Raw genomic sequence first — 129,937 nt, 5'->3', positions numbered from 1 at the left:
TTTGGTGTCTTATTTCCTGTAAGCTTCATTAAATAAGGCAATTAAGTATATTGGTCATTTAACGCATTTCACGCGCGCGCACGTGCATGCATGTGCAGGTTGACCATGTCATTCCGTCTATACTATAAATGCATCTTTATATTCTCAGTATCAAAACATTTCATCAAAAAATATATAAGTTCCGGCTATATCAAGTATATTGGTCATCTTAGCATTGCGCGCACGCGCACCTGTATGCATGTTCATAATGTCCATGCCATTTTGTCTACACTTATAATATGTCTGTTTATTCTTAGTATCAAAGCTTTTCATCAAAAAATATAAAAGTTACGGCTATATTAAGTATATTGGTCATTAAACACATTGCACGCGCGCGCATGTGCATGCATGTGCATGATGGCCACATCATCCTGTCTACACTTTTAATATATCTGTATATTCTTAATATCAAAGCTTTTCATCAAAAAATATAAAAAGTACGGCTATATTAAGTAAATTGGTCATTTAACACATTGCACGCGCGCGCACGTGCATGCATGTGCATGATGATCATGTCGTCTTGTCTACACTTTAAATACATATAAATATTTTGAGTATCAAAGCATTTCATCAAAAAATTTCAAAGTTACGACAATATCAAGTAAATTGGTCATTTTACGCTTTGCGCGTGCGCGCACGTGCATGCATGTGCATGTTGACCATGTCATCTTGTTCATACTTTTAATATATCCTTATATTCTGAGTATCAAAGCATTTTATCAAAAAATATAAAAGTTACAGCTATATCAAGTATATTGGTCATTTTACGCATTGCACGCGCACGCACGTGCATGCGCGTGCGCGCAAAATGACCTTCGTTCCGCAAATCTACATAACATGCCTAGTAACCCTTAAAAGGTTTCACCTCAATCGGATGTGTAGTTTCGGAGATCACTCACGGACAAAAAAGTACCCAGGAAGAAAAATAATAATAACTAGACTCTTGTTGCCATGGCAACAAAAAAGTCTTCCGTTCTTCTAAATCTGTAAGAATTTGATTTTTCCTGTGTAAAAAAAATACATATCATATTTACTGTGAAAGAAAAAAATAACTGGAAAAAAGTCCTTTCAGTACTTAAGATACTTTGATTTTCATTATCAATCTTGTATAATACATTTGGCACCTATAAGAGATATACGTATATCATTAGCAATTTAAAAAAAAAATTGTTTGCAATCATTTCTAAGACAAACAAACAGACGAACGAACACCGTACTATCATGTATGTTTTGGCATAATTGTGTATGGTGTTATAAAAAAATATAATGAATTAAGTTAGTATCACATTAAACGTAAAGTCACTGAGTTTTGTAAAGTTATAATATCAAGATTTGACAGCATACCTATAAGACAGATTATTCAATTACAGTAATTCTTCAGCAATCGATTAATTGATTATACGTATGTTGTTTAACGTCCCTCTCCAGAATTTTTCACTCGCATGGAGACGACACCACTCTCCGGTGGAGACTGCAAATTTTTGTCCTATACTTTGGCACTTATCGCAATTGAGCAGAGGGGAATCTTTTTTATGCCAGCACCTTCTGCGACAAGGGACCTCGATTTATACGATCTCATCCAAAGGACCGGTCTCCACGTTCCACAATCGAAGTTCATAATACCGAGATATTTTATTTTTTATTTTATTCTATTTTTTCACAAGTTTGTTGCATCAGATTTACTTAAAGATCATACTTCAAGATCATTTCAAACTCAGGCTACTTAATTGCAGTGCATACAGCGTCAAGTGATTTTGATTGACAGGTCAACACAGGTGCACTTCGTGTGATACTTTTTAAGCTGAAAAATATACAGGATGTGACCATGACTGACTATGAAATCAGAAAACATTTAATAAAGAATGGGTGTGACCGATATAGAACTAATTTTTGGTCTATGTAAATGGATAGGAGGATCGGGATTAAGAGGGAATCTCTCTCTCTCCTCTCTCTCTCTCTCTCAGACGTAAATTGAACATTTCATAATGACAAATCTACCATTATAGAATATGAAATTCTGTATACATGTAAATGGTAATTATATTCACATGTTCCAGATTTAAATCTAAAACGAATATATAATTCAAATGCCTAGCTGCACGAATGTCTCCAAATATTAATCAAGACGGGGGGGGGGGGGGGGAGGAGGCTTCAAAGGAATTAGATAGTTTTATGTTTTATGAATTTTAAGGAAAAGTACGGACATCAGTTGCATGTACATAATTATATATCATTGCATAAAATTGTGTTCATTCAGGTATACTTATCCCACATATCAAGAGACCTGTGCAATTTTTTTTTTATCATGGTTTTTTTTTCAAAAGAAACATATAGCATAGCATTATTTCACACAGAATCGCGTTTTCACATATTTTTTTTTTTTTAACTCTTTGAGTATTTCACAAGAATCCAAGAATCGTCTTTTCACATTTTTTATAACTTCTTGGGTATATAGAGTATAGATCATGTGTCATAAATAATTTAACTTTTTATCAAATATACATGTAATAACCAAATCTAATCTATAGATTGATTTTCTTTCTTTTAAGTGGCAGATATCAATTTATTTATAAAGGCTTAGCCTTTAAAACAGTACTGTATTACTGTAACAATTTTCTATCGCTCAATTCCTTTTTGAGTGTATGTAATATTTTTTAATATCGAAAATAAAACTCGGAAATCGGGATAATTTCGCATTCATATCATAGAGAATAATAATTCGTCTACATTATAGAAGGCTTATAACTATCGTATTCTGAACTTACTATACGAGATAGATAAAATTGCATGCCTGTCCATCACTATAAATGTATATTCAGTGCTTATAATATATTTACTTGAATTAGCTACCTAGCATATATAGTATTTTTTTTTAGATATATTCATGTGTAAATCAATTAACTGTCAATACAGACTTACACTAACCTGGCAACTTTAAACTATACATGCACTGGAAGCGGTAACCAACGTACTCTTACATTTAGAAGAGTGCATATGGAACGTCTAAATATTTTTGATATGGAGAGTGTATATGTCTCTGACGTCATCGATACTATTTCCGCCTTTATCTCGAAAGTTCTATTCTCACTTACAAGTCAGAGTTATCTTTCTTTGCCCATTGTATACACACTAGGTAAATGGGGAAAATGACGGTACCTAATATCTAGAAAATGCGATATCCAATTTTAAAACAAATTATATATTTAGTATTTGTAGAATAACCTCTGTTATACATAATAATATCTTGAAAAAATATTAAAAAACAAAAAAGTTGAAAATTGACCAAACACAAGTTCACTTCCGGTTCGGACAGGAAGTACCGGAAACACACGAAAACAACTTCGAAACAAAGAGAATGTCATGATCTAATATTCCTGTAAATTTCACATCTTTACCTCAAACCGTTTCCGAGAAAAATTCCGGACAAAAGTCCATTTAAAAATTGGAAATTCGGCCGTAACTTCGGACCGGAAGTGAATTTTTCAAAAAACGGAATTTTATATAAACTTCATATATCAGCCTACTATCATGTGAAAAATTGTGAAAATCTATCCAACCATCTCTGAGTAATCGCGCTCACAAAATTTGGGAGGAATAATAATAATAACTAGATGAGATCTCGTTGCGAGCAACGAGTGGGTCTTCCGTCCGATTTTTGATAAGATGAGATAAGAATTTGACTGAGATTTTCGATCAAATATAATGATATAAATAAATTGTTAAGACGAACAATTTTGCTTTAATACCGTGATGTTTAACAAAATATTGATCATTAAAGGGTTATAGATTAAAGACCTTCGGCCCTTCTTGGCCCCTAATGTGAGAGGTCAGCCCCTTTTTCTTGATATCATCTTAAAGCTCTCATGATTTTGAACACTTTTTGTTCAACAACTATTCAGAAATTCATTTTTGTTTTGAGGATATATGCAAAAGAAATATTAAGGGCCGGCCCTTCAAGTCCTAAATGGAGATGTCTAGCAAAAATTGAAAGAATGCATATTGTTCAGAATTTTATTTTGAACGTCTTTTGTTCAATACTGTTTATCAAAATATTCTTCCTTTTCGAGATATATTGCGCCAAAGATTATGCAATCTGGCCCCCTAAAGACCCCTTATTGCGTAACATATGATATCAACATCATGTTATTTAGAAAAAGTGTGTGAAGATGAACTATTTCGCTTCAGTAATATATTACAAAATATTGATCATTAAAGAGTTATTGATTGTATACTTTTGGCCCCTCTCGGCCCTTTATTTAAAGGGTCAGACCCTTTTCATTGATATCACCTTAAAGCTCTCATGATTTTGAACACTTTTTGTTCAACAACTATTCAAAAATTCTTTTTCGTTTCCAAAATATATGCAAAGGATATATTTAGGGGCCGGTCCTTCAACTCCTTAATGGGGACGTTTAGCAAAAAATGAAAGGTTGCATATTGTTTAGAACATTATTTTGAACATCTTTTGTTCAATATTGCTTATCAAAATATTTCATAGTTTTAAGATATAAAGCGTCAAAGATTTGGCATTCTGGCCCCTTATGGCCCCTAATTATGTAACATATGATGTGAATATCATAATATATATAGTTGTAAATTGTTGAGATAAACATTTTTGCTTCAGTAATGCATTACAAAATATTGATCGTTAAAGAGTAATTGTTCAAAGACTTTCGGTCCCTCTCAGCCCCTATTTTGAGGGTCCAGCCCCTTTTTCTTCATATCACTTTAAAGCTCTCATAATTTTGAACACTTTTTATTCAACAACTAGTCAGAAATTCTTTTTCGTTTCTGAGATATTTTCAAAGGAAGTATTTAGGGGCCAGTCCTTCAACTCCTTTATGGGAACGTTTAACAAAAAATGAAAGGTTGCATATTGTTTATAACATTATTTTGAACATCTTTCGTTCAATATTGCTTATCAAAATATTTCATAGTTTTAAGATATAAAGCGTCAAAGATTTAGCATTCTGGCCCCTTATGGCCCCTAATTATGTAACATTTGATGTGAATATCATAATATATAGTTGTAAAGTGTTGAGATAAATATTTTGCTTCAGTAATGCATTACAAAATATTGATCGTTAAAGAGTAATTGATCAAAGACTTTTGGCCCCTCTCAGCCCCTATTTTGAGGGTCCAGCCCCTTTTTCTTCACATCATTTTAAAACTCTCATGATTTTGAACATTTTTTGTTCAATAATTAGTCAGAAATTCTTTTTCGTTTCTGAGATATTTGCAAAAGAAGAATTTAGGGGTCGGTCCTTCAACTCCTTAATGGGGACGTTTAGCAAAAAATGAAAGGTTGCATATTGTTTAGAACATTATTTTGAACATCTTTTGTTCAATATTGCTTATCAAAATATTTCATAGTTTTAAGACATAAAGCGTCAAAGATTTGGCATTCTGGCCCCTTATGGCCCCTAATTATGTAACATTTGATGTAAATATCATAATATATAGTTGTAAAGTGTGGAGATAAACATTTTTGCTTCAGTAATGCATTACAAAATATTGATCGTTAAAGAGTAATTGATCAAAGACTTTCGGCCCCTCTCAGCCCCTATTTTGAGGGTCCAGCCCCTTTTTTATCACATCATTTTAAAGCTCTCATGATTTTGAACACTTTTTGTTCAATAATTAGTCAGAAATTCTTTTTCGTTTCTGAGATATTTGCAAAAGAAGTATTTAGGGGCCGATCCTTCAACTCCTTAATGGGGACGTTTAGCAAAAAATGAAAGGTTGCATATTGTTTAGAACATTATTTTGAACATCTTTTGTTCAATATTGCTTATCAAAATATTTCATAGTTTTAAGATATAAAGCGTCAAAGATTTGGCATTCTGGCCCCTTATGGCCCCTAATTATGTAACATATGACATAAATATTATAATAAATAGTTGTAAATTGTTAAGATAAACATTTTTGCTTCAGTAATGTATACCAAAATATTGATCGTTAAAGAGTGATTGATTTAATACTTTTGGCCCCTCTCGGCCCCTAATATGATGAGTCAGCCCTTTTTTCTTGATATCATATTAAAGATCTTGTCATTCTGCACAAATATTGTTCAGTACGTCTTAACAAAATAATTATACTTTAAAAGATATGATACAAAATGTCTCAAAAATTCACTCATGTTTCGTGTCCTAAATTTTGACCCCTACCGAGCTTTCATACTAGGCACTTCCGGAAAATATCCAAACCCAGGTGCAAAATGGCAACATGTCCTCTATCATCACTGAAAATTTCAGCGCTCTGGCTTAAGCCGTTTTTGAGTTCCATCGCAGACAAGGAGGTCCTCTAAATTTTGATAAAAGGGCGATAACTTCCGACCGGAAGTTAATATCCCTTAACGGAATTGCCGGAATTAACTTCAGATGTCAACGCATCTACCACGAAAATTTGAATGAAATTGAACAAGCCATCTCCGAGAAATCGTCTGCACAAAATTTGTAAGAAGAAAAAAGAATAAAAATAATAACTAGATGGTTCTCGTTGCGAGCAACGAGTGGGTCTTCCGTAAGATTTTGGATAAGATTAGTCAAGATCTTGACTGAGATATTCATCTGTAAAAAGCGAAAGGATGCATATTGTTTAAAACATTATTCTCCACATCTTTTGTTCAACATTGCTCATCAAAATATATCCCCTTTTCGAGATATAAAGCGTCAAAGATTTAGCATTCTGGCCCCTTATAGCCTTTATTACGTAACATATGATCAAAATTTTATAATAGATAGTTGCAGATTGTTAAGATAAACATTTTTGCTTCAGTAATTTATAACAAAATATTGATCATTAAAGAATTATAGATGAAAGACTTTTGGCCCTTCTGAGCCCCTAATTTGAGGGGTCAGCCCCTTTTTCTTGATATCAAATAAAAGGTCTTGTGATTTTGAAGACTTTTTGTTCAACAACTATTCAGAAATTTCCTTTCGTTTAAGACATATATAGAATAACAATATTTAGGGGCCAGCCCTCCAGGTCCTTAATGGGGATGTCTTGCAAAAATTAAAAGGGTGTATATTGTTTAGAACATTATTCTGAACATCTTTTGTTCAATATTGCTTATCAAAATATTTCCCCTTTTCGAGATATAAAGTGTCAAAGATTTAGCATTCTGGCCCCTTATGGCCCCTTATTACGTAACATATGATCAAAATTTTATAATATATAGTTGCAGAGTGTTAAGATGAACATTTTTGCTTCAGTAATTTATAACAAAATATTGATCATTAAAGAGTTATAGATGAAAGACTTTTGGCCCTTCTGAGCCCCTAATTTAAGGGGTAAGCCCCTTTTTCTTGATATCAAATAAAAGGTCTTGTGATTTTGAAGACTTTTTGTTCAACAACTATTCAGAACTTTCCTTTAGTTTAAGAGATATATAGAATAACAATATTTAGGAGCCAGCCCTCCAAGTCCTTAATGGGGATGTCTTGCAAAAATTAAAAGGGTGTATATTGTTTAGAACATTATTCTGAACATCTTTTGTTCAATATTGCTTATCAAAATATTTCTCCTTTTCGAGATATAATGGGTCAAAGATTTAGCATTCTGGCCCCTTATGGCCCCTTATTACGTAACATATGATTAAAATTTTATAATATATAGTTGCAGAATGTTAAGATAAACATTTTTGCTTCAATAACTTATAACAAAATATTCATCATTAAAGAGTTATAGATGAAAGACTTTTGGCCCTTCTGAGCCCCTAACTTGAGGGTTCAGCCCCTTTTTCTTGATATCAAATGAAAGGTCTTGTGATTTTGAAGACTTTTTGTTCAACAACTATTCAGAAATTTCCTTTCGTTTAAGACATATATAGAATAACAATATTTAGGGGCCAGCCCTCCAAGTCCTTAATGGGGATGGCTTGCAAAAATTAAAAGGGTGTAAATTGTTTAGAACATTATTCTGAACATCTTTTGTTCAACATTTCTTATCAAAATATTCCTCCTTTTCGAGATACAAAGTGTCAAAGATTTAGCATTCTGGCCCCTTATGGCCCCTTATTACGTAACATATGACCAAAATTTTATAAGATATAGTTGCAGAATGTTAAGATGAACATTTTTGCTCCAGTAATTTATAGCAAAATATTGATCATTAAAGAGTTATAGATAAAAGACTTTTGGCCCTTCTGAGCCCCTAATTTGAGGGGTCAGCCCCTTTTTCTTGATATCAAATGAAAGGTCTTGTGATTTTGAGGCCTTTTTGTTCAACAACTATTCAGAAATTTCCTTTCGTTTAAGAGATATATAGAATAACAATATTTAGGGGCCAGCCCTCCAAGTCCTTAATGGGGATGTCTTGCAAAAATTAAAAGGGTGTATATTGTTTAGAACATTATTCTGAACATCTTTTGTTCAATATTGCTTATCAAAATATTTCTCCTTTTCGAGATACAAAGTGTCAAAGATTTAGCATTCTGGCCCCTTATGGCCCCTTATTACGTAACATATGATCAAAATTTTATAATATATAGCTACAAAATGTTAAGATAAACATTTTTGCTTCAGTAATGTATAACAAAATATTGATCATTAAAGAGTTATAGATGAAAGACTTTTGGCCCTTCTGAGCCCCTAACTTGAGGGGTCAGCCCCTTTTTCTTGATATCAAATGAAAGGTCTTGTGATTTTGAAGACTTTTTGTTCAATATGTTTTAACAAAATACTTCTATTTAAAATGTTATTATCAGAAATGTCTCTAAAATTCACCCATAACTCACGTCCTAAATTTTGACCCCTACCGAGCTTCCATACTTTGCACTTCCGGAAAATATGAAAACCAAGGTGCACATCTAGAACATGTCCTCTATCACCACTGAAAGTTTCAACACTCTAGCATTTGTCGTTCCTGAGTTTTTGTGCAGACACAAGGTCTATCTAAAAATCGATCAAAGGGCGATAACTTCTGACCGGAAGTGATTTTTCAAAAACTGACGAGGCGTTATAAACTTCAGATACCAACGCATTAACCCTGAAAATTTGGAGCAAATCGATCGAGCGATCTCCGAGAAATCTTCTGCACAAAATCGGTAAGGAAAAAAAAAAAGAATAATAATAATAATAATAATAAGAAAAGTGAAAAATCAACAATAGAATAATAGAAGGGTCTTCCGCAGAAGACGGAAGACCCTAATAATAAAAGTGAAAAAGAAACCGAAGAATAATAGAAGGGTCTTCCGCTGAAGACGGAAGACCCTAATAATAAAAAGAAACAATACAATCACTATAAGTCTTCCGTTGTGAACGGAAGACTTAATAATAATAAGAAACAGAGTAAAAACAATATGTTCCCAAACTTCGTTTGGGGAACATAATTAGATAGCGATCACGTGATCCTGTGACGTCAAAGGCGACAATGGCTGATCAGCTCTATAGTTAATCTTACTAAAATATACGCGATACAACATGAATATTCTGCATTGTGGACGGCCACATCACTGATTTTATCGGTATGAAATTGAATATCCAACATTATATTTTAGAATTGTCAGCAAGAAAAAATCTGAAAAATTTGCTAACATTGTAAAAATAGCAGCGACGATATCGAAGGAGACGCGGCGACGACGAAGAAACTCGCCATCACAATACAATTTGATTTGTCATCTTATCACATGTATTAACTGATTAATTGATTTACAAATTTAATATTGTATAACCTTGTTATTCTTCGTTTTTAGCATGATATCAATTTTCTTATGTTTTGTAAAGGATGGCAGTCTTGAAAAATAATTTTCCGATCACGAAACATTGCCTTAATCGGAGCTGTACAGATTCTGAATGTTTCGAAAAAAAAAAAAACGAAAATATCTCAAAAGCCTATACCTTAGAACTAGTTTAAGTTTCTATAGTAATTAAAAAGCACGCTAGGAATTAATTTTTTCAGAATTTTTCGTAATTAAGCTGCGTTTGTCTTGATAGCTCCGTAAATAGTTTACATATTCTCATTTCTCTATCACTGAATTGTTGCCTATGACGTCAGAGCAGTATTTCGCCGAAATCCGACTGAAATATGCATATTGCCGTATTTGAATTTCAACTCTCAATATCTCTTAAAATATGCTTTCAATAGCGTTTATTGTAATCAGTATTTTAATAAACAAGGTTGTAGATAATATTTTTCATAAAATTACGATTTTTGAAAGATCATGCGATAAGTCCTTTAAAATCAATAAAAGCAAGAAATATTTTATGAATGTTTTATTTCTTCTTTTCAGTGGTATATTAATGTGTCAATGGTAGGGTTGACTGGTGCAGTCACAAAATCAGATACTGAAAATATGGAACCTGGTTGATCCATAATAAGAGCGACAAAAATTCAAATTATGTATATAATTTTTCAATTTTATTTTGACTTCATTTTGTGTAAGATTGTTAAAATTTCGATCAGAAATACAAGAGATCATGAAAAAATAAAAGCACGGTAAAGAAATCTGAGTACGATGACAAAAAGGATTAAGGATTTGTTTTTTCACTGGTATATTTTTTTTCTTACAAATAATTCAACCAGAGTAAAAATCGAATGCTCAGGATGACCATCAATGATTACAGACTAAATAACGTTTTTTTTTTTTTTTAAAGAATCGTTTAAGAAAAAAAGAGTTTGATTTTTTTGAAATTTTATAGTGATGACAGAGAAAGATGAGTTAATGCATCCCAATCGTTTCAACATAAGAAAAGATCTACGGCTGGCGTGACGTTAAAATGACGAAGTGATGCTGCTCCAGGTCGATAGACATATGCAAGTTTATAATTTCACCTGGACTTATCTTACTATCCTATTAGAAATTTTGCACCTTTGTTTTCTTTGCTCTTGATAAAATGTTAACGAATTTTCATGAATTTATTTCTTTCCTTTATGGAGTAAAAGTAAATGTCTCAATAATTTCTGAACAGCCCTCATACAGTGAAATATTTGCCCGCATTTTGTTTTTGCACCGTATGCCTTCATTTGTGGGCTAATTCAACGAAAAAAAGTTATCTCTCTGAACATGACTGTGCCTGGGCAAATTAAAAAGCGGCAAAATAAGATGCAGAGGGTGAAAATGACCCTGTATACAGTAACAGGGATGGGTATTGCCAAAATTTTCGTATCGTGATATATCACAATTTTTTCCCCAAATATCACGATAATATGATATTTTTACAAGCAATTTTTACAATGAGTTTGAATATTCACAATTTTTCCTAAAAATTTGCTGGAAAAACATAACTTCACTTTTTTTTTTTCATTTTTTTAATTTACATAATATAAAACATGTTTGGATGCTGAGATGCTGTTCTTTTACCGTTTTCAACATTTTTTTTTTTTTTTTTAATTTCTGTAATTGTAATGTGAAAGGTGGAACAAATAAATGAAAAATTTCTGGAATTTATAATTGTGTACCTATTAAAATACTGATATTTTAGTCTCCGTATCACGATACATATCACGCAATTAAAAATCACAATGTACAGATATATCGATGAAATCGCACATCGATGTGTGGTGATGAAAGTCTACAGGTAAGTATTTAGTATGGTGCAAATCAAAATACCAGAATAGTAGGCCTATGTATTTTTTTTTTATAGCAAAGGGATATTAATATTATGGTATTGTTAAAAATAAATGTTAATGATGACCAGACGACCTTTTTAAGATTTCAAATTAATATCTGCTTGACCATGTCTTATTTGCAAATCCCACCTTTCACACACAGATGCACACCCTCACACACACCCTCACCCTCCCTCACACACACACACACACCCTCTCACCCTCTCACACACCCTCACACACACACACACACCCTCACACACCTACATGTGAAAGGTGTCAAACGGGGACAGGGGTTAAAGACTGTCAAAGTGGGGACTTCTTTATTTTTATTATTTCATTGACTTTTGACCAAAAATATTATTCCTCCTATAACTCTGATGGCGAATATAATGAGAATATGTCAATATCTTTAATTTTAAGCCAAGCACTTTTTACAGCACAAACGGGGACCTATTTCACACTCATTAATATTCACACACCAGTACTTGATTCATTGAATCTAATCGGGGACATTTTCAAAAAAGAATGCAAAATACTCCCTTTTGTGCCTTTTATTCATTAATTACCACCGTTCTCATCACTGATTAGGATTCTTGTCTTCATAGGTACTTGAATGTTTTATATTTTAAATCAAATATGGAGATAATGAACAGTAATAAGCCTCAAAAGTCCATTGAAACCCATAGGCACTCCCCAGCTTAATTGTTAAAGAATATATATCTACTATACTATAAACATGTTATGTTTATAGTATATAGTTGATATATTTTTTTAACAATTAAGCTGGGGAGTGTCTATGTTGAAACCGTACAAATCGTGAGCAGGGCAAACACGGACGTTAAAATCACTTGAGTTCACACTGCTATGCAGTGCCGACCGGTATTGCATGATATTTGGTCCGCCTCGTTTAAAAGTCGGAGGGGGGGGGGGGGCTTATACGATATAAGGCCGCCTTTTATAAGAAAAGGTCCGGCCCGTATAAGAAAAGGTCTGCCTACGTTTAAAGGTCCGGGTAGTGCAAAAGGTTTTAATCTTGATTTAAACACAAAAAATTAAAGATAGTTTGTACAATATATCTCTAGAGCAGGAATTCTACTCCTTATTTAGTTGCTTCAATTTTAGCAGTGCCGTTTATTTTGTTTTAACATTTCCATGCTTGTGGTGTAAAAACTACATACAAAAATCTCCTTGGACTACAAATGGCATTACAAATGTAGTTTTTTTAATTGCCTTGATATTTTTATGATCGATGATTTTAGCATTTCAGAAGAAAATCCAGGTTTATATATTAACACTGACCCACCCCCCTAAAAAAAAGAGCCCAGACGAGAGATATTATTTTGTTTTGTGTCTTTCTTAAAATTTATTATTATTTTTTTTAAATCTTTTTTTAAGCTTATTTCTAAATTTATTTTTCTTGTTGGTTTCATTTTATTGTGCTTTTTTATGATGTATAGTTATAAAATCTCGGCGGAAAACTCAGATTCATCTAATACTAGAGGCTTTTATGCCCCCCTCCCCCCAATCCCCTTTAAAAAAAGTTACACAGTTCAGTTTAATTGTTTGTATTTTTTTCCCCTGTTTCAAAAGTTTTATTCTACGATTTTATGATCGGTAATTGAACAATTTCAGAGAAAACTTAAATATTTACAATAAATGATCCCCATCCTTTTCCAGAGAGAGAGAGAGAGAGAGAGAGAGAGAGAGAGGTTAATCAATATAATAAACCACATATGAATTAAATCAAGCCGTTCGTCTAAAATACTTTCAGTCCTGGTGATTTTTCCCAAATGATAATTATGTTCCGGAATTTATTCCTTTTTGGAACAGTTTGGAGGAGCAGTTTCGATTACACCTTTCCTCGCACAAATGACCCGAAGAACTTAATAAAGAAATCATCCTCTCCAGCCGCCACTACACTTATCACAGGAAGCAGATACACAAGATTTGCTGAAGAAACACGGCATTATTAACGCAAATAATACCTATCGCTGTAATATAATTTTTATCCAGTGATCATTTCGGCACTGAACTCCGTTTTCTCATTAACGAAAGGAACCCCCCACTCCCTTCCCTTCCAGTATCTGCTGAAAATGCAACTTTCTTAGACAAAGCGCTCTTCCTTGCAGTGGAAAGCAAGCTCACAGAGCAATCATCTTTACTCCGTCTGTTTCCTTATTAAAGCAATCCCAGAATCCACAAACTTTTATCATGGTACATGACTTGCAAATGAAGGAAAGTTTTTGACCGTTAGGCAGTCATTATATTCTCCATGATAAATAAGTACCTTTTCTTAGGAAAAGAAGGATTAATTTTTTTGAGAAAAAAAATTATACCAGTGTGTTTATTCCTGCTTGATTATAGATGACAATTTTGCTAAAGTTAAGACAAAATTAAAATTTGATTGCACGTATTTATTTCCGCTACGCAGATAATAGCGCATTACCACAAGAAGTGAATTCGGGATTTGCAGTGTGGTTAGGGTCCATATTTTTTAATGAATAAATACAAACAATTTATCAGGATGAAGATTTCCGCAGAGGATAAAGGTGTTCATGATCAAACATAAAATTTAGAGACCAATCATGGGGGGGGGGGGATTCTGCTACTTTCTCTTTTAAGCATACATTTTGTGCACCCCTCCTTCAGGTGTGACGTACATTTTTATATTAAAAGAAATTACTCCTCACGCATTGTCACAACAACACAACTGTATTTTTAAATTTCGCGTTATGTAAAGAGTTCTCCGTGTAATACATCGTCGGAGACCATAATGGTTTGGATTTGATTCTTTCTTATAACGTTTCAGTCTAATTTCAGATCAATTGAAAAATATTTATCTCTCAATAATCGCTGATAATTTATTTTAGTCATTTATGGACATTGGCAAGTCACGGTTATCCGGAGGAAAAAAGTTTAATTCGAAGGTTTTTCCACTTATAAAACTGATTTAGCCCCCTCCCCCTCTTCCTCGCCTGAGATGCATTATACTACCGGAAACTTCTCCAGCCAATACCGAAAATATTCATATAATCATTATTCAAAATTTTATTAGGTAATATTCGAAACATACGGAAGCCGGTAGGTGCCAGGTAGAAAAATATTTTTTTCTGGCGGCCGCCAGATAACATATCTGGCGGCCACCTGAAAATTATATGGCGACCGCCAAATATTTATCTGGCGGCCGCCAAATATTTATCTGGCAATATAAATGATAAGAAAGCGAAAATTTTGGACAGGTTCTTTCCTGTAGCATAAAAACTAGAGAAAGGGCCAGTGCGGACCTTTGACGCAATATAATAAAAGGTCCACCCTTTTTGTTTCAGATATCTTACTATTACAAAGTGATAATTTTGGACAGGGTTTGATTCCTTAACATAACTAGTCAAAATGGCAGGGCGGACCTTAAAACACAGCAATAATAAAAGGTCCACCCTCTGTATTTCAGATATCTTACAAATGTTGAACAGGGTTTATTTTCGTAGCATACAAATAATAGAAAGTGACAAGCGGACCTTAACCATCCCATGTAAAAGTTTCGTCCTCTGTATTTCAACTATCTACATTTTACAAAGCAAAAATTTCAGACATGGTTTATTTACGACAGTAGCATAAAAGCTGTAGAAAGTGGCAGGGGGGGGGGGGGGGACCTTAAAACGCGGCATAAAGAAAGGTCCGCCCTCTGTATTTCGGATATCTTACTATTACAAAGCGAAAATTTTATACAAGGTTTATTTTCGTAGCATTGAAATAAAGAAAGAGGCAGTAAAATAAAAGGTCCGCCCCTGTATTCAGGTATTTCAGATATTTTACTGTTAAAAAGCAAAAATGATGGACAGGGTTCTTTACTGTAGCATTAAAACTAGTTGTTCTCATAGTGATCAATCGTCTTTTTGTATAAATACTGAAACGCAAAAGAAACGCAAAAGCAGTAATCTACAAATATTTGAATTTTTTATCTAATTATTTTCAAAAATGAATACACTTAGGTAAAACCTGATGTTTTTGATGAAAATGTTAAATGATTATCTTTTAACTTTAGAAAGTAACACATGACTGTTACAACACCCCCCACCCGGCCATTCAATTACAGCGTGCAAGTCTGCCATGCACAACAATTGCAGCTTGATTTCTACGATGCAATAGGTTCATCAATCTCGAGATCTGAGCGAAAGAAATATTCTTTGCCATTTTTAAATGCCTGTTTTTCAGATGATGAGATCGAATTTTCTCTAGCCAAGCGCAGTGTATAAACCCTTGGACTTCCGGTCAAAGAAGTGTCATTCATGCTAATGAAACGTAAGAGACTGTTGAGGCGTGTTGTAGGTCATATTTGCATCTGCAACTCTCCATCACCTTTATTTTGAGATTTTCCAGTTAGAGCAATGGAAATGTCTACTTAAGTCATTTTCAGGAAGCCTTGGCATCGCTTACAGAAAAGATAGGGGAATTTATTTTTCGGAACATTGCTGATTTACTTATGATAAACATATACAAACCCTTAAAACCCCGTATTATTGCCAAATATTTTGTTAAACATGCAATTTCTGATATTTGTTAAGCAGACTCAAACTTAACTTCCGATAATGGTATGAAAATCATTCAATTGTTAAATTATCGATATTTACAAAATTGAAGAAGTCCTTACTTTCTAGATTATTTCCTATATATGTGTAATATTTCCCCCTAAAATATGATGTTGCGTTTCTTTTGCGTTTCAGTACATATCAGTTTTGACTGAATCACTTATGCTACCTTTATGGTTCTATTTTTTGTCAGTTTGTTTTCTTTTTTCAGTTTTGCTAGTTTTTTTTTTTTTTTTTTTTTTTTTTTTTTCCCCAGATGTTTACAGTCTTGTTATCTACTTCAACCAAACTATGTGCTTGTTTTCACAACTTTTTTTCCCGCGGCTCACTTGCTTATTTTTTAAGAAGATCACATATTATACAATTATTGCTGGTTTTTGAGGTCACTACGATGATTTAGACACCTGAGGAGTACAATATTCACCGAGCCCGAAGGGCGAGGTGAATATTGTACTTCGAAGGTGGCTAAATCATCGTATTGACCGAAAAAACAGCAATAATTGTTTTATTATATGATTCAATGATTAAATGACACATACTCATTAAGAAATCCATGCCATCTTTGACTACCCCCCCCCCCCTCCCCTCCAAAAAAGGAAAAGAATTCTCCCAACTCAAAATTTTATCTAGTTGGATGTAAAGGTCCATAAACGAGGGGAGGGGGCTTTCATTGAAATTTTTTATCCTTAAAATTTAAATTAAAACTTTACATTCTCAAAAGGTGGGGAGAGGGGCAGGCCTCCTAAAACCCATCCCCCACCCCACCCCTCACCCAAGAATCTATGTGGCTTAATGTTATGTTCACATGAGTGGAAGTCAGGTGCAAGTGAAATAACTTTCCAAAACTATTTGCATCAATTTGGAATTTCCCTATCTATTTTTGGTCCAATGTAGAATAAATAATTCCTTATATTGACCTGGAAGGTCACGTGCAGGTCAATATAACGTAGTATTTTTCTAACATTGTTGGATCTCAGCCAATCCGAGAGATGGGAATAATCCAATCATATAATAATTCTTTTTAACTCATGATAGGTAATACTATCCAACAATATCGAGCCGCCATTGGTATTCAGATGTACAATGAAATCGGTTATTCCCTTTGTTTAAGGCCTCATACATGTATCTACCTACGTTTTTATGACACCCGCCGTGTGCTCCTTGTCATGATCGGGAAAAGGGAAAAATCCGTTGACAATTAAATGTGTAAATAATGGCATAACAATTAGTTTACAAAACGTCAGTCAACATTCGACTTAACGATAGATTGTATTTACTGACAAAGTCATTTTATCGACCATAGAAGACTTCAAACTAGACTGTTGATATTCTTGTTTCATCAACACGTTAGTCAATTAGTTGTTTCGATTTAGAAATTGTTCGTATGTACATGTAGAACATGTTTTTGTGACATGAAAATATGCCCCCTATAACATTCCCAAATAATTTTTAAGATGGATTAAAATGATTTGCACACTTGTAGTTTAAATGATAAAAAAGTGTTAGTAAGAGCTAAATAGAAAGTGGAAATCCTATGTAATCAAATCTAAATTAAATTTTGCGGAAAACACATTACATACACATCTAATAATTATCATTATTTAAATTGAGGATTCCTGCACTTCCCGTTCACTCGGCATTTCAGTAGCAACTGCTGAAAATGGGGTACTAAACCAATTTTCTGCAAAATCATTTGATTGGTTGAGACCAAAATACGCATGTAAATGTAATGACACAAATCATTTGGAATACATTTCCTACTGTATCGGAGACAAAGGGCGGGGTGCGGCTCGAGCTCTCGTCCTCGCCTTAAGCCCCGCCCTGTATCTCCGATACAGTAGGAAACTCGTTCCCTAAATATAACCAAGAGTGGAATGTTAATCATAATACAATCGGGGAAATGTATATTTGAATTATCAGGATACATTTCAGGGTACATTTTGTGTATTAATTATTACAATACAATAAGGGATTATATACATGTATACATTTGATATACATTAGTACAGTACAGTTACTGTAGAGGAATTATTGTTAAGAATTATCGAAAACAGAAGGGAATATTATGTATTACATGTAAGTATAGCAGTAAACTAGAGAACAAATGAATAAAGCAAATTGGTAAGCTATAGGGACATCTGTGGATAAATTATCCCGATTCAGTAGGGAGATCTTTGTAATTTATAACAAAACAACAGAAAACTTTTGTGTATAAATCTTAGGAAACAATAAAAAAAAGGCCTTAATCAAAACAATACAATCGGGGAACTGTGTGTTTGAATTATCACAATACAAGGGGTGGGGGTGGGGAGGGCATTTGTGGATAAAAACCACAATACATTAGGGGACATATATATGTGTATTAAAAAAATCACAATACAATAGGGGACATATGTGTATAAAAAATCACAATACAATAGGGGACATTTGTGTATAAAAAAAATCACAATACAAGAGGGGACATATATATGTGTATAAAAAATCACAATACAATAGGGGACATTTGTGTATAAAAAATCACAATACAATAGGGGACATATATATGTGTATAAAAAAACACAATACAATAGGGGACATTTGTGTATAAAAAATCACAATACAATAGGGGACATACATATGTGTGTTAAAAATCACAAAACAATAGGGGACATTTGTGTATAAATAATCACAATACAATAGAGGACATTGTGAGTATGAATAATAAAAGTGCAATTTCTTAATCTTGGAAAGCATAAAGCAACTGCGCGAAAGTGCTGGTGAATTTCAAAATACGAAGTATTTTTTTTTAATGAAATAATAATGAAATTTTTTTCGCTGATACAAATTACTTTTGATTCTATTTTGTTTAATTTGTTCCAATGAAAGCTTGAAATTGAGCTTGGATTTAGTTTAGGAATAAAATACAGTTACTGTGGAACCCCCAATATGGGAAAAATGAAGTTTTATGACCCTGTCAAGTGACTGTATTGGACCAATCAGGTAACGCGTTGTATAGAACAGTTATAATGAGGTATAATAAATTCTTTTAAATTCTTTTACTACTTGTAACAACATTGAAAACCCTGAGGTATGTAAGGACGAATTTTTGTTAATATATGACTGTACATGTAAGAAAAAAATAATAAAAACAATTTCAGCTTTTATTAGCTAAAACAAGATACATGTACGTGACTGTCATTATATTTCTATGTTCGACATTTGAGAATTTATATCTGGCAATATGATCGCACATTGCCAAATCGATATTCGACACTATAAGGAATCATTTATTACTGAAACCAATATCCCGAATGTTTTCTTTTTGAAATTACATTAGCGGCCCTTTTAAGAAATGAGATGTCATTTGTTGTGTACATGTCTTATTAGCCTCAAAAGGAGGAAACGTTTGAAATTAAATTGTATCAATTAAAGATAGCAAAGGTGAAAAAAAAGAAAGAAAGAAATTTTTTAAAGGACAGAATCATTTATAACCGCTTTTGATAAAAAGTAATTTACTTGTGAAAAGAAAAGTATCAATTTTCATATCCTAGATTAACTTTTATAAGATAATCCTAAGACATGATTATGTGCCTCTTTTTCATGTTTCTAATCCAACTAAGATAGGCGCAGAAGCAGAATTTTTTTTAACTCTGAAAACTTCAGCGTATACAAAAAGATTCGCTTGGAAATTATAAAAAAAAAATCTTTTTAGATACATGTATATGAATTTTTACATACTACGTAATAAACTTTTTTTTAGAAACAATTTACACCATGACGTGTGTGAATATTTATCGTTGATACAGAAAATACATGGTTTTATCTGGGATGGATTTCCCCCTTTTCCGGGACATCTGTTTAGTTTTTTTTTATGTTTCAATGTACATGTGCTTTATATATATAAATTTTTAACCGGGCTAGACTTTCAAATATAAAAAAAAAATGCCTAATGTATAATTGTACAGTAAATGTATCACATTTTTGAATTAATACAATCCGTTTCTAGAACCTATCTACCCCCCCCCCCCCCTTCAAAATTACTGGATCTGCCTCTGGAATTGTACACATGTAAAAACAAAGGCAACTTCAGAATATATTGACAATTTAGGAGCTTGGGAGAAGACATATGTATATATATATAACATCGTCTAGAGTTCATATGTGTTATGAAAGTTATAATTTGAATAATTAGAAACTGAATTTTGACGCATGCGACGTCATAACGTCCTAACGTCGTTTTGAAACGCCTTACTAAAATGATCATAAAATAGTGAAAGAATGAAATATTTATAAAATTGGTGTATATTTAGATTCAGAGAGAGTTGGTCTATCAAAATTTACAAAAAGTCATTTTGTGAAATATTGACCTCAAGGGCCTTTTTCTCATGACGGCAGTCAAATAATAAATAAATCTGAATATTATTCTTCACTGTTCTCCACGCTTTCCTCCTTTCTCTCTTTCGACTCTGATCAAGTCCATTTTCGTAAACATTGTACGACAACGATAACGAATTCCATAAACCGCAATTTATTCTGTGTATTATAAAAGTATGACATTTTAATTTGAAATAAGCAGATAAAATGGTTGTAGGAGTACATACAGTGCTTAATTATAGAAAAAAGATACTTTTAATTAATCCGATTTATCGTAACTAATCTATATAAGCTAACTTTATGAATCGCGCAGGTTTAGTTTATAGTTTTTGCAATATTTGAACTTTATTTGCAAGTGCAATGTAATTGATGTGCATAAGTATGTACAGTAAATTAAAACAGGTTGTAGCGATATTTTACTGTTATTTGATGGAAGAAAGTTTTCTTTTAAAAAAAAATCATACCCCAAAGGCAAAAAAAAAAAGTATTCTGCGCACACTGATCAATTTGCGGTTACATATAGACAGCATAAGACTGCCCCTCCCTCTCCTCATTCAACACCACATACATGTAGAACTTTTTTTTCTTGCAGCAAAGTATTCATTAATATTTTGAAATTTCTTTACGTATCTCTCCCCTCCAGAAATCTCAGGCTGTCGAAATGATATGAAACTTTAATTAAATGTTAAATCATATAACATGCATTTGTCACTAATGAGGCACGTTTAAGAATTTCAATCTAGTCCCATGCATAGATATGGATATGTTTATCGTCCTTAGCCAGGCAAATAACAGATCACAAATAAATTGGTAAAAACACTGTACCTCCCCCATCCCACCTCCGCACTAACTCCTCCATTTAAAAAAAAAATACATGATAAAGTTCAGATCTGGTAAAGGGTATACTTATATGTAGTATTAAATTAACTCTGCAAATTATACAATAAAACTCATATTTATTTAATCGAGTATTATTTTGCCACGAAATCAAGAACAAGTCTACGAAAATCGAACTGACTGCAGAATTCAAACGCAATATAAAGAATATAATTTCGAATTGATACCTCATTTTATATTTCAAGAATAAAACAGTTTTTAGCATAAAATACTACTATACGATTGATAAATTTATGAATGACAATGAACACTTTCAGTGCGGAAATTAGGCTATAGTAATAAAAAATGTACTTTTGGATGAAACCTTTACATTCAAGAAGAAAAAAAAAATCAAAATCAGATCTGGACGTTTAATGTTCTTCTTTCTTTGTATAGTACTGGTGAAGCAAGATTTAATGAAAACATAATCCGATATATCGCGACTGCAGCCAAAGCGTGTGAGAATCCTGTACAGAGTGCAGCTCTTCATGTAAACCGAGTAGCATTCCGTGTGAACTGCTTTGTGCAATCCGTGTACGCTTCGTTCAAACCATGTAGCGTTTTGCTAAACTTTTAACTTTCAAAGTTTGTCTTGCAAGTAATAAAACTTCCTTAATTCAAAAAGTACATGCAATTCTGAGCAAAAATATACCAAATATGTCTCAATTCATTGAAAAATAAAAAAGTTATGGCCAAATTAGAGACCTCACCAATTATCGGTCAACCACCTTAAGCCCATTTTGTTTGTTTCACATAAAAAAGAAGCAATTCTTACAATTCAAAAGGATCAATTTACTATCAAAAAAGTGTTAAATGGTAACTTTAATCTATTTCAAATACAAGTACATGTAAAAAGTCAAATAAAAAGTGAACATCTTCATGAAATGTACTCACATGTATCACATACTCCCCTATTTTTCATGTTCTGTGAAATTCCATTTTATCTCTTTATTCCTTGGTTTTATATATCTACAGCTTCTTTGCAAAATTAAAACCTCATTTACCTTTAAGGATATTTATTATGATATGCAAAAACCCCTCTTGCATCACATGCTGAAGAAGAAGTGTCCTGGAAATGGCAGTTATACACCCTACCCCTCCAGCCATTACTCCAGTGTAATGAACATGCACTGTGGAATTCTGATTTTCCTAAGTGCACTTTTTCTAAGTGTTTAATATTCACTTTCAACAATTTTGAGTATAATCAAATACATACATTTAATTCTCCTGAATATTAAAAGTGACTATTCTGTCCTTCCTGGGCATTTGTGGGCAGATTACATGGGCCTAGCACAATTCAACAATTACATGAAAATGTACATCTTACTGATATTACTTCATTAAATATGCAATACAAACTCTTTGTTTTGTTATTATTCAAAGAAAAATATACATTCCATAGGAAACAATTGAAAAATTCAGATTCTATCACATTTAAATATAGATAAATAAAAAAAATTGAAAAGGGGGGGGCATTTTTCATGTGAACATTAATTATAAAGTGGGCCTAATTTGGTAGAATAAAGCATAAAAGTTTTTTTGTACTACATATGGCTAGGAGTAGTGACATTTAGGTATACTGACTGATTTTTATTTTCAAAATAATTTAATTAAGTAAAATAAGTTGAAAAAAATAGCAAATTTATGTAATTTCAATGTTATTGCACTAATTAATACACTTTAACGAGGTTCGCTCCTGAGCTTTTGAGGAGAATTTTATCTTAACCTATATTTCAAAAATTCTGCATAAAGTTTTAATTCTTACAATAATTTTGGATTCAACAATGCCAATTAAACTATATTCAGTTAAAACTCCATGATTAAATTCCATACCAAAAGAATAAAGCGAGGAACTATATTTTGTGGCGGAAGGTTTTTTAGAAGAAAATGATCATTTTTTCTCTTTCCAAGTATTTAAAGTATGTTAAGTTTGAATTCCTAATTTTCCATGCAGTCTGCACACAGAGTTATTTTGTGCAGTGAACTGTTTTATACTGGTCCTAAATTATGTATTAAATAAACTGTCATGAATTCTATCATCATATTTGATAAATATAGCAAATATATTGTGAAAGTCAAGAAAAAAAATATCCCCATTTTCAGCTTAAAATAGCACTATTTTAGTAATATCTAAAAAATAACATCACAGACCCCCACTTTTTATTTTCTTTTCTGAATATATAAGATACTTTTAGCTTTTCTTCTTAAATTCAGTAAAATGTCATTACTTTCAAATGATATTTTTGCTTGTTAAATTTTTAATACCAGAAAAATGTAATTTTTTTAGTGCAAAAAGGTCAAATAATTGAACATGCGGAGTAATTTGAAATTTTTTTCGTTGTCACAAATTTTAATGTGTCTATTCGAGATGAAATAAGACTGTGTTTGTTCCAATAATTTATTTGAATAAAAAATATTGGAGGAAAAACTTTAATAATTGATTTATGTGTCAGACGTATTTACAGTGCAAAAAGGTCAAATTGAATGCTCTGTAGCGCCAAAAGAAGCGCATTGACCCCCGTTTTTTGGTTTGATTTTTAATTAAGCTATGTGTTTAAATTCTAAAAATATACTTGATAAAAAATTCTCATTACTTTTGATGGCAGGATCCAACCTCCTTAATTTTAATTAGAATTAATTAATTAAAGCAAAAGTTGATTAGAATTATGCGACAATACCCAAAGTATCAAAATCAAACAAATTATTCATTCTCTGCCAAAAAATGCCTGGATTTTTTTATGATTTGTTATGCTGATGGTTCAAAGGCTTTGAAAATCTATGCTGGAAAAGAGTAACCCCCCTTGCTTTTTAGTGAATATACCCAATTGTACAGATTTTAAATGAAAGAAATAGAGTGAGATTTTAAATTGACATACACCAATAAACCTATTTATAGAAAAATCAGACTAAAATTCATATTTCTGAAAATTGATGTATTGTTGAAGGTGGCAGAGGACAGTTTTTTTGGCAATCAAAACGTTTGGCTGACGTTTTCCTTAATATTGAGCTGCTTGTAAAATGTGCATTGGAAAATTTTAAATTCTCTCTACATGTAACAATAGTATGGTATAGGCCCTTGAGGATTTTGAAGCTTTTAGGAATAAAACATGTACAACTTACACAATGGGCCCTAATGATGGCACAGGGACAATCTCAAAATTTAATGAAAATTTAGCCTATTTTCACTATTTCGCCAGATCCGCAACAGCTTCCAGGCCCGTGCTAATGCCCTAAGCTACCACACAAAATGCAGACAAACACCTTTACATACCACTGAACAGCAAGAGATAATGGCTCAACTACCTCGTTTTCAAGCTACAATTCATCCTATGAACCCACCCCGCTTTTCTGGTGAAATACCGGAAGAGTGATTTTTGATCTTAGTTTCGTATTTCTAGTCCATATCCCATAAACAGTAGTAGTGACACTAAAGTGTCATATATCAATAAAATATACAAGGCCACCAATTCCCTCCAAATGCACACATAAAATATTCTAGCGATAAAATCACATATAATATGCTTTCAAACCTTAGGTTTCTCTATTTTTTATATTTTTTGACCGGTACTTAATCCGAAACTATCCTCTGCCACCTTAGGCGTATATGATTCGTGCAGTGTGCGACTGGGCTAGTATAACGATAACCGTCCTGAAGTTTTCAGATGGAGCACTTTCTTATGTTTTGTTATGATATGAAGACTCAAAGGCCTAATGTTGATGAATAAATATAAAGAAAACTAGAGCGAGCTCGTTGCAAAGCAACGAATAGGTCTTCCGTTGGAGCTGCGGAAGGAAGAAGTGACCTTGAGTCAAGGTCATGCCACATTCTAAAGTTATACATGTAAGCAATCTTGTAAGGGGAAGCAACTTACAATATTTCGCTAGGAAAAACTGTAAAGGAATGTACGTGACCTTGAACATTCCAAATGCCTTGCGTCAAATCATGACACACTCTCGTCATAAAACCCAATCTGTGTGTTACCGACTTGAAAAGTTCACAGTGACACGTCATGTTCTTTTAGTCCATACATACAGTCAAAACATCTTATCCTTAGTGACCTCGAACTTGAGTCAAGGCCATGTCACACTCTGCATGATACCAGCAATGTTTCACTAGTACAAATACGGTAGCGAAATTACAGTTTCTCTGTCAGTGACCTTGACTCGACCAAATGACCTTGCATCAAGGCCATAACACACACTGGTTAAAAGCAATCCCAGTCTGTGAGTTTCTGAATGGATAAGTTCAGCCATGTTTTTTCAGATCATACAGCGAGTCGGAATAATTTGTTAGGTTCAACATAATGATTAAAAAATTCATTGAGAATGTTTTATGCCCAGTTTGGATAAGTAGTAAAACGTGGAGATCGGTCCTTTGGATGAGACCGTATAAGGTCTCGTGTCGGGGTAAGTGCTAGCGTGAAAAGGATCTCTCATGCTATAAATTTTGAATTTACCGGGTGGCAGTAAATACTGACAAGTAAGGTAAGTTCAAAATTTACAACATGACAGATCCATGGCACTTGATTCTACCTCTGATTTCAAAAGATTTGCACTGTTCCTGATTTGTATTGTTTGAATGGTCTTTTAAGCTTGAATGCTGCACAGGTGCTTGTGGACAGGACCCCCCCCCCCCCAATATACACCCCGGGGTCCAAGAATATTTTTATTCGTCTTTTTCCATAAATTAATCTTCTAGTACACATTTACAATGTACTCCATATGAAAAATCCATAAAAATAACGTAGAATTAACGTTTTATTAAAAAATCATACCCGCGGTATTATGAAATAGAGAAGGTAAGTCACTTCCATTTGTTAACACTGGACCCCTCTTGGATATCAGGCCTAAAATATCATATACATGTACCTACCACATGTCACCAAAATATGTTATTATATCTTGTTTCATCGTCGCAAGCCACGGGTTTTGTGTCCATTCTATTTCCACAAACCCGTGGCTGCCTCCTTCAAATTTCTCTCGTTCTCATGAATATTAATAACATACATTCAACCAATGGAATAACATCTGACGCTTCAAGTCAGAACCAATGAAAATGATCAGTCTATCTTGTATTTGGATGTAACCATAACCACGAGCTGTACATCAACTTCGGTTCGAATTTCCTTTCTTAACGAGTAACGCTATTCAGCGTTCTCACACAACGTCTACATTCGAAACCCTGTATTTTAATGTAAAACCTTGTAAGTATTTTAGAATATACGTTACTCACATCTGTTCTTCAGGATCTATCGTATTTTTTTTTTCAATAAATCTGCCACGCTTTGCAAACATGATTTCATTATGGGCACCGCCATTTAAGCGTACCAAAAATTGCTACAGAGTGATTTCATTGGTCAGGGTAAATCTGGCGTCACTTAATAAATATTCAATGATTCAATCGCGAGAACGAGAGAATTTGGTAGGAGGCAGCCACGGGTTTGTGGAAATAGAATGGACACAAAACCCGTGGCTTGCGACGATGATCTTGTTTCGGTAGATATTTTTTGTCTTTAATCGTGCTATTTAAACGGAAGACCTTAAATAGTGTCTGTAGCTGTCACTATTTCGGTGTTTTTCAGAAACTTGATCGTAGAATTAGTCAAAGTCCACAACTGGACAATAAACTGATAAATCGGCTACAGTGTATTATCTGTTCACAGAAACGACATATTGAAACTTGAAAAAAATAATCCAGAAGCAATTCATTTCATTGAAATTCTATCATGAATATTTTGTTTTAATCGATGGACTCGATAAATCAATAAACTGACAGAAGGAAAAACGTTGCACGTGCCGTAACATTCTGTACGTTTTTTTTTTTTTATTTTACATTCTACTTGCAAAATATATGCACATGTACATGTACATATATATTAAACAGAAACATAAATACCAAGCCAGTCGGCATTTTAAAAAAAAGTAATAAAACATAATTTGATTTGATCTATTTTATTTCGTTTAAACTCTATTAATTTGTTTTAAAAGTATGATTGATCTTTTTTCTTTTAACATACACTCAGGGTAAAAAAAAAGTATATATTGACTCGCGTAACTTTCATGGTTGTAGTTACATTTGAAAATGAAGAAATAATGAAATAATGAAACGTTGAAGGGACTGGTGTGTTGTATGGCTAGACAACGCCTTGCACATGCAGAGAAATTTACCACAGGTACTCTAGGACAGGTGTGAAACCCCTAGGGCATGCCGTTTCCTGCTCTTGCTCTGCTAATCCCTATACACAGGAAATGATCGCGACTAATACTTAATACACAAAGAAACAGAATATATTCAAGTAAACTTGGCATTGATTTTTTTTCTTGAGTATTATTGAGAATAATAAGTTTTAGTGATATACCCCCCCCCCCCTCCCGTTTTAATTGTTTTGTGAAGTTCATCACCATGCACATTCCATCTTCTGTAATTGGAGAAATGTTTAAGTTAAAAACCACTGTTTACAAAAGAAGTAAATATCGAGGGAAAAAAATTGTTATATTTTATTGATATCTTTTATAACGTTCACGCGCCTACTCAATGCAAACGCTCACCATCGAATATTACAGCTTTCCGGTCATTCGACAATTTCAGGGAAATGCTTGCACATTAATACAGTAAAGTGAAATTATTTAAATGAATTATATTGTTCTAAATTTGGTAAAAAAAACATGAACAGTATATAGATATATTTTCTTCCTCATAGGAATGCTGAAAACTGTTAATCGGAACTCGCACTGACTATTGTTTAGCACGTGTATGTAACATTGCAGTTCGCATATAATTTGAAAAGAGAAGTTATTAGAACTTATATTTCCGACATTAAAATTTGTCACGTTAAACTCTCAAATGACTCAGCTTATAAATAGTTTTCTTGATACTATTTTAAAAAAGATGTCGCTTTAGTATTGATATATAACTTAACAAAATTAATAATAATAAATAAATTTTTTAAAAAAACGATTAAATATATTCTGCTTTACATTTTTTTTTGTTCATTCATTATTTTCACCTTTTTCGAAATACAAGAAAATACTTTCATAAATATACATACACTGCGGGATTTTAATTTGTTTTTTTTTTTTAAAGAGGGAATTTCGCAAAATTCTTGTTCGGGGAGATAACTCCCGTTTGTTTACGATACTAGTTGATCGATGATTTAACCGCGGCGGGGACAGGTAGGTGATGAATTTCCCGCGGAGGGAACGCGGTTTACCAGTCTCACCTAGCCAAATCCAGCGTTGTGTTTATACCGCGACGGGGCGCGGGAAATACGAGATCCGCGTTGCATGTACTGTACATGTATAGTCAATCAGATTAGAAATACAGCGACTATCAGAATTTCGGGCCGTAAAAAAGATCTGATTTTGATTAGATTTCAGGTGTAGGCGAATGTGTGTGTACTGAGGGGTTAGTTAATTCATTCAAGATTTATGATATTGTTCGTTTGGACGAAGGCTTCATAAAAATATACACACTGCTTGTACAGGTACACATCAATGAATGTTCAGATTAATTCAAAAATCGGCGGACATTAATTTATTTTACTTATCTAAAGGCAATGTTATTTCCAGAGACATTTATATTTTCTGTTTTTTGTCTCGGATTTTTCTTTTTAGTGATTTACCGGTTTACAAAGGCCTGTGATTTAACAGCTGTTCATAAACGATGTCAATTAATATATGATCAGAGAAAACGAGACATCTCCCGGTAATTCATTTCTTATGGAACATCTTAGTATTTACCTGTGTAATTACGATGTTACAAACCGTGACGATGACTGGCCAGAAGGACTACCCGTTATGAAAACAACTCATGATCAACTCACCGGACCTATAATTGACTTTAATATATGCTGTAAATCAATAAAATCATTTCAGTTTAACTGATATTTTATTGCAAAGATAATGGGAAAAAAAGACTTGGGATTTAGAATTTTTTCTGAATTTCAAACGCTCGATATGCATATATTTGGGGCGCTCTTGCATATGCACTTATAAAACGTGCATGTTCTGTACTTGCATGCGTGTACATTGTATGTATCCGTAAAACCTTAAGAGAGCTGATAAATGTGTTCTGATTTTCAGAAAAAATAATGGGAACCTATAAATAATTACATGTTTTTCATTTTGTTCGCATACAATAACAAGTTTAGTAGAAAAAAATAATTTGTTCAAGGTTAGGTGTCTAATAAATTTGTAATATTCAAATGCAGTTACACATGTATGTCTCATTCTACATATTTTGGAGGCGCGTGTGAATGTGGGATTTTGTATTTCCATACGCTCGATATGCATATATTTGGGGCGCTTTGTATATATACAGTTGTACATTTTAAGGGCGTCGACAAAAGAACGTATATTAGATTACATACATGTACATTTAAGTTTCAAAAGTTCCATTACTAGTGGGAATTAATTAAGGTTACATATTTTGAATTTTATTATGAATAAAACAGACAGTTAACTCGATATCGAGAAATAAATTGTTTATAAAAATAACTATGCAACTTTCCTGTAATTCAGCGAATAAAATATTAAATAGAATACATTAGCGATTTTATCAAAGATATTATGAAATAATCTGAAAAATTCAACATATTTATCCACTCATGACTTAGTTTACAAAATGAATTTGGAATGGCCATTCTATGATTTGTTTTTTGTATGACTAGGTCGCTGGATCACACACGCCGATCGATCCCCGGTGACCTACTTTGCTACGCGCTATCGAGGGAGGTGTTACATAATTGCAAACACACAAGGTGAATGTAAAAGGCGCACACTTAATGGCTCTAAATAGTCTATGCTTCAAAGTTATGTTTTATTTTCTCAGTATATTGTTTGTTTTTATATGATAAGAAGAAAAGGTTATCTTTTTTCCCCCTTTTTTAGTAGACTGGTTTATTCGACTTTGAAAAAAATGAAATAAAGCGAAAAGTTGTCAAAAAATAACTTGGAAATAAAGCACAATACACTTCAAGAACCTTATTCTAAAGAATATTAGCATCTAATGTAGCCAGATTTATTATTTATAGTAAGTTTATTTTAGTTACACGCATGAAGAGCTCTCGTTTACTTGCTGAATGAAAACAGTTACCTGTAAATAGGTCAAGCTTCTGGCGCATTTAAAACACAAGACTCGAACAAAATAACATTTTCATGAAATCAATAAGATGTTAAAGAACAACTTTTTTAACGACAGCCATTTCGAAATATTTACCGTTTTTGAGTTATAAAGCAAAAACTTTAAAGGGCTCCAGATCCCTAATTTGAGGGGCCAGCCCCATTTAAGTGGTGTCAAATGAAAGGCCTTGAAATTGTGCACAACTTTTATTCTACATGTCTTATCAAAATATTTTTAGTTTTAAAGATACAAAGGAAAATATGTCTAAATTTTCGCTCTTTTAGGCGTTCTAAATTTTGACCCCTAATTAGCGCCATTTTGAATACAGAAATCGAAAAACAAAAACCGATGTGCACAACTTCAATCCTTCTATTATCTAAATTCGGTAGAATTTCTGCTCCAGCTTTTGTAGTCTCGGAGCCTTTGTCTGGAAATGAAGCCTAATAAATTTTCATTTAAAGGGCAATAACTCAAAAGCGGAAGTGACTTTTTGAACTGTTTGACAGCATTCTGATAGAGTTTTGTAACGTCTATAAACTCTGCAAATTTGAGCAAAATCCGTTGAGAAATGAGCGAGATATGAGGTCTCAAAGTTGGCGTCTAGGAAAAAGAAGAAAAAAAAAAAGAATAATAATCTTAACCATCAGAATCAGTAGAAGGTCTTCCGTTGGAAACGGAAGACCTTAAATATGTTTTGGAATAGAGTTCTTCTGAACCTAAGGGTGTCAAATATTCGGAAACACGATGCATTTTTATGGAAAAAGCCAAGGGATTTATCAGAAGACCATGACTGTAAGCTGTCACACCATATGTCCAATCAGTCAAAATGTAATAAATAAGTACAGAAAAGAGAAACTTCTCAGTAAAGACGGGGTGTTACTTACCAAAAATTGACAATAGGAAACGCATCAACATAATTTTTCTAACGGAAATATTTGCATGCAGATAGATGGACAGGTAGGCAAATGTTAAACAGTAATCAAATAATAAGACGCGTGCTACACAAGGACACCTGTATTATCCGTTTTCAAATTAGCTCATTCCTGTGTTGGAAACAACCCCATAGAACGGGGGGGGGGGGGTGGCAGTGGGCCCGTCCCCTCACTTTTTCTGAGTATTTTTTTTTTCTAGAATAATCTCCATTTAGATGCAGATCCCTCTTTTTTGTTGCTGTAAGATCGAGCAAATTCCAAGACTTTTTTTTTTAATTTTGTACCAAAATGTAAGGGAAATGTCCATAATCACCCCTCCCCCTTCCCCTTTTCGAGATTGGACGGTTTAGTTTTTTTTCTTTGTCAAAATTTTTGGGAGGTGTCCCCTTTTAAAACCATTGCTAGGGATTGCTTTAAAATGATAGGGCATGAAAAGTAGACTGCTAGTTAAAACCATGTACAAACTTTCTTTTATGAAGGAACAAGCGAAAATAACGAGTGATTTCCGAATGACAACTGAGGGCCGGTGACAACTTAGGACAGATAACGTTAGCACGCTTCAGATTCTGTAATCGAAATGAGATCGGACACAAATTTTATGCTGTAGAAACAAGGTATCGGAGACATCACTGTGTAAAGAACAGAGAAAATAGTAACTTAGCAATGAAATTCACGGTCGGATTCACAGTGAAACAGATTGCACAGGTGTCAGATTACAAAGTATACTAAACGGCGCTTCCTAGCCATGCTTTTTCAAGATGGGCAGAAGAAGTGATGAAGATTTTCTGAGATTAATTAAAGAATGAATCTTCATAACACTGCTTTCTCGCCCCTTTTTATATGCAGAATTTTACCTTTTCAAATCTGAAAATTGTTATATTATAGCTAAAGTCTTCAAGCATAATCTGTTTAGATACTCATAAAAGATTTTTTGGGAAAGAGACTTTCAATATATATATTATATCGATTAAATAAAATCGTATACTTCATTGTAAAATCCCGGTTTCGCCATTACAGCTACGTAGGTCATTGTATTATTTGAATAAGAAGGCGGAGCGTCTATCAAGCGTGCGATTAGTATGAATACATTAGCGTGTGTTCGAGGTGTACTAAGTTTTATGATTAACTGACACCTAAAAACCCTCTTTTTTTCGTGCTAGAGACCGACAAAATATAAGCATACATTTTTAATTTGGCAGGCTTTGATTTTTTTTCTGCTTAACTTACGAGTTGTATTTGAAATGATATACTAGAAATTCGTCAAATTATTTATACATTAAATACACAATGGAATTTGTAAACAGAACGTATGACGAAGGGTGCACTATTTTTCATACTTTAAAGAAACCTTTTTTAAAAGAGATAATAAATCCATTTAAGCTTATTCAAAATTAGAATTTATTTCATACATATATATAATTTTGCAAAATCCGAGTGGTACAAGAAATACATATTTTCGAAATCCACTCCTGTACTTTTTTTTTATTTTAACAGACTCTCTCCCTGTACATGTAGTAAGATAGATAATAAATCTTAACGCCCTTTTCCATTCTACTGATTTTTTTTAACTAATATCTAAATCTTTAATTATAAGTTGATCGGACATGCGAAAGGGTCATACAAGCGCATTTTCTTGCTTTTAAACATTATGCTTTTTAAAAATACCTGCAAACATGGACTTTTTTACATGATCTGAAAAAAAAAAAAAGTGAGATTTTGTGTCGATGTAAAAAGTTATAGAATTTGCAGTGTCGTCAGAAGAAACCCGTAGCTTCCTTCTATTTAAATTAGGGGTGCATTTTGTGCAAAAGATTTCATCCAGTGACTTTTCATTCGATACACAGGTCTTTTTAGCGCTCCGTACTTCATTTTTTCTTCAATTAGAAGTATGCATTTGTGCACTCGTAATAAACAGTTTATTTTTCTAAAGATATGATGAATTGGGATGAATTGGAAATAACGGTCTATGAAATTAATGATAGTTTTAACTGAAAAAAATCTTTTATATCTTCTAAGAGTCAATGAACGTAGCACTGATGTATATTTAGGAACAAAGGCACATGTATATTTAAATTTTAAAATTCTGTATTTATGAGACACAAGCAGTAAGTGCAAGCTATATGCTACAGGACTTCAATATAAATTGATAGATACCGAAAAATAAACCAAACAAAATCGACTGAAATAGCGTTTTATAACAAGTAAATCAAAAATCTTAACACATCTTAATCATGAAAAAGTTTTCTCCCAGAGTTTTAATTACCCATTTGAAAATGATTTGACCATTGAGAGTTCGTAGACACTAGACACGATCATGACGATGTCGTATAGGTGTGCTCAAAGCGTGAAAGTGAATAGGTTTGAGTCACGTGTTCTGTGCTTTGTTATTCATAAGGTCAAAGACGGGTTGAAATTTGTAAACAAGGTGCCTTTACTATAGAGACAAGTACTCGTGATTTTGCACCTTTTAGGAAAATAACAAATGAGCGCAAGACTGTTTCAATTTCTTTCATGAATGTAAATGACTAGTATAACTCTTTACATTGACCGTATTTACGACAACTTGAAACATCCATGCGCTCATATAAAAAATGGGCTTACAAAATGGGGGTGTGGCCTAAAGTCTATGAGAAATCGATATAAACAACGTACCCCTGCTATATTAACCAGATAAATACCTAATTATAGTGCAAGGAAGTAAAAACTGAAATTGAAATTAATAAACTACAATGTTTGATGGAAACATTGAGGCAAAAATATGTAGAAAATCTTTAATTTAATTTTTTGTAAATTATCGGGGGGCCAGATTTGGACGTTTAAACGGTTCATCCTTTTCACTGTATAACAGTCTTTGCCCTGAATTTAATATTCTCGGTAGAGTGCTTTATGCATATTCCACTTTTAAACACTAAAACATTGCCTATATTCTTACAAAAATGAATGATTTGGAAATACGTATCAATTAATTCTTTTTCTGGCATCAAATTTGATCTCTGCGTCAATTGAATTAAACATTTTTTTTCCTAAATGACATCACAAGGATAAAATGGACATATTAATGGTCCAAAAGGTATCGATATCAATTTTATAGGATAGTTTCGTTGGCCTATTTGTTTGTTTATATAACGCGTCCCTTTCGAAAAAAAAAATTACTCATATTGAGACGCCATCATTTGCTGGAGCAGGGGTGCAAATTTGGACCTATTCGAAGCACTCAAGGCCATTGAGCACTCAAGGCCATTGAGCAGTGAGGGATCTTTTTGGTGCCAGCATATCTTCAACACTGGACTTCGGTTCATGCGGTCTCATCCTAAAGACCGGTCTCCATGTCCTGCAGTTGGATTGGACCCGCTACGTAAGGCCACGCGGGTGACTTTAGAATAGGTTACCTAGTATATTTAATTTACTGCGCCTGCAATCACATCAAAGTTCCGACTCTCATAATGCTTATTTTCTCCGATTTCTGGCGTTGCGCAGTGGTGGATAGAGAGTTTTAGAGTGTTTGCTTTAGAGTCGAGGGGTAAGAAGCTGATCCTTACCTCGTAGGTTCGAATCCGGCAGAGGGACGTTGAGACTGGTCCTTTGGATGAGACCGTATTAACCGAGGTCCTTTGTAGGAGTAGGTGCTGGGACGAAAAAGATCCCTAACTGCTCAATGGCCTTGCGTAAATATATACATTTTATGGTTAAAGAAAACATGGAGCAAAGATCCGATAAACCCGAAAAACACTTTTATGAAAAAAAAACGTTGGTATCTCTCCGAAAAATACTTCAAGTCCATTTAGTCAATGTTCATATCACAAACATGATTTAAATGTCATTATTCATCCAGAGTTGTAAAGCGTGTTAACGTTAGTCTAAAAAGATATTAATACTCAGGATTTTTATTGCCAGGGTTTGAACCCCAGGAATACGATTTTATCTTTTTTATTGCTGGTTATAGAATAGTTTTTTTTTTTTTTAAACAAAAACGTTTTGTTTGACATAATTTCATAAATTTCAATTATGAGAACTTTACTCTTAATATTTAATTCACAAATTTGATATGATTTTTAAGTATCTAATGCCACAGCATTCTGCACGCCTTATTCGCCCATCTCCTTTATATAGAAAACCTTCATAAAGAGCAATTTCCTTTAATTCATGTAAAGTATTTAAATTAAAGGTTCATGTGTTTGACTTATTCGTAAAAATTAAGATTACTCTTATTGATATACTTTAATACAAATTTATATAATGTATCAATTCAAAGCAAATTTTGCGCTCTTATTTGTGTTAATTGCAACCAAAATCTTTAAATTTTTCTCCGAAAAAATTTTTTTAAAAAAAATCCAGAAAAAAAGGGAAGACAATCGAATAGAGAATTGGCAAATTGTAAATCGCAAAATGAGTATATTTCGATGATAATCTGAAAACATTCAGTAACAAAAGTACTAAGATGCACTAAAAGTACATGTACTAAAATAAATGCTAAGCCGATCATACATCTGTAACCCAGGTGTTCCATTGGCATGAACGTTTGAAGGACGGACTGCTGTTCATACATGAGTAAGGATAAATAATATATCTAAATTCTCTCTCTTAAAATAAAATACCGGATATAAAGCAAGAATGATATCTCAATGTAATGTTTGTTTCAGAAAAGTCACGTGACTTGTTTTTCACTATACAAACGGGGACCCGTGTGTAACCCCCAAATACAATCTTCGGTAATTGTGAAAAGTTCACACTCACACACATGTTTTAATCCTAACTAACCGGGGACATTTTTTCAACATGTTGAAAAACGGATCTTTTCGGCTTTTGGGGGTAATTAGACATCCCTGATTTCGAATTTGGCGCTATTTTTAATCAAAGACAACCGGGGACGTCCCCGGTTGGGAGGTTGTCCCCGGTTGGAAGGTGTGTAAACAAACGATTGTCCCCGTTTGACACCTTTCACGCACGCACACACACACCCACCTACACACACACACACACACACACACACACACACACATATATATATATATAAAACTGTCTTAGAGTGTTAAGTACTATCTAAATAATATTATTAATTATGACATGTGCATTAAATTTCCACATGCATATTTTTTTTTAAATAAGTGATATTCTGTTCCTAAGCTATGGGGGTCTAAACTCCTTTTTTATGCCCTGGATCGAAAGATCCCGGCGTATAATTTTTTTGTCCTGTCTGTCTGTTTGTATGTCTGTCTGTTGTCAACTTTAACCTAGTCCATAACTATTGCGCTGTCAAGGGTAAGGCTTTAATATTTGACATGAGTGTTCATTATGACAAGACTTTTCCATTGGTACAGAAATTTTTGATCATGTGACCTCAACTGTGACCTTTGACCTACATTTGAAAAACTTTAATATTGGCCATAACTTTTGCACTGTAGTCTACGTCCCACTCCAGAATTGTGTTACCATCGGGGGCATAGTGTTTCACAAACACATCTTGGTTTTTTTTGCTTTCAGATTTTGCAACTTGCAGACACAATAACCTTAGTTTTTAATAAAGATTTAAAAATAAAATTGCCAAGTGTTTTTCATGAATTAATGAGCATAAGGTTTGAGACCATTTCATTTAATAGGCCAAGTTTCACACCCTGTCACGTATATTGGGTTTTAGCCATACTTGTGAAGTATAAATGGATATTTAAATTTGATGTATATGAAGTGTTTATGTAGTTGAATAGGTGCATGGAGGTGTGACTTGTCTGAATAGATAGTTCCTTTCAGGCGTGCTGCACAACGTGGTTGCTTACAGGTAAATAAGGACGGACAACGTCAGCACGGTAGGATTTTGACAAGGTGCAAATTGCAATATTTCAGGTATTTTTGTAAGTACATATTTCTCTTTTAAATTTTTTTTATACATTCTTGATATTCCCTGGAGGAAACAACAAATACTATAGTGATTGATACTTAAATTAGTCAATTCTGTAACAATTCTGAAGTATATGTCTTTTTATGAATGTTTGAATATTTTTTAAATGCCTTATTTATTCTTAAAAACTATACACAACAGGGTGTTGTACATAAAACGATCCATCTTTATCATATAAAGATATGCTCTGGGTCCAGGGATTTGTTCAAGGGGGCGGAGCTAATCAAACTCTGACAGTTACTTAACACAAAATAGAATTAAGATTTATCTGGTTGACAAGCCTTATGCTAAATGAAAGAAGTATTAATAAGCACTAAATCCTTGTTCAAAGTTGTGGAATTCATGTCCTCTGGGTCAAGGATGAGGGTGCTTACATTAAACAAAGACATCATTCTTCAGCAATATATTCTCTTCTCGCAGTACCGGTAAAGTGCATTCATAATTTTTACGAGCAAATTATCAAAAATTCACTCCTATTTAATAATAGTTTTAGGTACCTGGGTGGGAGCAAGACGTTCTAGTATTGAATGTATTGTGCATTTTACTAAGTATTGTGAGAAGAGATTGCTTTGTTGTATTCATGTGACAACTAAGGACTATGATACTTGTGTCTATCCATGGTGATGTGTTCAAGTGACCATTTAGGTCCTCACTTTCTTGTGTATATCAATGCTAACGTGGCCTTGGCCTTTTGTGTCTATGATTGCAGATATGTTCAGATGACCATTTAAGTTATTGGCCTCTTGTGTCTATTTACGGTGATATGACCGGATGACTGTGGGTCATTAGTTCCTCGAGTCTATCAATGGTGATATATTCATGTGATGGTTTAGGTCCATGGCTTCATTTATCTTTCACATTTGGTGATGTGGTGATGTTTTCAGGTGACTATTTCGGTCATTTGTTTCATGTTTTTCAATGGAGTTGTTTTCAGGGACCCATTTAGGTCCTTGGCTTATTGTTTCTATCAATGGTGGTTTGTGTTCAGGTGACGGTTAGAGTCCATGGCCACACTTTCTATAATTTTGTATATTGGTATGTTTTTGTCATGCATATTCTCATTTTCAAACTAGTTAATTAAATTCGCCACTTTAGAGTACCTTCAGTGAGTAATATTAAAATTCTATTTTGCACCTTTTAATAGTGAAATTTGTAAAGACGATGGTTGACACACTACGTGGACAAGAACTTATTGTTTGTTCCCAATGTGAAGAAAGCGTGGAATATTTTTGTGCCTCTTGTGAACTTGACCTTTGTCATAAATGCAAACAGGAACATAACGAAGCAGAAGCCACTCTGAGTCACGACGTCAGAGTATACAGAGAAAAGTACGGAGAGAGCTTGATAGAGGAAAAGTGTATGCTACATCCACAGTCTGATGAGCATTACAGACAATATTGCCATGAGTGTGGTGTTCCTGTGTGTAAATTATGTGCACAAAGTCCAAGTCACCGTAGTCATACTCTAACTGATATAAAGAGTTTGTATCGCGAGTACCGCGAAAAATACAGAGAATGGTATAAAAGAATTCGCCTGGAAGTCCTTCCCCAAGTAAAAATCGAACAAGATAATATCGAAAAGGATCTGGAAAGGAGGAATAAACAGTACACTGAAATATTGAATCGATTAGAAGAACAGGCTCGACACTTGAAAACTCTCGTTGATGAGGTAGTAGAGGAACACAAAAGTTTTATCAGGGATCTTCAGAATTCTCAGTTAACCACCCTCCAAAGTAATGGCCAGGAGCTACTCTCGTATGTAAAAAACTTGAAGAATATACTTGACGGTTTTGAAAAATCAGCTAATATGCCTGCAAAATTTTTCTTTTATGTAAAAGAAAACCCCATTGACGAGCCAAAAAGTCTGAATGTAAGTAAATTACCAACACCCTCTTACACGGAGGCCAAGTTGAACAAAAATGACATTCAAAAATTAATCGGACACATTGGAAAAGAAATGCACAAACAAATTTCACGGACCCCGTCGCGGACCCCATCAATGGAGGCAGAGGCTGTGAACACCGTAACGGAGATGAAGTTAAACATTCCAGATATAACTCATGTTCGTCATATTTCCTGTGTAACGTCAGATCGCTTGTGGATCAGTGGAACCACAAATCTTGTTCTAACAGACATTGAGACTAAAAAGACAAAATTCAAATTAGCAGTCACTACAGATGGGTATGGTTGTCACTCTGTTAACAGTGAAGGAGATCTGATTTACATAGACAATGCCTCGACCATCAACAAACTGTCAGAAGGAAGCGAGACAGAACTTCTCATAAGAACTACAGAGCCATGGAAACCTATCAGCATTCACTGCGCACACTCCTCAGATACTATGTTGGTGGGGATGATCATTCCATTGGAAACAGCTAAAGTGGTCCGCTACGATAGCACTGGTCAGGTAATTCAGACCCTGCAAGACGACCACAGAGGTAAACCACTGTACGAAGCCCCGGCATACATTACAGAAAATAACGGAGACGTAATTGTATCAGACTACAAGAGAAGGGTGGTCATAGTGACCGACAGGACAGGGAAACATCGCTTCTCCTACAGAGGTCCACCATTAGGGTCAATAGCAGAATTATGGCCTCGTGGTGTCTGCACTGATAGTCAGGAAAACATACTGGTATCTGACTTCTATACACAGATGGTGCACATTGTTAACAATGATGGTCACTTCTTGCGATACATGCATATCGACCAAGGATTACGCAAACCATTCGGTTTATGTTTTGACAGTGAGAAGAATATGGTTGCCGTGGGCTCATATGAAAATAATACAGTTCACTTGTATCATTATTTAGAGTGACATGGAAACATAGATTGCATTGCATCCACATTGATATATATGATTGTGATAAACTAAGGAATTTCTGTACGTAGTTACACAGTACCTTGATGATCTTTTTAAAAATAAGGAAAAGGTAATTGGTTTGAATTTGGAATAAAATGAAAATTTATAAACATTTATTAATTTATAATGTAAACTATGAATATAATCAGATATCGTTTTATGCTATTTTAATTATGATGAGATTCAAATGTATATATAATTTTTGAATTATTCCATGTAAGACTCATTATATTAAATGTATTTTAGAGGAACTTGGATTTAATTCTACAAGTGATAATCCAACTTATACTCATAGTTCCCTTTCTAAGGAGGAAATTCTTCAAAGTCATGTGTCAGTTTTGAAAATTTTTAATATTCCAAACAACCAAAATGAATTTGAATTACCATATCTATATTGGATTCCGAAACTTCATAAAAATTTATACAAAGATACATAGCGGGTTCCAGCAAATGCTCAACCACACCTCTTTCTTTACTCCTCACTAAGATATTAACAGTAGTGATGGAGAAACTTCAAGAGTACTGTGCAACAATATATTCGAGAAGTGGTGTAAATCAGATGTGGATACTAAAAATCCCAAGGAACTTTTGGAAAATTTGAAATCACAAAATTTTACCAAAATCAACAGCTTAAAAACTTATGACTTTTCAATTTTATACACAACCATTCCCCACGATAAATTAAAGTCCAGGCTTTTTGATATCATTGACAGCTGCTTTTTCAATAAAAATGGAACTCTTAAATTTAGTTACCTTGTCATTGGTCATTTGCAAAATTATTTTGTTAAAAAACATTCTGATTGTACACACAAGTACTCTGAAGTTGACATTAAAAAGATGCTTGAGTTTCTGATTGACAATATCTATGTGGTTTTTGGAGACCAGGTCTTCCAACAATGTATTGGAATTTCCATGGGTACCAATTGCGCCCCGTTATTAGCAGACCTTTCTTGTATTCATATGAAGCAGAATTTGTCCAAAATCTTATACGTGAAAAGAAGAAAACACTTGCTGTGGCCTTCAACTCGACATTTAGATATATCGACGACGTACTGTCAATTAACAATGGTTATTTCCATTCTTATGTCGAGACGATATATCTCGGTGAGCTTGAGATAAAAGATACCACAGAGTCTGACACATCTGGGGTCCGTTTAACAAAAGAACTAACGACTAAGACCAAAAACTTTAGTTGATTGTACAATTATGCAAATTTTATGATTCTGATTGAATTTGCTTGTGTAAAAATTAGGGATGTCAAATCGGTCAATGTTTTATAATCGGTTACTCGGACGTTTTTCCGATCGAGTACCCGGGTACTCGGTAAAAATGTAAATACAAGTGTGTTAATTTTCTTGAGCCCTGTTAAGCTCTGTTAAACCCAAAAGTTGTTTTTATCACGTTTATACATGTATATAAACATCGAGTTCAACGGAAATGATTTTTGGGTCCTAAATTTATTTATCAAATAAACACAAATTAAAGACACAATTAATGCATAAAAATTACAAATGGTTTACAGTTCTTGTTTAGGATCTATTTCATCAACGCTAAAGGAGCTAGGACAATCTGTTACGTAGGATTGTGATGATAAGAATAGCGAAAGAGAAGGAACAGACCTTGTTAGGATTGCTACTCTAATATCATTTCATTTCTTAGTTGTTTCCCCCTGTATACACTTAACTTACTACGCAAACTGACTTTCAACTTTAAAAAAAAAAAAAAGTCTTTAGTTATTTCTAAATATTTCTTCACTTTTAAAGTGGGTTATGCATGTCGAATTTTGCTGTCGTATATTAACTAAATAATTTAAAAATGATTTGAAGATAATAGACCATACTTAAACGATATTCACTGAAAATAATCATTGAAGCCATCCAAAAATTAAGGACCACAGTAGGTGAGAACAGCTGTGTACCAGGTGATTGGTCACTTATTACTGTATGTACACAGCCACAAGCGATAACGGGTGTTTTACAGGTGTTGATGACGACACGCTAATTACTGCGTGCATATTTAAGTTAATTTTTGAAAAGTTTTTGATAAAAATATGTACTTTGAAATAAGAAAAAATACACATCCGAGTAACCGAGTACCATTTTTAGTATTCGATACTCGGACGTTCGATCGAGTACCCGGTTAACCGGGTACTCGTTGACATCCCTAGTAAAAATACTTTACTACATTCCTTTCAGAAGGATTAAATGTTGTGTCATAAAAGTGTATTTTAAAGGTAGAGTGGGTCTTTGCTCCATGTTTTTATTAACAAAAAAAATGTATATTTTTACGCAAACTTTGAGAATAAACTTTGAAAAATATGGAGCGAAGACCCACTCATATCGAAAATTTGTGTTATAATATGAGAAAATGATACTTTTTGCCCTCCTTAGTGTATGTATGCTATTTCACAAGCAAATAATTTCAAGCTTTGAGAGATTTTTGCAAATTGTGGAGATTTTACATAAAGTATACTTTAATGTTAGATGAAATATCAAATAAAATTTTGTTATAATTGAAATTTAATTTTCACCTTCATGTTTGTCGCACTATAGGCATTGCGCTCGCCTTGTTCGCCCATCTTCTTTGGTTTTAGCCGTAAGTTCTTTTGTAAAATGGGTCCCTGTTTCATATTTGGATATTTTACCTGAAAAAGACGTTAATGGTTATCTAACAACCAAGCTTTATGATAAACGTGATGACTTTAAGGTCAAGATCTAGTAAATGAGTTTAGACTGTCTGTTTAGACTGATCCATTATGACGTCATAATTGATTTAAACTTAATTTTTCCCGTACTTTACGGCTTTTATAGAATTACGTAGAAATGAAACATTTTCATGGAATTCAATTTGAAATCATGTCAAAATTAACCCCGATATCTATATTCAAATTCATTTTAAAGAAGAGGTCAAGAAGATATGAAAAACTGTTTTCTGAGAGACTGTAGCCAATATTGATACATTTTCTTTTTCTGAGAAGGAAGAAACTCCCATATTTATACCTGACTTCCTTCATTTTTCATTGAAAATAACAGTATCATTTTTAGTTGAGTTTTCCTAAAAATTATGCCCCCATACACCTAATTTCGCCTTGAGTTGTATTTGTAAAGGATCATTGAAAGAACTTGTTTCTCAAATTTCAGAAATCTGAAGGCACCTTTCATTTAATAGATCTTGACCTTAACTTTTCAATCGTCAACTTCCCTTACTTATGCAGCAATATACCTTCATCACCTGCATACGGGGTTTATATCTCTCAGTTGATTCGATATGCAAGAGCATGCTCTACGTATGTACAATTTCTAAAACGAGGTAAATTTTTGACAAACAAGTTGATGAAACAAGAATATCAGCAGTCTCCTTTAAAGTCATCATTTCGTAAGTTCTATGGTCGATACAATGACCTTGTCAGCAAATACAATTTATCATTGAGTCAAATGCTGACTGACGTTTTTCATACTAATTGTTAGGCCATTATTTATACACTGAATTGTCGACGGATTTTCCCGTTATTTCCCGATCATGACAAGGAGCACACGGCGGGCGTGACCGATCGGCAGGGGATGCTCACTCCTCCATGGCACCTGATCCTATCTCTGATGTTTTGGAGGTCTGTGTTTGCTCTGCTCCTGTTTTGTATTGTTTAATGGATTTTTGAGCTTGAATACTGTTCGTTATCTCCATATATTTCATCTAGGTACATGAATATGAAAGAACTGATTTTATACCTAATTACATCTATGAATCTGTATATCAATCAAAATATTGACTTTTAATATAAGTCAATCAATATAAATTAAATAATTCACCAAATAAAGTAAATCAAATCTCTAAATAAGATAAATTATTTTACTGAATTATTTAGTTAGATGTGACCATTGAGGGAGTTGGCATTTACTGTAGATTCCAGTTCCATCGACCAGGACTATTTCCATCGGCTTCGCCTTGGGAAATAGTCCTGGCCTTGGGGAACTCGAATCTTGCTGTTTCCCTCAATGATATATATTAACTGTATACGAATTGAATAAAATAAATAATCGAATAAAACTTTGGATCCACCCCTGGTACTACTTGTGCATCTGTATCAATCTACACTAGTAATATTCATCTTACTTCAATTCTTTTAGTCCAAAGTTTACCTACGAATTTCTGACCCGTAAAGGACTGTTTCAGCTAGATTGTTCATGGGTATACCATGTCAACATAAAACAAATAAATCTCTCACTGTTTTAAATCAAAGAAATTTACGTTTCGTGATTTACTAGCCAGTACTTTTATTTTAACAATACACCAATTACATATTCAAGAAAAGTCATCCATAAACTGAATGAAAGAATAAAAGAACTATGCACGTTAACTTTCGATTTCTCCCTACACTTTACACATTTGATAATTAAGCATTTTTCGATTGCAAAGTAGGGTTCATTAGCAATTATGATATTAGTGTGAGATTCCATTTTGTAATATAAGCATGCAATGTATCTAACATGGCGTGTATTTCGTTTACACTAAATTCCACGAAGATCACTATGTACATTAATATAAATCGATTTTAAGGCCAGTCAACACGTTCTCCAATAATACATGTATATAATTTTTTCCCAAGAATTTGCCATTGAAGTATTGCTACTTTACCATTGAAGATTCCTCTCAAAAAATCGAGGTATCTTACAAGGCATTTGTCCAAGAAATCGGAGGATGGTGTTTCCTATATATCGGTAATCCTATTGGAAATCACTTGAATTGTCAATATCACAATATTTGGTGTATTTATTTTTAAGACAATTTGAAAAAAAAAATTGGAAATCACAAGATAATAGGGATGTCAAAATATTTATTTTCCTTAGTCGATTATTCGACTGCATTATTCGAACGATAGTCGAATATTCGGAACACTTTCTGAAAAAAAAATTATTTCAAACTTCACTGGTACATGACGTATTATAACTCTAAAACCCTTTTAATTTAATATATTTAAAAAGTACCATCAAAATTAACGTAACGTAACGCGTGGACAGCATGATTATATGAAATAAATTTAGAAACCTAATTCTCCAAAATGTATGATTTCCCCGTCAATAGTAATCGGTCTGTACATGCAGTCAGTTTTTGTTTTAGTAAGCATTAAAAAATTGCCAGCCGATATTTTTTTAAAGCTTAATATTATGAAATTGGGAAAAGGGGGGGGGGTTATCTCACACATTTTACACGTCACGTGCCTATGAAATTGTTAAACAGTTAGATACTGCTTATTCAATTATTGATTGCTCTGGCTATCAAAATGTCATTAAACAGTTTAAAATGTAAGCGAAGTGTTTTAATAATTATCGACGTGTCAAAATATGCCATAGCTATGGTTTGTTCCTTGCATTTGAGCAATCTTAAAACAACAAAAGATAATTGGTACATGGTATAAGATCAAGTCCAATTAATATTTTACAAACAAAGCACAGTATATTAGTAGGTAATTTATTACAAAAACAACACAGGCCGTTACTGACAAATAATTCTCGCAGTAGTCAAGCACAAAGTCTTATAGTTACTGTACTTTCTTTACGTACATGGACGTTTTTTTGTTGAGAAAAATTGTCTTATTGACTGTCTCTGAGGAAAGACAGTTTCTCAATTTTGTGATAAGAATTCCATCTTGTTATTACTCTTTTATCGCATTTATTTAATTATAATAATATTCGAATGTCCTTTCATTATTCGATCGTCGGACCATTCGACTGACAGTCGAATAGTCGACTATTCGTTGACATCCCTACAAGATAATGATAATTATGAATAATTTTTTTGTATATGATGAAGAGAATCAAATACACATATTATTATTTGAGGATCGTGTACCTAAATTCTAATAATTGGGCGCGGATCCAGGAATTTTTTTTTTTGGGGGGGGGGGCACCCCAGGCAAGATCCGTGCATGAATTATAATGGCTTACTTCCATTTAAAACCCATTTCAAAGGCATTCATATACAGAAGGAATTAAGTGAATATTGGAGGTAACATATCCCCTTGTACAGCTGTTTTTAAAAGACCTGTTTTAGTCGCCCAGTAAAGTAGATTTACTGCCATACCCCAGATGTTGGAGTCCAATGTTCTCTTTCTTGGTCGAGCAGTTCCCATCCCCGTGTAACTTTAAGCCCCATCTGAACTAAACTGAATGTTACATCCCCCAGACTTGCATGTACTTTAGTTTTTGTATGCATTGTATACATTGCTGTGTATAACTAACATTTCAACTCGGGCATTAATGCATATTATATTATCAAATTATTTTTTATCCTTCCTTAAAAACATGAAAATAACAATTAAATATATGTTTAATATAAATAAAATGAGTAAAGTTTCATTTTTGTTCGCTTTCGTGAAAGCGAGGGGACAATAATAAATATCAATCGTCTGTCAGTCATAACAACTTTAACCTTGGTCATATGGTTGGAATGAGAAAAGATGGGGCTTTTCTGTTCCTCATGTACTTTACCTGTGACAAGACCTTTCCAAATATACTTTGATTTTTTACCCCGTGACCTTGACCTTGAAGTTTTACCTATTTTCAAAATTTTAACATTACTTTTTCCTTGATCATAACTTTTGAATGAGGAAGGATAAATTTTCATATTTCACTCATACATTATCTGTGACAAGACCTTTCTAAATGTACATGTATACTAAATTTTTGACCACGTGACCTTGACCTACTTTTCAAAAAAATTAAACATTGCTTATAACTTTTGAATGAGAGAAGATAGAGCATTCATGTTTGACATGTGCTTTACATGTGACGACGTTTCCAGACATGATTTTTAACACTGTGACCCTGAAGTTTGACATAATTTTCAAAAAATTTAACATTACTCATAATATTTGAATGAGAGAAGACAGGGCAGTTATATTTGACATGTGCTCACCTGTTTCACGTTTTTTATTTTCGTTTTTTTTTCACATTGATAATAACTTTTGAACGATAGAAGATAGGGTTTTTTATTTTACATGTACATTACCTATGTTAACACCTTTCAGAAATGTTTGTCTACATTATCTTGACTTAGAAGTTTGAAGGACACTCAAATAGGACAGTTACAATTTGCCATAAATAATTGCATCCCAATTTAACGACTAAGACATGCACCAAAAGAGGAGGACCGCAATTCTTTGAATTTGATTGTCATTCCATTTCTCGATTATAAGTCTAAAGTATTAAAAAAAATTGTATAGTTTATAAGGGTGATGGGAAAAAGGAAGTCTACAGTTTCTTAATTAGTTTAAAAAATTCAATACGTGTATATGCATCATTTTCAATTAGAGTAAGTCCTTAAATACATTATAGCAATTCATGCATCCACTCATCCAATTTTTTGCTTGTTGCTTGTAGATTGTGTTCCGTGTTCCTAAAGATTAAATTCATTGTGAAAAGCTGTGTAAATTGTTTTATTACAAATATAAGTAAAGTCAGTGCACATATTTTAAAAATATTAATGTTTCAGGTGTTTTTTCCCCAAGACCTTTCACGTGGAAACATTAAAATATGATATAGGATGATGAAATAGGATCTGACCTTTCTAGATAATAGGTTTAAGTTTTGGAGTAAATCCATTCCCATTTAACTTAATAAGCAATATTTAATGCCTGGACCAAAATTACGTGGATGATGCATGTAGGGATGCACACTACCAAACTTGCTTCAGATACTACCGTAGATCTGCATTTTCCATTTTACAGCAGGATTCTCAGGTAACTATTAGCCTTATGGGAAGAAAACTTGCATGGCTGATACATCTAGGGATGCACACTACCAGACTATAGACATTATATTTTACAAAAGAACTTATGACAAAGATCAAAATATAATTTTTGAAAAATTATCCTTTTTACAATAGTTGAAAAAAGGTATGTCTTTTCCAAAAGAATTTTACAAAATATACTTTATGCAAGAAATTTTTAACAGAATAATTTTGAAAAATGTTATAGTCGGCTAAAGTTTTGATCTTCGTCAAAAGTTCTGATGTAGAATGGGACCTAGCTTTGAATATTATTGGCTGCTTGATCTGACCTTCATTTCCCAGATGAGTTAACAGGTAAAACTTTGTGGAGCAGGTCCATTCTCAAGTAACTACTACCAGAACCAGGCGTGGATTCAGGAATATTTTCCGGGGGGGGGGGGGAGGTCCAACCCAGTCAAAGTAAAATTTCCTCTCAAAAACTTCTTGACAAGCAAAAAAAGGGGGGGGGGGTTAAAAGTTGAAATTTATTTCCCAAACGCTAAAAACACCCATTTCGTGGTGGTGATGGCGCGGTCCACGGTTTCTAAGGGGGGGGGGTTTCCACCAAAGTCATTGCGTCAGTATATGCTTTTAATAACTGCAAATTCCAGGGGGGTCCGGACCCCCCCCCCCCCCCCCCCTCTCTAGATCCGCGGATGAGGACCTTACCTGCGTGGACTGATCATTTAGGAATGAAAATACTAGTTTGCATTATGCTTTTTAACCTACATCTTCTGGAGGAATGACCAGATCGGAATTTAGTCCCAGGTTATATGACCTATGCTGACCAAAGATACATGGATATTGAATGAGGCATCGAGGGACTCAACTATCAGACTTGCTTCAAATGCTGAATCTTACGTTTTCCATATGATTGAACAAAAAAAAAATTGGAGGAAGTCTATTTCAAAGTAACTAAAAATCCCACGACTAAACTGTCATAATTTTTTTTGTTGAAGTGAGCTTTGTAATCTTTGATTTACCTATGTTTTTCTGTCTATCTGTCTTTTTATGTCCCGTCATGAATATGGCCGAGGCATATAGAGTTTGTCATGTCCATCTTTTGTCCTTCCGTCGCGCTTTACATTTAGGTCAGTTCAAAGCTCAGTGAGATATTATTATCAAACTTCATATGCTGATACATATTGATGAGAGCTATTCAACTGCATCATTTTTTTTTTTACCTTGACCGTTCCTTTGACCTTGACTTCACTTTTCTTAAATTAATGTTAGCTTTAAAGAAACCATTCAAGATATTTTATCAAACTTTATATACCGATACATACTGAAGTAAGCTATTCAACTGCATCAACATTTTTTGACCTTGACCTTTCCTTTGACCTTGACCTCACCTTTCTTAAATTAATGTTTAGCTCATTTTAAAGAAACGACCCAAGATATTTTTACTAAACTTAATATGCTGATACTTATTAGTGAGAGCTATACAACTGCATCAAAAACTTTTGACTTTGAACTTTCCTGTGACCTTGACCTCGCTTTTCTTAAATTCGCATTTTGCTTAGTTTTAAAGAAACCATTTAAGATATTTTTATGTAAGCTTGTGCACTTATACACAATTTGGTGAGAATTTATCATCTATATCCATTTTTTTTTTAGATTTCAATTTCAATTTTTTAGAAACTATTTAAGATTGAATTCTTCAAAGAAAAAAATCAAAAGTGCTGGTTCCTCCTTTAAATGTGCCTAATTTTTAAATATCACAATTGCATGGACTTCTTATTAACATTAAGCTACAGTCCCGTTGATTCTTATTTCTTACAAGTAGAATTATACAAATGAGTAATTACTCAGTTCATTAATTACCTATGGTACTTTCTCTATTATGTAAATCAAAGAACATCTGTTTCAGATTTGTTCAAACACATCAAAACATCAACAGTGTAAAATCCTCCAAATGTTTACTGCTGAATTCTCTTTTACAAAGCAGTGTAAATGGTTATAAATTTAATATCAAGGGCCACAAAATGTTACAAATTAAATCTATATTTAATATTCATTACAGTTTCTTTGTAATCAATATACATGTATAAGAAGCTTGTTTTGACTTCATACAGTGCTTTATAAATAAACTTCTATGATCTATTTTGGTCTGTTCATGTACTGAAGGTACTTCCGTCTGTCGTAATTATCTTCAATTGCTTTTTCCACTTTGATTTCTGTTTTTGGTTTCCGTCTTTGCTTTAGGGCAAGCTGCTCTTCAGGTGAAAGTTTTGTAATATCTATAGGTAGCTGTAAAATTAGTAAATACAATTAAAATTAAACATAGGTTTTGGATTTAAAGAAGAATGATTAATGCATTTTGTTTGACTACTTCAGAAGTATACAAAAAAGCTTAACTATGCTGAACTACTGTACACTACATAGGAAAAGGAAATTTTTAAAGTAATACATGTAACTATGATATATATTATTTTTAAGACATTGGACAATTGTCTCAAATGTTACTTTGTATCAAGATCAAGTGTAGTTTCATCAATTTTTCCTTCTAATATACTGTACTGTATACAGGGTTATGTTTGCCCTGTGTTATTTTCGCCCTTTGACACAATTTTGCCCTGTTTAAAATTTGCCCAGTCACAGTTCTGTTGAAGAAATTATACCGTGTTCTTTGAATTCGCCCCATTTTAAATTCGCCCACCTTTGAGCAGGGCGAAAGGGGCAAAAATAAAAACAGGCGTTAATATTTTCCTGTATACTATAAGTGTTAACAAGTGTAAATCAGTAAAATGTAAATAAGTGATTCCAGTTACCTTAATGATTTGTCTAGGCTTGTGGTACCTGATATTTATTGTAGCACCATTTGGAAGAACAAGAATGGTTGGATAAAGACGTTCATAATATCTGCGTTTTATTTTTGAACATGTTGCCTTGTTGTTGATGTGTCTAATACAAGCCTGGCAAGTAATGAGAATTTCTTTGTACCTAAAATGTAGATCAGTAAAGAATATGAATTATTAAAGTGTGTTTTCAGCAGTAATTTTGTTGTCCTACATAAAATGGTGATAAGAAAAGGAAAAAAAATTTTCATTTGTTCAGATTGTGTTCATAACTAGGGTGGTATATATCTACCTCAAAACTACACTGTATCAGCATTCCTAATCGTGAATGACCAAAAAAAAAAATGTAAATATTCCATGTACACTGCAAAAATACAATGAATACACTATCCTAAATCAGAGTTCCAGTTTGAATAATTGTGGGTGGTATATTATATTAATATAAATACTTACATATTAAAATACTTAGTAGGCAAAGCTTTTTTTTTAAAAAAAACATATTCTACTACACCAGAAAAATGAGACAATTCCAGTTTCCTTTTGAAATCAATCAATTCATAGATTGTTGTTTTACATTCCTTGCAAGATTGCATTCCTTGCAACATTAGACAATATCTTTATAGAACAGAAAGCTATAATCAGCTTGAAGTTGAATCTTAGGAGAACTTCAAATTTGTCATTATATTTATATTTTTACAAGCTTATCTTTTAAAAAGATAGGCGAGCTAGCGCTGTAGCTATCATAAACCACAGAATTAGATATCTGAATTATTGGATTAATTTGCTGAATGGATTAAGGGGACGACCATTTGTTTCTCTGGAGAGGGGGTTGGGTGGGGGGTCTGGCAAAATCTTTCGAGTCAGATTATTTATTTTCATACCAGTCAAGGACAGATTATTTATTTTCAAGATGATCAAGGGCAGATCATTTATTTTCTTCTTCACTGAAAAAGTTTGACAAAAACAAAAACAAAAACAAAAAAAAGTTCAAAGAGGGACTGGGGAGGGGGGGGGGGGTAAGTAGCAATAGTCAATGACAGATTATTTATTTTCTTGCCGGTCGTGGAAGGACAGTTATTTATTTTCAACTTTTTTGAGGACAGATTATTTATTTCCAAAATCTGCCAGCCCCCCCCCCCCCCTTTCAGAATCAAATGGTCGTCCCTAATTATTAATTGGAAGACACAGTGGTACACTGGAGGTAGTGTTGGGGGGTTGTGTCTTAATTCAGAATGGTGAATGTATCAGCTATTCAGTGTTTAATACAGAATATTCATCAGATTACTAGTATTTATAAAAAAGGCTATTGTTGGATTAAATTCGGGATACCCAAAGTCAAAAAACATTAAAATAAATAAATGAACTTCAAAGCTCTGTTTTGAGTGGGTTTTCACATTGGCAATGGCATGAATCATTAACTGTGCTTTAAGCATTCTGTAGTTTACTGTAATTTCAATTTTGAAGTGAAAAATAAGAGATAAGTAGAACCAATGAACACCTAGTTTAAAAATATTCCAGTGTGGTACTGTTTTGTAGCAATCGCATCCTTTCGGGCCTTTCCGGCAAGCTCGGAAAACATATCCGAGGTTGTTATTCCGAGCTTGCCGGAAAGATCCAGGAAGATAGTTAAAAAATAGCTAGTTTTTTAATTATAATTTTAGAAATTATAATTGATCTGTACAGTTTTGGCATTTACTGTTACCTTTTGTACATTTATTTAAGATCAGACATCAATGGTACAGTTTTAATTATCTACAGTAGTATTCCCAGAATGCCCTACCATGAAGTCGAGCATACGTATTCCAGTAAAAAAGACTAACGTAGTTGCTAGCGCTCGAGAGCGCTAGCAATAACAATCGGATCATTACTCGGGCTTTTCCGTCAAAAAAGGAAAAATGAAAAATTAAAGAATTATAATTATATCAGTGCTACTGCATTGTATCAATCGCTTCTCGTGTCTTTCCGACAAACTCTGAAAGATTTCCTGGGCTTTTTTTCTGAGCTTGCCGGAATTATCTAGAAAGGTAGTATACATGGTTAGCTTTAAGGAAAGCTAGGTTTTACCAGTTGATCTCTACAATCTTGGCATTATATGACCCAAATTTTCTTGTACTTTTAATCATAGGTTAGACAATAAATTAAGAAATTCAGAATTCGTATCATATCAAATTTTTATGATAAAACGAAATTATCATCGTACAGTCTATCTTCAGTAGTTTTCCCAGAATGCCCGACCGTGAAGTCGAGCATGCGTATTCCAGAAATATAGACTAACGTAGTTGCTAGCGCTCGAGAGCGCTAGCAATAAAATACATCAACATTTCGAATTTACTCTGAATTTTCAGTCTCCACAAGATATCATATACCTTCAAAAGACATTTTGATACTGGTAAAAGATTCTAAAATATTACAATTTATAAAATTGTAATGAAATATGCATTATTTATTATAACAATGACATAAGAAGAGTAGAAAATTTTCACATCACCTTGTCAGGAGACTTGCCATTTTCGGTAGCAACTATTAAGTTTAACTGATGAAACTCGTAAAAGTTCAGTATAATTCACAGAAGATTTTACATATACTATTTTATAGTAATGTAACATTTCATTTGAATCTATTAAATGAGTTATTGTTGCTAATCTCAAATAATCATGAATAATAGGAAAATGTGCTGGATATAAATTTTGGCAAATTTATTAGATGTACGAGTTAATAATGAGTAATATCGCTTACATCAATATTTTTTTCATCATTATGGATCATAAGAAGTAAAAGTAGTGAATTTTGCAGTAGGTGACTAGTAAACAAGAATGAATTCATATACATATATTCATATACATATATACATATGCATTCATTTAAAAGTTATGATATGTACAAAAAAGAGATAAATATTTTTGTGATGATATAAGGGTCATGTGACTGAAGTGAAGTGGTGGATCTCCAGCAAATTATTTTCACTGATTTATGAAGAAATGGTTACTAGACTAGCTCGACACTACATTCTGAGCAACTCATTGTGTTACACTGTGCTTTGTACACTTTGCATTTGTAAGTACATTGTTTGATATAAATCAGTATATGATTAACATGTTGAAAATAGAAACATCTAGATATCTAACATCAAGTTTTGTTGTTCTTCTTTTTGACTGTTTTTATTTTTGTTAAATTCAGGGCTATCTGGTGTATCAACGGAAATTGTTATTGGCCAGAATGAGACAAAAGTACATCTCATGTTCTCCAAATCAGAATTAAAAACAGTAGTGGGAGATGTCAAGGATCTGCAGTTAACTCTGAAGTATAGTAATGATTTGTGACATATATTTGCATTAACAATGCATAATTCATGAACTGTCATATGCCCTGACAAATAATCTTTTTAAAAAAGTGTCCTGCATAGATAACTAGAATGTTGTCAAACAAAGCTTTTAATAGGTACTGAACAATCCAAAGTGTTATTTTCAAGAATGCCACCTAATATTTTCAAGCATTTGATTAAATGATTGATTGTATCTTGTTTTACGTCCCATTCGAGAATTTTTCACTCATATAGAGACGTCACCATATGCTGGGGAAGGGCTTCAAATTTAGATCTTTGCTTTGCACTCGGGGCTATTGAGCAGTGAGGATTCTTTATTGTACGTGCCAACGCCTTCCGTGACACGGGGCCTCGGTTTTTAAGGTCTCATCCGAAGGACCTGCAGCTTTCACTTCATAGTGCCGAGTGCTTATCAAAGGAACAGTTGCTACCTATTTTTTATCGACTTAGGTCATTCGTGGCCAAGATCTGATCACAGAGTGAGCGCTCTACCGAATGAGCTAGCTACCATGACGGCTCAAGCATTTGAAAGAAATTTTTCAAAAAAATGATTTAATATAATGTACATTCACAGTTGTATTTTCCCCCTAATATTATCAATTAAATTTTTTACAGGTAAATGTTTCCATTCTTTTTTTGTCTCTTTTTTTTGTTTTGTTTTTTACTTTGTTGGACATGATTGAAAATTCTTTTGCTTTTTGCAGTGACACCATTGCTAGCAATGCTACGCTGGCCTTTACTTACCAGATAGGGGACACAATCAGCTCCGTGGAGAAGGACCACTACATAGAACCTATACCTGATATCTTTATTGTAGCTAATCAGACAAAGTCAATATCATTCAATATTACAAGTACTGGTGTGGGCCATTTCAACCTTGGAGTCAACTCTTCATCAAAACAGTTCACAAAGTATGGCCTACATTAATTAATTATTAATTCATATATTTATGGAACACTTTTAAACATTTTTAAATTTTTTTTTTGTATTTTCAGAAATAGATTTTGTGTTGCCTGTCACAGACACATATTACATAGGGATTACTTTGTCTGGCATTTGTTTGTCCAGGCCCATCCATCTGTTTGGGAGGATTCACTTTTACAACTCATAGCAAAGGTTAAAGTTTCTCAAATGCAAGCTAAACTCCAAGATCAAGAGTTAAAAAATAATGATACCCAAAGAAAGGTCTTATTACAAGGAAAACAGCTGAGCATTAAGAAAGCTCTAGCACAAACTGTTCAGAAACCAGGCCAAGGTTTAAGAATTTCAAAGGTAGGTCAATTGTCAAGGTCAAAGGGTCAAGATTGTTGGTTCCCAAGGGAAGGTCTTTACACAAGAAATACACATATGAAATATGAAAGCCCTAGCACCAATTGCTCAAAAGGTGTGGCCAAGAAAAAAAGTTTTGCAAAAGTAGGTCAAACTCCAAGGTCAAGGTCAGAGGGTCAAAATTGTTGGTACCCAAGGGAGGGGTTTTTTCACAAGGAATACACCTATGAAATATAAAAGCCCTAGCTTTAACCATTCAAAAGTTATGGCCAAGGGATTTTTTTTTCAAAAGTAGATCAAACTCCAAGATCAAAGTCAAAAGCTAAAAAATATTTGTACCTAAGGAAAGGACTTATCATAAGGAATATACATGTGAAATACGAAAGACCTAGCACCAACTGTTTAAAAGTTATGGCCAAGGTTAAAGTTGGGTATTAAGATTTTACAAAAGTGGGTCAATTAAACTGCAAGGGCAAGAGGTCAGATATGTTTATACCCAAAGAAAGGTCTTGTACACCTGTAAAAGTGACAGCCATAGCTGCAAACAATCAAAAGTTATCAGCAAGGTATAAGTTTTTGTGGACAAATAGACAAACAGATAAATTTTTGATTACAAGGGCATAAAAAATTGCTGTACATGAATATTTCTGAACTGATCTGAGTAAATATATTGAAGTTTAAAAACTTATTCTTGCTGTAAAGTTGATAATTGAATTTTAGTGTCCTATAATACTGTAAATTCCTTATATTACGCAAGTACTTAATATCGCGAAAGGGCTCTTAGACGCCAAATCGCGAGAACAATAATTCGCGAAAGGACAGTTTACAATGAGATTTAACATTAATTTCAACATCATAAAAATAAAAGCGAGTAATTTTATTTCGCGAGTGGTGCTCCTCGCGTAATTACGCATTAATTAATTCTTCGCGTATATTTAGGAATCTACAGTATTCAGGAATTCCTCAGAATTGTAAAATTGTACAAAGAAGTTGTATATTTCTTGGCTACATGAATGTCCAGTAGTGAATTGTCAGTCGTAGACTTATACACCACTTAATTAAACCAGTAATGAAGAAGGTAAACATTGTCAGCACAGAATTAGTCTGTATGCACATTATTAGAATTTCAATTGAGCAAGAAAACTTTTTATCTACGTATTACTAAAATTCTTGAAAAGTTTTCATAAAACATTGTTCTGTTGAATTCTAGAGAAAAGTTAAAAGATCATGATTTTCATTTCTTTTCCTTTTGATTTTATCTATGAACTGGAATATATAATTTCCAATACATGTATTACCATGGACTATATACAGAATAACAGGTGACAGATATGACTCCTTAAACACTAAAGAGACACTAAACATTGAACACTAGATATGTTCCTTTGACACTCAACAGAGAAGTGCCAGGGACAGAGCAATTTTGTTTGGTTATAAACGTTAACTTACATCTGTTAAGTTCTTAATGATTTTTAAGACTACAGGGAATGAAAGTAACTTCGCTGTAAATGTAAATTCATGATAAGCGTGTTTGCTATCATTTGTTTTGCTGTAGTTAGGAAAAACTTGGTATTTTTGGGCCAAAAATTGAATGATCGAATAAGTTGAAGTTTTTTTTTTCATCTGATGCAATATGAAGAGTCTGATATACATTTTTACATTATTAATTCTAACTTTATTAGCGGTATATGAATGTCTTAAATAATTTTTTGTAGATTATCTGAGCAGTTTGTGAGGATTACCATTGTCCATAGCTCGGCTCTGGTTGTGATTAATTCTGTAATTGGTTGGATCTACTTTGTGGCTTGGTCTGTTTCTTTTTATCCCCAGGTGTATGAAAACTGGAGAAGAAAAAGGTTTGTCTAACAATCAAGTAATATTATTGAGAAGGCTAAAAATAGATTTTTTTAGACTCTCTAAATCGTTCATTATGTTAATGTTGTCTGTACATATTTAACAAAACTACAAAAATTTAAGTTTTACAATTAAAAATAATATTCCTTAATAATTTTTGAAAATATTTTATCAATTTCATTTAAAGCCAAGAGTTTGGATTTTGGTTTTTGAAAATTTGACCTTTACTTATTTGCAACATGTCACAACTTGTAAGATAAGGTTTATGATTCATATTTTTAGTGACTATAGATTCCAGTAAAGTTACAATGTAAATTAACTTTTTTGTTTTCACAGTGTGGTTGGTCTGAATTTTGATTTCCTTTTGTACAACATCACAGGATTCCTGGCGTATGGCTTCTTCAATGTGGGAATGTACTGGGTTAATGATGTCAAGGTCTGATCATTTTAACAAACTATCATTTTTGTCCAAGTTGAATTAATAAAGGAGCAAAGTTTTGAAAAAATGTACTTAAATTTTTAATACTTCATATGAATATGACTTGGGCATATAGTGTTTGTCTATCCATCACACTTTGCATTTAGCTCAGATTCCAAGAAACTGTTGAAGGTACCCTGTATTTTTTATCAAATTTATGATACATATTGATGAGAGTTATTCAACTGTGTCATTATTTCTGACCTTGATATCTTCACTATGACCTTGACTTCACTATTCCTCAGTTTGTATTTACCTCAGTTTCACTATAACTGCTCAAGATTTATTTTGTCAAACTTTACACTAATACACATTAGTGAGAGAAATTCAACTGGTTAATATTTTTCTGACCTCACCTTCCCTGTGACCTTTAACTTCATTTTTTAATTAATGTTAAGATATTTTTAACTCCAAACAAGGATGCATATTGATTTAATAAATTAGTAAGTCATTTTTTGAATTGACCTTCCAAATGACCTTGATCTTCTCTACATGTATGTTCTTGAATTTCATTTTCAAGAATTTTTTATCAAACTTCATACAAAGATACCTTTTAGTTAGAGCAATTCAAGTGTGTCACGATTTTCTGACCTTCACCTCTTTAATCTTTTTTTTTTTTTTGCATTTACCAGGTACCCAGATTTCAAAAAAAAAAAAAAAAAAAAAAAAAAAAAAATCTTCAAGATATTTTTATCAAACTTTAAACAAATTGGTAAAAACAATTCAACTGTCATAATTTTTTGACCTGACTTTCCCTATAACCTTGAACTTAAGTTTTTCCTCATTTTGCTGTTACCGTATCTGACTGTACTGTGGAATCATCATTGTTCGTGGTGGATCAATGTTCTTGGATTTCGTTGGTCAACCTTACCCATGAATTTACATCCCCACGAACAATTTTTTTTGTCAACTTACTGATTAATCAAATCTACCAAATAAATGAGCTGCCTATGAAATTACATCCCCACGAACCAATAAAATTTTGCTTGCCCATGAACATTGACCCCCACGAATTTAAATGATTCCACAGTATTTGATAAAGATTATCATTTTATTAGGTCACCTGAGTCACTCAGGTGACCTATTGCTATCCGTTTTTGTCCGTCGTCGTGCGTCGTGTGATGTGCGTTAACATTTGAACATTTTTAGATTCTTCTCTGAAACCGCTCAACCAATTTCAACCAAATTTGGCATATAGCATCTATGGGTGAAGGGGAACAAAAATTGTGAATTTCATGATCCCTGCCCCCCTGGGGCCTGAGGGGTGGGGCTAAAACCACCAAAATTAATGCAATATTTAAAAATCTTCTTCTTTACTCCTGGACATCAAGCAGTCAAACTGTTGGCATGATTGTAATAAGCATTGAGCCCTCTACCAAAATTGTGAAATTCATGGCCCCAGGGTGCTAGGGAGGGGTTATATAGATTATATAGTGAAAGTGCATTATTTCTTTGAAAATCTTCTTCTCTGCTCCTGGGTATTAAATAAACTAACTAAGTATATAGTTATGATGAGTAAGAGTGCCTCTTCCAAAATTGTGAAATTCATGGCCCCAGGGTCAGGGGTTCTGGTGTTAGGGCGGGGCTCTATTGATTATATAGTGAAAATGCATTAGTTCTTTGAAAGTCTTCTTCTCTGCTCCTGGGTATTAAATACAGTAACTAAGTACATAGTTATGATGAGCAAGAGTGCCTCTTTCAAAATTGTGAATTTCATGGCCCCAGGGGCAGGGGTTCTGGTGTAAGGGCAGGGCTCTATTGATTATATAGTGAAAATGCATTACTTCTTTGAAAATCTTCTTCTCTGCTCCTGGATATTAACTACAGTCACTAAGTACATAGTTATGATAAGCAAAAGTGCCTCTTCCAAAATTGTGAATTTCATGGCCCCAGGGTCAGGGGTTCTGGTGTTAGGGAGGGGCTCTATTGATTATATAGTGAAAATGCATTAATTCATTGAAAGTCTTCTTCTCTGCTCCTGGGTATTAAATAAAGTAACTAAGTACATAGTTAGGATGAGCAAGAGTGCCTCTTTTAAATTATGAATTTCATGGCCCCAGGGGCAGGGGTTCTGGTGTTAGGGTGGGGCTCTATTGATTATATAGTGAAAATGCCTTAATTCTTTGAAAATCTACTTCTCTGCTCCTGGGTATTATTGAAACAAATTAAATACATAGTTTTGATAAGCAAGGATGCCTCTTCCAAAATTGTAAAATTCGTGGCTCCTGGATCAGGGGTTCTGGTGTTAGAGCGGGGCTCTATTGATTTAATGTGAAAATGTTTTAATTCTTTAAAAATCTTTTTCTCTGCCCCTGGTATTATTCAAACAAACTAAGTACATTGTTATGATAAGCAATGATGCCTCTTCCAAAATTGTGAAATTCATGGCCCCGGGGACAGAAGTTCTGGTGCTAGGGCGGGGCTATATAGATCCTTTAGTGAAGGTGAATTATTTCTTTGAAAATCTTCTTCTCTGCCCCTGGGTATTGTTTAAACAAACTAAGTACATTGTTATGATAGGCAAGGATGCCTCTTCCAAAATTGTGAATTTTATGACCCCAGATTTAAGGGTTCTGGTGGGGGGGGGGGGGGGGGGCTTCTATTGATTATAAAGTGAAAAAGCAAAATTTATTTGAAAATATTCCTTTCTGCTTTTGGTTAAAAAAGCAATGAAGCTAAGTGTATAGTTATGATGAGCAAGAGTGCTTCTTCCAGAGTAGTGAATTTCATGACCCCTGGGTCAGATGTGCTGGTGTGAGGGTGGGGCTCTTGATAATATAGTAAAAATGCATTAATTCTATTAAATAATCCTGTTTGCTGCTTGGTGTTAAGCAGATAAAGAAAGTGATTAGTTATGATGAGCAAACTTATGGTCCCAGGGTCAGAAGCTCTGGTGTTGGGGGGGGGGGGGGGGCTCTATTGATAATGTAGTGAATCTGTAGTAAAAATGCATTATTTCTTTAAAAATCTTCTCCGCACCTGGGCATATCAGAGGCAAAAAGAGTAAAAGTTTTAATAAGGAAGATTATTTTTACCAGATTTTTGAACATCTGGACCATTTGGTCAAGTGTTCTGGTCCTGGCCAGGGCTCTATTATTTTGTATTCTACTGAGAGGAGTTATTCCCCTTTGCCATTTACTTTTGATAATTTATCACTGTAAATAATGTACTTGAAAGGTAAATAGAATAAGATAATTATGCAAAAACTTTTATTGTATAATACAAAAAGTACTTTCATAGTTTTAATGATCAGACAGACTTGTAAGTAGTAGATAAATAAAAATGAGACAAAAATAACTTGTCTTATTAAATGTTCATCAAGGACCAAGAGAGGCCAATGTAAGAAATTTCAACAAAGGATTAAATTAGTACAGAAGCATTGATTAATATACTGTATGGTGATAGTGATAAATGGGGATCAGATTTATAGAACATAATTTATAAACTGTTAATAAATATTAAGACCAATTATTTTGTTGATCATGATCACCCTATTTTTCTTGCTTTTTGGCAACAAAGTTTCACCTTTCAGTTCATTTTATACTCTATGCATCCTTTAAATTGTTGTATCATACTCAGGTGACCATTGCCCTTGGGCCTCTTGTTAATTGTAGAATAGTGATTGGTTATGTTTCATTTCTTATTTATTTACAGGAGGAATACATGAATAAACATCCAAGGGGAATAAATCCTGTACAGCTGAATGATGTCATTTTTACACTACATGCTGTGTTTGTGACGGCTGTGACAATATTTCAGTGTTTTGTTTATGATGTAAGTTTGCATTTTTTTTTTCAGTACAGAGTACATGTATATGGAAATTCTCATAATTCTAATGCTGCCATGCCTATGTGCTTTTTGTTTTTAAAACATATCTTGGTAAATAACTCAGTTGTATGTATAATAAAAACAGCAAGAAGCTAGGTAGTCAGAAGATTTTTGACATTTATGTGATCTTTGTCACTTCTCTAAAATGACAGTTTATTATTACGAAATGTTTTTATCTTTGACAGAGAGGGGGTCAGAAGATCTCTAAGAACCCTAATGTCTCTAGCCAGACTCTATATTGTTATGGTGTTATTTATTGTTATATGATTTTATCTTTGACAGAGAGGGGGTCAGAAGATCTCTAAGATTTGTATAACCCTGGTGTCTCTAGCCTGGTTGTTTATTGTTGTGGCATTATTTATTGTTATATTTGGAGATGACATCATTACCTGGCTACAGTATCTGTACTATTTCTCATATGTTAAGCTGGGAGTTACCATCATCAAATACATTCCACAGGTAATAGTCTTATGAATCAGAGTCTTCCTTTATTACAGGGGATCACAAAACAGTTCTTCTTCCACATGGAGAAGTAATATATAGAGGATATTCAATGTTTTGTAGATGAATATGGAATTTATTTCACGAGTGGGACAGGATTTTTTGATATTTTCACGAGTGCGAAGCACGAGTGAAAATATCAAAAAATCCTGTCTCACGAGTGAAATAAATTCTATATTCATCTACAAAACATTGAATTTTCTGTTTATTACATTTTCTTTGATTTTCCCTTTGCCTCTGTCTTTTCTTAACACAGTGTCATAGGCTTGACGTCATAGTTGAGCGGTTGAGACGTCACAGTTTAGCAGTTGTGTGATTGAAAACATTACATAGCATGGATTTTAGCAATATATTTATGAAAAAATTTGCAGTTTTAGCTGTATCAAGATGCTTCGGTACTATCTCTATCTTATGACAGGCCAGAAATTACTTTTTACTTACTTTGATATCCTTTCACACTGTGAGAGAATATCAATTTGGTATCCTTTCACACTGTGAGAGGATATCACTTTTATTCAATAAATAAATCACAGTATTTCACTGTTGAAAATGTAATAAATGTCTAATACATAACCTTGCTATTAAAAGCTTTCAGTGGGCATGCTTGGCTAAATAAGTTCAAAAAATGTTAGATGGAGGGCTTCTTCACAAAAAGTGGGACTTCAAGTCTTACAAAATTTTAACATTCAAATACAAATGGGAATTTGAAAAAATAGTGAAAAAAAGAAATTTGGCATACCCAGTATAAAAAAAATGGAAAAGAAAATAAATTTAAAAAATGGTATAAATGAAAATGCTTATTTTAAAAGGTTAACATTCTATTAAAGTCACAAGTGGGAATGGTTAAAATGTGGATAGCTAACACCATATCCATTAATATATGTATATATTGATATTAAAAGTTTTTTCAAGGCTTTTTAGCAATTTTCCTGTATCCAAATGGTAATAGATAAATATCTTAAAATATTCTTTTCCTCAATGTAGATGTATTTTTGATATAACCAATTTCCTTGTTTGAACAGGCTTGGATGAACTGTAAGAGACGGAGTACACTTGGATGGAGCATTGGGAATGTCCTCCTGGACTTCACTGGAGGCAGCTTCAGTCTTCTACAGATGTTTCTGTTAGCCTATAACAATGGTGAGTAGTCAGTCTTCTACAGATGTTTCTAATAGCTAATAACAATGGTGAGTAGTGAGTCTCTGTTAGCCTATAACAGTGGTGAGTAGTCAGTCTTCTACAGATCTTTCTGTAAGCCTATAACAATGGTAAGTAGTCAGTCTTCTACAGATGTTTTTGTTAGCCTATAACAATGGTGAGTAGTCAGTCTTCTACAGATGTTTCTGTAAACCTATAACAATAGTGAGTAGTCAGTCTTCTACAGATGTTTCTGTTAGCCTATAACAATGGTGAGTCAGTCTTCTACAGATGTTTCTGTAAACCTATAACAGTGGTGAGTAGTCAGTCTTCTACAGATGTTTTTGTTAGCCTATAACAATGGTGAGTATTCAGTCTTCTACAGATGTTTCTGTTAGCCTATAACAATGGTGAGTAGTCAGTCTTCTACAGATGATTTTGTTAGCCTATAACAATGATGAGTAGTCAATCTTCTACAGATGTTTCTGTTAGCCTATAACAATGGTGAGTAGTCAGTCTCTGTAAGCCTATAACATTGGTGAGTAGTCAGACTTCTACAGATGTTTTTGTTAGTCTATAATAATGGTGAGTAGTCAGACTTCTACAGATGTTTCTGTAAACCTATAACAATAGTGAGTAGTCAGTCTTCTACAGATGTTTCTGTTAGCCTATAACAATGGTGAGTAGTCAGTCTTCTATATATGTTTCTGTAAACCTATAACAGTGGTGAGTAATCAGTCTTCTACAGATGTTTCTGTTAGCCTATAACAATGGTGAGTAGTCAGTCTTCTACAGATGTTTCTGTTAGCCTATAACAGTAGTGAGTAGTCAGTCTTCTACAGATGTTTCTGTTAGCTAATAACAATGGTGAGTAGTGAGTCTCTGTTAGCCTATAACCGTGGTGAGTAGTCAGTCTTCTACAGATCTTTCTGTAAGCCTATAACAATGGTAAGTAGTCAGTCTTCTACAGATGTTTTTGTTAGCCTATAACAATGGTGAGTAGTCAGTCTTCTACAGATGTTTCTGTAAACCTATAACAATAGTGAGTAGTCAGTCTCTGTTAGCCTATAACAATGGTGAGTAGTCAGACTTCTACAGATGTTTATGTTAGCCTATAACAATGGTGAGTAGTCAGTCTCTGTTAGCTTATAACAATGGTGAGTAGTCAGTCTTCTACAGATGTTTCTGTTAGCCTCTAACAATGGTGAGTAGTCAGTCTTCTACAGATGTTTCTGTAAACCTATAACAATGGTAAGTAGTCAGTCTTCTACAGATGTTTCTGTTAGCCTATAACAATGGTGAGTAGTCAGTCTCTGTAAGCCTATAACATTGGTGAGTAGTCAGACTTCTACAGATGTTTTTGTTAGTCTATAATAATGGTGAGTAGTCAGACTTCTACAGATGTTTTTGTTAACCTATAACAATGGTGAGTAGTCAGTCTCTGTAAGCCCATGACATTGGTGAGTAGTCAGACTTCTACAGATGTTTCTGTTAGCCTATAACAATGGTGAGTAGTCAGACTTCTACAGATGTTTTTGTTAACCTATAACAATGGTGAGTAGTCAGTCTCTGTAAGCCCATGACATTGGTGAGTAGTCAGACTTCTACAGATGTTTCTGTTAGCCTATAACAATGGTGAGTAGTCAGTCTTCTACAGATGTTTCTGTTAGCCTATAACAATGGTGAGTAGTCAGTCTTCTACAGATGTTTCTGTTAGCCTATAACAATGGTGAGTAGTCATTCTTTTACAGATGTTTCTGTTAGCCTATAACAATGGTGAGTAGTCAGTCTCTGTAAGCCCATGACATTGGTGAGTAGTCAGTCTTCTACAGATGTTTCTGTTAGCCTATAACAATGGTGAGTAGTCAGTCTCTGTAAGCCTATAACATTGGTGAGTAGTCAGACTTCTACAGTCTACAGATGTTTCTGTTAGCCTATAACAATGGTGAGTAGTCAGTGTTATACAGATGTTTCTGTTAGCCTATAACAATGGTGAGTAGTCAGTCTCTGTTAGCCTATAACAATGGTGAGTAGTCAGTCTTTTACAGATGTTTCTGTTAGCCTATAACAATGGTGAGTAGTCAGTCTTCTACAGATGTTTCTGTTAGCCTATAACAATGGTGAGTAGTCAGACTTCTACAGATGTTTCTGTTTACCTATAACAATGGTGAGTAGTCAGTCTTCTACAGACGTTTCTGTTAGCCTATAATAATGGTGAGAAGTCAGTCTTCTACAGATGTTTCTGTTAGCCTATAACAATGGTGAGTAGTCAGTGTTCTACAATTGTTTCTGTTAACCAATAAGAATGGTAAGAAGTCAGTCGGATATTTAATTCTGGCACAGATATTGAAGAAAATTTTTATAGTTACAGTTTTTTCTCTTTTCCTTTGAAAAAAATACATAATAGAATTTTAAATTCTTATTGAATTTGCTTGACAGATGATTGGTCGTCTATATTTGGAGATCCCACTAAGTTTGGATTGGGGGCCTTCTCCATATTGTTTGACATTCTCTTTATGGTGCAGCACTACTGTTTATTCAGAGGGAGGGATCCGTATGAAAGTTTGAACAACTATGAGGAGGTATACAGTCCCCTCATCAAGTAACTGTCTACAGAAGGACAACAGTGATACTCAGGGCAGCTTAGGTTTGCCATTATATAAGAATGGCAAGCTCATAGCAACTCTTCTTTATGAATCAGTGCAATATAAACCCATTAGACTGTTGTGTATCTTGACAATGACTCATTTTCTAAAATGAAGAATGATATACTTGTTATACATTGTTATACATAAATGGAATCTGAGTGAAATTTTTATTTTGTATATGTACCATATGAAGGAAGAAGTGCTTCTGATCTGTAAATCAGTTTATTATTAATTATTAAGAACATGTTTATCTTTTCTGTGATAATTATGGAATTTTATATGGATACCCATGTATTTTGTTAATGCTAATTACAGAATACAGTGTATGCATTTTTAGAAAAGAAAAAAAATTATATTAATCTTATTAATGAAAATGCTTGTTGTAAATTTTGGACATGTTTTTGAATTGTTGTCATACCTAATGCATTTTTTGTGAGATCATTAAAAGTTGTTTGCAAAATATTGGCATACATTAATTTAATGGTAACTGATAAAGAAAAGTTAATACATGTATATATGCCTATCTTTCTGGAAAATATTTTTGGCTCTGCTGTATGTGGTGTTTCAAGTACATACAGGTTTCTTAGGAAGCAATTTCAGGTTGGGGACAGCCAATGTTTCCAAGCCCCAAAAGATTATCAGACATTATTATTGAGGAGCAGCACATTCTGAATATTTCTTTTATAGTTTAGTACTGTATGAATTTGAAAAAAATGCCCCCCCCCTCCCCCCACTCATACTAAGGGCCTAGTGACAATTCCAGGAAAAAATGGGAATAATCATATACTTTATAATATTCAGGAAAATTGTTATTAAGTACAATCTTATGAATACTTTAAAGGTACAAGTATAAATCTATTATAAATGGCAACTTTCTGTTTTCTGGCAGAATTATCTGAACTCTGTTAGATAAATATCTGTGAAAGCTGAAATGGTCATCACCTCTGGCAAGTTTCAAAGTGGTCATGCCTACCCGCACAGCATCACACAAAATGCAAAGGACCATCAGGCCATCATTAACTTTTTTTGTTTGATGTACTATGACCCATTTTTTTTCAGTGTAGGTAGGGTTTTCTTTTATTTTTGGAATTATCTAACACTGTAATAAATATTATGTAAAATACAGATTTACACATTTATTCCTCCATGACTCTTACCTAAACTTCATCAACATAATTTAGATGTTTGTAAAATGCAGCAAAAAAAAAAAAGGAGTGTTTGTGGACGCCCCCCCCCCCCCCCCCCCAAATATATGACCTGGATGCAAAGATATTTCTATATTCGTCTTCTTATATCAATTATTCTAATAGCATGTATTTACAATGTATTTCATTATGGAAAATCAAGAAATTAATGCACTAGAATACATTTAATGCTTTATTGGAAAATCATGCCTGCAGTTTTAATAAAAATATTTTTACGGTTGACCTTATGTACAGTTGTATGTATGAGCCGATGGTAGATATGGTAGAGAGTGCTCCCCCTAAAATAGACAACAATTAAAAAAGCCTATTATTTAAAGTTTGATTTAATTTTTATTGGAACATCCTCAAATATAACTACACTGTTCCAGGGATGGGGTCAACTACTTTAAAAAGTAATAAATTAAATTACAATTACTTTGACTTTTTCTTCAATTAAATTACAATTAAGTTACAGGCTTTCTAAGACATGTAATTAATTAAATTACAATTACTTTGTAAAAGTAATTAATTAAATTACAAATTACATTTTTAATTTTTTTGAAAATTTTTATAATCCTTTTCAATGAATATACAGAACATCGTTTATTTGTATATAAGCTCAGCCTCTTCCAATTACTTCAAAAGATGTAATTAATTACAGTCAATTACAATTACTTTTTTCAATTACCCCATCCCTGCACTGTACTGTTATTCCGGAAAATCCTACCCTTCCTTTTTGAGGGTAGCGTATGCAAAGAGGAAATAACTCTCCGTCAAAATAGTCACAAATGCGATGGCAGGAAACGTAGAAGTTATTCAGCGTTCTTGTGAAACTCCTGGCTGTGATAAGGATGCCAAATTACAGTGTCCAACATGTATAAAACTTTCTATTCCCGGGTCATTTTTCTGTTCACAGGTTTGTTACCATTATAAAAACAAACTTGCTTTAACCCGAATTTCCTTAAAAATTTGATGAACGATTGATTGAGGAAAGTGCATGAACATCAAATATATCTTTTGATCACATTTCAATAGATATATGTATATTTCAGGAATGCTTTAAGGGGTTTTGGAATGATCATAAGAAAATTCATAAAAAAGCAAGTAAGTTGGAAGACTGCAAACAACAGGTGCAAATGTCTATATAAATTATAAGTACCAGTAATCTATTTTGAACAATAAAATGCTTTCTTTGGTTCTTGGTATGGGAATCAATGTCGTAGCTGTTGCAGAAAATTAACATACATAATACACATAAAGCAGTTAATTCTTGTTTCTGCAATAGATGTAACGTTAATTCCCATACCAAAAAAAAAAAAAATTAAAAAATTATTGTTTATATTCATGTCTGTATAAATAATCATATTAAGTTCATTATATATTGTATTATTGATACGTACATTATTGTATGTTGGAAGAACCACTGCTCAAAAAATCTATACAGGTGGCTTGCTTAGTGACATTAAAGTATTGATAAACAACAATGGTTTTCATAAGAAATAAAGGAGAAAATATTCAGTGGATGTAAATATATCTCCTAGTTTGTTTAATAATTATAAGACAGATATATACATATATAAAACAATTACCTACTCTGATTATTTGATGTGAATTTGCAGAAGATGAATCGGCAAAGAACAGTGGTGAATACAACCCTTGGCCTGGATTTAAGTTTACAGGTGCCCTCAGACCACACAGAGTAGTAAGTTTACAGGTGCACTGAGATCACATAGAGTGGTCAGTTTACAGATGCCCTCATACCTCAGTGTGTAAGTGTACAGGTGCCCTAAGGTCACAGAGTAGTAAGTTTACAGATGCCCTCAGACCACATTGATGATAAGTTTACAGATGCCCTTAGACCACACAAAGTGATAAGTTTACAGATGCCCTCAGACCACATAGAGTAGTAAGTTTACAGGTGCTCTTAGATCACATAGAGTAGTAAGTTTACAGGTGCTCTCAGACCACATAGAGTCGTAAGTTTAGAGATGCCCTCAGACCACATAGAGAAGTAAGTTTACAAATGCCCTTGGACCACATAGAGTAGAAAGTTTTCAGATGCCTTCAGACCACATAGATGGTAAGTTTACAGGTGCCCTGAGACCACACAGAGTGATAAGTTTACAGGTGCTCTCAGACCACATAAAGTGATAAGTTTACAGGTGCTCTCAGACCACATAGAGTGATAAGTTTACAGGTGCTCTCAGACCACATAGAGTGATAATTTTACAGGTGCTTTCAAGTGTAAAAGAGTGGTAAGTTTTTCCAGATGTTCTCAGGTAACGACTAGGAATGGTAAGGCCATTCCAAGTTTTTTCAGTGGTTAGCATCTGCATGTGCCTTGGTTTTTGACACCCCATGTCAGAAAAAAACAAACGGAATCATTCATTAATAATTAAATTTTGTTCGTATTCTAACCTCTGATTGGTTAAATTCAAAAAAGGAACACAAATTATTTCTGTATAACCTGGTTTGGTATGGGGACACCCCCCCCCCCCCCCCCCTTGACAACCAGCTGAATCGTCTGTATCCATGCAATCCTCTGATTTCCAGTCCTCGGGATTCATGGAAAATTCCAGATTTAATAAATGTACCTTTAACTTCAAACAGTAACTCGGATCTTACCACATGTAAACAAACAACATGGCTGTTAGGACTATATATCAGTTTTTACCTCCCCTTGCTTCCCATCACTTCCGTTACTACGGTTGTATTATTGAGCGACAAATTTGAACTAATAAAAAGCAACGACATTTTACACCCACAGTTGTTTAATGATTTTAGAATTAAATTATAAGGAATGACTCTAATTCTTGGCCAAATTATTCGAGTATAACCTGGTTTGGGTCAGTTTACGCTGTTTTATAATCCGCTTTGCAGATTATAAAGCGTAAACTGACCCAAACCAGGTTATACTCGAATAATTTGGCCAAGAATTAGAGTCATTCCTAAATAAAATTGATTTTTCTTGTCAAAATTTTTTAATTGTATCAATTTCTCTAAAATTATTGTGTACAGTATGTCATATAAGGAATATATTAAGCATTTAATACCTTGTTTTTGCTGAAAAAAGATCTTTTTACAAGAAAAATAAATAAAATCAAATCATTTGAATGAAATCATTTATATGAATATAAAGTCTGTGTTTTATTTTTGTAAATAAAAATTTAAAAATTATCTAAATGGAGAAAGAAAATTAGTCTTAAGTTTAAATTTTGTATTATAATTAAATAATTTGTTTCACTTGATAAGTTTTTCTATCCTTGCATTACTTTTTAGAGATGTTTTAATCAAAAGTGTGAAATTTTGTAGACCCCCAAACGTATGGTTCCTGATATGATACCCAGACCTGACTATGCTGAGCATCCAGAGGGTGAGTTCAAAATACATACAATTTATATAAGAGAAAATTTTGTTTCATATGAATCCATGATCAATGTATGACAAGTGATATTTTTACATATGTAAACAACAGGTATACCTATCAGCGAGAGACAGATGAGAGGATCTACAAATATAAAGATTTTGTCAGATGAGGAACAGGAGGACCTGAGGGTTGCCTGTAAGGTCAGTATCTCCTTGAGGAACACAGGAGGACCTGAGGGTCACCTGTAAGGTCAGTATCTCCTACAGGAACAGGAGGATCCAAGGTTTCCCTGTGAGGTCAGTATCTCCTCGAGGAACAGGAGGACCTAAGGGTTGCCTGTAAGGTAAGTATCTCCTTGAGGAACAGGAGGACCTGGGGGTTGCCTGTAAGGTCAGTATCTCCTCCAAGAAAAAGAGGACCTGGGGTTTGCCTGTAAGGTCAGTATCTATTCCAGGAAAAAGAGGACCTGGGGGTTGCCTGTAAGGTCGGTATCTCTTCTAGGAACAGGACCCTAGGTTCCCTGTGAGGTTAGTATCTCCTCAAGGAACAGGAGGAGCTGAGGTTCCCCTGTGAGGTCAATATCTCCTCAAGGAACAGGAGATCTGATGTTCCCCTGTGAGGTCAGGATCTCCTCAAGGAATAGGAGGACATGATGGTTACCTGTAAGGTCAGTATCTCCTTCAGGAACAGGAAGATCTGAGGGTCACCTGTAATGTCAGTATCTCCTGACACGTCAGGCCATTAGGAAAAATAAACACAGAGATTTTTATTATTTTTTAAAAAAGTGAAACACTGTAATTTAGCATTGAATGAAATTGATAAATAACAGATGTGTTATTTTCACTGTGAAAGTTACAAATTCACAGCAATACTCTCCTTTCCCTTTAGGAAGAATGTTAAAGAAAGTACTCCCTTTTAAATAGGTAGAACCACCCTGATACTAAAACTGCCAACATTTCTCTTAATTGTTGTTAAAATTGTTGTTTACAATATTCAATCTCACAACTGCTCATCTATAATGGTACAGCCTAAGCCAGTGAGGTAGAGAAAGACAGTAGTACTTTAAACATTTTAATTATGTATTTACAGCTAGGAAGAGAAGTGCTAGATATAGCAGCTGATGTCACAGCAGTGGGTGTTACTACAGAAGAAATTGACAGAATTGTTCATGAGGTACACATTTAATAATCAACATTGCACAACAAAGGAATAAAAATTAAAAAACATCAAGTTTTCTTTTAATGGGAAAAATTGGTAAAGATATTAGATTTGGTCAGCCAGAAGCAGAGTGGTCCATTTCAGTGAGATAGAAACAAATGTACAAATATTGTCTTTTTCAGGCCTGTATTGACAGACAATGCTACCCATCTCCACTTAATTACTACTGCTTTCCTAAGTCCTGTTGTACGTAAGTCATCAGTCTTTTTATTATACAAATCGTGCCTGAAGCATTAAACCCAGAATGCAGGGAGGACAGATGTATTCCATTCTGCATGAAATTTTCTGTTTGACTTATTAACACCAAAGATTTTTAGTGCATGTTGAGTTTATTATTAGCTAAAGTTTGTTATGTATTTCAGGTCAGTAAATGAAGTTATTTGTCACGGTATACCAGACATGCGGCCATTAGAAGATGGTGACATTATGAATGGTGGGATATTAATTAACAAACATAAACTCTGCACCAAAATAGTTGTGGCAAACAATAAAACATATATTGTACTAGTTACACTTGCTGAATTTATTATTAATTCTTTTCTAAGGAAAAACCAGTATAGATACATGTACATTTAGTTTGTTACAATTTGGAAAACAGATGTAGTGTTTAAAAGGTGTTTTTGCATATATGTTCAGACTTAAAGTGTAATGTATTTTCTCTTTTAGTTGACATTACTGTATACCATAGAGGGTGCCATGGAGATCTTAATGAAACTTTCTTTGTTGGAAATGTAGATGAAAAAAGTAAAAAACTGGTGAAAACGACGCATGAGTGTTTGGCTATGGCTATAGCAGAAGGTACACAAGTTTGACAAGGTGTTTTTTTTTAAATAACAAAGTTGACAGCAGATTTTAGCAAAAACAAGTTTGTCTAATTGATGAATGTGTATAAATGCTGTGTGATTTTATTGAAGTCAAGCCAGGTGTTCGGTACAGAGAGATGGGAAACATTATACAGAAGCACGCCCAGGCTCATGGATTTTCTGTCGTTCGGAGCTACTGTGGTCATGGCATTCACCAGTAAGTGCTATGTTAGACTCCGTATATAGACAGCTCATTCTTTGACCAGTTAAATCATTTATTACTGTAGTTAATTTACCTTTTTAGTCCTTTTCCTCATGTAAGTCGTGGTTATTTTTAACAGATTATTCCATACAGCCCCCAGTGTTCCTCATTATGGCAGTAAGTTTCCATGTTATATTTCTGGAATTACCATAATTAAAGGTGAATTTACATGTACTTTTATCAAGATTTATACAAATAAGAAGTTTCTGTTATGCTGCTTTTTATGTTTTCTACAGAAAACAAGGCTATTGGAGTGATGAAACCTGGTCATTCATTCACCATAGAACCAATGATATCAGAAGGTACCTTTAATATGCTTTTCTTTTTTTATGACCCCCCTCTCAATTTAAGGGGGATAGTGGAATCATCCTCCATAAGTAGCCATTTTTGTGCATAAACTATATCTGAAACTATACTTTTCCCCAGACTTTGTCAAATAATACTCTATGTGAACTTTTGCAGAAGACTTTTCAAAATTTTAAAGTGATACTGTATGTGTACTTCAAAAAGCGGGCTTCATATTTTAGGGACTTTGGCGCAGACAACGATGTGCTAATTTATGAATATCGCTAAGAAATCATTTATATATACAATATACGGCACAGACGTATAGCGCTAATTCATGATTACACCAACAACTCCATACCCAGTGATTGCGCTAAATTTTGAATACGCCAATTTATGTACACGTACATTACATCCAATGTAAATCATTTAATAGGAATAAGATGACTGGGATTTTTTCTGGGCATAACTTTGAAACCCAGAAACTGTTAAGGCTCATACTTGATAGAAGGTCTTTTTAAAACAAGGTGGTACAATATGGTTACTGAATTACATTAGTCACAAGTTTTAAAATGGAAATGGCCTGAACCCAGGGTAATTTGGACATGGTAAAGGTCACAGGTTTCAAAATTGCTTAATTTTGGAGAGAAAAACATCACTAGGTACAATGTTTCTTAGGTCTAGAAAGTAATACTCCATTAAATGTTGCCCATAGCACAATTTTGTAGCGGAATAATTAGATTATACTTGCCCTCACGGTCAATTATAATCGGAGGATGTTTCATGACCCTGAGCAAAGGTTATTTAGACAAGGTTACAGAGTCAGAGTTCAGTGTCCTGAAAGTATCAAAAACTTAATTTTTTAAGACAAATTATACTGGAGGAGCATCAAGTCATACTTTGTACAGAGGTTGCTTTGCTTGTGACCAAGTCTTAGCTGTTATCAAGGTCACACAACAGATTTTTGATACAAGCATTTTGTTTACCAAGATTTTAAACTATTTTAATGTATCCTCTTTCTTGTTTGATGTTCACCTGTTATATTATGTTTTTTAGGTACTTGTTTAATGTTCACTTGTAATTTAGGTACTTGGCGTGATGAAATGTGGCCTGATAACTGGACGGCAGTCACCTTGGATGGAAAGAGATCTGCTCAGTTTGAACATACGCTGTTAGTTACAGACATTGGCTGTGAAGTGTTAACAAGACGCCGGGAGAAAGATGGACAACCTCACTTTATGGACAAATTATGAGTTCTGAAATATACTGTATGGATTTATATTTAACAGTTGTTTGTACTTCAAGAAGTATCTTGATACGATAAAGTTGATATTAAGGAGAAACTGACACCATGAAACAGCCTCCTGCTTTAATTGCTTTGTTAAGATTAATACTGGTTTTCTTTTAATTTGTGATCACATAAGTATATCAAATAAAAGAATCAACAGAAATAGCAAAACTGTGCTTCTTACCTACTCTTTTTTGGTTTAGATTACAACACCAACAAAAAAGTGACTATTGCAGGTATTCAGATGAAAGAACTGGTTGAACTACATTTTGATTGCTTCCTGAGCAATAAAAAGCCATTTAAGCAGAATATGAATTAAAATAGTGAAAACAGTCCATAAATACTGTATATGTAGAGATGTACATGTATATAAACAATGAGACCAGTTCTCTTGTTACCAATACAGAACAAGAAAACAGTGTCACAACTCTCTAATTTGTAAACTCTCATTGAAAAAAGGCTTAAATACTGGATCCTGTCCTCCACTTCAAAATATCACAATTTGTGCTCTGTTCACCATATTACAGCAAGTGTTCTGTTAAACATATCACAGCCAGTGTTCTATGTAACCATGTCACAGTGACAGCTTCTGTAAAGTCTTCTGATGTTCTACTCATCAGCTACTGCAGCTACAGGTGATGTCAGATACCTGTTATTTATGCCAGGTTGTAGATATCCTCAGGGTGTGCTAAAGAACAGGATATAATCTGTAAAACAGCCTTTCCTCCATACTTACTGCTTCTGTATACCTGTGTTAGAGAATTAAACAAACTTCAAAATACTGAAGCACTAGCCAAAGTGGAATGATACTTTATGTGTATTGCCTTAGTCCACCAAGGTTCAGGCCCAACATCTTGAGCAAAATGGTAATTTGTAGTGGTATGCTTCACCAGTCAATGGAGTTTTAAAACTTAAATTTATGGCATTTGTTTGGCCAGATGAAAAAGGATTAACTGAAGCTGGAATTTATAGACTTGAGAGTTACTTCCACTGATCATTACCATTGGAATTATATGTCCCTAAAACTTTGTGAACAAAGGAATTTGATTTAAGAAATCACTACACCGTATTGGAAAATGGGTGAAAAAACAGGTGGATGGATAGTTAAAAAAATTAAGAGGCAAAAAAGAAACTATTTACAACTCTATTAACAATTTTATGAGCCTTGGCTACTGTTTTTGTACAAACTGACCATACTTACCTTAAAGTACACTTTACACCTTTCTAAAAGAAACCTCCACTTAATCTTTGTCTTATTTGCCAAATCTAACTTGAGGTAATTCTCCACCTGCAACACAAATTGAATTTTAGTAAACAAGAGGCCCATAGGCCACATCGCTCACCTGAGCACATTGGCTAGGAAAAAAAGCTGCAAGAAGTCTGTGAGCCAATGCTCACTAATGATACCACCACTATGATGTGAATACACAAGTTCAGTTATGGACAGACACAGTGATAATCAGGAAATTGACATCGGATTTGTACAAAAATGAATCCCAACATATGGCATGCCTAAACAAAGAGTGTGTTAAAAGGATGACTGCACTTAAAAGGATATGCGAAATTTGCGCCAAAATAAACTTTCAAAACAAGCATTTTTCTTTTCATTGCAAGAATGGTCAACATCCAACCTACAACTTTATGTAATTACGTTTAATAAAAGTGTGTATTTACGAAGTTCGAATCTGTTTTCAAAGGCAGGGGTCATCACTATTTCTTGAATCTCTGTTCGATAATGAGGACGCCCACTTTTTTACTGACATCATACATAGTCAGCGCATGTTTGTCTATTGTTCTATGTTTAACAGTAGTTGTATATTTACATAAATAATAATGTGTCAAGAGGAGATTAATAGACAAACATGCGCTCATGGTTAAAAAGAGAAAAAACTGCTTCTTCTTACATTCGCTCACTGTGTTGTAACCAAGGGTTGTGACATGGTGAATATTAAAATTCATCACGTGATTTCGTACCTCAGGTAACTTTGTGAATACTTAATTCCGTCACGTGACTTGTAAGGTAGCATGTGTTGTGCTAACTAGGACATTGTGTTCGAATAGTTAAGTCATCTGGCATTGATATAAAATCTGCTTTAATTACATTGACGTGCTGCTATTGTTAATTTCGTTTTGAAACATTTGTCGGTAGTGTATTTGTCCCATACAGAATGGAGAGGGAGATTGGAAAGAGTGATCGCGTTCTTTTTTTCAAACAAGTCATTGTTATTTATCAAGTCTAAATTTAGACCCATTCTTACAATGTTAGCTCCACCTCTCATGCATATCGTATGTTCAATCAAGGGCAGGTAAGTGTAAATTCTCTATATTTGGAAAGCAGTAAGGACAAAAAACATTGAATCATTTTATTGTATCACAGTCTAAAATCATTTTAGGATTTAAATTTGGTTCCAGATTGACAGGATTCTTTCATAAACATACAAAAGTGAAATAAGGTTTAAATATAAAAGGAACAGAAGCAACCGAAAAAGACCCAAAAACCGGCGTTAAGTGCAGTCATCCTTTCAAGCATCTGCGATGAGTAGTTGCCGAGAAAACTGCCACCCAAATTTGTTATGTATGTTACGGACAGATGCACGGATCAACAGGAAGTTGATATCAGATTTCTACAACAAGAGGCCCATGGGCCACAACGCTCACCTGAGTCAATATGATCCTACTGTTCTTCGTCAGCAGATTTCTTCTCCTATATATTCATATGTAAAGCTTTGATCGCCTGTTCTAGGCATACCCTACCCCCAGGTGCCATGTTTTGAATGAAAATGAATCTAAACTTTCTGAGGATGCTTCTATATTCATATAACTAATCATGGATTTGCTGTTCTTGAAAACGGAACTTTAAAGATGTCTGCCACCCTACCCTGGGGGGGGGGGGGGGGGGGTGTCATGATTTGAACAAACTTGAATCTACACTACCTTAGGATGCTTCCATATCAATATGACTAATCATGGCTTTGTTGTTCTTGAGAAGAAGATTTTTAAAGATATTTCCTATATATAATTCTTTTGTTAAACTTTGATCCCCCTTATGGCCCCACCCTACTACTGGAGGATGCCTTGAACAAACTTGAATCTACAATACTTGGGGATGCTTCAATATCAATATGACTAATCATGGCTTTCCTGTTCTTGAAAAGATTTTTCCTATATATTCCTATGTAAAACTTTGATCCTCATTGAGGCCCCACCCTACCCCGAGGGTCATGATTTCAACAAACTTGAATCTACACTACCTGACGATGATTCCATATCAATATGACTAATTGTGGCTTTATTGTTCTTGAAAAGAAGATTTTTTAAAGAATTTTCCTATATATTCCTATGTAAAACTTTGATCCCTCATTGTGGCCCCACCCTATCCCCGGGGGTCATGATTTGAACAATCTTGAATCTACACTACCTGAGGATGATTCCAATCAATATGACTAATTGTGGCTTTGTTGTTCTTAAGAAGAAGATTTTTAAAGAATTTTCCTATATATTCCTATGTAAAACTTTGATCCCTCATTGTGGGCCCACCCTACCCCCGGGGGTCACGATTTGAACAAATTTGAATCTACACTATGTATTGAAGGTATCAAATAAGTTTCAACTTTTCTGGCCCAATGGTTCTTGAGAAGATTTTTAAAAGATGACACCAAATTTTCACCAATTCTTAATTATCTCCCCTTGGAAGAGGGTGTGGCCCTTCATTTGAATAAACTTAAATTCCCTTCACCCAAGGATGCTTTGTGGCAAGTTTGGTTGAAATTGACCCAGTGGTTCTGGAGGAGAAGTCAAAAATGTGAAAAGTTTACAGATGGACAGACAGACAGACGGACTATGGACAAAATGTGATCAGAAAAGCTCACTTGAGCTTTCAGCTCAGGTGAGCTAAAAATGAATCCCACAATATGGCATGCCTAAACAAAGACTGTGCTAAAATTTCAAGCATCTGCAATGAGTAGTTGCTGAGAAAACTGCGACCAAAATATGTTATGTATGGTACGGACAGATGCACGGATAAACAGGAAGTTGACATCAGATTTGTACAAAAATGAATCCCACCATATGGCATGCCTAAACAAAGAGTGTGCTAAAATTTCAAGCATCTGCAATGAGTAGTTGCTGAGAAAACTGCAACCAAAATTTGCTACGGACAGACACACCGTCTGACAGATGGATGTATACACAGACAAACACACAAGGGTAAAACAGTATATCCTCCTCTCCTTCTGAGCAGGGGTATAAAAATCAATTCATTATTGAAAAGCTTAAATGCATAAGTGGTCCCAACCCACCCATAAAGCGAGGGGGGGGGGGTGTCATGATTTGAACAAAATTGAATCTACACTAACTAAGGATGCTTACATATTTCTTTGATTAACTGTGGCTTTTTTTCCCTACAAGTTTGAACTTTCATTGTGGCCCCACCCTACCCCTGGGGGTCATGATTTGAACAAACTTGAATCTACACTACCTGAGGATACTTCCATATAAATATGACCAATCATGGCTTGGCTTTGCTGTTCTTGAGAAGAAAATTTTTAAAGATTTTCCCTATGTATTCCTATGTAAAACTTTGATCGTCCATTGTGGTCCCACCCGACCCTAAGATTTTTAAAGATTTAACTCCTATGTAAAACTTTGATTGTCCATTGTGGCCATACCCTACCCCAGGGGGTCATGATTTGAACAAATTTGAATGTATAACACCTGAGGACGCTCCCATATAAATATGACCAATCATAGCTTTGCTGTTCCTGAGAAGAAGATTTTTGAAGATTTTTCCTATAAACTCCAATGTAAAACTTTGATTGTCCATTGTAGCCCCACCCTACCCCTGGGGGTCATGATTTGAACAAACTTGAATCAACACCACCTGAAAATGCTTCCATATAAATATGACCAATCACAGCTTTGCTGTTCTTGAGAAGAAGATTTTTGAAGATTTTTCCTATATATTCCTTTGTAAAACTTTGATCGTTCATTGTGGCCCCACCCTATCCCCGGGGTCATGATTTGAACGAACTTGAATCTACACTACCTGACAATGAAGGTGTGGCCCTTCATTTGAATAAACTTGAATCCCCTTGACCCAAGAAAACTCTGTGCTAAGTTTGGTTGAAATTGGTTCAGTGGGTCTTGAGAAGAAGATGAAATTGTGAAAAGTTGACAACGACGACAAACAAAGGACAAATTTCGATACGAAAAGCTCACTTTAGCCTTCAGCTCAGGTGAGCTAAAAATACTTGGTGTACAGGAAGCACTTTTCAGCCTACGTACATAGAAATCTATAACTAGTACCTTGACCCCTATGAGGTGTTCTGCCACACTGCCATACAGGTAACACAGCTCCAGTGTACCTGAGTGGTCAGACAGAGAGACTGGGATCCTATACTCCATGTCAGCTTCTCCAAGCATGGGGGCCTCACAGATATCAAACAAGTTTAGGGCACTGTTACAACACTCAACATTAGAACAAATGTAGCCATTCATCTCTGTTATAGGATGCTTACATTTCTTACTGAAAGGAAAAAAAGAAGCAGTTACTGAGGGTATGATATGTATACAATTATACATGTATCTTTGAAAAACACTCAATGCTTAATAATCTAGATTTGTGTTATCTGGACAGATCTTTCAAGCAAGGGGTAAATTAAACAAGAGGCCCAAGGGCTTTAACGGTCACCTGAGTATAATACAACAATTTAGAGGATCCATAGAGTATAAAATGAACTGAAAGGTGAAGCTTTGTTGCCCAAAAGCAAGAAAAATAGGGTGATCAGGATTAACAAAAAAATTAGTCTAGTATTCATTAACAGTTCATAAATTAGGTTCTAATCTGTTCCCCATTTATCACTCTCACCGGACAGTATATTAAGAAACTATCAGTGCTTCTGTACTCTTTTAATTCCTTGTGGAAATCTCTTACATTGGCCTGAGTAAGACTCTTGGTCTTTGATGAACATTTAAGGTACTGGTATTCCATCCCTAATAGCCTCAGATTCAATGAATTTGAATACATAACAGATGTGTACGGGTGGAATACTCAGTATATTTAGACATAATCTACATTTATTACTATTAGCATGTAAGAATGGAAGTGTCCTAATTTATGACTTGACCTTTGTTGAAGAGTTATCTCCCTCTTTTTTTAAGTAATAAAAATCAATTTTAAAAAAATATATGGTAAAAAATTGTTTTCAATTGTCATTCTATTTCTAATGATTTAATGGATCTTTCCACCACAGTAGTTATTGATATTCTTATTATCTGAATTTTTATTTTAAAAAAATCGCTTGTCTCCATAGACTTCAATGCAATTTCTATTAATTAAATACTGCTTAGTTAATTACGTTTTTGAAACTTTCACTTGGTAAATCCTTTTCTACTGTAAAGTTCTTTTAATTAATATCAGAGTATTATATACGTGATTGATATTTAAGGATAGAGAATTAGTTCCTATTAGGGATGGAAAACCTTAATAAGACAAGTCTACCTGATCATTAAAACTATGAAAGTACTTTTTGTATTATACAATAAAAATTCTTGCATAATTCTATAATTCTATTAACCTTTCAAGTACATTATTTACAGTGATTAATTATCAAAAGTAAATGGCAAAGGGGGATAACTCCTCTCAGTAGAATACAAATTAATAGAGCCCTGGCCTGGACTAGAACACTTGACCAAATGGTCTTGATGTTCAAAAATCTGGTAAAAATACCCTTCCTTATTAAAACTTTTACTCTTTTTGCCTCTGATATGCCCAGGTGCAGAGAATATTTTTAAAGCATTAATGCATTTTCACTATATAATAAATAGAGTCCCGCCCTAACATCAGAACCTCTGATCCAGGGGTCATGAAATTCACAAATTTGGAAAAGGCATCCTTGCTTATCATAACCATGTATTTGTTTAAATAATATCCATGGGGAAGAGAAGACGCTTTTCAAAGAAATAATGCACTTTCACTATATGATCTATATAGCCCCACCCTAGCACCAGAACCCCTGACCCAGGGGCCATGAATTTCACAATTTTGGTAGAGTCACTCTTGCTCATCATAACTATGTATTTGATTTGTTTCAATAATACCCAGGAGTAGAGAAGAAGATTTTTAAAGAAATAATGCACTTTCACTATATGATCTATATAGCCCTGCCCTAACACCAGAACCCCTGACCCTGGGGCTATGAATTTCACAATTTTGGTAGAGTCACTCTTGCTTATCATAACTATGTATTCGATTTGTTTCAATAATACCAAGGAGTAGAGAAGAAGATTTTCAAAGAAATAATGCACTTTCACTATATGATCTATATAGCCCCGCCCTAGCACCAGAAACCCTGACCCTGGGGCTATGAATTTCATAATTTTGGTAGAGTTACTCTTGCTTATCATAACTATGTATTCAATTTGTTTCAATAATACCAAGGAGTACAGAAGAAGATTTTCAAAGAAATAATGCACTTTCACTATATGATCTATATAGCCTCGCCCTAACACCAGAACCCCTGACCCTGGGGCTATGAATTTCACAATTTTGGTAGAGTCACTCTTGCTTATCATAACTATGTATTCAATTTGTTTCAATAATACCCAGGAGTAGAGAAGAAGATTTTCAAAGAAATAATGCACTTTCACTATATGATCTATATAGCCCTGCCCTAACACCAGAACCCCTGACCCTGGGGCTATGAATTTCACAATTTTGGTAGAGTCACTCTTGCTTATTATAACTATGTATTCAATTTGTTTCAATAATACCCAGGAGTAGAGAAGAAGATTTTCAAAGAAATAATGCACTTTCACTATATGTTCTATATAGCCCCACCCTAACACCAGAACCCCTGACCCTGGGGCCATGAATTTCACAATTTTGGTAGAGTCACCCTTGCTCATCATAACTATGTATTCAATTTGTTTCAATAATACCAAGGAGTAGAGAAGAAGATTTTCAAAGAAATAATGCACTTTCACTATATGATCTATATAGCCCCGCCCTAGCACCAGAACCCCTGACCCTGGGGCCATGAATTTCACAATTTTGGTAGAGGGCTCAATGCTTATTACAATCATGCCAACAGTCTGACTGCTTGATGTCCAGGAGTAAAGAAGAAGATTTTTAAAGATTGCATTAATTTTGATGGTTTTGGCCCCACCCCTCAGGCCCCAGGGGGGCAGGGGCCACGAATTTCACAATTTTTGTTCCCCTTTACCCATAGATGCTATATGCCAAAATTGGTTGAAATTGGTTCACTGGTTCCAGAGAAGAAGCTGAAAATGTTCAAAAGTTTACGACCGACGAACGACGGACGACGACGGATGAAAAGAGATAGCAATAGGTCACCTGAGTGACTCAGGTGACCTAAAAATTTCAAATACTGAATAGACAAAGAATCCACAGAATTGTAGAGATAGCATTCATAGATGCTATATGCCAAAACTGGTTGAAACAGGTTGAGTGGTTCCAGAGAAGAAGCTGAAGACTGACAGCACATGATGACAGATGAAAACAGATCGCAATAGGTGACTTAAAATATCGAAAGTAGTTTTCTTTAAGTTACTGGGAGTTATGATATAAAATTTCATAGAAAAAGCTCAGGGAAAACTAAAGTTATCATCCAGAAACCATTTTTTGTATTGAATGAATTTCTGACCTTGACCTTTGGATCTAAAAATAAGTAGGGTCTTTTTTAAGCCATTAGGAGTTATGATCTATAACTTTATTGAAAAAGCTCAGAGAACTAAAGTTATCATCTGGAAACCAACTTTTGGAATATATAAATTTAAGGTCATAGGGAGTTGTGATATAAAATTTCAATGCAAAATCTCAAAGGCAATTTCAGATATAGTCAGGAAACAAAAGTATTATATTCCATCAATGCATGACCACTGTCTGATAGGAGAGCATCAATATCAACTTCAGCAGATGAGCACATATGATAAAGTAAAGCTTAAATGGTATGATGTATGTGTCAATCTGACCTTGACTTTAGACCTTTGATCTGAAAATCAAAAGTGTTTTTTAGGCTACAGGGAGTTGTGAAAATAAATTCTATTTTAGAAAGCTCAAAGAAACTGAAGTTATCACCTCGAAACTGTTATTTGCAATAAATGAATAACTGATCATGACCTTTTGACCTCAAAAATCTTTTTTAGATCATAGGGAGTTGTAATATAAAATTTCTTTGACAGAGCTCAAAGGCTTTTTAAGATATTATCTGTAAATGAAAATGTAAAGATTGAAATGAAAATGAAAATTGTAAATGAAAGTGTTACCCATAGACAGAATGTATGAATTTATGACCTCGACCTTGAATCTTCTGACCTAAAAATCAATAGGGGTTTTCTTTCAACCATAGGGAATTGTGATATAAAATTTCATTGCAAAAGCTCTCAGTCTTTTTGTGATATTTAGAAACGAAAGTGTTACACACAGACAAAATGACAGATGGATGGACAGAATGACAGTTGGATGGACAGACACAGACAGATGGACAGACCCAAATTAATATTCCCAACTTTCAGTGAAAGCCGGGTACAAAAAATATCTAAATAAAAATGTAGGAGGTGTCAAGATTTGAGGACAAGATCTGATGGATGAATGGGGATGATGACAATGTACACTATACCTGGACTTTACATAGAAAGAGTTTGTATAAGAACAGAATATAAAAACTACGAAATATATATATCAATATAAGTATAGCAAAAATTGTTAAGTTTTCAATTTTTTATTATTGTTAAAATATCTGAACTTTAAGACTTTGAAACACTGAAGCATATACTCAATAGATATACCATCTATAGGTTATGACTGAGTTAGGGTCCTCCTTGTCTGTATTGAACTGGGACAGGAAAAGACAGCTAACACCATACACAGTAGGTTTCCACTGAGTCTGTAAGTCACACATCACACTCTTCACATCAGATACATTAAACTTCTCTGTTATCTTCTCCACTGCAAATTAAAGTATTCCTATACATCAATCTGCTGAACTCAGAAGAATTAAGATCATTCATTCATACAATGTTAAGGTTCATAATCCCTTAGTTCACATAAAAAAAGTTTTTTAAACACTGATGATTTTCTAAAATAATTATATTTTATAAGTAAAATGTAAACAAATTTAGCACACATGTAGCATGCAGTAAAAAATTGGTCCAAAAAAAAATCTTTACAAATTTATAAAGGTTATCTCTTTAAAAGTTATCTCTTTTATCAGAGTATCAATGAACCTTAAACAATCGTACCCCTAAAAATGAAGCATGAAATCAGTGTTGAGATTCATATTTGGTGCCTCCAATTCATAATTAATATTTTTGGAAGTGGATTTATTAAATTTGCAGAAAGAATAATAAACTTTTTAAGAGAGTACTAGTGTTTATACATGATCAAATCATGAGTGTCCACTAAATACAATAATTTGAGGATACATGTACACATACAGGGTGGATCAGCTTTAGTATCATCTGGTTCCTCTGTGATGTCACAGCTCTGAGCATACTGATACAGACTGTGAGCCTCCTGGGTGTCTACAATCAAAATTAAGTCTTATTTAATAATACAACTGCTGTCTTTGGACTTTGGACAATTTGATACAACAATTCAGAGCCCTTAGGTATATTCATGTTAATACAATGACTATGCAATACCAAAATATAGGATTTTTTTTCATAAAATGTAGAAACATACTTTGTTGGATAGAAAGTTTTCAAGTTACTGCTTCACTTAGAGGTACATGTATTAACAAAAGGACAAACCCTGTAACTACTGGAGGACACCTGCATTTTGATGATTTATATTTCCATAAAAAAGTGTAAGAAGTGTAGCAGATGGAATTGCTATAGAACCCTATTATGGCTGATACCTGGGTTAACTGTAAAGACTGTCTTAATATGGCTGATACCTGGATTAACTGTAAAGACTGTCTTAATATGGCTGATACCTGGATTAACTGTAAAGACTGTCCTCATATGGCTGATACCTGGGTTAACTGTAAAGACTGTCTTAATATGGCTGATACCTGGATTAACTGTAAAGACTGTCTTAGAATCAGAGGTAGCCACCATACAGGATCTGTAGCTGTCAAAGGACATCCGGGCATCTGCCACATACAACACTGAAAAACAGAGGTTATCTTTGATATGATTTCATTGTTAACAACTATGATACCCATACTTGTACCAAAACATATGGAAAAAACTTGAACTACTACATGTATCTATATATCTACATGTATCTATAATATGCTTTATATTAGTACCAATATATGGACATTCACTTGTGAGTTATGAAAAGTTGATGTTTACTGTTCTTGATATTATCCAAACACTTCCTTACCTGTGTTGTAAGGTGTCCATGTGGAAGCCATAGAGGCAGCCTCTTTGTCCCATCTATAGTGATCACAAACAACAAAAGTCAAAGCATGTGTATGTAAGGTAGCTTCCACTAGAGTCATTTTTAAAGAAATGTTTCAGTATTTCAACAGGACATCCTGAATTATAATCATTGTAACATTGACTAAATGACTAGAGTTGGCAGGCTTTGGATTAAACAAGAACTCACATTACAAAGGGAAAGCTCGACAAGCCCTCATCCATCAGGGTCAACTCACATCTCTGAGTCTGTCTGCCTGTTTTTGTTGTAATGTCCTTCACCTCACCAACCTGAGTCATGAAAGAATTTGAAATTCTTAATTTAAACCATATTCGTAAATTAAACACCATTAAATTTTTGTTGTCAGATTATTTAGCGGATAGATTTGGTCTGATTGATTGCCATTGCATATGTACTGACCTTTTTAAGAATGGCCAGAATATTAATATGTTCTCCATTGAGAGCCTGACCATTGGCCACTATGTCTTCCAGACTGTAGTAATCATTGCTGGCTTTTGTGGGGAGGTGAAGTAGGGCCTGATAATCCTCCACATCATACCCTGTGTAAGCTGTGATGGTGGAATAGTTCTCACTCAGGGAAAAGCTAAATGGCCTTCAAACAAAACGAAATAATGATTACCTGAAAATTGATGCTACTTAATGAACAACAATCTAGTTTAAAAAATGGTATGTAATTTAGATAGCGATCACATCTTAAAGCACCCAATGATTGAGTCTCCAGAATCTCTCCATAGCTTATTCAGCATCTGAGACAGAGAAACATCCTGTTTCCTATAAGAGGCCCTGTTGTTCTTTATCATAAGATTAATCACCCTTTGTAAAACTTTGATCACATATTGTGGCACCACCCTTGCTCAAGGGTCATGTAATGAACAAATTTGAATCTACACTACCTGAGGATGCTTCCATATAAATATGACTAATCATGGCTTTGTTTTTCTTGATATAAATATGACTAATCATGGCTTTGTTTTTCTTGAGTAAAAGGTTTTTCAAAAAATATTCCTATATACTAGTATTCCTATATAAAAAATTGATCGCCCATTGTGACCCCACCCTTGATGGTTTGAAAAAAAAAATTGAATTTACACTACCTGAGAATGCTTCCATAGAAACATAACTTATGAGGGCTTTGCTGATCTTAAAGAGATAGTTTTAAAAGATTTTTCCTATATATTCCTATGTAAAACTTAGATTGCCCATTGTGGCCCCAACCTTACTCCAGGGATGATGATTTGAACAAATTTGAATCTGCACTACTTGAGAATGCTTCCATAGAAATGACTAATCGTTTCTGTACTACTCTTGAAAAGAAGATTTTTAAAGATTCTTCCGCCTAATGTGGCCCCATCCTATCCCTTGGGGTCATTATTTGAACAAACTTAAATCTACACTACCTGAGGATGTTGCAATATAAAAATGACTAACCATGGCTTTGCTGTTCTTGAGAAGAAAATTTTTAAAGATTTTTTTCTATGTATTCCTATGTAAAACTTTGATTGCCCAATGTGGCCCCACCCTAACCCCAGGGGGTCATGATTTGAAGATACTTGAACTTTTCTGACCCAGTTCTTCTTGAGAAGGAAAGTTTTGAAACTTGAAACTTGAAACTTTTATTTTCACTAAAGCCCCCACATGGGGTATGTTAGTACAATAAGAGTTTAACAATTGAACAAATCAACATGTGAACAGTTAACATAATGAACCACAAAAAGAACTTTGATATGGACAGTACTGACGGTTGTATAAAAAAAAAATCGTTTAATGTTTACATTGTAGGAAGTTCAGGCATGAAATAATTTAAGAACAGTTTTACAAAACTTAGCTAAACCTATTAGTTCATATATATCAGAAGTATTCATCAAATTATAAAAAGATATTGTGTTTGGATTTGTGTAAATATTGCTAGGTATAAATTTCTGTCTTTCATTCTTAAAAAAAGGACACTTAAATAAATAATGAAACTCATCACCAAGTTCATTGTTATTGCAGAGGTTACAATGTCTCTCAGATCTATCAATACTATAAAATCTACCAGCTTCAATTGGCAAGTTATGACTGACACAACGAAATTTACATAAATATAATCTAAGATCATTTGGTAACATGTTTAGATAATTTTCAAAACCAAAATCACACTTGTACATTCTATAATTAAGGCATTTTGGAGAATTTAATACATTTACATTCCAGTCTTGGATAAAACTATTTCTTAATGTATTCTTAACCAACACACCAATTTTGCATGATTTATCAACAAACTGAGCATTCCATATTAGATCCAAATTACAATCATGTAAAATATTCTTAATTTCCATGAGCCATTTTGAATGGTAAAAACCTTTTGAGCTAAATTGATACAAAATTGAGTACAATGTGAAGGAAATTTTCTCATTTTTACCACACAAAATCCTTTGCCAGAAACCAGCCATTCTAGACTTTACTAATATACTAAGTGGTATTCTACCCAGCTCTCCATAAACAATACAATGAGGAGTAGTTTTTTTTAACTTTCAAAATTTTTTTTTACAAAATTCCATATGAAAGGATTCTAAAATGCTGCAGTTTTCAAAACCCCATACTTCTACACCATACAACAAAATAGGTACAACCATGGTGTCAAAAAGTTGCAGTTGCATATCAATAGGTAAATTTAATTTCCTGGATTTTTTAAGAACAATATACATAGCTTTTCTGGCTTGTTGTACCAGATGTGACTTTGCGTCATTAAAAGTACCTTTACTAGAAAAAATTATTCCAAGATATTGAAAGTTTCTAACAATTTCTAGTCTATCACCATTATAAGTAAAATGTAAATTATCAGTGTTCATGTTAGAGCGAGAAAAAATAACAACTTTTGTTTTAAGAGAATTAACTTGCATCTTCCAAGTTTGACAGTACAAGTACATTGCATTTAAAGAAGCTTGCAGTTCAGCAGCTGACTCTGCTAAAATAACTGTATCATCAGCATACAACAACAAATACAAACGTAAATAAACAGTTATCTCGTCAGTATCTAATAAGTGAGCTGCCGTGTTCATATCTACAAGACCATTATAGGCATGTGACATAAATTCAACCAAATCATTAAGGAAAATGGCAAACAGAACAGGTGATAAATTTTCACCTTGACGTACACCAATATTTGAAATAAAAAAATTGGAACAAGAACTGCCTTGCCTTACACAAGACTTTGCATTACTGTATATATTTTGTATTATTTTTAACATATTTCCATCTATAGAATGTTTCAACATTTTTTGCCATAAATAAGCCCTTCGTACAGTGTCAAATTTGAAAGATGACATTAAATTGTCACTAATTCTGAATTATCTCCCCTTGAAAGAGAACATGGCCCTTCATTTCAACAAATTTAAATCCCCTTCGCCAAAGAATGCTTTGTGGCAAGTTTTGTTGAAATTAGCTCAGTTGTTCTTGAGGAGTCAAAAATGTGAAAAGTATACAGACAGACAGATAGACATCAGACACCCTTTGATCAGAAAAACTCAAATGAGCCAAAAACTTTTGTTGTTTTCTTTTTTTTTTTAAGATATACAATAATCTTACAGTGGTGTACAAGGTCTGAATTTCTCCTCACTTCCATCTGTAGGTTTCAGTAACACTTGAAAGTTGGACAGTTGAACTACAAAAAGATTCAAGTTATATACATAACCTCTGCAATGGAGAATACTGCCAGTGTCTTATATCAATCTTATATCAATAAAACAGCCTCATTCCAAGCTTACGAAATATTCAGATTTTAACATAGAATGTCCTATTGAAGGTTAATTAAATTCACAATTATTGATTGAACCAAAATCTATTGAATAATCCATATTTACATGTACACGTATTTATCTACTCATTAAACAACCAAATATAGTATTCTTAAGGCAGAATTAGTGCATAACAATCAACAGTATCCTACCAATATCACCAGTGTGATAACAGTTTGATATCCCTGCTATAAATGTTTCTGATCCCCAGCATGTGACAGATACAAATCCCATCGGAGAATCCCTTATAACAAAGCTCACCAGGTGGCGCTCTGTTCCTGGGTCTGAAATATTTTAAATAAATATTAAATATTTACTATTTAATATGAACAAGAAATGTCCTCAAAACTTTTTTCTCTAAGATTTACCCTACTAAGAATACTAATATTTTGGACAATGCCCCACAAAGAAATCACTCTATTACAAGGATCATGTTTTACTATCTATCAATGAAAAAAATGGCAATAACAAGTTTTACACAGAGGTCAAAATTAAAAAGAAAGAAATGAAAACATGTCATGTCACATATACTGATTTATAAACTAAGAAGGAAATGTAGCTGCAGAACTGTAGCATTATGGTTTTATATTTTAGTCTTTGACCATAACGCTACAGATCCCGTAATATAAATAAAGTGCAATTTACGGTTCAAGATTTTCTGCACACTTCTGTGAATTTGTTGTCGGATAAAATTCACAACAAGCGAGTTTATTGGTCTGTAGAGACGACTACTATAAATGGTTGGGAGCTGTATAAAATATACAGGTTGGTTAGAGAATATGTCTAGAATTAGGGGATGAAAGGTCATTGATTGACCAAAGCTGGAAAGTGGCGAAATACATCCCCAAATTGCACTTTATTTACATTACGGGATCTGTAGCCTTATGGTCAAAGACTAAAATATAAAACCATAACACTACAGTTCTGCAGTTATAGGAAATGCATACTTACTTTTCCTTGAGATAATAGACTTTGGCGACTCTTTCGCAATTATAACTCCGACAACACTCTGAAATCAAATAAATTACATGTATTCACTTCTAGAGCATTTCACTGCATGGTCACAACAACTTTAACTTAAGAATGTCTAGAGTTCAATACTTATACATAACATTCTTTTATTAAAACATTTCAGTGGAACAGGCAAGGAATTCAAAACCTTTTAGAATATGTATTAGATATGCATATATATGTTATCAAATGTTATTCTTTACAATAATTCTTTTGCTGGCCTAGATTTCATGCAGGCAAATCCATTTGCCAGCAGCCAGATAACTCAATTGATAGAGCACATAACGGTATCTATAATTCAGGTTCTGGTCAATCCTAGTCTGGTATGTAGGATTTTCCAAGTTACATTTGGAGCCCCTACCCTAAAAGTATTATATTCCTATGTGATTCCCCATTGTGGCCCATCCCTGGGGGTCATGACTTGTACAGACTTGAATCTACAGTACCTTAAATTGCTTCCATATCAATATGACTTGTTATGGCTTTGTTGTTCTTCTTCAGCAGATTTTTAAGATTCTTACTATATATTCCTAGGTAAAAACTTTGATCCCCCATTGTGGCCCCACCCAACTCCCAGGGGTCATGATTTGAACAAACTTTAATCTACACTATGTAATTAATCATAATGAATTCAGCTTTCACATAAGTTTCATTTTTTTTTTTGGCCCAGTGGCTCTGAGAAGATTAGACTTGTAAACCAGAAGTCTCTGACGAGACTGTAGCTCTACTGGCTGTACTTATAAAGGAATATAAGTAGCACTTGGACTTGAAACTTTACAACAGCAATAAATAGAATAATGATTCTTGGTTTAGTCTCTTTTTGTGGCAAGATTTATTGCAATCAGACTAAAACTGTAGGAGGAGTAGCCTTTTAAAATAATTTTACAGAAATTTCGATTTAAGTAACCATGGCAACGTCATTCAACAAAATCAAAAAACAATAATAACAATTATGTATCTCAGTGTAGTCCACTTGTGTGCCAAGTTATACTAAAATCAGACCAAAACTGTAGGAGGAGTAGCACATTGAAAGTATTTCAAGGAAATTTCTATTTTTAGTAACCATGGCAACATCTTTCATCGAAATCAAATTCCGATATATAGAATTATGTATTTAAGTGTAGTCTACTTGTGTTCCACTGGCCAGGTTATACTGAAATCGGACCAAAACTGTAGGAGGAGTAGCACTTGGAAAGTATTTTACAGAAATTTCTATTTTTAGTAACCATGGCAATACCGTTCATTGAAATCAAAAATCGATAAATAAAATTATGTATCTTATTATAGTCTACTTGTGTGCCAAGTTATATTGAAATCAGATCAAAACTGTAGGAGGAGTAGCAATTTGAAAGTTTTTCACAGAAATTTCTATTTTTGGTAACCATGGCAACACCGTTCATTGAAATCAAAAACTGATAAAAAGAATTATGTATCTTAGTATAGTCTACTTGTGTGCCAAGTTATACTGATATCAGACTAAAACTGTAGGAGGAGTAGCATTTTGAAAGTATCTCCCAGAAATCTCTATTTTTAGTAACCATGGCAACACCTTTCAGTGACATAAAAAAACCGATTTACAGAATTATGTATCTTAGAATAGTCTACTTGTGTGCCAAGTTATATTGAAATCAGACCAAAACTGTAGAAGGAGTAGCGTTTTGAAAAATTGTTTACAGACGGACAGACAGACAGGCAGACGATGGACACCTTACTGTCGCATAAGCTGTTCTGTGGTCTCTGACCAGTAGAGCTAAAAATGCCACCAAATTTTCACTAATTCTTAATTATATCCCCTTAAAAGAGGACGTAGCACTTTATTTGAACAAATTTGAATCAAGAGTGCTTTGTGGCAAGTTTACTTGAAATTAGCCCAGTCCTGGTGATTCTGAAGAAGTCAATAGTGTGAAAAGTTCAGATGGATGGACAAAAGGTTATCAGAAAAGCTCACTTAAGCTTTCAGCTCAGGTGACCTAAATATTATATTATATAATGCTTGCACATATAGTGACATAAATAGCTGCAGATATATATAGGCAAGCTCTCTGGGACAGAACATTTGGAAAGCCCAGTTTGTCCGAATTTTTTGTCCAAGGCCAGAGAGCCACAGTTCTGCATGCAGCTATGATGACAACAGACATAGTTAGAGATTTAATCATGCAGGATGCTCAATTAAAATTTAAAAGTTAACATTTGATATAAAAATTTTTTACAATGTTTGATGAAGACTGATTGACATCTTCAATTTTCACAATGTTTCCGACTTGCTGTTGTTTAACATTGAATTGGTTGTTGTTTCCTGCTATACTCCGCTCCTGTTGTTGGAACTTATTTCCTCTTGTAACAGAAGATGTATTTTTAAATTGCTGGAAATCGGATCCTGAGTGACCTGACCATGCCATGCTTGTTCAGTCGCGTCGTCTGCTGTTGAGTGACAAAAGCAGGACACGTGGGGGCTATGTTTTTTTTCGCAGCAAATACCCAGAAATTTGACGTATTTCTGCAGAAAATTCAATAAAATCCTCATTTTGTATTTTATTCGATCTAATAGTGACACTGTCACTTCAAAAGCACCGCCAATGGTAAGTTTATGTATATTTAGAAATCACGTGTGTTTACATCTTGATACAAGCGGACTCATGTGACCAGCTGGGTCAGCAAAACTCTTTTTGACACGACAAATTTTGCTTGGCAGATTTGCATCATTGTGATCCACAACATCTGAAAATGACGGAAGAAGCTGTCGAAAAGAAAAACTATTATGCTCTTTATTCGTACAGTCCACAAAGGTATTAAACAATTTCAGTCTGGAGGAGGACGGGATGTAGAAAGAGAATATGTACGTCTGTACTCCCTTCTTTTGTCTCCAGATTTAAAAGTGGAAGCAGTGATCATAGTGTTAAACAGCTATTTAGTATCGATAGTAATGCTCATTGGTAAATTTATCTAACTCTATGCACCGAAAACAGTTTTTGAACATTTAGGCATTGATGTCACCAAAGGAGTAGTACATGTTTTCTTTGATACATATGTACCTCTATCAAAGGAAAAAAAGGATAAGATTCTGTGTATTAGGCCTAAAGATATAAGAAATGAATGCAATATTTTTTTCTCTGACCGAAATATCATAAAAAAATTTGGACGGAGAACGTCATCTATGCAAGTAGCACATTGATGAAAAAGTTTTCATCCAAAGTTTTCTTTGATACTTCAGCAACAGACTCTTCCAGATTGCTGTAACATGCTGTAAAATCTGGAAGAGTCTGTTGCCGACTGTTTAACATGGAAAGAATTCCTTCCTGGCTCAGTGTCGTTTTTCTCATGCATTCGATCATTTTCTAAGAATTAACAGATTAGATGGCATTTCCCTGCTTTGGTAGCTTAAAAACATTCCTTTACAGTTCTATTATTTATACCAGTTATCTCAAAGACAAACATTTAATATACGGGTTGTATGTTCGTTCGCCCTAAAGTGGGTTCGCCCTTGACGCCGTTCACCCTAATTCTCGTTTGCTCTAAAACTTGTTCGCCCAAAGTCTGTTCATCCTTTATATGTTAGTCGGTTAATTTTTTGTAATTTCCTTTGATTTGATTGAATTTCATGATTTTTTCTGTTTAGATTACAATTTATTATATCCCCAATACTTGAACTTTCAGTACAGATGAAGAAATAAAAAGAAACTCTTAAGTAATAGATGTGATACTCGTTAATTTATTAGTAATGTTTTATAACATTATATTAAGTTGAGAATAAAAGATAAATAATAAACCTGTTGCTCCGATGCTGCTCATCCCCAGTTAAAATGGCCTATCAACATGATTAACGTCACTCTAAATTTCCTTTATTATTTTCAAACAACATTTAATACAAATCTTAAATAACAAAACAAAACAATGAAAGTATTCCCTAATTTTCTGTACTAAATTAACAGCAATTAAACTGATTACTTCTTTGATGAGCATCAAAATCGGAAATGAAGTCAATACTGATGGAAAGGAAATATATTAAATATATTACTAGTTCTATCTAATAAAAAAAAATCCACAATAATGATGACATAAAATATCACTAATAGGGCGAACTGGATATATGGCGAACAGGGTGTAGGGCGAACGAGAATTATAGCGAACGGACCCTGCACGAATGGACTCATGTGAACAGGTAGATAGGGTGAACGGACTCAATACCTAATATATGTATGATGATTTCTTTCCTTCTTTCCAGCAACTGCATTGTTGTCATTGCAGACAATCTTATTTGTTTAGCTATAGCAAAGGGAGATAATTTGAAAAGAAACAAAAGTAGACAGAAGTTTGAAATTCAGGAAAATAGAGTAAAAGTATTTCATTTTTCATTACAAAGTAATCTGGAAGCGGGAAACATACATGTAAAGTCAGCCAAAGGAGTTCCAGCTGCTAAGTGCAAGTGAACTCCAGATTCTATTGATGCAGTTATCAAAAGATTTTTTTATCCAATCAGAATCAATTATTTTATAGAAATTAAATGATATTCAGATACATTGATGTCTCATGATATGATGGTGCAAGGTTCTATAGTTTGTTCATTGATGTATACAAGGAGTCATTATATGCAATAAAAATGTTATTTTACTAGTGAAGTTGATAGATATTTCAAGATTTAAAGTTTACTTTCTCCAAGTTTTACTTACCCACTACTAGTAGGCTTTAATCTTGCTGGTTCAAAATTTGCCATATTATGCCAGTAATGTTTGCCTTATGGGGATTTCATATTTAAAAAATTAAGATTTGAAGTATTTCCTATTGCCTTTAAAAAAACCCCAACCCTTCATGACATTTTTTGAAAAAACATTTAGTTAAAGGAAAGGTCAAAGTTGTGAGGAGGTTGTGATGTAAATTCTCTACAAGGATGTATTTGTGTACTTATGTTGATAAATTATTTATGGGATTCACTTTTTCAGGGAATTTGGGTAATAGTTAGGCTAAAGGCAGAATCAGTAATGAAAATGATGATTAATATGGTTTTCATTTTATTTTGTAGCATTCCAGATAATAGTGGGGATAATCAGCAAACAACTGAAAATTTAGGATTTAGGTATGATGACATCAATTCACTATACATTGCACTAATTTCTATATATATGCACATGATATTAATAAGCCACAAGTTTTAAACTTGCAAACAAAAGAACGTAGTTTATTTTATGCAAAGAATAAAATGATTCTGGAGCTGTCTTGTTTAATCTCTAAAAGGATCAGAAATCTTGCAAGCCTCACCTTTGAACAAAGGTATTAATTTTGAGGTAGGGTAATGCTACTTTTATGAGTTTGATTTAAGTCTTTTGTGAACCATTAGTGATTATTCTTTGTCCTACCCCCTATCCCCCCTCCTCCCCCCCCCCCAACCCATCCCCCCATCCCCCAAAAAAATCTTTAACCTATAAACAATAGGAGTTCCTTGCATTAAAGCTAAGTCAATACATTTTTGGTGTTGTGCTAGTTGAGCCCTACCTTTTAGTGACTTGTGGCAAATTATTCATATGGCCTGTCCTTCTTAACAAAAGCAAGGTTATCAGATTATTCAGCAATACTTGGACCATGTTAAAGATTTTTTAGCATTCAAGCTAAAAAAAAAAACCCAGACATACTTATTTCAAAATAATAACAACTACTATATTAAGTTAAAAACAAAAAATTGCTAGCACTTCAGAAGATTGTTAATAACTATGTGTATCAATGAAGATTTTATGTGCATCTCAAAATTTTGTTTTTTTTAAAGCCAGTCTTATTATTTTTTATAAATGCTTGTTCTTTTAGTGTGTCTCATGTTCTGAGTGACCTGCCAGAATCCTTAGAAGCTGACCTCTCCCAGTTCCTGTTCAGTAAGATCTCTAAGGGTCTAATCTACAATGATTCAGGCAGCATCGCTTCCTTTGTTTACAGGTTTGTTTTATTATCAGGAGGTCAATACAGTAAAACATGCTTATAGTGAACACGCTTATAATGAATTGATGCTTATAGCGAAGTGATTTTCATTTCCCATTACTTTAAAATAAATTGTAAACTTACTGGATATAACAAACTACGTTTATAATGAAGCAAAACCGCCAGTCCCTGGCACTTTGTTATAAGCATGTTTTACTGTATTCTGTAGATTCCTTATTACTCACAGAGGTTACTTTTTAGCTCACCTCAACGAAGTTGGGGGAGCTTATGTAATACCCTCGGCGTCAGCGTCGGCGTCCCAGGTTAAGGTTTTTGGAGCAGTTTTCTTTTCAAGTACTTCTATGGCTTATATTAGTCAGAGATGCATGGAGGATGCTTCTAGTGTGTTTTATTGTACCAGTCAAGGTTTCAGATGCTGCAACTTCAGCTAAAGAATGACCAGGTTAATGTTTTTGGAGCAGGTTAAAGTTTTTGGAGCAGGTTAAAGTTTGTGGAGCAGGTCTCATTTCCAAGTAACTATAAGCCCTATATTGACCAAACTTGCATGGATGATACATCTAAGGATGCACACTACTGAACTTGCTTCGGATGCTGGATCTGACCTACATTTTCCGGATGAGTGACTAGGTTAAAGTTTTTGGAGTAGATCTCATTTCCAAGTAACTATAAGCCCTATATTGACTAAACTTGCGTGGATGATACATCTAAGGATGCACACTACTGGACTTGCTTCGGATGCTGGATCTGACCTATATTTTCCGGGTGAGTGACCAGGTTAAAGTTTTTGGAGCAGATCTCATTTCCAAGTAACTATAAACCCTATATTGACCAAACTTGCATGGATGATACATCTAAGGATGCACACTACTGAACTTGCTTCAGATGCTGGATCTGACCTATATTTTATGGATGAGTGACCAGGTTAAAGTTTTTGGAGCAGATTTCATTTCCAAGTAACTATAAGCCCTATATTGACTAAACTTGCATGGATGATACATCTAAGGATGCACACTACTGGACTTGCTTCAGATGCTGGATCTGACCTGTATTTTCCGGATGAGTGACCAGGTTAAGGTTTTTGGAGCAGATCTCATTTCCAAGTAACTATAAGCCCTATATTGACCAAACTTGCATGGATGATACATCTAAGGATGCACACTACTGGACTTGCTTTGGATGCTGAATCTGACCTATATTTTATGGATGAGTGACTAGGTTAAAGTTTTTGGAGCAGATGTCATTTCCAAGTATCTATCAACCCTATATTGACCAAACTTGCATGGATGATACATCTAAGGATGTACACTACTGGACTTGCTTCAGATGCTGGATCTGACCTACATTTTCCGGATGAGTAACCAGGTTAAAGTTTTTGGAGCAGATCTCATTTCCAAGTAACTATAAGCCCTATATTGACCAAACTTGCATGGATGATACATCTAAGGATGCACACTACTGGACTTGCTTCAGATGCTGGATCTGACCTAAATTTTTGGGATGAGTGACCAGGTTAAAGTTTTTGGAGCAGATCTCATTTCCAAGTAACTATAAGCCCTATATTGACTAAACTTGCATGGATGATACATCTAAGGATGCACACTACTGGACTTGCTTCGGATGCTGGATCTGACCTACATTTTGCAGATGAGTGACCAGGTTAAAGTTTTTGGAGCAGATCTCATTTCCAAGTAACTATAAGCCCTATATTGACTAAACTTGCATGGATGATACATCTAAGGATGCACACTACTGGACTTGCTTCGGATGCTGGATCTGACCTACATTTTGCAGATGAGTGACCAGGTTAAAGTTTTTGGAGCAGATCTCATTTCCAAGTAACTATAAGCCCTATCTGAACCAAACTTGCATTGATGATGTATCAAGGGACGGACAATCTCAAAACTTGCTTCGGATGCTGGATTTGACTTACATTTTCTGGATGAGTGACTAGTTTAAAGTTTTCAGATAAGTCCATTCCCAAGTAACTGCAAGCCCTATCAGACCAAAATTGCATAAATGTTGCATCTAGGGATGCACACTCCTAGATTATTAGTTTAGTGTGGGACTTTGCCTTACTTAAAGACAACATTCGTTGAGGTGAGCTCTGTAATCTCTGATTTCCTATGTTTGTATATACTCTTGAGAGCAGTGTTTCATGAAATCATATATTATAAATCATATACTTGTGTATCATTTCTGAGTGTATACTGGGGGAAAACTTCTACATGTAATAGCAAAGTACACCGTTTTCAAAAGAAAAGTTTCTGAGAGTAGCCATGTTTTGATTATTTGTTACAGTGAGGGTGACCTACAAAGAGAGATGTCCTGTTATTTCTGCATGCTGAGTGGAGCAGACACTGCTAATGTTGATATCAACCTTGGAAGGGGGGACTGTGGCAAAGACTCAAGAACCAAGTCACATGTTGTCTGCTTCCTCACTCTTCATGACAACATGCTAGATCAATATCCTATGAATTAACTGCTTCTAATTACAAAAATCCATTACTGTTTTACTGTTAATAATTCTCACAATGTCAGGGGTCCTGAGTCAACACATTGCCTTTGGACCCCTGAAAAATTTCATTCGATATCTTGCGGGCTGACAGCAGCGACGTCTTTCAGGAAAATTACAAATTTTGATTGTTTTTCTTATCTCTAAACCAATCACAATAAGGAGGGATTCCTCTTATATTTCCGGTATTTATAAATCAATGAAATTTTCACAGAATCAAGAAGACAATGTCACTAAGTGATGGTATCAGTCAGATTAAATTTGACCGTTTTATATTAGAGGCAAGGTCAGGTCAAGGTCATTACCTTTTCCCTGGACATTAAGAATAAAAAATTACTGTTGCCAATCATGCGATGCCTACTTCTATTTCAAGAGATTAAATGTTTTCCTTTTTGCATAAAGAGATATTACCATATAGGGTCTATATAATGATATCACCAAATTGACATAAATAATTCAACTAAAATGGATATTGGCTAATCCAAATTTTCTCTATTTTTCTAAACTTTTTAGGATATTTTAGTTATTTTTATATGCTTCCTATATTTAAAATTTTCTTATTTTCATATATTGTAAAGTTGTCACATAAAGATACAAAATGAAATAAAAACAAAAAGATTTGATCGTTTACTAAGAGGAAAAAGACACTTCTTACGGATTTTTGGCTCAAATCTGTACTTAGATTGGAAGCTTTAAAAAGGTAACATAATTGTAGTTTGTTTGGAAAACCATATTTATTTGATATATTTTAAAACTTTAGTCCCTTATTATTAATTTAACTTACATTTAAAAATTTCTTCAAGTCCTTGATTGTGTAAAAATTATAACTAAATTCATTGTTCTATAATAATTTTGAGAGGCAGAAAAGAATTATTTTCATACGCCGCTATAGTCCCTGCTAGATTTCAAACTCAGTTTACCATTTCTATTTAAAGTTGTACAATTGTGATGAGGAAAGAAAAATATGATCTTTTAAATCTTTTACATCTAAATATATAAAATATATAAGCAAATATACTTTGAATATTTCATCTAGTCAGAAACCAGACAAGAATCCCTCCTTAAGCCTTTCGGTGATAAACAATGCGTAATATGTGCATTTTAGGTGTCAACTGATTCCTCTCTGTTTACATTATCTGTCTACTTCGATTTGATTGATACTTTCAATGAGAGAAGGAAGCCTGAAGATATCAAATGAAATTTGTCAGGGGTCCAACAACAACGTGTTGACTCATGACCCCAGACGTTGTGTCTGTTAATAGAAAATCAATTTTGAATTAGATAATATTTAAGTCCTTAACACAGTACTTTCAGACATGAATTGGATATGTATGCTTTAGGGCTCTTTAAATTCTTAGAACAAGAAGTGAGTAAATACACTGTATCTATATGAATATGTATTTTTAGCTCTTCTGAGCCAAAGGCTCAAAGAGCTAATGCTATGGCCATTTGTGCGGTGTGCGGTGTGCGTAAACTTTTTAGAATATGGGCCATAACTCAAGAACCCCTTGGCCAATTATTGTCAAATTTGTCACAGGGTATCCTTGGCCCAAGGGCTCCCTTTTATACTAAAACTGGAGTTGTGACCCTTTAACAAGGGGAGATAATTAGGAAAATAGAAACAAAAGTACTGGTTGCTAAAAAATCTTCTTCTCAAGAACCACTGGGCAGATTATCACCAAACTTACACAAAAGGATGAGGATATGTTGTAGATTAAAATTTGCACAGGGATTTACCCTGGGGCAAAGGGCGTGGTCTCAAGGTCACTTCAAAGTTGACCAAAAATTACATTTTATTAAAATGTTGATATTTTGCTTACTATAAGGACTAGGATCATCAAATCTTGTCAGTTGGTGCATCTAAGGACCTCATATGATGTTGACTCAAAAGTAGGTCACGGTGACCTACTTTTTAAATTTTGTGGCCATTCTTTTTCAAAATGATTTAGAGGCATATTTTGAACAATTTAAGGCCTATGATCATCAAACTTTGTCAGTTGATGCATCTTGGGTCCTCAAAGTACGTCAACTAAAAAGTAGGTCACCTTGACCTACTTTTTGAATTTTATGGCTAATCTTTTTTAAAACAATTAAGGTCATTAATTCGAATACGGGGAGGCTTAGAATCATTAAATCTTGTAAGATGATGCATCTTGGGGCCATAAAACATATTTATTAAAAAGTAGGTCACAGTGACCTACTTTTTGAACTTTGCAGGCATTCGATTTCAAAGCGTTTTAGAGGCATAATTTGGACATTTTAAGTCCTATGATCATAAAACTTTGTAAGTTGATGCATCTTGGGTCCTCAAAAAAGGTCAACTGAAAAGTAGGTCACCGTGACCTACTTTTCAATTTATATGACTATAATTAAATATTTCAGGTACTAATTGGCTTAGAATCATCAAACTTTGTCAGTTGATGCATCTTGGGTCTTCGGAGTAGGTCGACTAAAAAGTAGGTCACAGTGACCTACTTTTGAAAATTTATGGTGTTAATTAAATATTTCGGGTACTAATTGGCTTAGAATCATCAAACTTTGTCAGTTGATGCATCTTGGATCTTCAGAGTAGATCGACTAAAAAGTAGGTCATGGTGACCTACTTTTGAAAATTTATGGCTTTAATTAAATATTTCGGGTACTAATTGGCTTAGAATCATCAAACTTTGTCAGTTGATGCGTCATGGGTCTTCGGAGTAGGTCGACTAAAAAGTAGGTCACCGTGACCTACTTTCGGAAAATTTATGGCTTTAATAAAATATTTTGGGTACTAATTGGCTTAGAATCATAAAACTTTGTCAGTTTAGGCGTCATGGGTCCTCGGAGTACAACAACTGAAAAGTAGGTCACGGTGACCTACTTTTGAAAATTTATGGCTTTAATCAAATATTTCGGGTACTAATTGGCTTAGAATCATTAAACTTTGTCAGTTGATGCGTCTTGGGTCCTCGGAGTACAACAACTGAAAAGTAGGTCACGGTGACCTACTTTTGAAATTTTATGGATGTATTTAATATTTTCAGGAATTATTTGGCTTAGAATCGTCAAAATTTGTCAGTTGATGCATCTTTGGTCCTCGGAGTAGGTTGACTGAAAAGTAGGTCACCGTGACCTACTTTTGAAAATTTATGGCTGTAATTAAATATTTTGGGTACTTATTGGCTAGAATCATCAAACTTTGTCAGTTGATGTATATTTGGTCCTCGGAGTACAGCAACTGAAAAGTAGGTCACGGTGACCTACTTTTGAAAATTTATGGCTTTAATTAAATATTACAGGTACTAATTGGCTTAGAATCATCAAACTTTGTCAGTTGATGCATCTTGGGTCCTTGGAGTAAAACAATTGAAAAGTAGGTCACTTTGACCTACTTATAAAATTTTATGATTATAATTTTAAAAAATATTTTAGGTATTAATTGGCTTAGAATCATCAAACTTAGTTGATGGGTCCTCAGAGAATGACAAGTGATAAGTAGGTCACCATGACCAACTCTCAGGTACTAATTGGCTTAGAATCATCTTGGGTTCTCAGAGTGTGAATTGGAATTTCAAGGGTTTATGTAAATATACAGGATACTTCGAGGCTTCAAATAGAAGTGATAGGTTGTACAGTTTATCAGAAGAGCGATTCAAGGCCCATGGGCCTCTTGTTAATAATTTTGACGTTAATTCAATAGTAGCACAATTGTAGAAAAATGCATTTGATAGATATCATTACAAGCATGTTGTAAAGTCAGTATCATGGTACATATTTATCCAGAATGAAGCCCAGGTGAAGATTTACCTGGAGAAATGGTCGTACGAGACAACCGAGTACCTCTGTAGAACTCTGTCATCTGTTGGTCAGGACATCAAGTACCTCATGTATGCTGTGAGTATACTGTATCTCTCATTTCTGATTGAATAATACACTGTAAAAATAAAAATGATGCCATAAATTATACAATGAAAGTATTAAGCATGAGAGTTCTATTGTAACCATTAGCCATGATGTAAGTTATAGTGTGTAGATGTGTTTTTTGTAACCCTCATAACTGGGACTTATGTATGAATTTTGAATATATATTTTTACTCAGACAATACATGTTCTTTTCCTGAGCTAATATTTGTTTGTCATAATTGGATCAACTTCAGATATTAACTATTCTACTCTAGACATTTAATAGAAGTTTTAACTTTGTATTTGTTGTTTCTACAGGCACTGATGGATGCTCAGGTTGTATTTGATGGAGTGGAGAACAGTATACAGCAGGATTTACTCAAGTAATTTGTCTTACGGCTCTTTCATTATTTTATTGCTAAAATGGTTTCACACATCATGAGATGTGTAATAATGGTGACTCTAAAGTATTATAGTCTAAGAAAAGAAATTTCCCCTGATATGCCTTAAGTGTGCAGTGACTTTTGTAGGTTTGTTAAGTCGTGTAGCTTAGGGGATATGCTGCGACAGACGGGAAGCCCTCTTTCTGGGAGCCTGGACATGTTAGCAGATCTCAATGTTCAAAGCACAGATGACAAAAGGACAACAATTCAGATAAAAGCTGTTGATGGCAGTCTCAAATTCTCACCAGAATGTAAGTAAAGCCTTGTATCATAAAATGAAAAAAATCAGATCAGTTGGGGCTACATGTATTTAATTATATCTTTACTCGAGGAATAGTATTTGTTTTACCCTGAATTCTAATTGAATGTTTTTATATTTCTTGTTTGACCATTTCTGGTACAGAAATGTTTAAGCCCACTGGATATACAGTCAGAACTTATTATCTTGAACTTGATGGGTCAGAGAAAAAACTTTGAGATATTGAGGGTAAAATACTAAAAGAAAGAGTGATTGGGACTTCCAAATCACTTTGACACATACATGGTATTCGAGATATTGGTGTTTGAGATACTGAAGTTCAGCTGTACTTAGGCCACAATTTTTTTCTTTTCTTGGAGTGAATTTTTTTTTTTACTCAAACAAAAGTGGATTGGATGAAATAAAAATAAAATGAAGATTCTTGATAGGCCAAACCTATCATTTTTTTTTTTTGTTAATGTTTCATCATCATCATCATAGTTTTAATAGAAAAAATAAATACATACAGCATGTTACTTAAATCAGATCACAAATATGGCATATCAAAGTCACTGACAACTGTACCTTGATCTTATTTTTTTTTTATTTTTACATTTATTTACTTATTTTGTTTATATGACTTGTTTAATAAATACGAATTAAGGATATACAATTTTGCAAAATGAATTACCAAATACAAAGCAGTAATATTTCATTTTCAGTTTTGGTTTGATGTGTTGAATAGAATTGGCAAGATCAAAAAATGCGAAATTTGCATTTTATTTTTTTCATGGTAATCCAAGAAATCAAAAAATGTTGCATTATCTGTAGGCAGGGCAGTACAGTAATACACACTTATAGTGAACATGCTTACAACGAATCGATGCTTATAGCGAAAGGATTTTTATTGCCCTTTACTTCAAAATAAATTGAAGACTTGACGGATATAATGAATTACACTTATAACAAAGCAAAATTGTCTGTCCCTGGCACTTTGTTATAAGTGTGTTTTACTGCATATGCATGTCATGAGAACATGTCTGTTTATTTTTACTATACTAAACTTTTTATATAAAGCATGCCATTATAAATGCCATGTGACATCCTTTAAATCCAGATGGGGGGGGGGGGGGGGGTTAAAGGGAGACATAAATTTTAGAGTTTTAAAATCCTTTAAAATGCAAACATACATGTAAATATGTTTTAATTCCTGAAAGGAACTGTGGTAAAATGTACAAAACTTATAGAAACATCTTCTAAATTTTCAAGTTTGTTTTTCAGATTGTACAAGGTTCTGTGAAGACTGGAGTCATTCTGTAAATAGTTCAAAAACTGAGAACCCAGGGCTGATCAGACAGGTCATAGAGGCAGGTAAACTAAAGGTAAGTCATCAGGACTGATCAGACAGGTGTTAAATACAGGTAATCTAAAGGTAAGTCATCAGGACTGATTAGATATGTGATAGATATGGGTAAAATAAAGATAAATAGTCATCAGAACTGGTCAGACAGGTAACTAAAGGTAAGTCATCAGGACTGATTAGACAGCTGTGAAGTAGAGGTAAATTAAAGGTTAGTCATCAGGACTGATTAGACAGGTGTAAAATACAAGCAAATCAAATTAAGTCATCAGGACTGATCAGACAGGTGTAAAATACAGGTAAATTAAAAGTAAGTCATCAAGACTGATCACACAGATATACAATGCAGGTAAAACTAAAGGTAAGTCATCAGGACTGATAACACAGGTAATAAATACAGGCTTCTTCTGTTAGTCATTGTCACTTCTTTAAAATATGGGGTAACTAAAGAAACATCTTATTCAGGAGTATCAGAGATGAATGCAAACCTAACGCTATTGTTAACTGTGTGGGAGTGGGGATAAGGTTATTGAGGCAGTATACAGGGTTTTCAGTCACATACATTTTTTATGATAGATGGTTCTCTCTTGTTTTTTCATAACATATTGAAAGATCTTTTTCACAATGTATCTATATATTTCAGTACACTCAGAGTATAAACACCATGAAAAGATTGATGATGCAAGCAGAAAATGACTTTTATGCACTATACAGGCAAGTGAATAAATCTGAAATATTTAATGCTGTATACAGGGGGACATATGACTATGAACTCATATGTTCATAGTTTATTGTGTTTTATTTGTTTTCCATAGTTTAAGCATTTTATTTTTTGTTTGGAACAAGTTCATCTTTACTTCTTTAGAGCTAGAAGAGTCTATCATTGATAAGAGTAACTTAAGACATTTTTGTTATGTTTACACATTTGTTTTTACAGGGCCTATCTGTTCCTGAAGAACTCTGGGAATTGTGAAATTCTTCTGAATTGTGCTCACCTTGACTCTATGCCAGAGACATACAATGTGTTTAAATGTCTTGAGGAGTTTGTTAGAGAAACTGGTGTGAGGTAGAAATAGTGTTCCTATAAATAAAGATGTACACTATATATGTCTTATTTTATGTCTACACATCTGTAAGGTCCATGTAGGTTATGGTTCCTCATTTCAATTTGCAACTGAACCCACAATTTAAATGTGGGTTTAAAATTAGGAACAGATAGACGCTAGAACAATTATTCTGTTGATCCTAATCATATTATTTTTCTTGCTTTTGGCCAATAAAGCTTCATTTATCAGTTTATGGATCCTCTAAATTGTTGTATTGTACTCAGGTGACCGTTAAGGCCCTCAGGCCTCTTGTGTAACTGTCTTGTTAGTGCATCAAGCTAAAATAGCAATATATTTTTGAAGTACATGTAATATTTTCTGGTGAAAAAGGTTTTATTGTATAAGGGTTTTTGAAAATCAAACTTTGAGGTCTAGCTCATGAAGTCAAAATCATAAAACATTCAGAAAGCTTTTGTCACAGGCAATGCAATTTTGAAACAAGAGGCCAATGGAGCATAGTGCTCACCTGAGTCAATATGGCCCTGTTCTTCTTCCTACATATTCCTGTGTAAAACTTTGATCACCCATTGTGGCCCCATCCTACCCCCAGGGGTCATAATTTGAACAAACTTGAATCTACCTGAGGATGCTTCCATATAATATGACTAATCATGGCATTGCTCCTCTTGAGAACATTTTTAAAGATTTTTGCCTATATATTCCTATGTAAAACTTTGATCACCCAATGCGGTCCCATCCTACCCCTAACAAATTTGAACAAAATAAAATCTACACTATGTAATGAAGGTTTCACTTAAGTTTCAACCTTTTTTGGCCCAATGGCTCTTAAGAAGATTTTTTAAAGATGCCACCAAATTTTCACTAATTCTTAATTATCTCCACTTGAAAGAGGTGTGGTCCTTCATTCAAACAAACTTGAATCCCCTCCACCCAAGTATTCCTTTGTGGCAAGTTTGGTTGAAATTGGTCCAGTGGTTCTGGAGAAGAAGTTGAAAAAGTGAAAAGTTTACAGACAGACAGATAGACAGATGACAAACATGATTAGAAAAACTGACTTGAGCTTTCAGCTCAGGTGAGCTAAAATATATAAAGCCCTGTCTCTTCCTGTGCAAAATTTATGGCCAAAAGTTAAATTTTTTTAAAGTAGGTAAAACTTAAAGGTCAAAGGTTGGAAGTAAAAGATCATAGTATATTCAGAAAGGTCTTTCAACAGGTAACACATGCGTAAAAATATGAAAGCCCTCTCTTCAGGCCAAGGTTAATATTTTTGAAAAGTAGGTCAAATGTCAAATATAGACAAATGAGATTTTATGCCTCTGCAATTTCACAAAAGTGTAAATAAATCTGCTCTAAAAGAAAACCTACTCCAGTTTTCCAATTTCTATTTTTTTAGTGGATTGGACACTCATAGGTGTTGGAATTCACATACAATAAACTCAAAATAGGGCTCTGGGTAACATCAGCAGATCAAATTGTTTTAAAATGGAAACTCTAAGAGACAAGAGGCCCAAAGGCCTTAATGGTTACCTGAGTACAACAATTTAGAGGATCCATAAACTGATAGATGAAGCTTGTGTTGCCCAAAAGCAAGAAAAACAGTATAATTAGGATCAACAAAATAATTAGTCTATTTTCTATCTGTCCCCCATTTATCATTATTACCATGCAGACTATTAACAAAATATTTATTCTTTAACCGTATATTAATTCCTCTCATATTGGCCTTTCTTGGCCTTTGAAGAACTTTAGAAAAAATAAGTTATTTTTGTCTCATTTTTATTCATCTATTATTTCCAAGTCTACCTGATCAATAAAACTATGAAAGTACTATTTGTATTATACAATAAATGTTCTTGCATAATTCTCTTATTCTATTAACCTTTCAAATACATTATTTACAGGGATTAATTATCAAAGGTGAGTGGCAAAGGGGAATAACTTTGCTCAGTAGAATACAAATTAATAGAGCCCTGGCCAGGACCAGAACATTTGTCTAAATGGTCTAGATGTTCAGTAAAAATACCCTTGCTTATTAAAACTTTTATTTTGTTTGCCTCCAATATGTCCAGGAGCAGACAAGATTTTCAAAGAAATAATGCATTTTCACTGCAGATTTAACACAGCCCTTACACCTTGACCCAGGGTCATGAAATTTACAGATTCGAAAGAGGTACCCTCATCATCATAACTATGCAATTAGATGAAGATTTTCAAAGAATTCACACATTTTCACTATATTATCAATAGAGCCCCCCTCCCTCGGAGCAACATGAGAACCCCTGGGACCACAAGGTTTAAAAAATTTGTAAAAGTACCCTTGCCTTGCTCATCATAACTATACACTTGTTTCGTTGCTTTATAACCAGGAGTAGAAAAAATATTTTGAAAGTAATTATGCATTTTCATTATATAATCAATAACCCCCCCCCCCTTTCACCAGAACCCCTGACCCTGGGACCTTGAATTTCACAATTTTGGAAGAGGCATTCTTGCTTATCACAACCATGCATTTCCTTTGTTTAAATAATACCAAGGGGCAGAGAAGAAGATTTTCAAAGAAATAATGCATTTTCACTATATAATCAATACAGCCCCGCCCTAACACCAGAGCCCCTGACCCTGGTTGTATTATACTCAGGTAACCGTCAAGGTCCCTGGGCCTCTTGTCTTGTAAGAAAATTTTACGGGTGTGTTGTTGTCTCCCTCCCATATTTTCCCTGAGTAAAATAATTTATAAAAATTGGGAAAAAAAAAACAAGAAAAAAATATGGTATCAATAGCACAGTTTTTTGTGTTCGATCAAGATGATGGTTGATAGGGCATAAGTCCAGCAGATGCGAAAAAGTCTCGATATGAATGGTTCCCTCTTTTTTATCTTCCTTTTCTTCCCTCCACTCCCTCCTGGGTTAAACAACTATTTAGAACTGTTTATTTGCTCTTCTCCAAACACCAAGAAAATTGATGGTTTTTAATTGATAAACGTTATGTATTTTGCTTTTGTGAAATCATAGTCCACATAAATAGACCTGTCTTCATTTCTGTGAGTAAATTATAATCTCAGAAAAAAAATGTGAGGAAAATACCTAGATCCACCTTTTTTTTGTTTTAAAGTTTACTAACAAAGTTATACACAATGGTGATTTAATAAAGATAGTGCATAAGTCAATAACATATCATCTGATGACATCAACAGCTTGCAGTTGGCAGTGGTAACTAGCAGAGGCAGATAAAAGCTGACATCATCAGCATGTAGTCGGCAATGGTAGCAAGCAGTTGCAGTCAAAAATAGACATCATCAGCCTGTAGTCGGTAGTGGTAGTTAGCAGTGGCAGTCAAAAGGTAGACATCATCATCCTGTAGTCGGTAGTGGTAGTTAGCAGTGGCAGTCAAAAAGTAGACATCATCAGCCTGTAGTCGGTAGTGGTAGCTATAGCTATGGCAGTCAAAAGTAGACACCATCATCCTGTAGTCGGTAGTGGTAGCTAGCAGTGGCAGTCAAAAGTAGACATCATCAGCCTGTAGTTGGAAGTGGAAGCTAGCAGTGACAGTCAAAAGTATAGACATCATCAGCATGTAATCGGTAGCTAGCAGTGGCAGTCAAAAGAAGAGATCTTCAGCACCAACTGTAGATGACAGTGCGTGGTAGTTAACAGTGGCAATCAACAGTTAGCATTGGCACCGTTGCATTAGATGATATGATAATTAAAGGATCGATCCCTATGTTCTTCTCTTTAAGAGCTAAGAGTCTAATTTCTGTTTTTCATGAAAATTGAAGTAAGTTACAAGAGGGATTTTTTTTAATTTCTTGGCCATATTATTTTTTTTTTTGATTCATAGTGAAAAAGATTTTCGCCCTGTTGATTAAAAAGGAAAAAGCTAATTCGGGGAATTAATGTTCCTCGATTAAGGAAAAAATGAGTGGGGGAAATACCTACCAAAATGTAGATGGAGAACAAAAGGATAGATTGTCCTTTACCTTTCACCTCTAGCCCTGAAAGTTCTTACGCTAGAAAGTCATCGCCTTTAGTTTTCTTGCAAACAAGTTATAATCTGGAAACCATTTTATGCAGTAGGTAAACTAATAATCTTTTGCTTTTGCCCTTTAACCTCAAAATCAATTGGGGTCTTCTTTAAGTCATAAGAAGTTATTACTACGATAAAATATCTTTGAAAAAGAAACTGAACTTATTCTCAGGAGACCATTCTTTGTCACATATGAATGTCTGACCTTGACTCTGGTCTTCAAAATCAATAGGGGCCTTCTTAAGACACAGGGAGTTGTATAAAGTTTCAAATGTAAAGGCGTTTTGAGATATAATTACACATCAACAGACGGGCTGATCTAAATTGATACCCCACGCTGTTAGCGAAAGACAAAGACAAAAACCTCAAATATACCTTGTCCTACACTGTTTAAATTTCCTGCTATTTCCATCTGACTTTCTGAGGAAAACAACAATTCGTTTTTTGAATTTTGTTTTTATTGAAAGTGCTTTAAATAGAGAACATTAAGATTTTAAAGAGTTCTACAGAGAATTCCAATGAATTAACTGAAGACATCAAATTCGTCACATTTTCCCGCCATTATTACTTCTGCTTCGGCTGGAATCGTTCGTTATTGGGATTTAATTGGTTGCTATGGTTATCCAGGTCCGATTTAGTTCCGGTTCCGGAATAACCGCTTGTGTGGCCTTTATATTCCTGGTTGTTTGGGTTGCATTGGTTCGACTTATTGTCGTTGTTCGCTTGGCTTTGACCTCGTCCAGACATTGTCAGACAATGTGGATAAACCTGTTATAAAGAAAATTCTGTTATCAGAATAATTTTACCAGCTTTATTGAAATTTAAAATTCTTTAAAGAGAAAACATTTAAGGGACAGGGTTTTTTTCTAATGTAGGTTGAAATACGATCAGTCACACATAAAAGAAGACAAAATACACTGAAATCATCACCTGTACATAACCTTCCCCTATGATTTATAATTTTTTTTAGGATTGAGGAATGAATTTAACCATGAGTAAATATTTCTCTATTAAAATCATGCATTCAGCAGTAAGGTTACCAAGCATAGACAGATTCAGGGGGTCAGGTTCTGCCCCCTTTTCTGCACATGATTTACAGTTTTATTAAATATGGTAAAGTAATTTGGAAAGACTCTGGATTCCTTAGAACTACGAAACAAAGACCTTCTTTGTAGGTAGAAGCTGCTTCTTCTTAAGACTGTCTAACCCCCCCCCCCTTCCCCCGGTTCTTGTTCCGTGTGGCATTTTTCTTGTCAATTTTTTTGGGAGTTAAAAGTATTATAACTCAAGGTGATTTCTCTTTTTACTATAATATGTTTTCTACTTTGTGTTGAATTTCTTCCTTTAAATACATATGTAATTCAAAATTTGCCCTAAGGCATTCTAATTAACGGATGGAATTCATTTTGTCATTTTTTTTTTTTATATTTTCTGTTTAAAAAATATGTACGGTAAGTAGAAATCTTCATCTACCTTATCTCCAAGTTTTTCATCCGTTTTATTTTAAAACAGATTTTCACACACCCCTCCTCCCAATGCAATATTAGTACGTCTAGTTGCAGAACTGTAGCTCTCCGAAAAAAAAATTGACAGACCGGAGAGCTACAGTGCCAACCATAGGAAAAAAAAAACTGTATTTTTATTGCACTCCTAAAGTTGCGCTTGGTTTTGGATTTATTTCTCCAAATTCTCACCTCAACTGCACAAAAAACTCGATTTCAAAACATTCCTTAGTCCTCTATCAAGTACTCTCGTAGTTGACAACTGCACTAAGTGTGTAGGACTGAATGGTTTTGCCATCCAAAATGGCAGTATAGATAGGCGAAATGTTCGATGGTCTCAATTCCAGGCCCAAGAGGGCTACTAATAACGGTAATGAGGAATAATTTGTCGTGGAAATAATAAAAGAATATGTTAGAAACACACATTTTAGTAATACGGTTAGTAATATTTTGAGATGGTGGTTTAAATATAAGAATAAGTTTAATAGTGAAACAGCGCACTTTTTTGTGCGCAATAAATATACATTTTTTTTTTCAATGGGTGACACGTCTTTCATCCCAATTGTTTTCAGACCAGCGAGCTACAAATCTGCAGCTAGTCCAACCATACCTTTATGGCAATATGTGATGCATTTTTCCATATATCTATTTTTTTTTCAAAAGCTTGATGGAAAATTTGCAAAAAAAAATGTGATTCATAAAAACATTTTTCATTTTTTTTTTACTGCATAGGCCCACAGGAGTCGGCAATTTTATCAATAAAGTGAAAATTAATGATAAGAATTAACTCTTTTATGTTAAAAGCATTAAAAAAATTATTTACCTTAAACCTCTGTGAAGTGGAAGAATTGTCTACAGTTTATTCCCAATAGAGTTAGCAGAGAAAAAGAGGGTTATTTCGGTTTAAATACCCTATCGCGTGTTTTTTCATTGGTTGATAATTTTAGTCTAATTCCTGGAAGAAAAAACAGAAAGCCGATAGAGTTAACCTTGTTATTTTCAGAATATGACTGTTACATAATGGATAAATAAGATGAATATTTCTCAGTGGTGCAAAGAAAGGAAGAAGGAACGAAAGAAAAAGAACGGATAGATAATAAGTACCGCGGAATATTCCAGATGATTCTCAGAGAGAGAGAGAGAGAGAGAGAGAGAGAATTTGTAATTAAAAAACGCTTTTCACTCATTTACACACGTACGTAATGCATTTTTTATTAAATCATGTGGAAATTTTAATCGCTTGATATAAAGCACACTGTACAAAATGAACCAGCGAAAGAAACCTAATATATATGAATATGATACAATTTATACATTTTTTAGGAGGTTATTTATTTTGATAGAAGGGAAAATCCAGTCTACTTGTAGTAAATTTAGAAGTTAGTCATTTAATTTGTATTACATGTAATTAAAAAAGAAGTCAGACTGTGTTAATTATAGAACCTTGTAAATATCGGTCATTTGGTTCTTTAAATACGTGAGACTAATCTACAAACTAATACTTCAAATAGCATGATTTCTGTAATACTATAAAATATAGCAAAAGGTTATTTTCTGATATTTTTGCAGCCGGACTATGCCCGCTTGACCTGTTCACTTGTTTTAAATTCTTCATAAAAAGGGATAAAAAGGCTATTACTAATTGTGTCTCCTGCATTTTGACTACAAAATACGGATCCCCTCCCTCCTTCTCCAAACAAAACCATGGCCACCACGCAATGTATTGTTGATAACCTGATGTACTAACACACACCCTTTTCTCCAACCAATTCTATTTCCATCACCTTATGATGCTAATTAGTTATTTGAATCATAATCACGGCATTTTTTTCAAAACTCACACACCGACACAAATTCCTGAGAGCAATTCAACTGTATCATATCAAGCATGACCTTCCCTATCACCTGACCTTCACTAACACCTGATCTTCCCTATCACTTGACCCTCCCATCACCTGACCTTCCCTATAACCCGACCTTTCACCTTCCCTATCACTTGACCCTCCCATCACCTGACCTTTGACCTTCCCTATCACTTGACCTTCCCTATCAGCTGACCGTCCCTATAACCTGACCTTCTCTATGACCTGACCTTCCCTATCAGCTGACCTTTCCTATCACATGACCTTCCCTGAGATCTTGCACTTTTTGAATTTTTATATTTAAATTTCTAGTAAAGAATCTCAGATTTCGATTTTAAGGAAATTTAACTGTTTTTGGCTTTATTTGACGTTAATCTTTTAGGTAGACTTTTTGGTATATAAGTCAAAACGTGGATTCGGTTATTGATTTAGAAATAACAAGATGTGTTTGTGAAACACTGATGCCCCCGTATGGCAGCTTATGGCGAAGGTTAAAGTTTCTCAAATGCAAGTCAAAATCCAGGCCAAAAGATAAAAAATGTTAAATTTGAAAGCCCTAGCTGCAACTGTTCAAAAGTTATGGCGAAGGTTAAAGTTTTTTAAAAGTAAGTAAAACATCAAGGTCAAGGTCAAAGTTGTTGGTATCTAAAGGAAGGTCTTGTCACAAGGATTACATATGTAAAGTAGGAAAGCCCTAGCACCAACCATTCAAAAGTTATGGCCAAGGTTAAAGTTTTTCGAAAGTAAGTCAAACTCCTTTGTCAAGGTCAAGGGGTCAAAGTGGTTGGTATTCAAAGGAAGGTGATGTCACAAGGATTACATGTGTGAAGTATGAAAGCCCTACCACCAACCATTCAGAAGTAATGGCCAAGGTTAAAGTTTTTCAAAAGTAGGTCAAACTCCTAGGTCAAGGTCAAAGGGTCAAAGTGGTTGATATTCAAAGGAAGGTGATGTCACAAGGATTACATGTGTGAAGTATGAAAGCCCTAGCATCAACCATTCAAAAGTTATGGCCAAGGTTAAAGTTTTTCAAAAGTAGGTCAAACTCCTATGTCAAGGTCAAAGGGTCAAAGAGGTTGATATCCACAGGAAGGTCTTGTCACAAGGAATACACATGTGAAGTTTGAAACCCCAAGCACCAACTGTTCAAAAGTTATGGCCAAGGTTAAAGTTTTTCAAAAGTAGGTCAAACTCCAAGGTCAAGGTCAAAAGGTCAAAGTGGTTGATATTCAAAGGAAGGCCTTGTCACAAAGAATACACATGTGAAGTTTGAAACCCAAAGCACTAACTGTTCAGAAGTTATGGCCAAGGTTAAAGTCTCATAAAATGTTGCAGAAGTGGGTCAAACTCCAAGGTCAAGGTCAAAAGGTCAAATATGATGGTACCCAAAGAAAGGTCTTGTCACAAGGAATACACATGTGAAATATGAAAGTCATAGCTCCGACCAATCAAAAGTTATGGGCAAGGTTAAAGTTGACAACAGACAGACAGACAAACAGATAAACAGACAAACAGACAAACAGGACAAAAACAATATACCCCCGGGATCTTTCGATCCGGGGGCATAATAAGATACTTAAACAGATAGTATTGAGAGAGAGAGAGAGCATGTAAATGTACCTTGGTTTTGCTACTATTCGTTACCAACGATAATTTATACAACATTTACCATTTTCTTATCAGGTTTTCTCCATCTACGCCTAAGTGAGTTTTTGAGTTGTTGATGATTTATTGTTAAACAAACAGTCTACATGAAAATGGATCAACTTTTTAATAGCATTGCTACGCAGTTTCTTTTAAAATCATGCCCTCTGTTTTATTTTTGTTCTCTTTGCTCTGTTTTGAATTATTTTTTCTCCAATCAATTGCGTTATCTGAGACAGCGCCAATTCTCTTGGTTTATCCCAATTTTATATTTTAAAAAATGTTTATAGAAAACAGTAATGTATAAATAAGGGTACACGTAAGAAAACATACGTGAACTATAAATAGGAATAGATTTTCAAATGTGTTTAAAGTCAAGATACATAAGATTAAAAATCGTATGCGGCTTTGAAGAATGCAGTGCCCTAACTATACACATGCAGACAATTTTAAAGTAAATTCAGAACAAAGGCCAAATTGAAATTAGCCTTTACGTCAAACCGAAATATAATTTTTATGCGCCTGCTATTAAAATAAAAATAAAAAACGATTTAAAGGGAATCAAAACATATCTCCTTTATGTATCAGGGTCAATAACTAAAAATTGATAATGATATGTATTTTCTGAAAATTGATGCACGATAGCTCACTTTCATTTCTCTGAAAAAAAGATGAATACAATACAGTTGTTCAGCGTATTACACTTATACAAAGTTCTATACAAACCAAGCCTAAAAAAGTACACTTAAAGACTGGAAAAATGTCTACCCGTATTTCATATTCTTATAGTTTAAAATAATGTTTAATTAATATTTATAAAGTATTTGTAACATGGTTAGTATTTTGTGCAAATATTGGGAGGTGCCGTCAAAATTCTATCTTTATCATTTTTTTTTTTTTTTTTTTTTTTTTGAAAAGTGTTTTTTTAAAAAAGAGGGTGGCTATGAGATTAATGATAACAGGGGTATATGTGCCCGTTTACCTCCATGTTAGTCTTAGTTAAACTCTATTATAAAATAGAAAAGAAATAAAATTCAAGTCAACCATTTTGTAACATATAGTCATTTGCAGCTTCAGAGATAGAGGATCAACATTTACCTTGTTGAAGGCTTGAATATTCCTATTTGAGCTTGTAGAAAAATAAGTCGAGTGTGTTGTGAATGTCAGTATTAATAACTTACAGTAATACACATACACACACACACCCACCCACCCACACACACACATATATACATGTATATATATATATATATATATATATATATATATATATATATATATAGAGAGAGAGAGAGAGAGAGAGAGAGAGAGAGAGAGAGAGAGAGTTAAACTTAATGTCTTTTGACCAATAGAACCCTTAAACTTTAAAAATGTCACAATTCACTAATTTGTGCTGTAATAAGCTAGTTCATGACACAGAACATATTTGCGTTCTATGGTCACTGACCTACTTTCTGCTCTTACAGCTTGTGGACTTTAAAATTATCAAAAATTCACTTTCTGAGGTATGCGTATAGATATTGATCTGATGTTTATATGGGTTTTACAGCATTGTCTCACAGGTCTGGATATATACACTTACTTAAAGTTCATCAGTCATTTTTGCTTGTCAGATAATTTTGGGAAGTTGGCCCCCCCACCACTATTGGTCACTTTAGGTTTTTTTTGTTTGTCAGAGAAATTGCCCCCCCCCCTTTTGAAACCGTTGCTACGGGCCTGGAAAATCATCAGAATTCAGTTTTCCAGACGTTGCAGGTATTATACTTACGACTTGAATACAAATCAACTCTCATTTTGATTGCCCAGAACATTTCTGAATATTCAGTTTCTTTAATAGTTATTAATTGATATTGGCTGAATTATGATTTTCATACTAATATCATTCGATTGTAAGGTCTAGTAAGAAACCTTTGATCGAAAATGGTCATGAAGGTCAAGGGCCAAAGAATATGACCACTGCTGCCTGAAATATATGAAGATATCTGATATACAAAAGATAACTTAAACATTGGTAATCAAAGATTACAAAGTTCAACAAATGTTAACTTTAACTGCAAAAAGTCTCGTACCAAACAAATGTTCTGTTAGTGTGCTACTCTAGATTCAACATTTGTGCAAGTTTTTCTAACTTTTTCTAATCAAGCATCTGGAAAATGTAAATAAGATTCAGCATCTGAAGCAAGTCTGATGTGAGCATCCCTAGGTGAATTATCTATGCAAGTTTGGTCAGAATAAGAATTAGTACCGTGTAAGATTTACATTATAGTCACCTGTAAATAAACTTATTCATTCATCTAGAGAATGTAAATCATATCCAGAATCCAAAGCAAGCCTGGTATTTTCATTTTTACATGAATTATCCATTCAAGTTTGGTCCAGGTAGGGCTTATAGTTACTTGGGAATGGACCTGCTCTAAAAACTTGAACCTGTTCACTTATCTGGAAAATGTAGGTCGAAACCAGTTTCTGAAACAAGTCTGGTAGTATGCATTCCCTAGAAAACATGCAAGTTTAGTCACCATATGTCTTGTAGATTTGAACCTGCTCCAAAAACTTAACAAGAGGCCCAACGCCTTAACGGTCACCTGAGTATAAAACAACAATCCATAGAGGATCCATAGAGTATAAAATAAACTGCTAGAAGAAGCTTTTGTAAATCTTTGATCATCCATTGTGGCCCCACCCTATCCCCAGAGTCATGATTTGAACAAACTTGAATCAATACTGCCTGAGGATGTTTCCATGTAAATATAACCAATCATGGCTTTGCTGTTTTTGTGAAAAGAATTTTTTCAAGATTTTTCCTACGATTCCAACAAAAACTTTCATTGTCCATTGTGGTCCCACCTTACCCCTGGGGAATGGGGATCATGATTTTAACAAACTTGAATCTACACTACCTGAAGATGTTTCCACATAAGTTTCATCTTTCTAGGCCCAGTGGTTCTGGAGAAGATTTTTCCATTGTATTCCCATGCAAAAATTTGATCATCCATTGTGGCCCCACCCTGGGGGTCATGACTTGAACAAACTTGAATCTACACTGGCAGAGGATACTTCCATATAAGTTTCATCTTACCTAGTCCAGTGGTTCTTGAGAAGAAGACTTTTAAAAGTTACCATAAATTTTTCACTAATTCTTAATTATCTCCCCTTGGAAGAAGGTGTGGCCCTTCATTTGAACAAATTTGAATCACCTTTAACCAAGGATACTTTGTGACAAGTTTGGTGGAAACTGGCCAAATGGTTCTTGAGAAGAAGTCGAAAATGTGAAAAGTTTACGCACGACGTACACCGGCACGACGACGGACAAAAACAGATAGCAATAGGTCACCTGAGTGACTAAGGTGACCTAAAAATGGCCCCTATAGTTACTTGAGAAAAGACCTGATCGAAAAATGTTAACCTGTTCACTCACCTGGAAAATTTAGGTCAGATCCAGCATCTGGGGCAAGTCTAGTAGTGTGCACCCCCTAGATGCATCATACATGCAAGTCTGCTCCAGGTAGGGCTTATAGTTACATGGGAATGAACCTGCTCCAAAAACCTTAACCTGTTCATTCATCCAGAAAATGTAGGTCAGATCTAGAACACGAAGCAAACCTTCTATTTTTAATCCCTACATGTATCTTCCATTCAAGTTTAATCTAGGTAAGGATTACAGTTGGGATTGGACCTGTTCAAAAAACTTCAACCTGTTCATCATCTGGAATATGTAGGTCAGATCCAGCGTCCGAATCTGGTCTAGTAGTGTGCATCCCTAGATGTCGTATACAATGTATGCCAAGTTTGGTCACCATAGGGTTTATAGCTACTTGAGAATGCACCTGTTCCAAAAACTTAAACCTGGTCACTCATCCGTAAAATGTAGGTTAGATCCAGCATACAAATTATGTCTGGTAAGGTGCACCCTGCACCCCTAGATGCATGATCTCTGCAAGTTTGGACCAAGTAGGGCTTAAAGTTTTTACATGGTCCAAAAATATTAACCTGGTCATTCTTATGGAAAACATTGTCTGAAAAATACAGCATTGAAACCTGAATGATACAATTAAACTTACTAGATGCTTCATTCATGCAATCTGGATCAATAGAGGGCATAAAAATACTTTAAAAGAAAACTACTCAAAAAAAAATAATAATCTGGGATGCCGATGTAGACACTGATGCTAAGGATATTAAATGATGTCCTCGAGCTTCATTGAAGTGAGCTAAAAAAGCTACTTGACTATTAATTTTCACACTTGCACCAAAGGAAAATCTGATGAAATGCATGCCTGGGATTTTTAGTACATATTGTAAGAAATTAGGTCAAGAGCATACATGCATACACAGTTGTATGATACATAGTACACAGTGCATGTTGCCCGGTATTATATTTTAACTTGGGGAGAATGTTCCTGTTTTATCTCTCATCAAACATGAATAATAACTACCCTGTGCTCAGCTGGGATGACAATTCATTTAGATAAAACTCATTCTATTTTGCACAATTCGAAATAAATGTACCAGTAACGAATGCCAATGTCCACGTCAGTATTTATTACTTATCTACTCAATCAACAAAATGATTAAATATAACTCATTATCAAACATCAACATGTGTTTGATATTTGCTTTCCTATCCATCACAAACATAAGAAAATTTCATTGGTAAAAAGATCATTTAGTATGCAATATGAACAGCATAATAAATTTAAAAAGAAAAATGTTTATCACTGAAGGTGAATGAAATCTGAACCCTCTTTTTGATGATCCACCCCAATGTTTTCTCTCACAACACTTTATATCTTCCTTTGTTGATAGGTTGGTATGAAATGTCATGTGATTAGAGCATAAAAGAACTGATTTAGAGGATTTTACGCAATACAAATAAATAGTATAAATCAGATACATCAATAATATGACCTATATAATTAAAAAAAATTATTGTAATGTCAAACAATTTTTGTCATCCTACATGTACATTGTGTTCCTTGATGAGACGAGTGATATATTAAGATTTACCAGTTGTGTAAGTTCGTCCTTGATAAGTCGAGTAATATATTAAAACTAACAAGTCATATAAATTCGTCCTTAATGAGTCGAGTGATATATTAAAACTAACGAGTCATATAATTTGTCCTTGATGAGTCGAGTGATATGTTAAAACTAACAAGTCATATAAATTCGTCCTTGATGAGTCGAGTGTTATATTAAGACTTACCAGTTGTGTAAGTTCATCCTTGATGAGTTGTGTGATACATTGAGACTTACCAGTCATACAAGTTCGTCTTTGATGAGTCGAGTGATATATTAAGACTTACCAGTTGTGTAAGTTCATTCTTGATAAGTTGAGTGATGCATTTAGACTTACCAGTCGTACAAGTTCGACCTTAATGAGTCGAGTGATATATTAAGATTTACCAGTTGTATAAATTCATTCTTGACGAGTCGAGTGACATATTAAGACTTACAAGTCGTATAAGGTTGTCATTGATTAGTCCAGTGATATATTAAGACTTACCAGACATACAAGTTCGCCCTTGATGAGTCGAGTGATATATTAAGATTTACCAGTTGTATAAGTTCATTCTTGAGGAGGCCAGTGATATATTAAGACTTAGCAGTCATATAAGCTCGTCCTTGATGAGTCAAATGATATTTAAACAATAAAATGCTTTCTTTGGTTGTTAGTTTGGGAATTAATGTTGCAGCTGTTGCAGAAAAAATGCAAAAAAAACGCGTAAGCGTGTGATGTAATTTTTTTCTGCAATAGCTGCAATGTTAATTTTAATTAATATTTATATCTGATATCTGTAAAAGAAATCATCTTAAGTTGGATTAAGAAGATTAAACATTGTATTATTGATATGTACACCATTGTACGTTTCATTGATGGAACAGCCACTGCTCAAGAAATCTTTATAGGTGATATGCTTATTGCTTTTTATTGAATGATAAACAGCAATGGTTTTCTTAAGAAATAAAGGAGAAGATATTCAGTGGATGTAAATATATAAAGATTTACCAGTCGTATAAGTTCGTCCTTGATAAATCATAAAATATTTCCTTCTATGGTTTCTTATCAGGTTTTCTCCATCTACGCCTAGTGAGCTTGTTACCGTACAGTAATCATTTATTGTTAAACAAACACTTTATAATTTATTTATTAGCATTAAATGCAACCCCACTTTGGGCCCAAACTTTTTTAAAATACGATACTAGTATCAAAATTAAATTAGATTAAAATTATTTAATTTTTTTTTCAATGTTTAATCAAGTACACTTCTTGGGACAGCGCCAATTCTCAAATTTTTAGTCTTGGTTTATTCCAGTTTTATAACAAAAAAAATTGTTTATAGAAAACAGCATAGAATATTAATAAAAGGGTAAACTTAAAAAAAACATACGTGGACTATAAATAGGAATAGATTTTTAAAATAAAAAAAAAGAAAAAAAAGTTGTGTTTAAAGTCAAGGTACACAAGATTAAAGATCAAACTTGGCTTTGAAGAATGCAGTGCCCTAAATATGCACATGCAGAAAATTTAAAAGAAGTTTCAGAACAAAAGCCTATTTGAAATTAGCGTTTACGTCAAAGCAAAATAAAGATTTAAATTTTATGCGCTAGTTACTCAAATAAAAACGATTTAAAAGGAATCATTTATATACCAGGATCAATAACTAAAAATTGATAATGTTGTAAATTTTCTGAAAATTGATGCACGATAGCTCCTTTCATTTCCCTGAAAAAGAAATGAAAACGATACAGTTGTTCAACGTTTTACACTTATACAAGGTAAAGTTCTATTCAAGCTAAGCCTATCACAAACTGACCAATTACTGCGCAATCTCAAACCGGAGAGGCGTAATTACATCCAAATCAGCTTAAACAGATATGTGAAAACGCTGAATTATCAACTTTTATGAATTAAGGATAATTGCATTTAAATTTACATACATTTCATTTTTTTCCGACTAACCGATTACAGATTTTCTAACCGATTACTATCGTTCCGACCGAGTAATCGGTTAACCGATTACAAATTGCCATCCCTAACTTATATATATATATATATATATATATATATATATATATATATATATATATATATATATATATATATATATATATATATATATATTCACTGGCTACTGACCTTCTTTCTATTGTTAAAGACTTCGATTTCAAAAATGTTGTCTAGTGAGAATTTTGGTTACTTGGGAATGGACTTACTCCAAAACATCTGGAAAATGTACTTAAAAGTAAGGTTCAGCATCTGAAGCAAGCCTGGCAGTGTGCATCACTAGATGCATCATCCATGCAAGATGGTCAGCATAAGGCTTATAGTAACCCGGGAATAAACATACTCATTCATCCAAAAAATATCCAGAATCCAAAGCGTCTGATATTTTCTTCTTTACAAGAATCATACATGAAGTAAGTAGCTAGGGCTTAGAGTTACTTGGGAATGGACCTGATCCAAAAACTTGAACCTGTTCACTCAACTGGAATATGTAGCTCAGGTCCAGCATCCGGAACAATTAGATAGGGGGAAGGGGGTGGGATGGGGTGGGGGTATTCAAGGATAGAATCAATAAAAAAAGAGGCCCATGGGCCCAAACGCTCACCTGAGTAACTAAAGCCCTTCTAGATCCTTCTTCCTGTATATTCCTGTGTAAAACTTTGATCGCCTATTGTAACCCTACCCCACATCTGTGGATGATAATGTTAACAAACTTGAATCCACACTTTCTCAGGTTGATTCCCTATAAATATGACTAATCAAGGCTTTCCTGTTCTTGAAAAGATTTTCAAATATTTTTCGTGTTGTCTATTGTAGCCCCACACTCTCGGAGAGGAAACTCAAATCTACGCTATGCATGGATGCTTTCATATAAATATGACTGATCATAACTTTACTGTTCTTGGGAAAAGGATTTCAAAATATTTTCCCGATGTTTTCCTATGTAATACTCTGATTGCCCATTTTGGCCTAACCCTATCCCCAGGGATCATGATTTGAACAAACTTTAATCTATACTACCTAAGGATGCTTCTGTATAAATATGACTGATCATGACCTAGCTGTTCCTGGAAAAAAGATTTTTATTATTTTTTTAACAATATTTTCCTATGTAATACTTTGATTGCCCATTTTGGGTCCACCCTACCCTAATGGCTCATGATTTGAACAAACTTGAATCTACACTATCTGAGGATGCTTCCATATAAATATGCCTGATCATGGCTTTAAATTGTTATTCTTGAGAAGAAGATTTTTAAATATTTTTCCTATATATACCTATATTAAACTTTGTTCGCCCATAGTGGCCCCACCCTTAGCCAACATTTTGAAAAAATACAGGTAATGAATCTGTGTTGGCTAAGAGGGAATAGGGTCCAGGAAGAGAACAAAAGAAATAATTTACAGGTTAGCTATAGTCTGTTTTAGGAGTTAGGCTGAATTAAATCTTTTGATTATGCATTAAATATTTTGTGATATATTGATTTTCTGTTACAGTACAAAATTACCTTTTTTTTCAATAATTAAAAAAAAAATATTGATTTCACTAATCATACAAGTATATTAAATATTTAATACCTTTATCCTTTAAAAAATGATAAATTATAGCTCGACTTTAATCAAGCCTAAAATATAAGATAGTCATGTTGCAGATTTTATTGGTAAAATGAAATATGCCAGAAAGGACATATGCCAGCCGGCTTCTACAGGATATAATTGGGAAAATGGAGAAGTACAAAGAATGAATCTTCATAACACTGCTTTCTCGCCCCTTTTTAAATACAGAATTTTACCTTTTCAAATCAGAACATTGTTATATTATAGCTAAAGTCTTCAAGCATAGTCTGTATAGATACTCATAAAAGATTTTTTGGGGAAAGAGACTTTCAATATATACATTATATCGATTAAATAAAATCGTATACTTCACTGTAAAATCCCGGTTTCGCCATTACAGCTATGTAGGTCATTGTGTTATTTGAATGAGAAGGCGGAGCGTCTTTCAAGCGTGCGATTAGTATGAATACATTAGCGTGTGTTCGAGGTGAACTAAGTTTCAATGATTAACTGACACCTAAAAAGCCTTTTTTTCATGCTAGAGACCGACAAAATATAAGCATACAATTTTTAATTTGGCTGGCTTAACTTAAATTTTTTTTCTGCTTAACTTACGATTCGTATGATTTACTAGAAATTGGTTAAATTATTTATACATTAAATACACAATGGAATTTGGAAACAGAGCGTATAACGAAGGACACACTATTTTTCATACTTTTAAGAAACCCTTTAAAAAAAAAAAAAAAAAAAAAAAAAAAAGAGAGAGAGAGAGAGAGAGAGAGAGAGAGAGAGAGAGAGAGATAATTAATCCATTTAAGCTTATCACATAATTAGAAATTTTTCATACATATATATAATTTTGCAGAATCCGAGTGCTACAACAAATAGACGTAGGCGGTTGAATTATGATATAAAACTACACTCAGAAATACATAGCTAAGAAAGTGAAAATTTAAACGTCAATTAAACGTCAGTATCATGGTGGATAAAGAAACATCCATGTCAGTGTACTTTGTACAGTCCAAATTGCGTTGTTTCAAAAAATCCTGTTTATTCATGCCAGACAAGTTAATATGATCTTCCTCATTTAGGAATTCATTAATTGTCGAAATCCTCTCCTGTACTTTTTCATTTTAACAAACTCTCTCCCTGTAGTAAGATAAATAATATATCACTCCGAGGTATTTTTAACGCCCTTTTTCATTCGACTGATTTTTTTTTTTTATACTAATATCTACATTGATCGGACATGTGAAAGGGTCATACAAATGTATGTTCTTGCTTTTAAACATTATGCTTTAAAAATACCTGCGAACATGGACTTTTTCTTACATGATCTTAAAAAAAATTGTGAAATTTTGTGCCGATGTAAAGAGTTATAGCATTTGCCTCAGGAGAAACCTGAAGCTTCCCTCTATTAGGGGTGCTTTTTGTGCAAATGTATTCATCCAGTGACTTTCCATCCGATACACAGGTTTTTTGAGCGTTCCGTAGTTCAGTTTCTTTCCCTTAAGGTTTGTTCTATTGGAAGTATGCATATGTGCACTTGTAACAAACAATTTATTTTTCTAAAGATATGATGAATTGGTGTTTTTCAAATAATGGACTATAAAATTAATGACAGTTTTAACTGAAAAAAAATCTTTCTTGTCTTCCAAGTCAATGAACGGTGCACTGATGTATATTAAGGAACAAATGAATAATATATACCTACAGTAATTTATATTTAGAATTCTGTATTTATGAGACACAAGCAGTAAGTGCAAGCTATATGCTACAGGCCTTCAATATAAATTGATAGATACAGAAAAATATCAAACAAAATCGACTGAAAATCTTAACACATCTTAATCATAAAAAAGTTTTCTCCCAGAAATTTAATTACCCATTTGAAAAATGATTTGACCATCGATAGCTCGCAGACACTAGACACAATGTCGCATAGGTGTGCTCAAATCGTGGAAGTGAATAGATTTGAGTCACGTGTTCAGTCCTTTGTTATTCATGAGGTCAACGACGGGTTGAAATTTGTAAACAAGGTGCCTTTACTATGGAGACAAGCACCCGTGATTTTGCACCTTTTTGGAAAATAGCAAATGAGCGCAAGACTGTTTCAATTTCTTTCATGAATGTAAATGACTAGTATATCTCTTTACATTGACCGTATTTACGACAACTTGAAACATCCATGCGCTCATATAAAAAATGGGCTTGCAAAATGGGGGTGTGGCCTAAAGTCTATGAGAAATCGATGTAAACAAAGTACCCCTGCTATATTAATCAGAAAAATACCTAATTACAGTGCAAGGAGGTAAAATTGAAACTGAAATTAATAAACTACAATGTTTGATGGAAAGATTAAGGCAAAAATATGTAGAAAATCTTTAATTTAATTTTTTGTAAATTATCGGGGGCCAGATTTGGACGTTTAAACGATTCATCCTTTACAACAAAAAGATCTTTATTAATGTAGCTCTCGGTAGAAAATGAGTTTTATTGTTGTAATAAGTTTAAATTGATAAATTTTAAACTTTTAATGTAACACTTTCACCACAGTTTTCTATTAGCTCTGACCGGAGAAGCAAGGTACATTTCATGCAAATGTACAACTGGGTTATGTCCTTGACAAATCCCGCCATTTCTCTCGCTCTTCCTCTTTTTGTTTTCTTTTGTTGTTTTTGTTTTGTTTATTGTTTTCTTTCCTTTTTTGGACTGTGGGGGATAAATTTCTTTGCAAAACTTAAAAGTAAAAAAGGTTTTTATTATTTACACACGTACCTGCATGCAGCATGAGCAGGGCGGTATAGATATCTTGTTGAATAATAAACTGAAGTCTTATATTATTTAACAAAGAAAGAATTCAGATTTCGATACCTCTATAGTTCAAAGAACTTTTAATAGTAATTATATAATGTTGATCTTTTAGGCAGACGTTTTGGTGTATTTATAAGTAAAAAAAAAAATGGATCGGTTATGCTATTGATTTAGAAATTTCTCTTAAAATATGCTTACAACCACCTTTATTTTACTCAATATTTTAATAAACAAGGTTGTAGATAACATTTTTCATACTGATTCAAAAAAAAAACAACAAAAAACAAAAAAACATGGGACAAGTCCTTTAAGATTAAAATGGTAGTTATGAGAGAGAGAGAGAGAGAGAGAGAGAGAGAGAGAGAGAGAGAGAGAGTACATATAAATATAATTTGAAGGGTTTATTACTATTCGTTATCAAGGATAATTTACCCTGATAAACAAGATTTACAGTTTTCTTATCAGGTTTTCTCCATCTTAATATTGTAAAGTTTTTAATTTCAAGTTTGAATCAAGTTTTTGGAAAAAAGTATGACTTTTTGCAAATCACTGCAACAATTCCATTTCTAAATTTTATTTTCATTGCTTAGGTGCGAGTGTGGATCCTGTCATTCAGCATCAGACATTCATAGACAATAGTTTAAATGACAGAGTCCTTGAAGTTAGCCTTCACGACTACATTCAGAGAGAAGAGCCCCTAGATGACAACGAACCAATTCATGAGTAAGAAAATAAGCAGAACATATTTTATGCTCTGTTTTGCACCCCCCCCCTCTTTGCTCTTTTAAAACCATGTTTTCTCTAATTCATTTTACTTTCTGGGACAGGGCCAATTCTCTTGGTTTTATTGCATTTTTATAAATCCTAAAAAGAAATGCTTATAGAAAAAACATGGAATACTTTAATGTATAAATAAGGGTACACGTAAGAAAATGTACGTGAACTATAAATAGGAATATATTTTTAAAAAATAGTTAACTGTGTTTAAAGTCAAGGTACGTAAAGGTTAAAAAACATATGCAGCTTCGAAGAATGCAGTGCCCTAAATATGCACATGTGCAAAAAATTTAAAAGTTTATTTCAAAACAAAGACAGAATTGAAATTAGCTTTTACGTCAAAGAAGAATATACATTTTAATTTTATACGCTTGTTATCAAAAAAAAAAAAAAAAAACAAAAAAAAAACGATTTAAAGGGAATCAAAACATATCTCCTTTATGTATCAGGGTCAATAACTAAAAATTGATAATGATATGAATTTTCTGAAAATTGATGCACGATAGCTCGCTTTCATTTCTCTGGGAAAAAAAAGATGAATACAATACAGTTGTTCGACGTTTTACACTTATACAAAGTTCTACACAAACCAAGCCTAAAAAGTAGACTTAAAGACTGCATGGAAAAAAACATCTACCCGCATATTCTTATCATTTAAAATAAGGTCTAATTAATATTTACAAAGTATTTGTAACATGGTTAGTATTTTGTGCAAATATTGGGAGGTGCCGTCAAAATTCTATCTTTATCATTTTTTTTTTTTTTTTGAAAAGTGTTTTTTTAAAAAAAGAGGGTGGCTATGAGATTAATGATAACAGGGGTATATGTGCCCGTTTACTTCAATGTTAGTCTCAGTTAAACTCGATTATAAAATAGAAAAGAAATAAAATTCAAGTCAACCATTTTGTAACATATAGTCATTTGCAGCTTCAGAGATAGAGGATCAACATTTACCTTGTTGAAGGCTTGAATATTCCTATTTGAGCTTGTAGAAAATAAATTGAGTCTGTGGTGAATGTTACGTAGTATTAATAACTTACAATAAAATTTAAGTTAAACTTTTTATAATGTCTTTTGACCAATATGACCCTTAAACTTTGAAAATGTCACAATTCACTAATTTTAGTGTAATAAGCTAGTTCATGACACAGAATCATATTCGCGTTCTATTGTCCCTGACCTACTTTCTGCTGTTACAGCTTTTGGACTTTAAAATTATCAAATATTCACTTTCTAAGGCATGTGTATAGATGTTAATCTGGTGTTAATATAAGTTTTACAGCATTGTCTCACAGGTCTGGGTTTATACACTCACTTAATGTTCAGCAGTCATTGGCTTCTGCATGGCTGAAAATCGTCAAAATTCAGTTTTCCAGACTTTGAGCCAACTATATTTAGGTCTATTCTTACTTGAATACAAACCAAACTCTCGTTTTGATTGCACAGTTAATTTCTGAATATTCAGTTTCTTTAACTTTAATATTACTTGAAATCTATGATTTTCATACTTGCACCATGGTAAGGTCGAGTAAGAAACCTTTGATCGAAAATGGTCATGAAGGTCAGAGGGCCAAAGAACATGGCCACTACTGCTTAAAAAATATGTAGATATCTGATATACAAAAGATAACAAACATAGGTAATCAAAGCTTACAAAGCTCTCCTAACAAATGTTAACATTAACTGCAAAAGTCCCACACCAAACAAATGTCCTGGTAGTGTGCAACCCTAGACAACATTTGTGCAAGTTTGGTCAGGTAGGGTTTTTAGTTACTTGACAATGGACTCAATTAAAAAAAAATCGACTCAATCATCTGGAAAATGTAAATAAGATTCAGCATATGAAGCAAGTATGTAGTGAGCATCCCCAGATGAATTTTCCATGCAAGTTTGGCCAGAATAAGACCCAAAGTCACCTGTGAATAAACTTAGTCATTCATCCAGAAAATGTAAATCATATCCAGAATCCAAAGCAAGCCTGGTATTTTCATTTTTACATGATTTATCCATTCAAGTTTGGTCCAGGTAGGGCTTATAGTTACTTGGGAATGGACCTGCTCTAAAAACTTGAACCTGCTTACTTACCTGGAAAATGTAGGTTGAATCCAGTTTCTGAAACAAGTCTGGTAGAGTGCATTCCCTAGAAAACATGGTTTAGTCACCATAGGGCTTGTAGATATGAACCTGCTCCAAAAACTTAAAACTGGTCACTATGGTTACTTGAGAAAAAGACCTGATCAAAAAATGCTGACTTGTTCATTCACCTGGAAAATTTAGGTCAGATCCAGCATCTGGAGCAAGTCTAGTAGTGTGCATCCCCTAGATGCATCATACATGCAAGATTGTTCTAGGTAAGGCTTATAGTTACATGGGAATGAACCTGCTCCGAAAATCTTAACCTGTTCACTCACCCAAAAAATGAAGGATAGATCTAGAACCCAAAGCAAATCGGTTTTTCACGCCTACATGAATCATCCATTCAAGTTTAATCCAGAGAAGGCTTATAGTTGGGATTGGACCTGTTCAAAAAACTTCAACCTGTTCACTCATCTCGAAAATGTAGGTCAGATCCAGCATCCGAATCAAGTCTAGTAGTGTGCATCCCTGGATGTCATGTATGCAACTTTGGTCACCATAGAGTTTACAGCTACTTTAGAATACACCTGTTCTAAAAACTTAAACCTGGTTCCTCATCCATAAAATGTAGATCAAATCAAAAATTCAAATCAAGTCTGGCAAGGAGCACCCTGCACCCCTAGATGCATGATCCCTGCAAGTTTGGACCAGGTAGGGCTTAAAGTCCCTGCTCTAAAAACTTTGACCTGGTCCAAAAACATTAACCTGGCCATTCTTATGGAAAATATTGGCTGAAAAATACAGCAGTTGAATTTACCATACAATAAAACA

The 129,937-nt window shown here is 33.9% G+C and overlaps 6 protein-coding genes and 1 long non-coding RNA gene across 9 annotated transcripts; 4 read left to right on the top strand and 3 right to left on the bottom strand.

The window, feature by feature from the left end:
* Window positions 1–38,514: 38,514 nt before the first annotated feature.
* LOC133174953 (protein PML-like) lies at window positions 38,515–40,170 on the top strand. The gene has a single exon (XM_061310045.1). It carries the CDS (start codon window positions 38,515–38,517, stop codon window positions 40,168–40,170), a length of 1,656 nt encoding a protein of 551 aa, XP_061166029.1.
* A 9,711-nt stretch (window positions 40,171–49,881) lies between these two features.
* On the bottom strand, window positions 49,882–53,297 carry LOC133174985 (large ribosomal subunit protein mL55-like). The gene is made up of 3 exons (XM_061310076.1): window positions 53,266–53,297; window positions 50,751–50,922; window positions 49,882–50,229 (listed from the first exon to the last, which is right to left on the bottom strand). Exons 1-3 carry the CDS (start codon window positions 53,283–53,285, stop codon window positions 50,080–50,082), a joined length of 342 nt encoding a protein of 113 aa, XP_061166060.1. The 5' UTR covers window positions 53,286–53,297; the 3' UTR covers window positions 49,882–50,079.
* A 427-nt stretch (window positions 53,298–53,724) lies between these two features.
* On the top strand, window positions 53,725–66,274 carry LOC133175104 (cystinosin-like). Its single transcript, XM_061310236.1, has 9 exons — window positions 53,725–53,831; window positions 53,955–54,078; window positions 54,804–55,010; window positions 57,084–57,224; window positions 57,559–57,658; window positions 61,355–61,474; window positions 61,811–61,987; window positions 63,052–63,169; window positions 65,606–66,274. The coding sequence occupies exons 1-9, from the start codon at window positions 53,756–53,758 to the stop codon at window positions 65,770–65,772; spliced, it is 1,230 nt and encodes a 409-aa protein (XP_061166220.1). The 5' UTR covers window positions 53,725–53,755; the 3' UTR covers window positions 65,773–66,274.
* Window positions 66,275–67,763: 1,489 nt separating this feature from the next.
* On the top strand, window positions 67,764–74,392 carry LOC133174841 (methionine aminopeptidase 1-like). Of its 2 annotated transcripts, XM_061309939.1 has the most exons (14): window positions 67,764–67,914; window positions 68,051–68,102; window positions 68,618–68,677; window positions 68,952–68,974; window positions 70,311–70,371; window positions 70,474–70,565; window positions 71,455–71,538; window positions 71,706–71,773; window positions 71,946–72,016; window positions 72,250–72,381; window positions 72,498–72,603; window positions 72,728–72,765; window positions 72,885–72,954; window positions 74,024–74,392. In XM_061309939.1, the coding sequence occupies exons 1-14, from the start codon at window positions 67,792–67,794 to the stop codon at window positions 74,184–74,186; spliced, it is 1,143 nt and encodes a 380-aa protein (XP_061165923.1). In that variant the 5' UTR covers window positions 67,764–67,791; the 3' UTR covers window positions 74,187–74,392. The 2 variants fall into 2 exon arrangements, with proteins under 2 accessions (XP_061165923.1, XP_061165922.1); XM_061309938.1 differs by lacking the exon at window positions 68,952–68,974 and having other exon boundaries at window positions 68,618–68,700.
* On the bottom strand, window positions 74,289–92,821 carry LOC133174839 (meiosis-specific with OB domain-containing protein-like). Its single transcript, XM_061309937.1, has 13 exons — window positions 92,626–92,821; window positions 90,356–90,413; window positions 89,557–89,688; window positions 89,196–89,271; window positions 86,028–86,220; window positions 85,797–85,897; window positions 85,572–85,624; window positions 85,255–85,350; window positions 84,677–84,763; window positions 84,029–84,188; window positions 79,526–79,745; window positions 75,423–75,509; window positions 74,289–74,970 (listed from the first exon to the last, which is right to left on the bottom strand). Exons 1-13 carry the CDS (start codon window positions 92,812–92,814, stop codon window positions 74,878–74,880), a joined length of 1,545 nt encoding a protein of 514 aa, XP_061165921.1. The 5' UTR covers window positions 92,815–92,821; the 3' UTR covers window positions 74,289–74,877.
* Window positions 92,822–93,078: 257 nt separating this feature from the next.
* Window positions 93,079–111,857, top strand: LOC133175112 (protein Njmu-R1-like). Of its 2 annotated transcripts, XM_061310245.1 has the most exons (12): window positions 93,079–93,201; window positions 95,433–95,486; window positions 96,209–96,334; window positions 98,636–98,800; window positions 100,158–100,215; window positions 102,612–102,722; window positions 103,050–103,114; window positions 103,262–103,425; window positions 104,694–104,794; window positions 105,416–105,486; window positions 105,710–105,867; window positions 111,845–111,857. In XM_061310245.1, exons 1-11 carry the CDS (start codon window positions 93,140–93,142, stop codon window positions 105,840–105,842), a joined length of 1,110 nt encoding a protein of 369 aa, XP_061166229.1. In that variant the 5' UTR covers window positions 93,079–93,139; the 3' UTR covers window positions 105,843–105,867; window positions 111,845–111,857. The 2 variants fall into 2 exon arrangements, with proteins under 2 accessions (XP_061166229.1, XP_061166228.1); XM_061310244.1 differs by lacking the exon at window positions 111,845–111,857 and having other exon boundaries at window positions 105,710–105,870.
* Window positions 110,299–112,307, bottom strand: LOC133175113 (uncharacterized). The gene is made up of 2 exons (XR_009719231.1): window positions 112,188–112,307; window positions 110,299–110,630 (listed from the first exon to the last, which is right to left on the bottom strand). It is a non-coding gene; the product is annotated as an uncharacterized LOC133175113 (long non-coding RNA).
* Between the last annotated feature and the right edge of the window lie 17,630 nt (window positions 112,308–129,937).

Source organism: Saccostrea echinata, unplaced genomic scaffold (assembly GCF_033153115.1).
Source record: "Saccostrea echinata isolate AGI-Se365-2 ecotype Australia unplaced genomic scaffold, CSIRO_AGI_Sech_v1 ptg000060l, whole genome shotgun sequence".
NCBI classification, from domain to species: domain Eukaryota; kingdom Metazoa; phylum Mollusca; class Bivalvia; order Ostreida; family Ostreidae; genus Saccostrea; species Saccostrea echinata.
Note: the sequence above shows the minus strand (reverse complement) of the source record. Positions and strands in the feature narration are given on the sequence as shown.

Bases quoted from the DNA above. Each gene is read 5' to 3' on its own strand.
- LOC133175112 (XM_061310245.1), top strand. From the start codon at position 93,140: ATGACGGAAGAAGCTGTCGAAAAGAAAAACTATTATGCTCTTTATTCG. The intron at 95,487-96,208 runs GTATGATGACAT...TTGTTCTTTTAG, and splicing joins ACTGAAAATTTAGGATTTAG to TGTGTCTCATGTTCTGAGTG. The intron at 103,115-103,261 runs GTAATTTGTCTT...TGACTTTTGTAG, and splicing joins ATACAGCAGGATTTACTCAA to GTTTGTTAAGTCGTGTAGCT.
- LOC133174841 (XM_061309939.1), top strand. From the start codon at position 67,792: ATGGCAGGAAACGTAGAAGTTATTCAGCGTTCTTGTGAAACTCCTGGC. The intron at 72,017-72,249 runs GTGGGATATTAA...TTTCTCTTTTAG, and splicing joins AGATGGTGACATTATGAATG to TTGACATTACTGTATACCAT. The intron at 72,955-74,023 runs CTTTAATATGCT...TAATTTAGGTAC, and splicing joins CCAATGATATCAGAAGGTAC to TTGGCGTGATGAAATGTGGC.
- LOC133174953 (XM_061310045.1), top strand. From the start codon at position 38,515: ATGGTTGACACACTACGTGGACAAGAACTTATTGTTTGTTCCCAATGT.
- LOC133174839 (XM_061309937.1), bottom strand. From the start codon at position 92,814: ATGGCATGGTCAGGTCACTCAGGATCCGATTTCCAGCAATTTAAAAAT. The intron at 84,764-85,254 runs GTATCAGCCATA...TTTTGATTGTAG, and splicing joins AGTCTTTACAGTTAATCCAG to ACACCCAGGAGGCTCACAGT. The intron at 79,746-84,028 runs GTATATCTATTG...TTTTCCTTTCAG, and splicing joins TCAGTCATAACCTATAGATG to TAAGAAATGTAAGCATCCTA.
- LOC133175104 (XM_061310236.1), top strand. From the start codon at position 53,756: ATGGTTACTAGACTAGCTCGACACTACATTCTGAGCAACTCATTGTGT. The intron at 61,475-61,810 runs GTAAGTTTGCAT...TATCTTTGACAG, and splicing joins TTCAGTGTTTTGTTTATGAT to AGAGGGGGTCAGAAGATCTC. The intron at 61,988-63,051 runs GTAATAGTCTTA...TTGTTTGAACAG, and splicing joins TCATCAAATACATTCCACAG to GCTTGGATGAACTGTAAGAG.
- LOC133174985 (XM_061310076.1), bottom strand. From the start codon at position 53,285: ATGGCAAGTCTCCTGACAAG. The intron at 50,923-53,265 runs GTGATGTGAAAA...TCTACATTTTAG, and splicing joins ATGGCAAGTCTCCTGACAAG to GTACAAAGAAATTCTCATTA. The intron at 50,230-50,750 runs GTAACTGGAATC...CTAATTTTACAG, and splicing joins AGCCTAGACAAATCATTAAG to CTACCTATAGATATTACAAA.